Here is a 144,179-nt window from a genome sequence, read left to right as displayed (position 1 = left end):
GCAAGCTTTAGAGTGAGCTTTTCTTAGATATTGCTCAAGTGGAGAAATCTTTAAAAAACGCTTGCTCGGAGCAAGCTTCTAAAGTGATCTTTTTTTGTCTCTCTCTCTCTCTCTCCCCCCCCCCCCTTTTTTGTTTCTCGCTACCTCTTCTTATCTCTATTTCTCTCTATCTCCCACTCCTTCAATCTCTCTCTCTCTCTCTCTCTCTCTCTCTCTCTCTCTCTCTCTCTCTCTTCCTCTACCTCCCTCTCTATCTTTATCTCTTCCTTCCTCCTCTATCTCCCTCTCTCCCTCTCTCTCTCTATACACACACACACACAGATATATATATATATGTGTGTGTGTGTGTGTGTGTGTGTGTACACACACACACACACACACACACACACACACACACACATATATATAGGAAAAATTACCAAAATACCCCTGTAATTTGTAGAAATTCTAGAAATACCCCTCAAATTTCAAAAATTCTCCATGTGCCTTGCATCATTTTGAGATGGATTTGCCCCAATTTTTGCATAACTTAATGTTTATGACAATTGAGATCTATCTGTTAGCATCTTACAAAAAATTATTCACCAATAATAAGCTCACAAATAGAGGCATTTGTGTTCAAAAATTGTGAATAATTTCATATGAAGAGCCCTCAATATGATCTAAAAGTATACTTCTATTATCTTCTATTGAGGAGAACCAATCTTCCAACAAAAAATTGGAAAAGGAATGTTTTTTAGAGATGTTTGTGAGGTTAATTAGGGGTATTTGGGAATTTTGGCAAAATTGAAGGGCATTTTTGGAATTTTTGGCCAAATATGATTCCTCTCTCTCTCTCTCTCTCTCTCTCTCTCTCACACACACACACACACACACACACACACACACACACACACACACACACACACACACACACACACACACACACACACACACACACACACACACACACACACACACACACACACACACAAACACCAAAGTGACATTAAAATTCATCTGTCAGTAAGAAAAAGCTCCATCTTTTTATGGTTGATTCTTTTGGTAATGTTCCTTATACTTACCATTGACAATGACTGCCTAATCACAATTCAGGATTGTCAATATGTACATGCTTCTCTAATTTTAAAAGCATAGGGAGCTGTTCTAAAAAGATCTTCAGGATAAAACCTAAAACCAGCATAAATAAAAAGCAAAGAAAAACTTTGACAAACGTGAACTTTGCATTGTGTCCTCCAGGTAGCTTTCCATCAGGATAGAAGAGACCAGGATGGCGAGTTTTGCATTAGGACAGAACTCCACACGTTCCTCATCAGAGCATGTGGCCTCTAAAAAGAGCACTTAGTAGAAATGTTGTAGCAGAGCTTTGGAATAGGCCAGGAATTTTTGGTAAAATCCTTTAGCAAAGAATTCAATGCATATTTTAGGGGAAGAAGCCCATGACCTATCCTTACATTTAAACCAAAAATATGTGGGTCCTTCTTTTGACCAAATTCAGCAGTAGTGAGAACTTTTCTATCACAGAATCTCACCAATCATGTGTGATACTCCTCATTGTGTGTGTGTGTGTGTGTGTATGAGAGAGAGAGAGAGAGAGAGAGAGAGAGAGAGAGAGAGAGAGAGAGAGAGAGAGAGAGAGAGAGAGCTAGCTATGGCTCTTCATCTTTTTTAGTAATCCTCGTAGTGGCCCTCAAAGTTCTGATAGCAATGGACCCTTTTCAAGATGAGTCCTCTTGAAGAGTTGCCAAGCTTTAAGGCCAAGACGATTACTCCACCTATCGCTTGCCCCGAAAACCTTCCTTTCCCCCAAGACCATCACAACAAGCTGCCAATAGGCCTCATACATGCGCTTCCTCTACGATGTTGTTAGGAAATAGGACGTAGCTAAGTAGCTATTAGAGTAGTTTACTTAATGGAGAGAGATTTTCACACACGAGAGATTAGAGAGAGATAGAGAGAGAGAGAGAGAGAGAGAGAGAGAGAGAGAGAGAGAGAGAGAGAGAGAGAGAGAGAGAGAGAGAGAGCACAATATACGTGGTTCACCCAATGTGGGCTACGTCCACGGGAAAGCAGCCACTCAATGGCTTTAGTACTTCAAACTAGAAGTAGGTTACAAAGGGAATATGCACTTGGCTGTAAGCATGCAATGGTGGTACAAAAAGGACTGTCCTTGACACAACATGGGCTTGGTGGTTCATTTGTGTATAAATTGGACCTTTTAATTGGAAATGGAGAGGGGCCATAAATTTCTTTGTTTCTAGACGTTTCACTATTTGGAGGGGCCACTCCAAGAGAGGAGGTGGGGGAGAGGGCTGGACCCACAATATGATTATTGACTTTCACGACACCACCTCTCTCTCTCTCTCTCTCTCTCTCTCTCTCTCTCTCTCCACACGGTTGTGTTGCTCCTTTGCACCTTCCGTGCTCCATAGCCAGCGAACTTGGGCTGCTCTCTCGTTATCTCTCTTTCTCTCTCTCTCTCTCTCTCTCTCTCTCTCTCTCTCTCTCTCTCTCTCTCTCTCTGTCTCTCTCTCTCTCTCCACCACCAAGCTGAGCTCTGGTTGACCAGCCGCTGCATCTCTTTCTCTCTCTCTCTCACTCTCTGCACCAGAAAGATGCACATGAACCCTGGTTTTAATTGATGTTTATTGACCACTGCTGCATCTCTGTGTGTGTGCGCGCGCGTGTGTCTCTCTTGCTCCTTGCCAATGGATAATACTACAAGAGTTTACCGCTCGGGTGCCTCACATCTACTCTATTTCGATGAGCTGGATGAGGAGGAATCAAAACCATCCCATTGTCAGTTCCATTGAGACATCTGTCACTAATAAGCTTTTCTTCATGATTATTGGGTTGCAAAGAAACACGAACAGAGAAGGAAAGAACGACATCCTTCTTTTGCACTTGGATTACCGAAAGCCAGGTCAAGGAAGAACATTTGTGCAGCAGTGGCACGATGTTGGCGCAAGCAAACACTCGGGCTGTCAAGGAATGAGAAAAAGGAAATATTTCAGCAACTATTGGACTACCAGACATTTTCCAAGCTGCAAAAATCAAATTTCAACAATGTCGAAGACACAGTTCTATCTGGTGTGCGCAACACTTTGGCTCAAATTAAGGTCCCGCACTCAACAAGTTAGCTTTTTGTTAAGAGAACCTCTCTGACTATGATCTTGAACAATAGTACAAGTGTAGCCTCAGTAAACCAATCCAAAATTGCTAGTGTCTTGGGTGTCCATCGAAGGAATATAGCTGTTGCAACTTCAGACTGGAGAATAAAGATGAGGATGAAGTGTTGCCATTGAGTGCTTGTGAGAGACAATTGCCACAAGGAACCATTATCACTAATGAAACAAGAGATTTGGTGTATGCCTTTTGGACATCAGAAACCAGAGTTTCACGGAACAAGAAGGACATATGTAAGAAGAGAATTGGAAGGAAAAGTGTTGTTAAACATCCTGTGCATCTACTCGATGACTCTCAGGTACCAACAAATCTTAGCAATTGTAATTTATTTGGTGATTCTTAAGGCTGATTTGGTCAAGACAGTACCAAATTTGGTGGTCTGCTATATGGCAGTGGTGGTATACAGTACCTTACAAAGGTTGTATACAGAACCGGTGCATTCCTGGGTGGTTTCAGAGCTATCCTTTATAGAACCAAAGCCCTTGTGCAGTACCAAATTTGGTAGTCTGCTATATGGTAGTGGTGGTATACAATACCTTACAAAGGTTATATACAGTACCAATGCACTCCTATGTAGTTCCAAAGCTATCCTGTAAAGAACCAAAGCCCTTGTGCAATACCAAATTTGGTAGTCTGCTGCATACTAGTGATTCCAAAGCCTCTGTATAGTACATTTTCTGTCCCTACATGCACCAAAGCCTCACTCTATTTTACCAAAGCCTACTTGTGTAGTACCAAAGTCTTTGTGCAGTACCAAAACTATTCCCTGTATAGTACCAAAACATTCTTGTTTATCACCAAAGCATTTGCAAAGTTTCCATATGGGTACTTTTTTGCAAACAATTCTAATATGAGTCAAAAGCAAACAGATAGGGCAATTTTTGGTATTGCTTACAACCAATTTGGGTTCTACAATACTATCTTTGGTACTGTTTACAACCAATTTTGGTTCTACAGTACAATATTTGGTACTGTTTACATTCAATTTTGGTTCTACAATACTATCTTTGGTATTGTTTACATTCAATTTTGGTTGTACAGTACAATCTTTGGTACTTTTTACATCCAATTTTGGTTCTACAGTACAATCTTTTGTAGTATGTACATCCAATTTTGGTACATTACTATCTTTGGTACTGTTTACAACCAATTTTGGTTCTACAATACAATCTTTGGTAGTGTGTAAATTGGATGTACACACTACCAAAGCTTGTATTGTAGTTCTAACTCTTATTGTATTGGTTCCACAAGTAGAGCTATATCAAAGATTCAAGAGGACTCACCCTACAGTGGTTGTGTCTCTTAGATGCTTTGAGGCATTAAAGCCGTCCTTTGTTCAGAAGTTGAAAGAGCAGTATACCTGTTGCTGTGTATCCCATGTGCAGATACTCTATTTTAAAGAGGCTTTTAATCAGATGCGGCAAAACAAGTTTGGGCATCATGGGAAAGGTCACCTTTGCACTTGCTCTGTGTGCTGTAGAAGTGATGATATAGGAGAGTGTTTTGCAAACCAGTAGTATGTCAGCACATCACTAGTATGTGAGAATCCATCATGTGCCCAAAGCCAAGAGATAGTGAATACCATGCCAAGAAATGCTTGATGGGGGACTGCTCCCAATGTGGAGTATGGAAGTTGACATTTTGTCCAGATGAGATAGCAGAGGATAGTAGGGAGGTGTCTATGAAGGTCTTCATGGATATTGGAAGAGGACAACTTGATGCAGGTGGGAGTGAGAAGAAGAGAAAGGACTTGATTGTGCGACGGATAAAAATTGCTGCTTTTCTTAGCCTGTTTTCAACCCACCTCACAGGCTTCATCAAGCACAACTTTGTCTTTCATTGGCAAGCCCAACCATTCAAGGATTCTTTGCTCAAGTTTCCTAGAAATTTTGTTGTATTAGTTATTGACTTTGCAGAGAATTATTCTTCTAAAATTCAGAATGAGATTCGGTCAATGCATTGGTGGTCTACCCAAGTCACAATACTTGTGCACATCACTTATGTAAGAAATGCAGTAGGTGGTGTTCAAAAGACGCTGCACTTTTACATATCCGATGACAAGCATCATGATATATTGTTTGTACAACATTGTCTCTTGCTTCATGACAGGTGGCTAAAACAGCAAGGACATTGTTTGCATCACTATAGGGTGTGGTCAGATGGTGTGGCTTCACAATTCAAAGCACGTAGACCTTACTATTTTGTGGCCAGGTATTATCAGAAGACAGGCTTTCACATGATGCATAAATTCTTAGCATCCGGGCATGCAAAAGGAGAGCATGATGGGGCAGGGGCAGTCATCAAGAGAACCTTGACACATGAGGAATTGAAACCAGATGGCTGGCCTATGAAGTGTGCGGCTGATGTGGTGAACTTTTTGAACGCAAAATTTCAGCCAAGAGATCAGTCTCATAGGTGTACTACACAAAGATTCTTCTGGCTTATTGGCGTGGATGATGTGCAATGCGATCTCCAATGGGACTGTGAGCGCATTGTGGGCTCCTGATCATTTCATTGTGCTGATGAGTATTCAAAGGACAACCCGTGTGCTGTGCCCTTTCGAATCCTTTCATGCTTCTGTGATCCATGTATGAGTGGGCGATGGAGAAGATGCAAAAATAGACTACACATAGAAGAATGGAAATATGTTTCCATCAAACCACTGCCGGAGTCTGTAAATACAGGAAGGTACGATGAAGAGGATGATGAGAGATTTTGTGCCGATGAGCCAAGTTTCTAACCTGCCATTGTACGAAGGAAGCCCTGAAATGTTATGTGAAATGCTGTCCATTGGGGATAAATTTGCAGTCAAAGCAGCCGAGACTAAAGAGGAATTCTACATTATCAAATGCACGAAGGAGTTGTACCAGACGGTGAGATCACAAAAGGATATGTGGTATAACAAGATTGTTAGAGGCGGGAAGGTTGTTGAAGGTTTCTACTATGGCCAAGTCGAAGGAAAAGTTGATACATATAGCTTATTGGATCAGACACCTGTAGTCATGATCTACTCACATCTTGTAAGGGCCATACGTTTCCCGATGGAGCCTATTGTTGGAGTCCCTAATCAGTTCAAGTTATCTGCTGAAGTATATGAGAATATATACCATAGGATGCCATATGATGATGATGATAGTGATGATGGTGCATCCATGATACTTGAAGTTACACAATGCCAAAACCCCTAAGTGGGCAAGTCCATGCTTTTCCTCTTGGTCAGAATATATCTTTTTGTCCTCATGGTTTATTGTTGTTCTTTCTATCCTTCACTTCCAAAATACAAGTATGCACAACAGGGTCTCCAATTATTGATTGTCTCTTAAGACTTGCCCCTAACCAGAACTAAAAAATAATACTAACCAGTACCAAAATAAAGACAAGTACCAAAATTTGGTACTTAAGCCAGCTTTGCATAATCACAAGACCATGGATCCAAGCTGCAACCCTAGGCTACCAAACACAAGTATGCACAACAGGGTCTCCAATTACTCACTGCCTCTAAAAACTTTCCCTTCACTCTGATACCATGTGAAAAATAGGGGAGTGAAGGGATCTTTGTGCCATTGTGAGAATGACAAGTATGTAACTGAAATTTATGAGAGAGAGAAAATGATATACTGAAAGGAATATCTTTATTAATGATGAAGAAACCTTGGCATACAATGTTGGTACTACAGACTACCAAGCTAGGTACTGTAGACTACCAAGCTGGGTACTGTAACACAATCTTAGCGTTACCAATAACAGAGAGCAAATAGTTGGTACTGTGAGTACTGGTACCAAAGCAGGTACTTTGTAACACCCAGATACACAGTACTAGTACCTACTGATACCATTGTATTAACACCAATGTCAGGGATCTTAAATGCTTTTAGACTAGAAACTACTAGACAACACAAAAAAAAAGACAGTACAGTTCAAGTACCAAACAAACAATTTGATACTTTGGAAGTACCAAAAGTTGGTAATATGAGTACCAAATCGAGTACTATGTAACACCCAGATACACACAGTACTGGTACTTACTGATACCATTGTATTAACACCAATGTCAGGGATCTTTAAGAAGATGCTTTTAGACTAGAAACTACTAGACAACACCAAAAAAAAGACAGTACAGTTCAAGCTCCAAGACAGTGTACAAAAAAAGTGGGTTTCCATTATATATGTGCACGACACGATACAAATTTGGTTCAAGTACCGAAGTTCAAGAATCTCCATTACATTTTATGTGACATGATATACAAGTTCACCAAGTACAACACTTTAGGAATCTCCTAGGTCAGGGGGATCTAATTTGTAAGAGGACCCCTCCATCTGTATGAAGTAATCAGCAACGTATGGAGAGACATCATCTTGTGTGTCAAAAATTGGGTTTTTGCGAGTGTATGCTGTTGGGTACCGATCGTGTATCCATCCTTGCAACCAGGGAAAAATACGGTCCATCAAGTAATAAGGGTAATATTTTTCAACCACCAGAGGTTCATATGATCTAATGGCAGGACAATTCTCATAGTCGTTTTTTAGCGACTTGTATCTGCAGTCGTCCACTAGTATTGTGTTTCTAGCATCAAAATGGGGGTGCCTTGCCCACACTGTCCATAGGTTCTTTAGAAAAACAGGCTTGTTGACCACAATGTCGGGCACGTGTGGCACCTCCGCCATACTCTGCCGCAGGTCTCACAATCTTCTTGTGATAGTATACCTGCCATGCCATAAAGGCGGTTAGAAGTCTGAGTAGATTAACATCTAAAGCACTCAAGGCATTGTTACCTGCAAAATATTTATGCCTCACATGCTGGGGGAAGCAAGCGTTCAACATATCTGTCAATTTTTGCCTTCTACAGCAGGACCACACAATTATCTTGGCTTTCTTCTAAGAGTTCGTATGAACTCGTCAGCATCTGGCCTTACACAACAAACCAACGAGCTATTGACATGGACGATCCGTGGTTGGAGCTCATCCGCCAAAACCCAAAGGCCTTCTGGTAGCTCTGTGTAGCTTGTCAATAAGACCCCATTAAGGTCAACCACAATCAGTCGGCCAGGTTTAGCAGTCAGATCAGCCGCAAGTGTTGTGTTTGGTTGTGTCTCATCTTGCCACCAAGATCTTACTACAATACCAACAATCCAAATGAGTGTGGCAAATATACAATGCAAACATTATATAAAAAACAGAGCACCACTATGACACAAGAAGTACAAAATTTGATAATGTACTATAAAAAATTTGATACTATTTGTACCAAAGTTGATACTATACAGTACCAAAGTACCAAATTGGGTACTATACAGTATCATATTGTGGTACAATATTGCACAGTAGAAGTGTAACATTGGAAAACTACTTTGTACTATACAATATCATATTGTGGTACAATATTGCACAATAGAAGTGTAACATTGGAAAACTGCTTTGTAATATACAGTATCATATTGTGGTACAATATTGCACAATACAAGTGTAACATTGGAAAACTGCATTGTACCAAACTGCAGTGTAACATTGGAAAACTGCATTGTACTATATAGTACCAAATCTGGTACTACACAATACCAAATTTGGTACTGTATTGCACTGTAGAAGTGTAACATTGTAAAAGTGCATTATACCATATTGAGCAGTAACATTGGAAAACTGTATTGTACCAGAGTGAACATTTACATTGGAACACAACTGATGAAAGAAAAAGGCCAGAAGTTGATTGTATTGGTAGAATGAGAAGCACATTGTGCAAAATACATAAGCATATGAGAAGGGCTACATCTTGCATGCACGAGAAAATTGGTCACGGGCGTGGTTACACTTCTTTCTTTCCAGACTAAAAAGCTCCGACAGGGTCACCGAATCAGTGGAATCACCTGACATCTTTTGCACAGCATCTTCAGCTTCAGGATCTGCACTCCCGTCCAGTACTGTCCACTTTTGCATCCTCCATTGCCACTTCCTTCTTGGCATCCTCGGGCCCGTCCCCCTTCATCGCATTGCCTGCCTTTTCCTTTTCTTCATCTTTCCCCTTCCTGACCTCCCCATCATCCCCTTTCTTGGCATCCTTTGCACATTTGTCATCCCTGGCTTCCACCTCCCTCTTGGCCTCCCTCTCAACCCCCTCCTCCCCCATAGTGGCCTCTTCCTCTGTACCTTCCCTTTGCCTGTTCTCGTCCTTGCTAGTGACTCGATCCTCAAGCCCCTTGGAAGCAACATCTGATCCATCCAGTTCCACTATGTGAGGCACTTTACCTCCAGCATTGTCTTTATTCCTTTTAGCATCTTTGTCCTCACAGTCACTGTTTTCTTCGCTGTCCCGCATGGTATCACAATGCTGTCCCTTCTCAGCCCTTTCCCTTCCACACCACCATGCTTTAAATCCCGGAGAACATCCTTCATCTGTGCAGTATCCTCCTCCTCCTCCCATGCATGACTTGCAACAGATTTTGTGGCTTCTGGTCCATCCTTGACTGCTTGTCCATTTTTCCCACCGGGCCCAGCCGCTGCACCATCCTCTTCCTCTGCAAAAACAGAGAAAGACAACACATACTTACAAACAACCTCATATTCAGTGCAGGTAAGCATATGATTTGCAGAACACACACATACTTACTCTTCACACCACGATGCCCACTGACCCAAGACTTTGCCACCTCAGGATCGCCATGTTACAACCATGTTTGGCACAATGATCCGTGCTTAGTAGCAAAGCACTAAAGCAAAGGGGGTGATACTGATGTCGGCACTCAAGCATAAAGGTTCCTACAACTACTACAGACTCCAAGAGCTCACCACATGCAACTCACATTCCAAACACATGGATCATCTCCCCTGAATCAACAACCTGGGGCCTAGGATAAATCCTAATATGGACAAAAAGTACCAAAATAACATAGAGAAAATTCAAAAAATCCACCTGGACCTAGCAATCTACCTAGAATATGCAAGTGCCATACAGAAGCAAAACCACCAAACTCTGTCAAACTAGCAAAGTAGCATTTATAGATACTAAAAAGCTGCATGCACTACCAAAACCACTTTCTTAAACATGATAGCAATTACTTGCTGTAGATGAACCTCCTTCTCTAGCTTCAGCATGTCCTCATGTTTCCAAGTCGACGAAGCATGCGTCGATTGGCTCCCAGATCAGCCTCAACCTCTTTGATGTCCTCATCATTGAAAGGGTTTTCCTGCTTTAGTTTTGCAAGCTGCACTTCATAGTGCTCTATGTAATCCTTTATCCGCTTCACAACAACATTGGAACCCTCGGCTCTCAACAATGTTTCCTTGTTCTGCTGCAGAGATGCTTTCAGCTCTTTCAGCCTGTCCGATGCAGCTATAGTTTTCTGAGGCACTCTCTCAACAATACTTTCCACATCTGTAACATAATCAAGCTACTCTCCGTGAAGCTGTGGGGGATCTAACTCTGTACAGAGGTTACTACCACTTTGCGTAAGGCGAGGCTTCTTAATAGATGACCCTAAACCGCCGTGGGAGGTACCGTTTGCTCTTCGCCAAGTTTCGACCTTCCGCTCCAACCCTCCCGGGCGGCTGGTGCACATGTTTAGTACTACCTCTCCAAACCTCGCCCATGTGACTTTATGGCGCGCATGGTCCTTTGCCGCATGGCATCTCTGAAAATCCTAGCAGCGTGCAAAATTTGCAGTGATTTCCCCACAAGATGGAGGGTCTTGATATACCTTGTGGAAGAGGAACCTGCAATCTTCAAGGAGTCTTGGGTGCACGTGATTCAAGTAGATCTTTGCATTCTTTTGGTAGCTTTGCTTGAACACCGTCATCCACTCATCGTGAGGGAGGTCTTCATCCCTAAGATCCTTTGCAAGCACCCCCTCCATGCTGAGACCATACTCTTCGTGAAGCTCCTTGGCTGTATAATAGAACTTGGTCAAAATAGGGCATTCTTCCATTTTGTTTTTGCATGCAATGTGGAAATACAAAGCTCAAATGTTAGACATGCCCTCTGTCTACCAATCCAAAATACCTAAGCATGCTTCCTAAATGACCTTCTATTGGAAACATTTCAACAATGTCAAACTAAACCCTACACCCTAAACAGCCCTTTGGTCACACAGATGATCTTGCCAATGCACAATTTGGTACTGACCAAATTTGAGGCTATACAAAGTTATCATTATACAATACCAAATTTGGTACTGCAAAGTACCAAATTTGGTAGTGTACAGTACCATATTTTGAACTCTAAACTTCCTCATTTTCTTAGTAAACCCTCTTGTCCTACAGGGTATGATAATAGGGATACAAGAAGACCCTTCTACATAGATGCATAGATGAAACAATACATTCACAATTGTTGAAAAATCTCCTGAGATTGTGTTCGGCTGAAGGCACATATGCTTGAATCATGAATGCATGCAATGCATTCATGATTCTGACTTACATGCAATGCATAGATGAAACAATACACTCGTGCAATTGTTGAAATTTCTCCTGAAATTGTGTTCGGTTCAAGGCACATACGCTTTCATGAATGCATAATACAAGGCTCTTGAGCAAGAAACAGTACTTAAACTTGCATGCAATGACCTTACAACCTATGACATAGCTACCTCTCATGAAACAAAATCAAATCCTGTAAAACAGGACATGACAGTGTAGAAACACCAACCTCTTGATTTAGTTGAAGACCGATTCTCGTCCTCGGCAAAAGGAACTGCAGACTTTCTTGATTTCTCCACAGAAATGCTCCCCTTGCTAGCCCTTGTGTTTGGTGTGTTGATGCTTTGGGGAGACTTTGTGCCTTTGAGGGGGGAGGTTGCATCCAGTGTCTTGGGCTTCTTGCCTTTGTCGGGTGAACCCTTGGCAACAACAGATTTCCTTGCAGGTGTCCTCATTGTGGCACGGGAGCTGCACAGGGGAATCCTGAAGGTGATGCATGAGACCTTTGTGATAGTGTTGCACAGTCGAGAACCACTACGAAAAGCCACTGGTACTACGCAAGACACACATGCTATGTCACACGAGTTCAAACGTGCTGTAACTCCAATCCATCATTGGTCCCACCCACGATGTCTCTTCAACGGAGTGGTCACTGGATTTTTTGATTTTTACTAGCTTTCCTCCTACATCATTTAATTTTAGTGGCAAAAAACGGTTCCCTCCAAAACAACCTCTTGCTTTTGTAGAAGTACCAACAAGGTAGGTCCTTTTTTTGTACCACCATTGCATGCTTTCAGCCACTTAATGGAGCTCATGCCTTGATTCACTCTCACCACCTCACAGACACCTTGTTTCATCAACTTCACAATGCATTTTGTGTGTAGAAGAGGCTTCCTTTATAGGCCAAAAGGGTTTCCCTCTCTCATTCGAGGCAGCCATGTGTAGGCGTCCTTGTCTAGACAACTCCGAGTTGAATTCTCCCATGCGCCTATGTGTGGCCGCCCTTGAGAAGACAAGTTCGCCTAGAAATCGGCCATCGGCCATTGACAACCGATCAACCGATCAACCGAACGGCCATTTTTCGATCACTTTTTGGCAACCGTCCGACCATAGTATTCCGACGAAAAAGGAATATTTCATTGTGATTTTTTTTGTTTTCCAACAAGTGATTTTTCTTATGCACGATGGCTTCTCCACATAATGGGGGCCTTACAAATGTGCCTTTTTAAGACTAAAAGTTGCAAGAGGTGAATCAAGCTCCATACTTCACAATCTCCCACTTGGAGACCGTTCTCCACACCAAATTGTGACTGCTTTCCATCCTGACTTGATATCCTTCAATACCGATTGAAGATGAGCAAAAGCTTCTCCTTGTTGACTACCTTTGTAAACATGTCTACAAGATTTTCACTTGTGTGTACCTTTCCTAGCTTTAGTTGCCCCTCTTCCAAAAGAGTACATATGAAGTGATATCTCACCTCGATGTGCTTTGTCCTTGAGTAAAAGGTTGAATTCTTTGTAAGATGAATGACGATTTGATTGTCACTGTACAAGACACAATTGTCTTGCTTGTATCCAAGCTCCTCCAAGAATCTATGAAGCCATATAATTTCTTTTCTTGCCTTTGTCATTGCTACATATTCTACTTCTGTGGTAGAAAGTGAGACCACTTTCTGCAGCTTTGAAGCCCAGCATACTGATGTACCTCTGAATTGTGAAGACATAACCAATAGTGCTCTTTTGAGTATCTTTGTCACTTGCCATATGTGCATCAACATATCCTTGCAAGAAAATATAAGTGCATGCAAAATACAAAACAGTTGTTGTTGTCTCTTTTAGATACCTACGTATCCACTTCATAGCTTGCTTATGCTCTTTACCTGATTATCTATATGAACCTACTCACAACTTACATTGCATATGCAATATTTGGCCTTGTCCAGACCATAGCATACATTAGAGAACCTATCGCTGCAACATATGGAACTTTTAAAGATATATCCTATCTCCTCTTGTGTCTTTGGACACATATCTTTGGTTAGTTTAAAGTGACTAGCCAAAGGTGTAGAAACCGATTTTGCATCTTGCATTGCAAACCTTTCTAGTACCTTCTTGATGTAATGCTCTTGAGATGGCTTTACAATATTCTTTGTCCTATCCCTTGATATCTTCATACCAAGTATCCGCTTTGCAACACCTAAACCTTTCATTGAAAAAGATTTAGAGAGCTCCTCTTTTAGGTCTTTGATATCTTGAATTTTAGCACTTGCAATCAAAATTTCATCAACATACAACAGTAGGATGATAAAATTCCCATCTCCCAAATTCTTCATGTAGACGTAGTGATTTGAGTTGCATCTTTTGAATCTGTGATCCAGCATCCATCGATCAAACTTCAAGTACCACTGTCTTCATGGTTGCTTTAGACCATACAAGCTCTTCTCTAATCTGCAAACCATTTTCTCCTTACCCTTTACTTCATATCCCTTTGATTGAAGCATGTAAATTTCCTCCTCCAAGTCACCATGAGGGAAAGCCGTATTTACATCCATTTGCTCAAGATTTAAGTCATGAGTAGCCACAAGGCTTAAACAAGCCTAATTGAGTTCATTTTTACAACATGAGAAAATATCATTGAAACGAATACCTTTCTTTTAAGAAAACCCCTTTACGACAAGCCTAGACTTGTACCTTTTCTTCCCACCTTCTTCTTCCTTCGACTTGTACACCCATTTGTTCTGCAGTGCGTCCTTACATTTAGGCAACCAAACCAACTACGATGTTCGGTTGCAATGTAATGAGTCCATCTCCACTTGCATGCTCTTCATCCATTCTTCTTTGAATTTGTGTTACATAGCTTCTTTGTATGATTCTGGCTCTCCAAAATGTTGTTGGAATTAGGGTTGCAGAGAAACACACACAGCTTGGAGAAGACAAAGGAAGCTCAAGGCACACAATAGAGAGTGTGTTACTTAGTGTGCAATGGAAAGATGGATAGCCCTAGAGTGATGGGCGTATATACAATGCACGGGAGAAAAAACCTCCTAAAGAGGGAAAAAATGCCCCGGTGGTCCTAGTGTGTTCACACACATCACTACCACATGTATATGGTAACAAATCCCCCTTGGAGTGATGCGGTGAATGAGAGCTGGCACATGAGTAAAGGGAAGTGCCATGCCCTGAGGACAGGATCAGTCCACAAAGGGACAATGCCTTTGTGAAAAGATCTGCAAGGTTGTCCTGTGTTGGCACATAAGCCAAGCTGATCTCTCCTGCTGAGAGCCTCTCCCTGACATAGTGGTAATGCACCTCAATGTGCTTTGTGCGAGCATGAAAAACTGGGTTCCTCGCAACTGCCAATGCGCTCTGACTGTCAGTGTAGATAGTGTTGGCAGTGTCCTGTCCAACACCCAAATCAGCCATAAGGCGTCTGAGCCATACACACTCAACCGTAGCTGTGAAGATTGCCCTGTACTCAGCCTCACAACTCGAAGTGGCCACAGTAGGTTGCTTCTTGCTCAACCATGATATACATGAACTGCCAAGCATGAAACAAAAACCACTTGTGGACACTCGCGTGTCAAAACAACCAGCCCAATCTGAGTCCGAAAAAGCATGTAAGTCTGGCGGCAATGATCCCCCCTTGGGATAAAACAAGCCAAGATGTAAAGTGCCACTAAGGTAGCGGAAAATTCTCTTGACAGCCTGCCAATGCTTTGACCCTGGGATATGCATAAATCTGCTGACCTATGAGACCGCAAACTGAATATCTGGCCTCGTGCTGCATACATAAATGAGGCAGCCAACAAAAATTTAGTAAAGAGTGACATCAGCAGGATCACCAGCATCATGTAGACTCAACTTCAAACCTGTTTCCATGGGAGTGGCAATAGGTTTGCAATCCTCAAGTCCAAACTTACATAGCAATGTCTCTATGTAACTTTTCTGACACAAGGAAATACCACCATCACACTGCTTAAACTGTATACCCAAATAATGATGCAACAGCCCCAAATCTTTCATCTTGAAAGTAGCATTCAAATCAGCCTTAAATTCAGCAATATGTCTCTCATTTGGTCCAGTGATCAGCAAATCATCAACATAAAGAACCACAATGAGAAGTACATCACCCTCACGCTTTACATACAATGTGCTTTCTATTGGAATGTTACGAAAGCCTGGTTTGACCAAATGAGTGTCAGCTTTCTCATACCAAGCACGAGGAGATTGCTTCAACCCATACAAAGCATTGTGACATTTGCACACTTTGTCCTCTTGCTTTTATGACAAAACCGCGAGGCTGCGTTACATAAACTTCCTCAAATATGTCACCATTCAAGAAAGCAGTAACAATGTCTGATTGATGTACATCCCAACCAAAATGAGCTGCCAATGCACATAGAAAACGCACAGTAGTCATACGGCAAGTGGGAGCAAAAGTCTCTTCATAATCTATGCCTTTTTGCTGTGCATAACCCTTTGCAACAAGTCGAGCCTTATGGCGATCGATCTCAACATCCGGCTTGCGTTTCAACTTGTAAACCCACTTCGTACCAATGGCCTTTTTGCCAGGAGGCAAATCACATAAAGTCCATGTGTCATTTTCTATAAGTGCATCATATTCTGATTGTATGGCAGCCATCCAATTTTATGAATTCTGTGCTTCATCAAAAGACAGACGCTCCTCAACATCAGGTAAACTAGACACAACCAAAGCATAAAAATCTGATGCATAAGATGCATAGCGAGAGCCTGAACGAGTACGACTAGACAAAGGTGCATCCAATTTACTGTCACGCAAAGTGTGCACCAGCCATTTTGGCATACCTCTAGCCTGCTCATTTTCAGCCCTTTCCTCATCAAGTACATCATGTACATCTGCATTAGTAATAGGTTGATCTAAAACATTTTCAGAAACCCCCATAGGTTGTACATTTGCCTCATTGGAACTTACATTCGTATTTCCACCACTGAAAAGAGGCAACAAAGTGTCATAAATGCCCTGTGAGCTTACATTATTGTCTCTAGTACATGATAGCAAGGGCTGAACAGAATCTTCCACAAACACTACATCCCGAGAAACCAGAATACGTTTTGTTTGCGGATGATACAACCTGTAACCTTTTCTTTCAACACTATAACCAACAAAAATACATTTGACAGCCTTATCATCCAATTTTTTGCGCTGCACTTGTGGCACCAAAGCATATGCCAAACAGCCAAAAACACGCATGTGCTCAATAGAAGGTTTTCTATCATGCCATGCTTCATATGGAGTAATAGACTGCAAAGCTTTCGTAGGACACCTGTTAAGTATGTAAGTGGCACACATAATGGCCTCAAGCCAAAAAGAATGCGGAAAAGCTTAACTTTTGACCATACATCGTGCCATTTTCGTTAGTGACCTGTTTTTCCTCTCAGCAAGACCATTTTGCTGAGGTGTATAAGGCACTGTATGTTGGTGTTTTATCCCACGACTAGCCAGAAATGCATTAAATTCATGAGACATATACTCCCCCCCTCGATTAAAACGGAGGGTGCCCATAGTACATTTCGAGACATTTTCAGCCATAGCCAGAAATTGTTTGAAGCACATAAAAACTTCAGAATTCGCTTTAAGCGTAAATACCCATGCATGCATGCCTGGAGTAATCATCAATGAAAGTCACGAAGTACAGGTAATTTCCCAAGGACGGAGTTTGGATGGGCCCACAAACATCACTATGCACAAGCTGCAACCTGCATGTGGCCCGAACTGAACCATCCTTTGGAAAGTTAGAACGCTGCATCTTATCCAAAATACAGCCTTCACAAACATGTTTGACAGGTGCTTCAAGAGGTGGCAAAGAAGCAACCATGTCAGATTTCTGCAAACGCAGCAAACTGGCAAAATTCAGATGACCAAAACGTGCATGCCAAAGTTTTGCATCTGAAATAGCCCTTGAATCTGCAACAACATTTGCAAAATTTTGTCCACACTTGTTATACAAAGTGAGCTTATACAGCCCACGACACAAAAGCCCAAATGCAACAATTTCATCACCAAAATTGAGATCATGAACTGTACATCGGTCATCCACAAATTTGACTACAAGTCCAAGTCTAGCGAGTGCGGATACAGACAAGAGATTCTTCTTGATCCCAGGTACATAAAGTGCATCAACAAGTGTGAAGGAACTGCCGTTAGCAGCAGTGAGCACAATCTTTCCAACTCCCTGAACTCGATAAGAGGCGTTGTTGGCACAAGTGACTGAATTCCCATGAGGGACAGACTCAAGAGAGGTAAACAATCCACGATGTGAGGTAATGTGCTTTGTAGCACCACTGTCGAAATACCACACATGTGAATCTACAGCAACTGACAAGCATGCATCATGGACAACAGGATTGTAAGTGCACTCTACGCTAAAAGCCCATTATGCATCAACATCAGCAACACAGTCTCCATTCACAGAAGACTCAACAATGGCTGCATTTGTAGTGGAACCAGCATTTGCAGTGGAACCACCCTCTTTCTTCTTAGCCTCTTTGGCCTTCAACTTAGGACACGACTTGATCAAGTGATCATTGGCTTTACAATAATGGCAACGCATCTTCTTTTTATCCTTATCACCAAAATTTCCAGACGAATTGCTGCCAACAGAAGCATTAGGAACAGAATTTTTGCCACTCGCAGGAGAACCATAAGAAGTGGCAGCATTGCTGTTACCACCCTTTCTTTGAGAAGCAATAAAAGCCTGCTCAACTGCACGCTGCCTAGTCCTGTTTTTTCTGGAAAGTGACTCTTGCAACAGCAATGTGCATAATGCATCAAACTTAACAACTTCTGGATTTCCTTGGGTCATAAGTCTCCAAGATCTAGCAAAAGTCTGGTAAGAATCTGGTAAGGCATCAAGAAAAGTCTGCACAAGGAAACTGCCTGAAATAACTTCACCTGCAGAAATAAGTTGCTCATTGATATCCTTGACACTAGCAAGGAAAGTGTCAATATCATCTTCCTCATGCATAATCTTCGACTCCAGCTCTTTACGCAGCAAAGCAATTTCAGCCTCATTGCGGCTTGCATAAAGACCTGCTAAAATATCCCAAGCCTGTTTTGCAGATTTTGCTGAGCGGATGTGAGGAACAATATTGCGCTTCACAGACAACGCAATCAATGCATGAGCCTGCGCATCCTTAACATCCCAACGAGCTTGTTCTGCAGTAGGCAAAACAACTCTAACAGCTGCAATCCTTGCAGCAAGACCTGCAACATCCTCAACATCGCCTACATCCTCAGAACTAGGATGTACATCAATGCCCTGCACAATGTTCTAGACACCCTTTGACACAAGAACATGTTGCATCATATAATCCCACATAGGGTAGTTGTCCCCATCCAACCTGTCCTCAGCAGCAAACATCTTGAACACCTGATGTGAAAACTACCCGAAAATAGGAGAAACGGAGAGGGAACAACCTGTGCTATATAGAAAAAACCGTAGAAGACTATAAGGCACCTGTTATGCAGAAAACGACACTGAAAGAAATTCTACACAAAATGACGAAATAGCCTGTGTAGTACTGCCTGTAGTGGAAACGGAGGCCGAAATGAGCCCAAATCAAAATTTTGAGCAGACCAAGCTCTTCGAGTACTCCCAAAATTTTTGTCGACCTACGAACGCTCGCCAAAGCTCACTGAAATGTGAGAAGGTGAGCAGGCATATGCTGGAGCAGCTGGTGACTAAGCCCAGGAGGATGTGACCTGCTCTGATACCAATTGTTGGAATTAGGGTTGCAGAGAAACACACACAGCTTGGAGAAGACGAAGGAAGCTCAAGGCACACAATAGAGAGTGTGTTACTTAGTGTGCAATGGAAAGATGGATAGCCCTAGAGTGATGGGCGTATATACAATGCACGGGGGAAAAAACCTCCTAAAGAGGGAAAAAATGCCCCGGTGGTCCTAGTGTGTTCACACACATCACTACCACATGTATATGGTAACAAAAGTGAGGCCAAGAGATGGTTGAAGAAAGGAACGAACCTTTCTGGAGGTCTACTTGCTCTTGTAGATCTTTGGGGTATAGGTTGAGCCTCCTCCTTTGGTTGAAGTTGTTGCATGCTGTCACTGCTTGCACTCCTTGAGTTTTCATTGTCCTCAAACTCCATGTACTCATCACCTGTATCTTTTGTTTGTTTTCTTTCCAAGTAATTTTTGTACATATTTAGTTGGTTGAAAATTACATCCCTACTTCTAAAGATTTTAACATCTTTAGGATTCCATAGGCAATACCCAAAGTCATCTTGTGCATTGCCAATCTTTGCATTGATAGCCGTTTTTCGGCTTTCCATAATTGCCATAGTAAGCTACCTCACCCTACCAAATTCACCCAAACACTATGGCTATCCCTACCATTTCACTGTATATAGGCGTGCGTGAGTTAGGGGGCTTTTCCCATATTTTCTTAAAAAAACCCTCAATTAGCTAGTCATTGGGCTAGTTGAGTCAAAAAAACAAAAAAAATATAAAAATATAAAAAATATTATGTCCCATTTGTGTGTAAATATTGCATTATATATATGGCCTAAATATAGGGATTTTTATAATTATTCTGGTATTTTATTTAAATATTTATACTTAGGTGTGTGTTTTATTAAACCTGTGTATGCCTTCTTTCATCCTCTTACACTATAAGTATATTTTTTTCCAATATGTACATACTCTAACCTTATATTTTTCCTTTATACAAATCACTCCCACATTTTCACCCTCACCCTCGTGAAAACAAAAAATTGATTTCTACTCATTGGTCACGTTTATTATATTATTTACTTGCATACCTTTTCCTCTTTCACCCAAAATAATTCAAAGAGGGACCATATCATATGATTCCAATATCTTTCCATATCCATAACTCCTCCATATTTTTATTATTATTTTTACTCATTATTCTAACACCATGTGCTCATTGAGCTAAAGTCCATGAATAGTCCATACACTAGTCCCACCATGTATATATTTCTTTATTCACCAATAATCCTCCTCCATGCATGTGTCAAGGGCAACTTGGATGCTTTGTATTATGATATGACAAAGGAGGGGCTCACTCTTGGATGCATTGTACAAATTCAACAAAGGAGGGGTCCACTAAAAGACTTTTGCAGGCATAAAAACAGGCTTTTTGGTGAGAATTTTGGCACCTATCTCCACTCCGAATTTGGAGCAGTGGTCAAAAGAGAAAATGTAGCCCACGCTCTGAATAATCACCTCAAATTTTTTCATGATTTTTGGAGCTACCAGCGGTGAGCTATGAGTTTTTGAGTGGATCCCAGTCTGCCCACTTTTTTCACAAGTAGCCCATAGTCTTCTCTCACCTCTTTCCACACTTCTACACACACACACACACACACACACACACACACACATTTCTCTCAATCCCTCACTCAAACCTGCACCTTCAATGGTTTCTCTCACCTTCTTCACCATTAACCTCCCCACTTACTCCCATAGCTCTCATATGAGCTCTCCATGTACATACACCATCTCTATGCCTCTCTCTATTATCTCCAAAGTACAATTCCATCTTACTCCTTATATATACACATAAATTCAGCATGTGTACCATGCTTAACCTCTGCAAATCAAAAGATCTCATCAGCGGAATTACCATTTTCATCACGATGATCAACCTTGGCGGCGGTGGCGTAAAGAAGAGAAGACGAAGAAGAAGATCGATGGTCATTTTGAGAACCTACACAAGTAAGTCCAAAACTTCTTCAAGCTTCACCATCACAAGGATTTGCTCACTTCATTCAACCATCTTACTCCAACCATCCACCCCATTCTACCCATTGTAAATATATCATTAACTTTCTAGTGATTACTAACACTAACCACTAACATACTAACACAAAATAGCCATTGACCTAACCATAAAAGACACCTCACCTCAAGACATGTGTATAGTAACTCTCTCTCTCTCTCTCTCTCTCTCTCTCTCTCTCTCTCTCTCTCTCTCCTTACTTACTTTCACCTTATCTACCATCAATAATGCTCTCTTTTGAGCCCACACCCATGACTCAAGCAGACAAAGAAGGCCCGCAATGTTTTGATATTCAAAAAAATCATAATCCTGATTTGTTAGCTTGTAAATTAGGATTTCCAATAATCTTAATGAGGGGTCTCCAACCTATAAATAGGCCCCTCTCCTTCTTGTAAAACAACCTCCAACATCTCACATAGCACCCCAACACTCTATGCGTGAGGAGAGACTTAGGTGTAGCAACCACTTGTGAGCTTCACTCTTGGTGTGAGAGAAGCCTTCAAGCTACACATTGCAAGTGAGAGAGCGTGAGTTCCACAAACCTCAAAACCACTATTGTATATGCTCCTTCATCATCAATAAATTGAGGTTTGGTGCATCAAAGGCGTGATTCGACGTTCAAATCTTCGTCCTTCCATTTGTGCAATACGGTTCGGTGAATTCAAGGTGACTTGTGTATTTGATTTTTTATCGGTTGATCTTGATTTTAGAAAGTGTTTTAGTGTATTTTTCATTGCCAGTTTTGTGTCCATTGTAAGAGGGTATTGTGGTGAGAGGTCTCCCACACCCTAAGACAGTGTGTGTGTGTGTGTGTTTTGGCAATGTTTTAGCAATCACTAAGCATTGAGTGAGTTTATACAAGTTCTACGATAGCATCATAACGAACCATCTCCATTTGCAAGTCACAAATAAGGTATTACGCACGATCCTTTTCTCTCTCTCTTCCCTTTTCTCTAGCTCTCTCTAGTCCAGTTGTGTGTGTCTTGGTGTGAGGTTGCTTGTGTGTGTTGTGTGGTGCATCTTCTTGGTTGTGCCAAAATCTCTCTTGCGTCCTAGTTCGCATACCATAACTAGGTGGTGCCCCTATCTTGTTTGGGTTTGGCTGTGGGTTTGTTGTTTTGTTGTGCTTGTGGTTGTCCCAGCCCCAATTGAGCAGCAAGGGAGCCTTGAGGGGTGTTTAGAGGTCGCCTCTCTTGTTGCCCGCCCCGGACCGCCTCAGCATCTAGCTTTGACCTTAGGTTTCTATCTATGTGCATAAAAGCCTCGCACCCAAACACTTCGAGAAATGCATAATTAACTAGTTTACCTATCCATGCCTCTTTTAAACCTCTCCCATCCAATGCACTTGAGGGTGACCGGTTGATTAAGTACACAAACGTACTTACTGCTTCTGCCCAAAGCTCAAGCGGTAGGCCTACATGTAGCCACATGCTTCATGTTCGCTCCATGATTGTTATGTTCATCCTTTCAGAAATGGCACCTTTGTTGAGGTGTCCTTGGGGTTGTTCTTTGCCTCCGAATGCCATTGCTAGCACAAAATTTTTCAAAAGCTTGGCTGTAATATTCGCCTCCATTGTCAGATATGAGATATTTAAGCTTGGTACCTGCTTCATTCTAATATGGAAAACACATCGGATTTATTCTTTATTACATAAACCCATGTTTTCCTAGTTGCATCGTCTATGAATGTTACATAGTACAATGAGCCACCAAGGGATGGTGTACTTGCAAAACCTCAAATATCAGAATGAACCTTTCAAGTTTTTTATTTTTTCTTTTATTTCCTGATTTTTGAAAATTTTCCCTCTTTTGTTTACCATAAACACAATCTTCATAAAACTCTAAGTCCACTTCTTTCAAACCTGGTAAAAGCTTCCTTGATTGAAGGATTTGCATTCCTTTGGCACTCATATGCCCAAGCCGGTAGTGCCACACCGCATTGTCGAGTTTTGTAGCTATTGCACAAGTTGAAGATTGCGTACTGACAGTACACAAGTAAAGTGCACCAACCTTTTCTCCTTTGGAAACATCCAAAGATCCCTTTGAGATCTTCCACCATTTGTTTCCAAATGTAATGTTGTGACCTTCATCGTCCAATTGTTTTGTAGAGATCAAATTTTTGTAAAGAGAAGGAACATGCCTCACATCTTTAAGTTTCCATTCATATCTATTAACATGTTTGACATAAACTGTACCTTTGTCAACAATTTCACAAGCTTCATCATCTCCCAAGTATACATACCCAAAATTACATTTGGTGTAATCTTGGAAATGTTGCTTGTGTGGTGTCACATGAAATGAAGCTCGGGACTCTAGTATCTAGGAATTAGACACATTGTCTAATGAGATAATTAAAGCATCTTGCTCTACTTTACCTGCCACATCGGCCTCCAATGTTGGCTTATTGTCTTGAGACTCTGACTCCTTCTTCTTCTTGGACCAACAACCCTTCTTGATGTGGCCCTCCTTGCCGTAGTTACAACATTCAAGAAGTGACTTTGTGCATGATTTGCTCCGCCTTGAGCGATCACGACCCTTTTGGTTTTTGAACCTCTCCTTCGATCTTCCCCTAGGTTTTTCTGACATTGCAACACTTGATTATTCACCTATACTTCTCCTTTGCATTTACTCGCTTAGGAGAACACCCACGATATCATCAAACTTAAGAGTCTTTGTGTCAGAGACAAAGTTACTTACAACCATCACAAGGTTGTTCCAACTTTCCCGTAGAGACGATAGTATAAGGAGGGCTCACACTTCGTCGTCAAAATTGACCTTCATCGATCGAAGTTGACTTATGTTGGTGTTAAATTACTTTAGGTGTGGCTAAGTATGGGCGTCCAAGTGTGAATGGGGCGAGCTCATATAAAAGTCACCTAAACCTAAAATTCATGCAGTCTTTCATTTGTGCAATTGAAGAGTGCTCTTGCTCCATCTCCATCTTCTTCTTCTTCATCTCCTTGTGTGTGTGTGTGTGTGTGTGTGTGTGTGTGTGTGTGTGTGTGTGTGTGTGTGTGTGTGTGTATACGTGAGAGAGAGAGCATTGTGATGACGGCACGGCAACGATGAAGCAATTGAGCGCGGCGCAGCGGTGACTCCTTCTTCTTCACGACGAGGAATCCTCCACGACAGCCAGCATAGAGCGGTGAGTGACACACCATCACCATATTTGAACTTACTAGTTTAGGCTAGTTGCATGCTTGAAGCCATATGTGGCTCGCACACAGTGTATCGGCAATTCCCTTGCATTGACACTTGCGACAGATGTGCACATTTTTTGCACCGTTGCTGGGAAATGCCATACACTAAGCTTGAATGTCACTATGTGCTTCTTTGTGGTGCAATTTCAATTGTAGGAAAGGTAGAGAAGGAAGGTGTGTGTTTTGAGAAGGATTTTGTTCTGCTACTGTGTATTGTTTTGTTAATAAGGTATTGAAAGGTACTGTGTTTTTTCTGTTCATAAAGTGTTTTTTTGTGATAGGTGTTAGGATTAAGGTAGTAGATCCATAATTCTAGTTCTGTGTAAAGTACCGTAAGTAGTAAGTAGATCTGTTAGAGCTTATGAGTTACTGTAGTAGTGTGTTAGTGTGTAACAGTAGTTGTATTAGTTGTAAGTAGGTAGGTTAGGTGTGTGTGTGCTCGCGCGCACAACGCGGTCGCGGCAACTTTATCCCAAAAAAAATAAAAAAATAAAAAAATGAAGGTAGGAGCGGGATCAGGAATATCCCCGAGACCCAAACCCAAGCTCACACTCAGGCTCATGCCTCAGTCGCACTTTAAAATTACGTATTTTAGCCTCACACGTAGCTAAAAATCGACCTTTTTGAGGACCAACGAATCTTTAGGTGACCGAACGTTGTGCTGTAAAGCACACCGTGACCCTCTGAGTGATACACTTGTTTTGAACTATCACACACTTTAATAAAAAAACCAATCATTAAAAAACATCAAAAAACGAGTGAAAACGGACGCCTAAAAAAGTAAGCGATTAACCTTCGAGGTTATTCGCGGATGCTTGTAGGATGCCAAAAGCACATGCATTTGCGCTCTGGTCGTGTGCTAGAGGCCGAGCAACTAGAGAGCATTTCGACTTACGCAAATTCTCAATATCCACCTACCTTAGGTTCCGGGCCCTCGGTGGGGACCCAAGGTAGTACAAACCAAGACCCAAACATAGCGGCTAGTGACTCTTCCTCTGACTACGACGTCATGGAGGGTTTCCCAATGCCTAATCCTCATAGCTCAAGCCAAGATATCCATGCCATGGGCCCACGGTCCGGGCCGAGCATGCTTAGCCACTTGAAGGATACCTTTAGTAGAGCCACTCGCTCCGAACATGGAGCTAATGATGTAAATGAGGGGGGTGGGGAAGTAAATTCTCCATTCATGACCAACCTAGACCCTATGCCCTTAGAGAATGTGCACGTAAATACTCCATTCATTGCACCCCTTGACTCTTCAGAACTATTCCCCTCTGAGGTTATATTACCTGATGGTAGAAGCCTTGCCGAAGTGCAAGAGGTTGAGCGATATATCATTGCGACTAGGGAAAAGGAAATCGAGAGCTTACGCAAGGCGGAGCAATGAAGAGAGCTAAAAGCGAAATCTCCTATGCCAATATCTTTGCTAGGAGAGCAATCGAGTGCTCCGAAATTAGCGACCACTAAGGGTCAACCCATAGAGAGCCACATTGCATCTAGTTCAAAGGACACCCCTAGCAGCTCAAGCTTAGATGGAGCGTTCTAAATGAGAACTGGGAGTACGAACTACAAACAAAAACTCTAACTAGCCTATACACAGGTCACACCTATCACGTGGGTTGGTTAGATGTCCTACAATCCACAACAGGTGCTACTAGTGTGGAGGATCAACAACAAAGAGTTTGTGAGGTCATCCATAGAGTCATTGAGCTAGAGAGACAGAACAAGGGGATCCACATGCCTTCAGCGGGTCTCATGAGATTCTTGGATACAAGGAAGGCTAAACAACCAACCTTATCGCAAATGGAGACTCCCTCAGTAAGTCCAATGGATCCCCCATATGTTGTTTCACCAGGGGTCTCAGTGCAATCTGAGCCCACCAATGATAGCTTTACTTTTCCAAGTCTAGCTCATCTTTCCCTTGATGATGCCACGGCTACCATGCCTACCCCAATGATGGGTATGCCAAGAAACACGCCATGGACCTCATTTGTTAGTAAAGCACCGCTACATGGTAGCTCAATGCCTGCAACAATACCCACAAGTGTGTACCAATCGTATACACCCATGGGTCCTTGTACGCATGTAGCCCTACCCCTCCCATTGTTTCAACAACCTATACTCCACAACCACAACACCCAAGCTCTTATTTCCATGGGACCATATCGGCTAGCATTAGCATGTCACATCCGACATCTGCTATGCCTAAGGCCACACATATGAACTTTGGGCCACCACATGGCACAACACCGTACCAAAGGTGGAACCCAAGGACTTCCTATGCGCCAAGCCCAATGCCAATACCTACTCCACATGTAGTCTCTAGAGCGTCTTCACCCACGGTGCCTGCTCACTTAGGTGACTTGGCAACATTTTCTCAAGCTATCGATCGATTTATTGCTGTGAATATGCGTAAACGCCTGATAGAGAACCTAGAAGTAAGGCAGTACAAATAGCCAAGCTCACACAAAAATTTAGTGGAGACGGGGATGTGAGAAAGCATATTGAAGTGTTTGAACAAATATGTGATTCTCTAGGAGAACACGATGACCTGCATAAGAGTAATTCTTTAAGCCTAACCTTAAGTGGGAAGGCTGGGGATTGGTATAGAACCCTAAGGGTGGAAGAAAACACGATTTACCCTACTCTTAGGAGACTGTCCTTGAAAGAATACATACGAGAGGGAGTGCTTTGGGGTGTAGCCTCTTAACTCCAGAAAGCCCAACGAGAGTAAGGAGAGTCGGCGAAAGACTTTATTAGTTGCTTGAAGCATTTGAATTCTCGTTGTAATCGAAATGAGAGCTTCAATAATAATCAATTGCTTGATAGATTCATTAGGGGATTACGACATGTGGATATCTACAATGGCCTAGTCATAGAGGTATCACCACTTGGGAAGCAGTCACCACCAATGCGATCCAATTGGAGGATAATTTAATGATTCAAGGAGAAAGAGTCTCTATTGAGCCTAAATCTATTAGCTCGCAAGCATTAGGGAATCAACCAATGACCCTAAAGCCTATTTCTAAGGAGCCAAAGATATCTTAGATGACTTTAGCAGATCTCACCAAGGCCATTCAAGAGAGTCTTAGAGACAATCGTGCTCCGCAAAACAATCGTATGTATCCAAGAAGGGAGCAACAATGGTGCTTAGTATGCTATGGACCACATAGTACCAGTGAATGCCCTACTTTTAGAGTAAAATTCAATGGGAACTGCAATGCTTGTGGGAGGTATGGTCATCAAGCTAAGGATTGCATAGTATTTAAACGCGCGATGGCCAATAGACCAAACTTAGCATGGGCAGACACACCTCGAGTGCCTGCATTGATGTCGGCCCCATCTCTTGAACAAATGTCACAATACATGGTCCCTAGGACCCAAAATGTTGTTCAAACAACACCCTTACCACCTCCAGTGCTAGGACCGCAACCACCACATCCAAGAATCACTTCTGTGAATCAAGTGGGATGTGAGTCATCTATTGCTTGTTTGGAAGGCTGTGAGGAAGATATAGATCCTAATATTGCCTATGGGATGGATGCGCTTGAAGAAAATCCACAATACTACATGGAGGACTATTGGAGACAAGTCAAACCCGTCTATCAAGTAGCTGCTCTTGCTGCAAGAGGCCAAAATATCAATTACACTACCAAGAGACCACCTCTTCAATGCTATGAGTGTGGAGGTCCACATCGTGTGGCTGAGTGTCGTATTAGGCTACAAAACAAAGACACACTAATGCAAATCAATCAAGCGAGCACGTCTACAATGTCGATACTCATGTGTAATCGATGTGGCATAGATCATTTGATTGCCCAATGTCCAAATAATCCAAATGCACTGAAGATCATGCCATAAAACGTGATTGAGGTTACCGAGGAGCCATCACAAGGTACACATGTGGTACCAATAAACGTACTCACAACACGATCGATGCTCCAAAAAAAAAATTATATTCTTGAGGAAAGAGACACGCAATCAATTGCCCAACCTGAAAAAAAGAAGAAAACACGAAGGAAGAGATCGCAGAAAGCAACGAAGTCAGACCCCAGTTCAAAGACCAACATAGGGACTGGTGACGACCCCGTATATATGAACGACACTGAAGAGGATTCTGATTCAGGTGAAACCATGGAGACCAAAACAACCACTAAGATAGAAACCAACAAGGAAGATCTTCATGAGCCACAATGGCCAGGATCCAAGATAAAGATAGGAACTTATCCAAACCCTACAGAGGAGATCACACAAGTCAAGCAATTAAGGAGTTTGGTAGAAGATACCCAAAGGGATCTAGAACCAGCACCTAGGCAGATCCAAATTACAGACACGGTGTTTCCTACGCAACAACAAGCTCACCAAGTCCATAGACCCTTAGCCATACCTAGTGTCATCCAAGAAGAAAGTGACTTAAAGTCATGGGAAAGTCGGCGTACTCACTTCTTGATGGAAAGAATGTTTACAGAGAGACTACCTGATCCTATCGAAGAAATGGAGATCCCATCTTCCCCACATCAAGGGACTGAAGCCCAAAAGGTGCCGTTAAACATTGCCAAATTGATGGATTTCATGTCTTCAGAAGTTAGAACCACCATCATGTCCAAACTATATAAAGACCCTGAGCTAGTCTCAGCTCTTCAAGCCTTCCTCAATGGAGAACTGAAGTTTGGGCCACCACAATTTGCACAGATGGATGGAGCTGGGGAGATGCCAATAGAGGAGGAACACTAAGATCCACAACCCAACCTAGATGAGAACCTTGTTATAGAAATACCTGTTAACAAGTTGGGATAATACTTTGAGGGTGACGAGGGCCAATGCGACCATACCAATCACTACCAAGGGATTAACTAGGAAGGGAATTCTTGATGGTGGCGTTGGGTTAGCATTGTGACTAAAAATTGATGGTAAACTATGGGAAGACCTCACCTTGCGACCACAACCATAGTAGTGAAGATGGCCAATGGGTCTATTGTTAAACCTATTAGGATGCTAGAAGATCTCAAGATTAAGGTCTTTAGACATAAAATAAGAGTTACCTTCATTGTTATGGATTTCTCCAAGCACACTATGACATCTGAGATGATCTTAGGACGTCCTTTTATGAGGGAATCAAGAATGGTACATGACTGGTCTAAAAACCATGTCTACTTGCAGTTCCAAGATTCTGTCATTCGAGTGGATCTTGTAACTGGTCGAGCACATCATCTAGGAAACAGGTTTATAATTGATCATAGATATGACACCACAGTTCACTCGACCCCATTGCAGTATTGTTACACGTGTAAAGCGGGCACTGATGTTAGGGAAGATTCTCCTTATATGGATGTACTACCTGGGATGACTGAGTCGGACAATGTCGATTGGGTCCCCAGGTCGTTCCCTTGGGGAAACAAGGGGACGACCTGGGTAACACCTGAGGGGGATGAAATGCCACCATTCGTACCCTTAAATATGCTAGAAGCAATGCATATAGCTTCTAACAAGACTCATCCTAATATACCAAAGAAAACATACAAGTGGGTCCCTAAATCTTCTTTAGCGACCATGGCTGATGCTAAAAAAAAGAAGCCTTGTAAGAAACGTCCGACTCTTTCCAAGAAACGTGGCGTTGGATTCCTAAATGACTATTGGAAGCCCGAGGCTACATCAAGGAAATGATCAAATCTGGGTGCCAAAACGTAGATTGTGTTCTTACCTGTCACCTGACCCATGTGAGCCCAATCCCATAGCTCCAAAAAGAACCGACAATCGCGAAAAGAAAAAAAATCACAGAATGCTACACACCCGCTCCAGAGCTAGTTTGTATATCGAAGAAAGAATGATTTGTTCCACCTAGCTCAAGAACAGGGGAGTCCCATGAAGCTTCTAGCTCCTCGTGTAATGCATCCATAGAGGCAAAAGCTTCTCCACAGCCTCCACCTACAATAGTGGACCTCCATGAAGCTACAAAGGAATCCACACCTTCCAGTGTTCAAGAATCACCTGATGAACCACTTCAAGTTCGATCCTGGGAGATTACCTTACCACCCTTGCAACTCGACGAGGCACCTAAGGTAATAGAAAACTACTGACAAAAATCCTCACCTATACCAACTCGAACAATTAGTTTCAAAGGGTGACGAGCACATTTCAAATGGTATGATCTACCCAAGGAAAGAGGGAGTGTTTGCTGACAATCATCATTCACTCACTCCCCTCTCAACCTTCCTCCCTGACCTCTCAATCTCCCAATCTTCCAATCTTAGGGAATGAAAATATAAAGCCTTATACTCACAAAGAACAAAAATAATAAAGAGCAAGAGTAATTAGCAAACAAGTATGCACAATAAAAGTCAAAACATTGACCCAGACCTACACATTCACATCCGGTACACTGAAACAGAAACCTATGTCATAAAACACCTTTGATCTCATCACTCAAGTGATGAGGGTAGGTAGGATTAGTACGAGAAGACTGTTTCTGTTTTAGAGTTTAGTGATCAGCAAAGTTCTTTCTTCCCAATAATGTGCCTACTAGAGGTATTCTTTGTGTTTCTTCCCAATAATGTGCCTACTAGAGGTATTCTTTGTGTTTCCTCGTGTGTACAGGAACGTGTTGTTGTGGTTAGTATTTGGACCTTCATGGAATCTTTCTCTCGTTCACTCTTCAAACCAAGCGCGATCATCAACACAAACAGGTATATTTTGTCCATTAGCATTGTCCCTTATCTTTTCTGCATCTATGTTTGTCTGCTTTAATTGTGATTGGTAGCATAATGTTCAGCGCATTTGCTTAGTACCAAACATTAAATTCAATGTAATTTTTTGTCATAATCACTTGTCTAGGTTTAAAAATCAAGCAGTCCGACTAAGCTAGTTTGACCAAGCTAGGCGTTAGAGATCTTCTCTTAATACCATGGGGAATGCCTTTCTAATAATCAATGGTTACTTACGTTCTTAATCCGATTTAGGCAGCATTGTGTGCGATGTACTAGGTCTTTCTAGTGGGCTTAGTCCCTATTGACCTTTAGCTCAAGTATTATAAAGGGAGTTTACGAATGTGATGAGCCTCGGGGAGGGTAATAGTGTTATATGACCACCTGAAGTTACAAAATTAAAATGCTGAAAACGAACAAACAATAAAAAATCAAAGTGCCACAATGTAAAATCTAAAGCGGAAAGAGAAATCTCAGCTTGATTTGATACTTCACTCACATGTATCGCCTATGGTACTAGAGCCCTAAAGGTTCCCAGTGTGGGTGCTTTTCCTTGAAAAGCAAAAAACCCAAGGCATACAAAATAAGCACACATATCAAAATTGAATCACTGTGAAAAGACTTTGGGGGTCAAAGAAAAGGAAATAAGTCAGGTGATGATTTCATGAGCAATTCTTTTTATCGTAGCTTCACTACAAGGTCTTATAGGTATAGCCACTAGTCAGCCTTCGGACATGAAATACTTGGCTATCGCGATTAAACAACTTAATTGACCAGAGAAAATTTAGAAGCTTGCCCATGGTATTAGTAGTCGACCTTTAGTGCCTTTCGATCGTTAAATTAGCGACCCCATACTTGTTTAATTTTTTACCTTTACAACTATTTATGTGTTTGATTATATTACAATTTAATATTTATTGTTGACAAATGGTTTAAATTTTTGTTACCAATCAATTCGTCTGTCTACAACTGCATATGCTTTTTTATTGTATATGAGAATGCAATTACTATGCCAATCTTGTTTGATTTTGCAGTGACTGAAGAAGGCTAAGGACATTCATCTCAAATGCTCTTCCACCTCGACAAACGAGCTTCAACTCAATAGCTTCCGAGGACAGAATCTACATCAGGAAGGGGGCATGTTAACCCTCACGCACATTCCTATCACCTACGACAGATGCCATATTATTTATTTAGTAGAGTCAGGTACCGGGCTAGTCGGTCCAATAGAAAAAGGGTAAGAGTGATCGCCAATGAGAGGCGCACTCTAACTGGAACATTCAAGGGTTAGTTGGCTAAGTATGGGCGCCCAAGTGTGAATAGGGCGAGCTCATATAAAAGTCACCTAAACCTAAAATTCATGCATTCTTTCATTTGTGCAATTGAAGAGTGCTCTTGCTCCATCTCCATCTTCTTCTTCTTCATCTCCTTGTGTGTGTGTATGCGTGAGAGAGAGAGAGAGAGAGAGAGAGAGAGAGAGAGAGAGAGAGAGAGAGAGAGAGAGAGAGAGAGAGAGAGAGAGATCGAGCATTGCGACGATGGCACAGTGGTGGTGAAGCGGTTGAGCGCGGCGCAGCGGCGGCTCCTTCTTCTTCGCGACAAGGAATCCTCCACGACAGAAAGTGTAGAGCGATGAGTGACACGCCATCGCCATCTTTGAGCTTACTAGTTTAAGCTAGTTGCATGCTAAGATCCATCTGTGGCTTGTACACAGTGTATCGGCAAGTCCCTTGCATTGACACGTGCGACAGACGCGCACACCATTGTTGCAGGCTTCTTTGCAAGAATGCCTAGTGGCAAATAAAGGTCCTTCTGGCAGAGACAATCTTCAATTTGCATCTTCTAGTGCTGATAGTTTTTGCCATTGAACTTCTTGATCTTGAGCTTACCTTCTCCACCATTACTCCCACTCAATTCAAGGAATCATTTCCTTAAGATACTTTAGCTATGAGCAAACCTTGCTATGCTACCGGTTGTTAGGAAATAGGAGTAGCTATTAGAGTAGTTTACTTAATGGAGAGAGATAATTTTCACACACGAGAAGAGAGAGAGAGAGAGAGAGAGAGAGAGAGAGAGAGAGAGAGAGAGAGTACATGATATACGTAGTTCACCCAATGTGGGCTACATCCACGGGAAAGCAGCCACTCAATGGCTTTAGTACTTCAAACTAGAAGTAGGTTACAAAGGGATTATACCTTTAATGGAGCTCCCGCCTTGCTTCACTCTCACCGCCTCACATAAACCTTGTTTCATCAACTTCACAATGCGTTTTGTTTGTAGAAGTGGCCTCCTTTTATAGGCCAAAAGGGCTGCCCTTTCTGGCATGAGAGGCAGTTGGGTGTAGCCGGCCTTGTGTAGACAAGTCTGAGTTGAATTCTCCCATGCACCCATGTGTGGCCGTCCTTGAAAACACAAGTCCGCTTAGAAATCGGCCACCGGCCATTGAATTAGGCAACCGACCAAAGACTTCCGACCATCGGCCACGAGCCATTGACTATCGACCAATTGAACGGCCATTTTTCAACCACTTTTTGGCCACCATCCGGCCATAATATTCTGATAAAAAGGAAATATTTTGGCGTGATTTTGATTTTTATTTTTTAATGGGTAATTTTTCTTATGCACGATGGCTTCTCCTCATAATGGGGGCCTTACAAACACATGTGCGCATGCACACACATTTTCTCTTTTTCTCTCACATTCTTGATCTTCTTGCTGGGGCATGTACATAATTGTACATTTGTGCATGTGTGTGTATGTGTGTAGGTACCATTGGGCACATATGAATCAAACGCTTAAATAAAAACATGAAGAACTAAACAATGTAAGGTTTCCACCTTTACAAAATAAGAAAACTATGTTCCTAATATTTAAAAATACTAGGTTTTAAAATTGGTAAATCCTTATCATAAAAGTAACCGTTCTTGATATTTTTTGAATTGAAATTGGACGTAACCTCAACCCTAAATCACCCTAAAAAAATTTAGGTGGTTATTTAAAATAAACAAATAAATGGAGACCCTAATAGATATTATAACACATCGCATGGACAAAGTGTCACATGGCCCTGACCACATCAGCAGACCTTCCTAGTTAAAGGAGAGAATGCAACCAAAATAGTATAAATTCATTTTCAAACTAGGCAAGTACTAGGAAATGATAGTAGGCCATGTGCAGGACAAACTTAGTAACAGGTGGCACAAGTGAAGTATGGGGGACACCAACACCACCTTGTCGGCATAAAGCTGTAAAAGGCAACTTGCCGCTCACAAACTCAGCTAGACTTAGAGACTCTGTCAAAATCCTCTTTAGCTTTCAAGAGTCTACTCAAACTCACTATGAGAGCAAAAGGTTTAACGACCTAACCAAGCTGATTAACTCCAACCAACTTAAATTAGTAAAAGATAATTAATTTAAGACTATTCTATGCTTATATACTTTTTTAATTAAGAAGGATTAGGCCATTCTATATCAAAGATTGAATCCATTATTTATATTCAAAATTTTAACATGTGAATGCTCTGACTAGGAATGCTAATTTCATGATTACTAGATTATGTTAGAGTTGAAATTGTAAGATTTTAGTGTAAAACTAAAGAGAAAATGTACTAGATTAACTTAAAAACTTATGAGATAATTTTTTAGAGTTTCCCCACACTATTAGATAACCTTGGTAATTATATCAAACTTATATGTTTAATTTTAATAATTTTAGTTTTAAATCATAGACAAAATATACTACATTAATTCAAAGAAATATGTGATAATTTTCAAAGTTTCCATACATAGTTAGTAAATTTTAGTAACTATATCAAGATTATATTTATAATTTTGAGAATAATTAGAGCTTAAATTGTCTAATTCTAGCCTCATGTTAAAGCAAAAATATACAAATTCACTTCAAAAATTATGAGATGATGTTTCAAGTCCAAACACATTGTTAAGGAGCTGAGATAGAAAGATCAAAATCATGTTTTTAGTTTAAATATTTATTAAGGCCAAAATCTTTTTTATTTTGTCGTAAAAGAGAAAATACCAAAATAACTTAAAAAATATGAGGTAATTTTTAGAGCTCAAACACAATGTTAGGAAGTCGACATAAACTATATAATCACATTTTTAGTTTAAATATCTATTAAGGCCAAAATCTCTTTAAAAGTTTAGAGTAATTTTTAGAGTTTAAACAATCGTTAGTAGAGATAAAAGTAGCATATTTTATAGTTTTAGTTTAGATATTTATCAAGGCCAAAATCCTTTGATTTTGACAGTAAGTTAAAAGGTTAAATGCCAAAATAATTTACAAGACACGATTTTTTAAAAGAGTTTTAACACATTGTTAGGAAGCTGACATTTAAATATTGTGGTGTGTGTGGTCACTAGGGGTCCGACCACCTAGTGTGAGAGGACACCCTAGGTTCTTGGCAAGTAGGGATTTCCTCTAATATAAGGAGGTGCACTCTCATAGAAGGGGCACGCTCAGTTTGGTTCATTCTCTCTCCTGTAACAGTACGTTACATTGGTGGAGGAGACGGGCAAGTAAAGGGTTTCTTGGCTCGTTTCACTTTGGTTTTTCTTGGCTGCAGCACTTAGGTAGCTATGGCGAACATAATCTATGAGCCCGGGTAGGCCTTTGTTGCATTGCTCTCGAGTTGTATGTCACTTGCATGACTGGGGACGAAGCACAAGATCCAACCTCTGTTCTCCCCTTTGACCACACACATGCTAGGAATGGTGCTGATCTTCAGAAGTATTCATGGATGCAGACACTTTCGAAAGTCCTACACGACATACGAGTCAATCAAAACAAAGCAGTTTGGCGAGTTTTTTAATGCATCTTGATTTTTGCGAGTGTCTTTTTCAACAAGTCAAAAGCCCAACAGAGGTTTTCAAAGCCACATCTAAATGGGTTGTTTCAGTTTCCGCATATAGGTCGACAAGGCCACTTCACATTTCTATTAGCTGTTCTGCATTTTAGTCTGGCATGTAGTTCTTTTTCAATAAGCCATCGCATCCACACCAAACTCTGATAGGGAATGAAGTTGTGAATCGAGTCGCGTCTTGGTCGTTATGACGCAGTTGAGCCGTTCCTCATGTAGCCATTTGCATTGGGATAGCAACCTAGTGCATTGCCTATGTCAAGATGTTTTCTTATCAAGTCCAATCGAGTCGAGTCGAGTCCTCTCAGAACCTAACCCTAACAAGTTGTAAGCTCACTCCCCCCGGATGAGGCGTTGGAGTTGATGCAGTCCCTTCAGTCATGTCGAGTCCCTTCTCAGTTCAATCTTGTAAAAAGATGTCCATCTTTTTCTCCCTAAGGGGGGAGGTGTGGTGTGTGTGGTCACTAGGGGTCCGACCACCTAGTGTGAGAGGACACCCTAGGTTCTTGGCAAGTAGGGATTTCCTCTAATATAAGGAGGTGCACTGGAACAAATCCCGTTTAGTGTCGCTCTTCCTCAACCGTTGTGTCGTGAGCTACGAGCTTCTCTCTCTCTCTCTCTCTCTCTCTCTCTCTCTCTCTCTCTCCACGCGCTATTTGGTGCCACTCGCCATCGTTGGGAGTAAGTGTTCATAAGAAACCGCCTTAGGGGAGACCATTGAACACCCAAGGCAAGATTTTTTTTAAACCCTCCTCAAGGGAGTGTCCTCCCTTCCCTCATCTTCTCTCCTTTCTCAAGGGAGGTACAAGCCCATCCAGTGAAGGCGATAAGAGGAGCCCAGAGATTCAATATTGCAATTTTGCAAATTGCAAAAAAAAAACTACTCCTAGTCTTTGACCTAGGATAACAAAATGGTATCCTAACATATGTATATGTAGAAACATATACATGAATTGAGCAAGGTTGGACGTCCATGGGGCTGTCCGACTCAGTTGTGGCCTCTAAATAATTTTCACTCTTCACCCAAAGAAAAAAATGTAACAAGGAATCACAGGCAGACTTGTCGTGATGATCAAACAATTCCTTCATAGCTCATTCAAAATGTCCAAAGAATTTCTTTTAGTTTATCAACCAAGTGCATGGTGTTTCTTAAAAATTAACCTTCCTTTTTCATTCCCTTTTATCATTTCTGAAGTATTTGTTGATTATATGGCGGATGCAATGTTACAACTTTAAAGAGCTTATATAATGGAGGTATTTCTAAAGACTAATAACCACATGGGACTCATCTAGAGCAAGAATTTGCTACGCCATTGGTGCAAGAATGCTCTCATCAGTGGGAATACTACTCGGATGGACCTCATGATCATGAGTGACCGAGGCCCTCTTTGGCTCGACCTCTTCCTCCAAATGGAAGTTCAAAAAACTAAAAATATAATTATGATATTGTAACGTACTGTTACAGGAGAGAGAATGAACCAAACTGAGCGTGCCCCTTCTATGAGTGAAGACGCTATTTTAGCTGAGGAACTAAAGCGAACTAAAGATAGATTAGAAAAACTTGAGAGTCAAAACGGGAAACGAGAGATGAGCTCGGAAAGAACGAAACAAAAGAGTATCAAAGAAACAACGAGCTTAAGCTCAGGGGGATCAGTGTTAGTCGACAAAGTACACGAACCATTGGACGCACTGATGAGAGCTTACGAAGCTAAGTTAAAGAACAACCAAACACAAGAACAGAGGTGGATGACATACCCAAACGCAGAATTGGAAAAGCAGAGACTTGAAACGTGCCAGAGAATGATCGAGACTGCACAAGCCTTATCAGAACCACCAAGAGAAACAATGAATTGTGGAACGGAAAACCCAATTCAGCAAGAGACTATCATTTCACGGGTAGCTGAAAAGACTCACAGTGCACAAAAGTCTGAAAATACACACAAGGATGACCGCATAGTATTGAACACAACCGATCATTATCGTCCTCGGAGCTCAAATATGCATAACCTATGGGACCAAAGTTACATGTGATGTAGTATGTGTATGGTTGATGAGTGACTCTCGATGCTCCAAAATTGTGGTGATGAGAGTCGCAATGGAGAGCCCACACTTTGGCTCGGAGAGGAAAGTGTGCAGGTCTAAGTTATGGCTGAAAATGTGAAAGAAGCAAGTTCGGATGTGCAAAAGTTGAGCACTCTAGTAGTGTGTGGTACTCAGACTCTCAAACTTGCAATGAGCATAATGTGCACAGTTGATTTGACTCTTCTCCATTGCCCCAACGACTTATCTCTCATCGAAGGAAATGGGAGGTAAGCCGAATGTCGGCGATAGTGTGTATCGTCGACAAGGGGATAGGCTCAAGCATGTAATTGTGAGTACGGTTTCCTCTTTTAGCGAAGAACATGGTTTTGTAGTTGGGGGCAATATCGGTGGTGTAATGTTGAAGCATGACCCACCGAATTTCTCCCAAGCTGTAATACATTGGCGTTGTAGAAAAGCTGCATTCACTTGGGAGTCAATTGAAGCATCATGTACCAAGTGTAATGCATCCCATCTCCCAAACCACTTCTTTATGTCTTGCATCCATCCCGTGCTCAAGATCTTGCTTTTATACGTCTTTTGAACTTTTTTGCTTGCTTCCCATGCAATTGTAGGAAGTCGATGTGAGGGGTTTTGACGCATCTTTATCATGTACTCCACAACCCTTTCCATGTCCATAACCTCAATTGGAAGACATCCCAACTCAAGAAGTAGGAGCATATACGGTGTTTGTGTCTTCACTTGGAGAAAGTTTGTGAGAAAACGCTTTTGGACATTCTCAAATTCTTTCCAAGTAAACTTTGAGATGCTCCTGCCCCACACTTCAACTCCATAAAGAAGAACCGGTGTCACCAATGCATCAAAAAGATACTTCTTGAGAACCCAACACTTGATGTTTCCCGCATTACACATGTTCTCAAATGTATAATATGCTCTCTTTCCCGCTTCCAAACGACGCATAGCACATTCATGCCACTTGTGATTGGACGGAACCTCAAGGCCAAGGTACTTAAAGCTCTCAACAACTCTAAGTGTCTCATTGTTGTACACAATGCATGGCTTCTCCTTATGGTTGGTTTTCACAAGAATAACCTTTGTCTTGGATTGGTTCACAATCAGCCCACTATGCAAACAAAAGTTCTCAAGGACAACCATAAGCTTTTGTGCATCTTCTAAAGTGCGTGCTAGAAGCACTACATCATCCGCATACAACAAAAGCATGATTACCACATTGCAAATAGTGACCTATTCAATGCCTTCTTCTTGCATAAAGTCAAGTACCATTTGTTCCAATTGATCGATGCATAGACCAAAGAGAGTTGGTGACAACGGACATCCTTGTTTAACCCCAATAGTGCTTACAAAAATTTCTGAAATTTCTCTTTCCATCCGCAATTGACCAATCACCTTCTCATAGATTCGAGAAACCGCAAGCATAAACTCACTTGGCACTTGGAGTTCTTCCATCCTTCTCCACAAATTGTTACGTGGAATCATATCAAAGGCTTTCTTAAAGTCCACAAAACAACAATACAATCGCTTGCCTTTCAACCGACTTTTCTCCATGAGAACACGAAGAGTGACAAGATGATCAATGGTGCTATGGCATCGACAAAAACTCGCTTGTCCCTTTGCACGCTTGTCTTTATCTTTAGCCTAATCACTCAATTTCATCTCCATTATGCACCCAAACAACTTTCCCATAAGAGACCCAATCATTAGTTGTTTACATTCTTTACATCCCCTCCTTTATGCAAAGGATTAACCGAATTAGTACTCCAATCATAAGGCATACCATGTTGAAGTGCAAGGTTGAACATATCACACATCCACTCATGGGTAAAATCTCCCATCCATTTGATCATCTCCGGCTTGATACCTTGAAGATCTCCTGCTTTGCGAGTGGCCAACGTTTCAAGCTGACCGCATACATCCTCAATAGTGAAAAAGAAGGCATACATAGGAGTGAACCATAAAATAACATTTTTTTCAGCATTTGATTGCTCATATAATTGCCTACAATGTGTGTACATATCCACAAGACTCAAGTTACCAAAATTCTCAACCCGCTTGTCCCTTAAGTTTCTCCAGAATCTTCCACATGCATGTGCCTTTTCTTGGACTTGAAAAAGTTGTTGCTTTACTTCCCATCTTCTTCTCTTCTTCTGAATCAATTCCTTGTATGTATGCAAATGAATTTGATAGTTATCGTTGCATCAAGCTTTATCAAGGACTTTCGAGCATCTTGACATTCTTTATCAAATCACCTTTTGCGTGATCTATCTTTGTTGATACCATGGAGATGCTTTATAGCAAAGCATTCTTCGACACAAGAACAAATAAATTTCTTGAAAGCTTCCCATTTAGTTTCCAATGGTGCATCATATTGAAGCTTCTTCGTCCATAAATTTTGCTCAACCATTTCAATGTACATTGGTGCCCGTTTGAAATCCATACATAGTGATAATTTCTCTTGCTTTGGCTAAGATTATCATGCTTAGTTGCTTCTCCACATGAAAGGTCAATACATAAGGTAATGGTCGGATTCTGGAGAACATAAAACTCTTTATGCAATACTGATGGCTTCGGAGAGTAACATATAGTCAATCACATTATTCCCATTATCTCTCCTACATGTAAATCCATTGGTTCCACTTCACAAAGATACACCATTGGCAATGAGCATGCCTATGCTATTATTCATGTGTAAAAGTAACTTTCCATAGTGATCCGGCTCTTTCTCATCCATTGAAGAACGATCATACAAGTGAACTTCCTCCAACTCCCTTGAAATGTATGACATATCAAATTGTTGAGTATCATGTTGCAATGTTTTTGTGCGAGCATTTATATCCCCAAATACAATAACATCACCTTCACCTTTAAAATAAGCAATGTCCTTTTCTAAATCAAAAAATGGATGATCTCTATCCATGCAAGCATAAAAGGGAGAATCATGATGAGGAATGTAGCAACCGGCTCAGAAATGGGTGCTCTTTTTGGTGTCATAATTTTCAGCCATACATAATGTTTGTACTTGTTATCTTTCACAACTGATACAAAATCTTCCAATCCTTTCTTAACCATACATGCTACCCCATCAATGAATGTACATTGTAATTTTCCAAGCCATTAATCGTTTGTCATGCATTCTTTGACCACATCAATGATTGTACATTGTAATTCTCCAAGCCATTAATCCTTTGAGTGTCATGCTCCCAAGTTTCAGTAAGAAGTACACCATCGGCTTTGCTTGTTAGTCCATCAATGCCAACCCCCGCATTCCATGGGTATCCATTACAATTCAAAAATCATATTTTCAATTGTAACTCACGCATCCCTATTTGCTCGAGGGACTTGCCTCCTCCTTGGGCACATTTTCTTCATGAGAGATCTCCTTGTTTTTCTTATTCTTTTCCTCATATGCCTCGCGACGCATATTTTGTTGCTTACTAGTGCGATCTTCACATATAAAACATTTTGTATCCCTCATATAGATCCAACTGTTATCAAGGATAATCTTTCGCTTGGTCTCATCCGACATGCTGCATACAATTGGCCGTTCTCCCGAGCTATGCGCTCCACTCTATGCGCTCCATAGACCATAACTCTGGACATGCCAGAGTGGGTTTTGAAGAAATCTTCAATAACAATGGCAAGAGAAGGAGGCGTCTCTAGCTTCTCTTCGGAAATTCCACGAATAACAATGTTCTTGGAACGTCGCTCCCGTTCCTTCAACTCCTCCACATTCACATTCTCAACATTCTTTCTTTGAGCCATATCTTGCATGAGTGAGGAATGAGCAACCACATTGCTACCACATACATCAGCCCAAGACTTGTTTGTGCATACATTTTTCATGTCGCATACATCCCGGCTCATGGTGTCAAATTTCTCTTCTTTGAATGCATGGTCCTGCTCTACTTTGCTCATCCGCTCCTTCAAAGCATTCAAGTCCACAAGAGAGCGTTTATATTCCTTGATTTCTTCTTCAAGTTGCATCAAACATGTTGTTTGCATCTCAAGTGTCCTCTTGAGATTCTCATTCTCAACCACAAGTACCCTTAATGTGCCATTCTCCATTGCAAGTGCTCGTAAGTCTTCGCCTTGTTTGTTTACGGTCTCTTGCAATGATACCAAGTATGCCATGATCATGGTTCTGATGTCGTTGTTTGGGTGGTTGTGTTGCTATCTCCACACTTAGGAGATCTTGGATCATGTTCCACAATGGTTGTGGACCTTGTTGAAGAAGAAGAACCCTTGTGAGTGCCGAAAGACATTGTATGTAAAATAAGAGATGAGAGTCAATTTTCTTGAACTTATTCACTTCGGAAATGCTGTCAGAATCGCTTTCCATAACTCTGAAAATTTCTATCTTTACATCAATGCGTAGAGAGAGAGAGAGAGAGAGAGTTCATGTAGATTTTTTCTCCAAAATAAGCTCCATTTCATGGCTTGCCAAATATAGCTCTGATACCAATATAAGACTAGGGGGAGTCTGAACCTACACTCTTCGCCCATTCGCTACCTTTTATATAGGCACCCTTGAGCCATTCAAATCGGTCCTCCTCGCCTCTAACCCAAGCTTGGTTTGACACTAGGGATGTTGTCTCGTTGTATGTGCAACTAATTAGGGTCTATGAGCGCACCAAACTTTTTGGGTAATATCTATTCTACACCCCGATTTTTGAATGAAGGAATGGGTGTCATTTTACACCTATGTATATGTGATTTTGAGACAGGGTAAGTGCTAGTCACGTTTACTTTTATTAATATCACCATCCCTTAAGTCTAAAGATGTTTGTCTAAGAAAGAATGATTACAATGTTGTTTTCAGAGGCGGCTTTGAAGAACCACTTTTATGGAAATAAGAAACAAATTATTATTTTTTGTGTCAAAAGAGTGTGGTAGTAATTAGCAAATTAAAGATAATATATAAGTGGGGGGTGGAAGTGGAGATCTCAAGTTGTTGATCATGGATGGGTGGACTCCATCAATCACGTAACTATCCATTCTCATCACATAACCATCTATTAGGCTTCCCCATTGAAAGGGGAGTCTGACAACGACTCTACTCTCACATACTTAGAGAGAAACAAGCATTGGAAGAAGATTCATTAGCCCTTGTGTGGAACTCATAGGGTCGAACAAGTTTTAGATCTTTTAGGTTTTTGTCCCATTTCCACTAGCGAGATAGGATTATGTCTTTTTTCCTAGGGTTTTAGAATCAAGCTATCGTTAATAGCAAGACCCTATTCCTTGGATTTCCTTTCAATAACTCTTATTTTTTATTAAGTCTAGATACTTTTCAAGGATCCCATCACAACTTTTGAGTTTGTGGATTGGGGACCCACAAATAGCTTGTTAAAAACCACTAATATTAATTCAAACTCAAGTGTTGGGGTAAAGACGCTACGCCTTTGCCCGGGTTGGATGTTCGGTGTCCGATCGCTTGCACACCATGTGTACATGCCCTTATTCATTATACTTATATGAATAAGGAGCATCTCACTTACTAGTTCGGGAGGTTGCTCCATCCACACCATCTTGTGCTTTTTCCCTTCCTCGTACGCACTGCACTGTGAAAGCACGCACGCACGCATTGGTGCACTCACAAATTGTAACAAAGCTACGGCAACAATCGACGCGCGCACAATCGTTTCCTAGCAACAGACTGGAAAGCAACAGAGCTCGTCAGCTATGGTGGAGCTTGAAGCTTGTACTTGAGCTTGGCAATGGTAGATCTAGCGAGGCGGAGCCACATCAAAGGAGATCTCGCATCTCCGCGGTTCTCGGCTACCTGACGCACGTAGCACCTCTGATGGTGGAAATTTTGAGAAGCTTGGAAGAGCATCGTGGCAGAAAAGAGGAAGCTCTGCAGGCAAGACATTCGAAGCGTGTGCAAAGCTTGGCTTGGAAGAGAGCCTTGAAGGCTTGAGCATCGAGCGCTTCAAGGAATTGAGAGCAATCAAGGGCAGTAGTCGAAATGAGTCGAGCAAAGGGTAAGCTTTGGGAAGCTCACCAAGGCAAGCAAGGAACTGTGTGTGTGTTGTAGTACACACGCGCGCGCGCACACACACACACATAGAGGTCTCGGCAACTGAGAATTGCAGGCAAGCTTGTGAACAGGAAGTCGAGCAAGCTTGTGGTCTCTTGAGCTTGGAAAGCTTGGATCTACGGAAACAGAAGCAGATCATGAGAAGGTTTGTGAGCAAGGCAGGTCGACACCAACCAGTAGAAGCATTGCAAGCCTGGATGTGTGGTGGTGTATGCCACACACACACTCGGACAGCCACATCAGCCAAATTCAAGCCAAGGGGTGTGCTAGAGAATCTGCAGTGAATTCGAAAGCAAGGAATGGGGGGCAAGCATAGACAGTGCATTCCACAAAGGCTTGAAGGCATACGCAGCAGCCATTAGTCAAAGGATGAACCGAATCAAGCCTGCAGTGAATTGGGGGAGAATGTGCAGACTCGAGTGGCAGCACTCGGAGAAGGGCAGTCAAATTCGGCCTTTCGGAAAGGCAATTTTTTGGGGCTCTACAACGCTGTAAGCAAGCGTGGTGGTGTGTCCACACACACACACACACACACACACGGTAGCAGGTCGAGCACGGCCTCACAATGCTAGGAAACAGAGCAGGCCTCACTTATCTCCACTCGACCAAGCAAAAAAATTGACTTTTTAAATTAAAAAAATGACCTTACACAACTTGATTGCGTGCAAGGGGCCGTTCTCGCCAAAGGCCCCAGAAACCCCCCCCCCCCGGTCGACTCCTTGACCTCGCTTGAGAGGTAGTTTGTTGGGGTATAGGTGTCTGTGCTTTGCCCGACCGTTTAGAGTCTGAGCGCCCACTGAATTGTATACCTTATACATAGCATAAGTGTATAGGGGGCTGCTCACTCTTTTTGAGTCTCCCCACCCACATCGTGTGTGTGTCTCCTTCTCTCTCTCTCACTCTCCGTCTGTGGTGCTCCTCGATTCCCTTCAATTGGTATCAGAGCTATGGTGACAGCGGAGAGCACGACGGCTTTGAGAACTTCGAGGTGATAGCTCGCTCGCTCTCGACGGTAGAGAGATTAAGAAAGCAGAAGACTTGCTGTGAGAATGCAATGGGAGCTTGTGAGCTCAGTTGAGAGTGATGTATGCTCTTGTGGAAGCTCAGAAAGGAGTGTGGAAGATTGTGTGTAAGGTGCTGCCCTAAAACTGTGTGCGCAGCAGCACAGTTTTCAGATTCGTTTTTCTCCTTGTAGAATGCAGATTTGAGAATTCTGTCCGTGTAGCCCATCCGTTTCGACGTGGTCTACAACTTTGCAGAAGAAACTTTTTGCAAATTCCTCACCGTTTTGCTGATATTCAGCTCAGACTGACTATATACAGAAATTTCAGATTTTCTGTTGTCGCATTGTGTGCGAGTTTGATGCACTTTTGGAAGCACGGGAGATGCTTGAAGTTGAGTGCATAAATTCTGAGCTGAAGATGCAATTGCAGCTTGTGTTAAGCTTGTGGTTTGAGGGTTTTTTGGTAGACTTAGGCAACGAAGTACGGAGGCGTTTACACACCATCGAGGCGGTCTCTTGAGAGACGCAGTTTTTTGGAGCACACAGGTGGAGCTTCTTTCACTGGTTTTCACAGGATACTTTGGCAATGATTTTGTGCTTGGATTCATGGTCTTTGCGGATGGTTTGCATATGGTTATGGCGCATGGTTGATGCCCATTATACATGCATTTTGACGAGCACTTTCAAGTGCCGGTGAGCTCTCTTGAGAGCATTGTTTTCGCATTGAATAAGTTTCCGGATTGCAAATCTTTTGGCGCTTGCTTATGCGCGGCCACTCCATTGGTGTACGTTGAGTGCGGATTGCCATTGTATGTGAAAATGTGGAGCCATTTTGGCATTTCTACTCATTGGCATTGAGTAGTGTTATGGTTTATGGTAGAGATTGTACTTGAGTTTTTTGCTCAGTTTTCAGGGGAAATTCTGTCGGATTTTTCCCAGATTCTCGCCATAGTTTGTGATCGAGTGTTTACTCTCACTTTGACAGGTTTTGTCAGTTTGGACACAGTTTTGTGTTTTTTGTATCCACTCTCGCAAGAGTGAGGAGTTGTGTATCTTTCTTTGCTTGAGACAGTGGTTTGCTCTCGGGTGGGAGAGTCTTGTGATCTCGAGCATTGTTTGCCATAGTTTTGCAGAGCTTATGCATGTATGTTGAGTGTAGTTTGATGCGCATTGATTGCTCATTGTATTGAGCTTGCAGGACAATGGTTATTTTGTGTTGATAGCCATTGTGCGTCGAAACTCTGGCGAAATTTTCCCAAGAGTTTTATGCGTATCATTTATGCGATCTAGGTAGAGATTGCAGGTTGCACTCAGCATTTGCGTGCGGTGTTCTCTGCAGGTGGGAGATTTGTGCGTGTGTATGCATCGATACCGCACAGTGTGGGCTTGGTGATTAGCTCATAGATTGCAGTGTGATACTAGAGCATGCGAGGCTTGTATTGACATTGCGGGAGCTCTATTTTGGAGTGTGTCTCACAGGTTTTACATTGTGTTTCTGGCCATATTTGTAGACAATTTCCAGGTGTTGTTGGTGAGGTGGTTTTGCTTTCTAGTTTGCTACATTGTGCTCATGGCAGAGACAGGTGATCGATCAGATTGTGACCTCTCACAGATGCGCGTGTTTGATGGGTCAGACTTTGCGGCATGGAGAGAGTGTATGCTTGATGCATTGACACAGCGAGGGTTGCATCGACCATTGAGTGGTGATGCAGGTAGACCTTCAAACATGTCTGACGATCAGTGGCAGGAGCTAAAGGAGATGGCACTATCTACGCTCTCTTTGCACCTTGCGGAATCTGTATATGCTCTTGTTATGTATGAGACTACTTCGAGAGCACTTTGGCGCAGATTACATGATATGTATGATAGATCTGAGTCACCACGGACTCGTGTGAGACATGTATATTCACGAGCACGCCGACAGGTGACATGTTGGTATTGTGGTCATTCTGGACACGTTAGACGACGCTGTTTTCGTCGTATGCGACATCGTAGGAGACATGGCAGTCTCAGAGATGTATGTAGTGATGCCATGGACTCAGTTGCTTTGACAGTTGAGGCACATGTAGTGTCGGAGTATACTAGTGACGGGGATGTCACTTTTACCTCGAGCTATGCACGAGATGCTATACATGTGGATAGTTCACTCCCTTTGCAGTGGTTGCTAGACGCAGATGCTATGTTTCATGTCACGCCGCACCGTGCATGGTTTTGTAGCTATTCTAGCGGGATGCTTGGCAGTGTATGTTTGACCGATGGATCGGTGCATGCGATAGCAGGTGCAGGAGATGTGAGACTGTCATTACCGAGTGGTGCATCTTACTTGTTACGACATGTGCGCTATGTACCAGATTTGACAGTGAGTTTGATCTCGATTGGTCAGCTTAGAGATTGTGGATGTCAGATTTCGCTACGAGAGCGAGATTTTGTGATGCATTTGGGTTCGCTAGTGATTGCGAGAGGTGCCAGGAGTGGTACAGGTTACCCATTGCATGTGGATCACGCGAGAGACGGTGATGTCTCTGTGATCACGCAGCCAGGTAGAGAGCGAGAGAGCAGGAGAGTCTCTTTTGCTTGTGGGTTGCAGGATGCTTTGCATGGAGTGCAAGGTAGTGATCTCGTTGTGTACACAGTTGGGGCACGACTTGAGCAGGCACACAGAGAGGTGACAGAGTCAGACATGCATGCTTTGCTAGTGACTGAGCAAAGCAGAGAGTCAGTTGTGCGAGATACTTCTATGCAAGATAGACAGGTAGAGCGGTCTTGCTCTAGTGAGTCACGCCAGGAGGAGGTTGTGCAAGAGTCTATGCATACGGAGTTAGAGCATGAGAGCTCTAGTGAGTCACAGCAGATTGAGTGGTCATGTTTGCAGTGGATGATTGCAGAGGAGACTGAGATGTCAGCGATTATGCAATCATTTCTTTCTATGCTCGACAGTGAGCATGGGGATATAGTTGTGCAGGATATGTCTTCCAGCAGACACCTAGAGCAACTGGTTTGCTCTGAGGTTGCACGACAGGTTGATGCATCTTTTGCGGACAGTCAGGAGATGCATGTGGCTGACACGCCTCGTCAGTCAGAGATGCCTATTGCCAGGGATATATATGTTGATGCATGCTCCGTAGAGCTAGCAGGGCCCGCTAGCATTGCATCGGCATTCGGTGGTCTCATGTATGAGATGCTGATCTTGAGACCGGATATCGCAGCTGCAGTGGGAGCATTTGTAGTTGGGGTTGTCAGTCGTTTGTTGACTGATGATGGCATAGTGCACGAGGGAGATATGCAGGTATTGCGTACATACTTGCAGTACGTGTTCGGTACATCTGGTGGTGTATGGACTTACACAGGAGTAGGACAGCCGGATGCACACGATCACAGCCAGCCAGTGGGCATCGGTTAAGAGCCGTTTTCTCTCACCTTTTGTAGTCTTTAGACTAGGTTCCCTTGCTTAAAGGCACAATCGCCTTTAAGTGGGAGGTTGTTGGGGTATATGCGTCTGTGCCTTGCCCGGCTGCCCAGAGTCTGGGCGCCCACTGACTTGTATACCTTATACATAGCATAAGTGTATAGGGGGCTGCTCACTCTTTTTGAGTCTCCCCACCCACATCGTGTGTGTGTCTCCTTCTCTCTCTCTCACTCTCCGTCTGTGGTGCTCCCCGATCCCCTTCATAGCTGAGAGAGAGTGTGAGAGCGAGTTAGAGTGAGAGGTAGAGAGAGAGCGCCTTTGGCATGCACTCGTGGACACTAGCACAGGTAGTGCAGGTATGGGCAAGTAAGCCCGGACCTCACCCGAAATCGGTCTGATTTTGTCGATCTTTTCGGTGATTTTCTTCTACTCCTCGACATAGTTTTGACATCGATTTTCACGATTTTCTTGACATTTTGGCGTTCTCCTCAGCATTGATGACTCACGACTGCTCGGCCTCGGCCCTTGACATTAGCTCGACGCATCACTTTTGGCACAGATCACGAAGCTATTTGGCTAGCGTGCTTTCGCTCGACGGTGGAAGCCGACATCGAGCGTTTTCTCGGGACAAGATCAGTCCTTTCGCCCGGCGGTGGAAGACGGCATCAACGACTTTTCGGCCTCGACACACCAAGAGATCATAGAGTGAGAGCGGCATCGGTTGTCCTCTAGCGCCCATTTTGGAGCGGCCCCCTGCTCCGACGTAGTCTCCACGGTGTTTCGGCTGCAACACTTTTCCAGTTTTTGACTTCAACGGCACACACCGACAGATACGGCTTTGGCAGACCATTCCAGAGCAGTTTCTTCCGAGCGGACTTGGCTCTTGGCAGGTGTTTTTGATCGACGTGTTTACCGACCGATGAGGTAGTGTGTGCCAGTTTTCTGGCGGTTTTGCTCACAGGTTGCACAGTCTTTGCAGTACAGCTGATGTAGCACATGTAGTGCTCATATACGTTTTCAGAAAGCAGTTTTTCCACGGTTTTGTGCAGTTTCATGCTATGTATGCATTTATGGATACAACTTGAGCTAGGTATAGCTCGCAGGTAGCAAGTTTGCAGGTTTACATGTGTTTTTGGACAGGTATACGTCCATAGAGCCACTCGGTCATGAGTGAGCTGTTTTGCTAGGGTTTTGGCAGTGCTATGTATGCCATTTGTGGATTTTTGGACAGGTATACGTCCATAGAGCCACTCGGTCATGAGTGAGCTGTTTTGCTAGGGTTTTGGCAGTGCTATGTATGCCATTTGTGGATTTTGCTGTTGAGACACTCAGTGGCTATTTTCATGCGTATTTGGTGATTTTTTTGAGTTTTTGCTCAATTTACAAGGGAAACTCTACCGGATATTTCCTAGATTCTCGCCATGGTTTATGCATCTTCGTAGTTTACTCTCTGATGCTTTAGTGGTCGAGTTGACTCCCACTCTGGCAGTTATCTGCAGTATTTTGGCTTGCGGTTCACGTTGAGTTTTGCGTCATGTGAGCATCGGCTTTGATGCGATTGGTCATGGTTTTCATGATTGTGTAGTAGTCGACTAATCTCCCACTTTGTTGCCATTTTGGCATTCACTTATGGCAGCAGACATGTGTGACAGTGAGAGACGACGGTCTTGTTCTTACCGATACGTACGATGTTGGAATTGTGGTCATACAGGGCACATTAGAAACAGTTGTTTCAGGCATATGAGACATCAACAAAGATCTATGCATGGTGCACATGAGGTTTGGACACATGTTAGAGAGGCAGTTCCAGTGTCAGTATATGCTAGTGATGGTGATGTCACATTTGACTTTAGCATTCCTCATGATTACATGTCTTTGAGTAGTGACACTTCTCCACGTTGGTTTCTAGATGAGATACAGTTTTCCATGTCACACCGCATCGTGACTGGTTTAGCACCTTCTCTAGTGGGAGTTTTGGTTGTCTACACTTGGCTCATGGCTCGGCGTTTGACATAGATGGTGCAGGAGATGTTTGTTTGTCTTTTCCGAGTGGTGCGTCATACACTCTACGGCAGGTACGCTATGTTCCTCAGTTGAGACAGAGCTTGATCTTAGTGATTCAATTAGCAGATTGTTTGTTGTTAGATACTGCTTAGAGAGCAGTTTTTCCACATGCATTGCGATTCATTATTGATTGCCAGAGGAGCCCGCAGCAGCCTGGTATATCCTATGCATGTGTCTGAGGTTCGAGATGGCATAGTCTTGGTTTTCTTACTGGCATGCTTTGAACGAGAGACGAAACGTGTCTCTTTCCAGGTGAGCTCCACCATGCTCACGAGAGAGAGCATTTAGTTGTGCAGGTCGTGCCAGTAGACTTTGTAGAGACAGAGATAGAGCGGCAATGCTCTAGTGAGACACAACAGGTGTTGTCAGACTTTATGCAGGCAAAGGTATAGCAAGTCTGCTCCCTAGAGACACAGATAGAGCTGATAGATATAAAGTTCCTTGATACGCTTATGTTAGAGGCTGATGAGTTGGTGTAAGGACGCACAATGTTACCTATGGGTGAAAGGGACGTAGATTTCCTACTACCTAGTGTCGGTGTTGACACATCCATGCGCGGTTAGTAGTCCTGATGATGCAGTGATTGTAGCATTAGGCAAAATTTGAACTCACAAAGGAGCCGTTTAAGGAGTTTGACTTTACCTCTCTCTACCAAAACGGACGCATGGATAAATTTTTGCAAATAAATTCCAAAGTTGGCGGAGGTTTGACAGTTAGAATGTCCTCTTCAAGCTCTTTCTCTATTGATATATAGCACGCCATGAGATTCCTCATATTTTAGAATATTCTTTTTTTGATTCCGACAGAATTGTCACATCATAGGTGAATCAAAAAAAGAATCTTCTAAAATATGAGGAATCTCATGGCGTGCTATATATTAGGAGATAGAGCTTGAAGAGGACATTCTAACTATCAAACCTCCGCCAACTTTGGAGTTTATTTGCAAAAATTTAGCCATGCGCCCGTTTTGGTAGAGAGAGATAAAGTCAAACTCCTTAAAGGGCCCCTTTGTGAGTCCAAATTTGGCCTAATGATAGCATAGGGGAGGCGAGTATAGCCAGGTTTACACATATTTTGTCAGCATTCAGGTGTCTCATGTTCGGCTCACTACTGTCGAGGCCCTATCTAGTAGTTGCAGTGGGAGCATTTGCAGTAGGGGTTGTCAGTCGTGCGATGACTGACACTAGCATGATGCATAGTGAAGTTTTGTAGACCATACAGAGTAGTCTGTCGGATTTACATGCATGTTCTAGCGTGGGTATGCACACTTGCCTACCACCAAAGCCGATACGACTGCGTGTAGATCGACAGAGTGAGCCAGTGGGCATAGGTTGAGAGAGTCTCTCACCTAATTCCTTGTACATATTAGTAGTTTAGCTAGTAGCTCTCACTTATGGACGCATCGTCTTTAAGTGGGAGACTGTTGGGATAAAGGCGCTACACCTTTACCCAGGCCGGACGTTTGGTGTCCGGCAGCCCGTCCACCATGTGTACCTGTCCTTATTCATTATACATATATAAATAAGGAGCACCTCACTCACTAGTTCAAGAGGTTTCTCCACCCACACTGTCTCGTGCACACCCTTCCCCGCACGCACCCATCCGTGCACACGCGCACTCACAAAAAGAGAAATAACTTGGAAGGTATATGAAATTGAGGGAAGAAAAGGTAATAAATGTTGCAAGTTCCATAGATGTTACCTGCAGTCATCATGCAAACAAAGAAAAAGTAGTTTTTTTTTTGTTAAACATGGAATACAAGTGTCACGCCCATGAAGCCTCTATTATTGGGGTCAACAACATTATTTGCCTAGTGCATTGCTCATGCAAGATACTTGAAGTTTCATAGTGATGGCGGGTTGTTCAGAGAAGTAAGGTCCAAGGAGATAGTCTTCTAGCTGCCAAGAATCAATGTCTGGAGCAACAGCCCTAAAAATAGAATTGGATGGGAGGTTCTGTGGTTTCAAAAATTTGTGCAACTTAGGTGAGAAATTGAGGCCCACAATGTGAAACAATGGAGGGTTAAAGGCCCTTCCATTACATGGTATAATCGTGCAGAGCTAGGCCAAAGTAGTGCATGTGAGGAGAGAGTGGGGACCAGGTAAATGTATATTTTGTATGGGTGCGATGCCACTGTGTAAGAGAGGTCTCCTCAATGTATTTTTCAACTTAAGTATATGTTTGAAGAGTCCCAAAATAAAAGTCAATTAGAAGTGATCCAATGAAAGAAGTGGCGACCCAACATCCTTCCTGCACTAGGCCATGTATAAGGAGTACTTGATGAGGGCACTAGGCTTCCATCAAGGATGACCTAATGCCCACCATTAAGAAGTACTAAAATCTCAAATGGATGACAAGTGTATTTGGTGTTAGTTCGCTCGGCTAAGTAAGCTTTAATCATTCTCCAAAGCTTGTGTCTTTTGAAGCCACTATTGTAAAATGCATGTACCAGTAGTTTGATATCCTAAGCTACTTTTTCGTAGGAAGATTTGGCATAGATGATGGGTTTTGACTATGATAGAATGACTTTTTGACTCCATTCAGTAGGCATGTTACTTCCTTAAAACTTATTAAGATAACATTGGCCTTTGTCAATCCTAGACCTTAAGAGTCAATTGGTAGACACTTGTAATTTCATGCTGAGGAAGCCTGCTTGGACACCTTTGTTGCCAGAGGACATGGTTGCTTTCATGTACAAAAAATCTACTTTGTTGATTATTGATCGAGAGAATGTCATTAAATATCTCAAGGGATATTGAAAATTGGAGAGGAGTCCTCATAGCTTATCATCTTTGAGGATAAAGTTGAGGAATCTATATTCCAATGCATGTAAGTACAAATTACTCCAAATGGAGGAACAAGCTAGACCCATTAGGATGTCATTGAGTTGTCTATATAATTAGTTTGACCATTGCATTGTACAAACGAATGTTTGATTAGCAAAGAATTGAAAGGTATCATATTCTAAAAAGGATAACGAGTTCTTGTATACCTTGTCAAACCATATGCTAAGTTGACATGATACAAGGAAATTTCAAAATGAGATGTACTTGCTTTAGATTTCTTATAGATAAGTTGGGTAGTGAGAATGATGAGTCCATCATCCCCTTCCTATAGTAAGAATTATCCATTTCACTTGTAGTAAGCTAATAAAGCTACATATAGCTAGAGCTAAACATGTGCTAGGTGCATTTCACTTGTAGTATCTTAAAAATGTGTGCTTATTGTAGGTGTCAGCCACATGCTAAGAATGATATCAGTGGGTGGTTGTTGGCTACAACTCCACTAACCCTGCAAAACCGTTGATTTATATAACATCACCTTGTAGGTGTCATGCACATGCTAAAAATGATATCAATGGGTGGTTGTTGGCTACAGCTCCACTAACCCTGCAAAGCCTTTTATTTGTATAACATCTCCTTGTGGTTTGGTAAACCTCAAACCCAAAAACCAATTTGGTGTGGATAAGTTAAGAAATTCAACGATTTCCAAGAATGGCACTTTGGATCTTGCACACTTATGTGATTCTTCGAAAAATGATAATGGCCTCAACAACTTTGGCCAAGACATGTGGAAGAATGGCTCTCATGCAAATAACCATCCGCATAGATTTCATGACAAAAGATGAATAATGGACAAGCGTGATTTGCCAATTTGAGAGCGTCAAAGCCCTTGATTGAGAATTAGAGAGAATTTTTATGCATGAGGCTGAGAAAACCAAGCCTTGCTTGAAGAAAGTCTCTTATAAAGTCTTGAGAAAAGCTAGGCCTTTATATGGAAACTTTGCTTTTCTAGTGGAATTTTTGGAAGGCCATAGTTTTCGTAAGAAAAATAACTCAAAAAATAGTAAAAGCCAAAAAAAAAAATTGTAAGAAAAATAACTCAAAGAATACATGAAAAAAATTTGTAAAAGCCAATACAGTTTGTCTTTAGTGCACCAAATCGCTTCCTTTGCTAATTTTTGAGAATCTTTGCAAAGCCTTGCTTGCCTTTCTTCACCTTGCTCGCCGCACCTTGATATGGCTTCGCACGGCCATAGCTCCTAAATTCCAAGCTTCTCCTAGGACAAGGGGAACTCTGCATGCTCTTCCCCACCCAACCACCTCCTCTTATAGTCCTCTTGACCTATCTTTAGGAGATCCCTTAACTTAGCATGCGTAACTAGTTGTGCTAAGGACCCGTGTCCTACCCTTGTCTTGACATCCATGTTTACACAAAGCACATCGACATGCATCATCGATACGTCAGGGAGAGACTCCCTATAGGAGAGTTCACCTATGTAGGACAACCTTGATGATGTTTTCACAAATGTTATGCCGCGTGAGAAGTTTGAAGATTTTTGCACCGCTTTGGCCTTACTCCAGTTTGTGGATTGCTCACTTAGGGCCTAGTTCCCTACACATGAGTGCAAGATCCCACATCACTCTTGAGGGGAATCTGTTACCATATTATGGTAGTGATGTGTGTGATTACACTTCGGACTACCATGGCACTTTTCGCTCGCTAGGAGGGTTTTTTCCTCCCACTTGTATATACACCCATTATTCTAGGGCAAGCATTATCTTTGTAGTGGCAAGCTCAGTAATACTACATGTGTTGTGTTCTCTTGAGCTTCTCCTTCATATTCTTCATCTCTTCTTACATTCCTACATCTGTATTTCCAACAAGAGAGCTAGCTCAAAGTCTACAAACAATAGTTGTATTAAGTTCCAAGCGTTATGGTCCACTTGTCCAAATATCTAGAAACGCGTAAAGGAAGTTTTCCAAAAGTGTCAAGACATTATGCCCTTTGAATCCTCATAGTCTATTGATGTAGGCTAATCTTGTAGTCTATTGATGTAGGCGACTCAAGATTAGCATTGGGTAGTTTTGCTACATCATGGTGGTGGTGGTGGTTGGTTAGGCTATGGACACATTGTCATGCCTCAAATAGAGTTAACCATAATCCCAATCTGGCACAACCATGAGTTGATCCTAATATGACAATAGTTTGGATCGTGTTCAAAATCTGCTACTACATAATCAAGTGTGAACTCAATTCCAGATGTGATTCATGTGATGGGCATGGAGTTTTTCATAATGCATTTTTACCCCATGCATTCCACATGACTTTTGTAGAGATGCTTATTGTACCATTGCATGCAAATCAGGTGATTTACAATGGTGTAGAGGAAAAGGTTGCATCTAATGATATCATATTGTCTAATGTTCTATCAAAATGAGTGCAATTGAATCCAATGAGGAGTTAGCAAATCTTGTCACTAAGCACGTTATACAAATTTCCTCAAAACTACATCAAGTGCATTTGCAACCAAATATAAAGACAAGGGTAAAGGCCCTCTACCCCTACAAGTTTCCAAGTTACATCCTCTACGAAAAATCTTGGCAAAAACATCAGTGGTAGCATAGATGGCTCATCACAGATCAACAGTAGCTTATAGAGCTCCAAAGCATCAACAACTCAAACCACCACAACACCAAGCCCAAAGACAATGTGCCACTTTCACATGCCAGCCGTTTCCATGGACACCACAATGTGTCTAGGGAGACATAATAGACATGTGGGAGTTGTGTGGTAATATTCATGCCAAGGCCACTTATGAAAACACCATAAGTGATTGCCACCACATGCCATCGAAGTTGTGTGAAGACCTAAATCAAGCAGATGTGGAATGCCGGTGGAGACTACCAAGTCACATAATGTGCAGACAATGTACTTCATTGCGAAGGCCGCAAGTGACAATAAAGATGAGCTTGTATTATCCTATGTTAACCTAGGCTCCACCAAGTGCCATCCTGTACTTTCATATCTACTGGACTCTCTCTACCTAAGTTGGTTTAGTGAGTTCATCCGAACAATGCACAAGCAAGCCCTAGTTATATATGCTACTTTGCAGAATGTGAAAGGGAATTTGTCGTATCTTCAAGAAGAGCTCTCTTCTTCTCCAAGATCTCAAGCTCAAGCTTTCTATAGCTTGTGCTTGATGTGTTCTTGTGTAATGGAGTGTTGGTGATGGGATTTCTCATTAGACTCTCTCTTTTCTCTCCATTGAGTCTCTCTACTCTCTATCCCTTTGCTTTCAATTGTATGTGCATATGTGTGTGAGCATGTGGTATGTATTGAGAGAGGTCCTCTCTCCAATGTGTGTGTAAGCACTTTGATATGTGCTTGCATATTTTGGTGATGAAATTATGTTGAAGATGGGTAGGTGAAAATTTAGCCTTCAAAATTAGCTTGATATCATGGCAAGGTTGGGTGCATATCTTCTTACACCAGAAGGGGATAGAGAATCATCACCTGTGTACCCTACTTCCTTGGGTTTATGGATAGTTTGCACGCTATCTAGCCTCTCTACGCTTCTGCAATCACTGCCAATACAACTCTCTGCCAGGTACTTTACGTTGGCCTTTCAAGATCCAAAGCAGCCCTTATCATGATGACACTATCACGTAGTACCTATCTTTTCCAGGGAACTTGTATTTGAATTATTTGGGTGCCCATCTTCAGAGGGCATAAGTGTCGACCTCTGTCACTTGCCACTCCGAAGCAACCTCCATGCATGAGCAGGTGAAGACAGCATTTATAGCATTAGGAGTCAATTCCGGCAACCCCCAACCGAAAGTCGTCCTTTGATATAAACACAAACTGAGAGTCCCCACCAAGATACAGAGTATTGATGCCTTGAGTATAAGCATGTTGTTTATCCATTCCTCCCTAAGCTTTGAAATATACATAGGCATCTGCTAGGGCTACACAAACGACATAGAAGCTCTTCATTCACAGCTTTCAGAATGTCAATGCTTTCACTTATCTGCAGAAGGGTGCAAGTTGCTCTCAACAGCTCAGCACCAGCTCCACTAAAGCTGGAGAAAGTTTCATTGCCCTTTCTTTGTGATGATCTTCCATGTGAAAACAAGCACTATATTTCTCTTGACTCAGGCTTTCAAACAGAAATAGCAGATATATCAATGTGTTTTATTTGTTTTAGATGCAGGCGAGGCGCATCGTGACATCCCTATTTGTGAACCGCTATGTCAGGTCCTTAAACGCGTCTTTTTAAAGCATTGCCATCAACGACTGGTGTGAATGGAGACATGCATGTCCTTATGTAACAAATTTCATTGTCTCATCTTCTTAGATTGCAAGGGATATTTTCAGCACCAACAGCAGCTCACATAAAGATAGACTAGCATTGAGTTTCCTATAAAGCTTCAACTCACCCATCTCCTGTCCAATTGGCACACACATGCTGGTTAGTTCCACCTACACCGATTCTACCGTCAACTTCTCAGAAACTTGATTTGCTTAAGGATTCCCAGGACCACGTTACAATTTTAAGACCAAATGCACACATGCATGATCACCAAGGGACACTAAGAGACATCATTCCTATATATATATATAACTAAATTAAGAAATGGCCATGTTAACACTTGAGCGGGCATGGACATAAGGGGACGTAAAGAAGGGACACTAATAGGGACATAATGCTCTGCAAACCTTGTCCAAGTCTCAAATCTGACCCACTTTATTGATTAGAGTACAATATACCAAACTAAAAACAATCAAAGCTCCCGCAACTAATGACGGATGTGGAGACCAAGTGAAACATGGTCTTGTGGAAATAGCTAGTGGACAAACAATTGACTAAGTAGTGTACAAGACCTAAAAGATGTACAAAGTGTTGCCAATGAGTGTTGAAAACAGCAACTATACAGAATTTACTTGCAGATCAACAAGCTGAGTGTTTTCGGTTAAACTCATCGTCAGCTTCAAGAGATTTTCGACAGCATTTCTTGTAGCCTCCAGTGCAGATTCTCTCTCAATTAACCTTGCTCTGAAAGCTTCACTAGAAAGTTGCTCACATGTAGATGCTTCCTCTGCTGCAATCTCCTGAAAAATTGGCGATGCCGCCTTCTGCTTGTCTCCAAGAACAAGCTCCTCTCCTAACTCTGCAAGGCTTTGAAGAGCACAAAGAGCAGCCTCTTCATTGAGTTTCGCAGCCTCTACTTGTAAGTTTTCCATTGCTGCATCAGCCAGGGATACATCTCCTGCTGTGCTCCGTGTTTGTGCTAGAGTATGTAGCGTGATAAGACCATTGGCTTCTTCCATTACTTCCTGCCTTAATGTTTTGAGCTCTTCTTCCCGAACCTCCCAATTCTTCATTAGCTTGTGGAGCTCCTCATCCTTGTTACTGAGGTCTCTTCGGGCCCCCAAAAGCTCCACATCTTTGAGCCTTAAACGGTCCTTCAAAGCCTCCAACTCTGCCTCTTCTGCTTTAAGTTCTTTCATGGCTAACTCGAGTTTCTTCTTCAGATGAATTATCTGAAGATCCTTTTCAAGGTTCTCTCTTTGGGAAGCAAACAGCTGGTAATTGACTTGCATTAGCAGCGTCTCTTCTTTCTGCGCTGCAGCAATGCCTGGGCTGGCAGCGTTTGCTAAAGTATGAGATAATGAAGCTATTTGTTCAATTGCAGATGTAACCTCCGATAACCTGACAGTTCTATGGTCAAGAGTTACCATCATACTGTTGAGCTGGCCTTCTTTCTCATTGAGCTGAGATAAAACCTTTGCTAGCTGGGACTCTTTAGCTTGCAAACTGGTCGAAAGCTGAAAGACTTCATTTTCCAGCGACCGCAACTTCGTTTGTGCATCCTCTAGTTCAAGGCCCTTATCTTTGAGAAGAAGCTGGTTAAGAGAGTATTCTGAGCTCAATTGTCGCAACTCCATCCTTGCCGAAACAAGCTCTGCACCCCTCAACTGCAAAAGAAGTTGAGTATCTGACAATCCAGAGTCTTTCTGTTGCAAATCTACTCTCAATTTATGTACTTCGTCTAGAGAGAGATGTAATTCCCTTTTTTGCTCCTCAAGCCTCTCCTGCATAGTCAAAGCTTGCTGCTGTCCTTCATCCCACTCCTCCTTCAGCTTTTTGTAAGATAATTGTACTAAATTGTGTTGTCCTTTCTCCGCATTGAGTTTTTGCTGTGTTTCGGACAACTCCTTTTCCAAACTGCTCAATAACACTTTATAATGGGAGATCTCATCCTTCTGCCTCCTGTTTTCCATCTCCTGCACTTTCACCTGGCTGCGGAAATTTTGAATTTCCTTCTGCGAGGAATCAAGCTCTGCCCGTACCTGACTTAGCAAAGCTTCACATTTCCTTAACTCCCTTTCTGTCGATTCCTTACTGGATTGGTTGTATGTCAAATCTTGCTTCAAAGCTTTCAGTTGATCTTGAGCTTTCAACCAAGTTAAAGCTCGCTGCTCTAACTCTGCCTCGGCTTTAGAAAGCCTTTGCTGCTGCAATCGTTTCTCTTTCTCAGCCAAAGCCAGACTTTTCTCTTGCTCTTCCAGGGCATTTCGCAACTCACCTAGCTGACTAGCTTGCTTTGAGATAAAATCCCTTGATTGACTCAGCCTTGAAGCCCTTGCCTCCAGCTCTCTATGAGCCTCAGCCAAACTTGCTTCTTTCTGTAGCATCTCTCGCTTAAGTACTCCAAGCTCATCTACTTTGTGGTTAAGGCTTTCTTGCTGCATCATAACTTCTCTCTCTCTTTGGCTCAGCACCTGCTTGATCTTCTCCAGTTCTTTAGCTTGCTCGGCACTTCTCTGCTTGGCAAAGATGAGCTCCTCCTTGATTCTGTTATGGGTATGAGAAGCTGCCTCCAACTGCTTCTCGCGCTGTAAAAGGGCAGATCTGGCACGCTTGAGTTTCTCTTCATCCACCTTGACAGAATTCTCTGCAGCCCTAAGCTCCTCCTCCTTCATATGCAAAGCCTCGACTGCTTCATCAACAAACGTCTTCACACAAGCAATGTCCAAATCATAGCCTTTATTCTTTCCAGAGCCTAAATCAGACTCCTGCTCAAACCTCTGGCTTTGTGCAAAAAGCCTCTCAAGGGCAGCACGAGTGCGCTCTGAAGTTGATCTCTCATTGCTGTTATCATTAGGAGCCTTCTGATTACTGATGACTGCCTTAATTTGTTGACATCGAGGTGACTTGTCAGTCCACAGAGAGCCTCGTTTCGGGCAGAAAACTTCCTGAATGGTTTACATCAGGTCAAGCCTCTCTCTCTCTCTCTCTCTCTCTCTCTCTCTCTCTCTCTCTCTCTCTCTCTCTCTCTCTCCACCCATCCACACCACTCTCAGTTCTCACATCACATATCTCTTCCGTTCTCCACACTTCAGCTATTAGCTCCTTTCCACACACCACTCACACAGGACGCACTCCCCCCCCCCGGGACTATGCCTCAGAACCGCTGGTATGATGATGAGTGCAGAGAGCTATACCGACGCCTCTGCGCACAGCGAGCCTTAGGAGAGATCACAGAGAGAGAGGCCAGACGGCATATGAAGACGCTGACACGCCAAAAGCGGCGAGCATTCGAAGAGGCACAGGAGCTTGAGCTATACCGCCTATTCATGAGCATGGATAGCGCGACAGCATGGCGCACTCTGCGCGAGCCACGTCCGACTACAGCTATTGAGGATCCACAGATATGGCATGATTATGCAGAGCGACTTTACGAGGTGCCAGGACAGCCTCCTATCCCAAAGCCACACGAGCCACGCCCCACGTGCTCCTCCTTCTTTACAGCACAGATGGTAGAGAGGGCCATACGCCGCATGCAGCACAGACGATCAGCTGACCATACTGGATTACAGAGTGAGCACATCATTTATGCGGCCTCCACTATAGCCCCGTTGATTGCACATGTCTTCAACCGGGCTATAGGGGAGGGCTTCCCAGAGGAGTGGACACAGCACACCATAGTGCCTATCCACAAATCTGGCGACACCCTGGATCCAGGGAACTACAGGACTATCATGATTGGCCACACGATGGCCAAGCTATATGGAGCAGTACTTGAGGCACAGCTCAGCTGCTACGCAGAGATCGAGGGTTTACGAGCTCCAGGCCAGGCAGGTTTTAGACGAGCTTTCTCCACCACTGATCACATCTTCGTTCTGCGCTGCCTCATTGATGGGGCAAAGGCGCGGAAGAAGAGGCTTTACTGCTGCTTTGTGGATTTCCGCAAGGCCTTTGACACAGTCCCACGCGAGAGACTCTTCCAGCGCCTTCACAGCATTGGGGTACCAACAGAGATGATTTGGGCCATATATGCTCTCTACGAGAAGGTGACGGGTCGAGTTCGTTGCCCAGGCGGTTTTTCAGAGACCATTGCTAGCACCATTGGTGTTAAGCAAGGATGCCCACTCTCCCCGACACTCTTTGGGCTCTACATCGACGAGATCTCCGACTACATACTGCGAGCAGGGGGAGAGGGGAGCGACTTGGCAGGTACTCCGGTCCACATCATGTTATATGCTGATGATATTGTGTTGATTTCAGAGTCACCCGAGGGCTTGCAACGCCATCTTGAGGCCTTGGACGAATTCAACACACACAGGGGGTTGACTGTGAACCTTGGCAAAACCAAGGTTATGATCTTTCACACATCCAGTGCAGTGAGGAGCGCTGCCACCTTCACAGCAGCAGGAGGAAAGGTTGATGTAGTCACCTCCTATGTCTACCTTGGCATCACATTCACCAGCTTACCAGGACCCTTCACTATGAGGCAGGCTGCTGCTGACAGGCTCACCCGAGGATATGCAGCTCTGGCCATGCTAGAGCGGAGATGCCACCAGGCACACTTTCAGGAACCCCGCACGAAGGGGTGGCTTTTCGACACCTTAGTCACCCCGGCCTTGATGTACTCGGCGGCAGTATGGACACCAGGATTGACAGCTGACCAGTGGACACAGCTTGAGAGGCCACAGGTATGTATGATCTCACGCTTGCTCCGCAGCAAGAAGACAGTGCCACATGACATTATTAGAGCCGAGCTCGCCACACCACCCATGGTGGTAGAGGCACTATTCCAGACAGTCTGCTTCATCCAGAGGATGAGAGAGCTACCTCCTGACAGACTTACTCGTAGAGCATTTGAGGCAGCTATACAGCTATCAGAGAGTGGGCATGAGAGAGCATGGTACTCACAGGTCAGAGCATGGTTTGAGGGACACGGTCTTGACATGGAGAGCCTACCACCATTCCAGTACGACCCCCACTCACCATATGTTCACCTCTCTCGCAGTGAGAGGAACTTGGTACTGAGACAGGATCTGTGGCAGCTATACACTAGGAGAGTCTGGGAGTCACCTGGCTTGGGGACGAGGATGTCAGATTACAGAGACCAGTTTCTCACCATATTGTCCGGGGGGTTCATACAGAGACCACGCTACATGGACACATATATGCCACATAGCTCACGGGTGGCGATTGGTCAGCTGAGAGTGGCTTCACACAAGTTAGAGATTGAGATCGGGAGACATACTGGTGTTCCCAGGGAGGAGCGCGTCTGCAGAGCCTGCACAGAGGAGGTGGAGAGTGAGGAGCACTTTGTATGTAGATGCAGAGCATACACTGAGATCAGAGGCAGGTATGAGGCCCTATTCAGAGGACAGCCCACTCTCCGAGAGATCATGGACTCTCGAGATCAGAGACAGCTCGGACGGTTCTTACTAGAGATACAGAGCCATCGGGACACACTACTACAGCCACACACAGCTACACAGACAGAGGGGAGACAGTCGCAGCTCACAGACTTCTTTCAGAGGATTACCGCCCCTCCCCCACCAGACACTCAGAGGGGAGTGACACTCCCACAGGCGGAAGTGAGCCGAGCTAGACGACGACCACGAGTCACAGGCTACAGGGGCGCCAGCTCCCACCACCGACAGATCGAGGAGATCCGAGCCCGGGAGCGCCGTGCCACTGAGGAGCGAGTGGCCCGGATGAGGGCCGACCCGACAGCTTTCATCCGGGCAGCCTTGGCACCAGACCCGCCTATGTACCACATCTTACATCCCCCCATTAGTACAGGATGGAGCTAGATAGCTTGATGCATTCTCATGATTGTACTACCTTGAGCATATAGACATGCATATACCCCTAGAGATAGAGCTCCATCCCTCCTCAGATACCCCACTACCTACACTCAGTTCAGTTTTGTATCAGTTTTTGTTTCATTTGTCTTTCCGATAGACGGATGACATACACACCATGTACATTTGATTTGTCTCATAGGCCGATTTCGGCCTGACATAGACGTTAAAAATCTTTCTTTTCTTTCTTTCTTTCTCTCTCCTCCTACGTTATCTTTGGAACATGCATCTCTCTACCTCCTTCGTTATTGTCTCATACATCTCCATACCAAAAGGGAGCATCAACCACATCCTTCCTTGCGCCATGAGATAGAGGAGCTCCAATGGACGTTTTTTATCACTTGCCTTGACAAGGCACCCAACAATGTGGTGCTTGTATATAAGAAGTTCATCCCCTTGGAAGCACACAAACGGCTCAATGGGACGGACTTCACAATCATGGATAACACTATTGAGGAAATTCTCAAATCAATACTCCACTTCCTCACCAATCTCATCACACCTCTTTATCCATCACTCCCATACATGACAGCCATCTACAAAATACACAAAGCTTCCTTTAAATAAATAACTTGCGGCTCTTCATGCTGTTATTCGGAAGTTTCCCTCTTTATGGCTTGTATCCTTAAACTTGTATTCCAATTCTCAAAGGACGGGCAAGGAAACTCAACCAAAAGGCATTACTTTGTGATAATGTCCGCCTACAATCTTGGTGGATTGTAGAATCGCTATATGAATGTGTTCTAAATCTACCCCCACACACAAACACTCTATGCTCAGGTGACATTAGAAGGTGCTACGAGAATATACCACATCAAGGTTCCGTTGGTTTAATGCGCATGGGAAATTTCTCTTTCCCTCTCATTGTTTGGAAGGAACATGGGCAAGTCAAAGTTGTCCTTTGATCTTAAAACCACACTTGCACTCAACACATGGTTGATTAACAATATGTTTATTCAATGCAAGGGTAAGGTATACCAACAAGTGAATGGTATACCAATGGGACTGTCATGCTCACCACTATGGTGCATCTTCATGGAAAAACACAGAATCTATCCGGAGTGCCTCACAAAGGAAGTGGGCAGCGGTGAGCATACCGAATTTCTTAACCCACATTTGTAGGTTAGAAATGGGCAACTTTACAAAACCCTTGCCCAAAAGGAGGCCAACCTCCCTTGCGTACCTATCAAATGTTTGAAGAGAGCAAGCAATAGATCTTTTGACCGGGCACAGGTCATCCTTTCCCAGCTCAAACCCATCTTCTTTTGCAACTCGGATCCTATAGAAGTAGCAAATGACATCAGAAAACTGGTCAAGGCTTTTTGCTATAATGGATTTGACAGAGCAAAACTTTGGAGACTGGTTAGAGGGTACATCCAAGCATGTGTAGCTTCTCCCCATACATGCAACCCTAGTGATGTTTTAGAGCATCTAAAAAATGGAGGGCACTAGGACCCCCTTTGGGGGACTAGTGCCCCCAAAAAGGGATCACCATCCTGGTGTGGGTGGTGGAGGGTCTCTCTCTCCCTCTCTCTCACGCGCTAGACCCTCCTATGCCAAATGCTACATAGAAACCCCCCTTAGTCTCATTTGTTGACTACTCATGCCCCATGGAGTGAAGGCGTTCAAAACAAAGGGCCTAATAAGTCACGAGGAGGGTTACACTAACTCCCTCCCCCCCCCCCCCCCCCCCCCCCCCCCCCCACACACACACACTCAACCCACTCCCCCCTTCTCACTTGTCACGTGACACATCCCAACCCTATGTGTCCGTGGACAAGCTACAGCATGATCAGGGTTCAATCAGTCTAGTCAGTCTAGATTAGAAGTGATCTGGCACTTTTGTGAGTCTACTCGTAGACCGTGCATGCCCAGTCACTGAGTGTAGATGCATATCCTCTGGTTGCACACAGCATGATCATCAGTATTCCCTTCAGAATCCATCAGATTCAGTCAGGATAATTTTCCAGTGCATTTAGCCTATTTTCCCTATTTTGATCTTAAAACCACACTTGCACTCAACACATGGTTGATTAACAATATGTTTATTCAATGCAAGGGTAAGGTATACCAACAAGTGAATGGTATACCAATGGGACTGTCATGCTCACCACTATGGTGCATCTTCATGGAAAAACACAGAATCTATCCGGAGTGCCTCACAAAGGAAGTGGGCAGCGGTGAGCATACCGAATTTCTTAACCCACATTTGTAGGTTAGAAATGGGCAACTTTACAAAACCCTTGCCCAAAAGGAGGCCAACCTCCCTTGCGTACCTATCAAATGTTTGAAGAGAGCAAGCAATAGATCTTTTGACCGGGCACAGGTCATCCTTTCCCAGCTCAAACCCATCTTCTTTTGCAACTCGGATCCTATAGAAGTAGCAAATGACATCAGAAAACTGGTCAAGGCTTTTTGCTATAATGGATTTGACAGAGCAAAACTTTGGAGACTGGTTAGAGGGTACATCCAAGCATGTGTAGCTTCTCCCCATACATGCAACCCTAGTGATGTTTTAGAGCATCTAAAAAATGGAGGGCACTAGGACCCCCTTTGGGGGACTAGTGCCCCCAAAAAGGGATCACCATCCTGGTGTGGGTGGTGGAGGGTCTCTCTCTCCCTCTCTCTCACGCGCTAGACCCTCCTATGCCAAATGCTACATAGAAACCCCCCTTAGTCTCATTTGTTGACTACTCATGCCCCATGGAGTGAAGGCGTTCAAAACACCCCTCCCCCCCCCCCCCCCCCCCCCCCCCCCCCCCACACACACACACTCAACCCACTCCCCCCTTCTCACTTGTCACGTGACACATCCCAACCCTATGTGTCCGTGGACAAGCTACAGCATGATCAGGGTTCAATCAGTCTAGTCAGTCTAGATTAGAAGTGATCTGGCACTTTTGTGAGTCTACTCGTAGACCGTGCATGCCCAGTCACTGAGTGTAGATGCATATCCTCTGGTTGCACACAGCATGATCATCAGTATTCCCTTCAGAATCCATCAGATTCAGTCAGGATAATTTTCCAGTGCATTTAGCCTATTTTCCCTATTTTTGGTATTTTTCACTTATTACTTTTAAGTGACTTTCCAACAACAGTAGTCAGGGCAATTTTGCTAAGTTAATATATAAGCAAACCCAAGTTAGCACTTTCTGGCAAAAGAGGCAGCAAGAGCTCCAAGCTCAACAGGTAACTTCTCAGCAGAACCCGCAGAACCTTGGCGCTACCTCCCCCTGTGGCTAGCGTTTTTGGTTTCCCAACAGTACTTCCCCAAGATCCGACGTCTCAGCATTGCATGTGTCGCCATCAACACAGAGCCCTAGCGTTTTCATCTGTGCATCATCGCCAGCACTCCAGAACCATCAAAAATTCACTAACGCCAACAAGGGCAGTAGCGTTTTTGGTTTTCAGCCAATCCGCAGCAGAGGCAGCCCAACGTTATGTATTTTCAGCCAATAAGCATCAGAACAGCAGCGTTTTTCCGCAGTCTCCACAATAGCAGATTCAGCCCTAGAAGCATTGCAGAAGACCCCCAATTTCAGCCCATAACAACGCAGCCAAAACAGTCATTTTCAGCCACCGAAACAGTCCCGAAATTCAGCAGATAGAAAAACACAGATTTCAGCCCTAAAGTAGTCGTCGTCATCGGCATAGTTCCAGGTTGCATCAGTCCATTGCATCGTCATTGTACCACTTTGTGCAATCATAAGTAGACCACTCTCGCCGACGAGAGTGGGGCCTTCGGAGGAGGGTTTTACAACGTCTCTGGTGTCGTATCTCTCTTCTCTCTCTATCTCTCAGTCTCATACACTTGCACGCACAGTGTCCACTCACTTTGTTCGTGATCATAGCACTTTCCATTAAGAACGGAAGGCTCTTCCTTCCATAAGGACTAAAAGGAACCTTGAGCACAGTTCGGAGCACTCATCCTGAGCAAAGCGCAAACAATCATTCCGCTGCACCTAACATCACTCTCTCAACCGTTCAAACTTCTTGGGATTTTCTTGGGGGCTTGTAGCAAAAGGTATATAAAGGGTAGGGTAGGGTAGGGTACAACATACAAAGGGGAACTTTACCTAGAGGCATTGTGCTTTTTCACACTCAACCACCTTACTTATGGAGCCCTCTACTCATGTCACATATTATTTGTGTTTTTATTAAAATGACAACAATAACAAGTAGCCTTCTTTGTTGATACCTATCTTCCACCTGTAAATACTAACATTTTTATGTTTTTGTTTCTGGTGATGCTGATAGGTAATAGAAGGTATATTTACAACAAAGATATCCGAGCCTCCAATTCTTGCTCTCCTTCGAAATTCCCCTCTTGTACTTATCTCAATAATACAAGTGGCCAAATGCAGCTTCTTGGGTTACTTTTGGTGTCATTCTCTCTAAATATCTTTCAAAAAAATTAAAAAAGATTTAGGGATTCCTATGTGGTATTTTGAAGTGATAGGCCTAGTCGCCTACTCTCTCTCTCTCTCTCTCTCTCTCTCTCTCTCTCTCTCTCTCTGCCCTAGCCCTAGCCTTCGTCTTCGTCTTCGTTTTCTCTGTTTCCTTGATCTCGCCCAAGGCCAGGGGCGGCTCTGAGGGGAGGCATTACAGCCCAGCCCAGTCCACGCCATGCTTTAGCGGCCTACGCCTGCCCACAGAACCGGTTCCATTCGCTGCTCAGCCCTCGCCACGCCATGCCTTAGCGGCATACGCCTGCCCACAAAACAGGCTTTTGTCGCTGCTCATTTCGGCCTACTGCAGCCCGCTTAGTGTTTGCTGGCCGGGCTTTAGCTCTTGGCCGTCCCCAAGCGGCCAGTCCCTCATTACAAGTGGCTCTCAAAGGCGGCTCTGATCAAAGGCTTTCCTCCACAAGAATGAACACCCCGAAGTACCCTGCAAGGACTCGGCCAATGAGCTTTGCCAATCGTAGCAGCACCAAGCAAGCTAATCGGATCAAAGAACTCCAAGCAGCCCTGGATCAGGTTATGGAGAAAACCGTGAGCTTAAAGCTCGCCTTAGCGCGCTCAAGCACGTTTTGACTCCATGACCGATCTAGCCACCAATAAGGTAAAGGAAGTCGAAGCTAAAGTTACCCAAGTTCACTCAGCAACATCACTAGGGTGCGTGACAACGGAGTTCCGCAAGCAACGATCCCAAGAAGAGAACGCACTCAAGGTCCACCTCAACATGGTGCACCACAGAGGACACTCGAAGAAGAAGCACTTACCAAGCTCAACAACATCATTCAACCAGTCAACATCAAGACGTACGTTATCTCCTTGATCAACGACACACATAGATGCGTGCCATCCGAGCACTGCGTACTTACTTTCAAGGACAAGGAAGAATGTATCAGATTGCTACACCAATCACATCTCATCAAGGGAACAAAGATCTGGATTACTGAGGAGCTTACTCCAAATCAACTCAAGCTTTAAAAAACTCAAGAAGATGCACTAAGCCCGCAAGCAAGGTAAATAGGCAATCTACCATGGAGGCAAAGCCACTATTCAAGAGTTGCAAACTCCTACAGTGGCTCCAACTCCCACTTTATTCCCATTAGGTTTTATCTTCTTTTCTTTACCCTGTCTATGGATCCTCAGTCCTTAACTGATATGTATCTCATTGCCTCCACTTTGAAAAAAGCGTTGTATTGCTTTTGTATCCTTTCCCATGGGTCATATTTGACCTCCGTGAACGATAATCCTCTCTCTCTCTCTCTCTCTCTCTCTCTCTCTTCACAAACACTTAGGCTTCACAGCGCTGCACCTCTCTCCCTAGCCCCCTGTTGCGTACCCTTCCCAACCCCCCCCCCCCCCCGTCCCCCCCCCGGGCTCTGTTCCGAGCCCTCTGTCACGTACCCTCTCCAACCCCCTCCCCACCTCTCTCTCTTACTATCATGCTTCCCTGTCGCGCTTTCCCCTAAACCCCACCCTTGCCTCATACAGCCGACCTCAGCTCCCAGAACCTCATGCTAATAGATTACACATTTGGGGGAAATTTAGAATTACAGGAGGGATTGTAGTGAGTTTTTTGAGATTTTTTGAGGGAATTAAAAAATAAAGGAGTCACTATAGCTGAAACTTTATAAGAAATCAAAAATTGCAAGAACTTTTCAAAGTGCAAGAATTGCAGGAAGCATTTTAGAAACACTCAGAATTGCAAAGACTGTCTAGGTGTGGAATAGGCATGTATGCTTGACGTAGGAACACCAATGCGCAAGAAACATGTATGCATAATGTGGAAACACCCATATCCATAGTGTTCTCTCTCTCTCGAACTTTTTCCCTCTCCCTCTCCTTTTGCGGTTCTCCAAAATGATGGCAAGGACGATCCTTTGGAAGAAGCCATTCAAAAATGCAAAGAAATGAGCGAGACCATGAACAAGATCACCCGCAACCTCTTGGGCACAATAAAGATACTTGAAGGACGCATGTCGGCCCAAGAAAGCAAGATAAACACAGTTGAGGATCATGTGAAGATCCAAGATGAGATCATATTACTTCAACCCTCTGTAGTTGAAGAACTCAACACGTTTAAAAAACAAGTGCGGGCCATCAAAGAAGGGGAGGAGCAGCACAAAGAAATGACAACTTTGTGGGTGGATGTTATTATCAAAGACCAAACAAAAAGCGGATGAGACCGAGAAATGGAACGAGACTGCAAGAAACGAAAAGGCAAGGGAAAAACCCCCACACACACCATCGTTAACCTGACACTAGAAGAGGAGCAGCAAAGGCGTGTGCGTGCCTTACACGTGAGGATTTGTGGCCCAAAGACCGAGATAATGTTGATGAAGAGATAAAAGAACTCATGACTATGATGAGGGTAAATGAGCCGATGCATAGGAGGGCCTAGAGAGTGGGAAATAAGAAAAGTGGAAGCAAGGGGGAAACCTCAAAGGAAAGGGCACTTATCCTTCTTTTCCCCTCCATGGAAGAGAAGAAAGACTTTTATAACATAGTCACAGGGGACACCCATTTTTGGGCTTCTCGTCCCCATTTGCCGTCCTGCCCTCTTTGTTACACTAAAAATCCATTTGAGCCCCGTCCCCCATCGTGTACCTTGTGACTAATGCTTTTTGAAGAAGAGACCAACTCTTAAGAAGACATGCGTCTTTCTTAGAGATGACCTCATGCTCTCGTTGATTGCTCATATGCAGGGACATTTGAGGACAACTTTATGGGGCAGAGGGTGGGCAAGAGGAGTAGAAATCTTATCAAGAGAGGAGCTGCAGCCACTTGCGCACATTGGTCAGAGAGATGATCAGGCCAAACACATGTGGGTGAGACTCAGGGCTGAGACAGGAAGATTCTTGTACGTTCCTATATGTTCCTTTGCCCCTAGCACATTAGTGTATGCCGCACCTAGAGGACCGTCCCCTTTCTCGGTACTCGACAAGGAAATATGGGAGTTCTCTAGGGATGGTGAGACCTCATTCTCTTGGGGGACTTTAATGCCCACATGAGAAATCATCATACTACTTTTTATGATACCTCGGATGAGATACTGAGAGAGCTAGATACCAACGATATGGGGCTTAACAAACGCTCACAAGATGAGGAGCACACCGAGTACGGGAGATATCTGATGGAAATGGGGACCTCACATGGTCTTGCCATACTTAATGGCCTACAACAATTTCCCATTGCAGCTGGGTTTACTTGTCTCCCACACAGACATGGGACCGGCAGAGTGGACTACGTCATGGCACAACCGAGCTTTATTCCCTGCATTCAGGATTTTACATTAGGACCAAGACCAGTGGGTGTAGCAGTAGATCATGCTCTTTTGACATTTTCAGTCTCCTTCCAATATAGTACAGCTCAGGTGTCAGGAGGGAGGACACATACCCGCTATACATTTACACCAGAGACTAATTGTTTATACAAAGGAGATCTATGGTAGCCTATGTGCAGTAGCCTAACCATGACTCTCAGTAGAGGAGACCACCATTCTATTGATTGAGACGTTGCATGATGCAGCAACAGAGGCATACCCACACACTCAGCCTGATCAGAGACGGCGTTCTAGAAGCATGCCTCTATACAGTTGGTATGACGAGGAATGCAGAGAGACGAGCACACAGCTTCTGAGGGATCTTCTAGGGTCATCAATCGCAGACAGTCTCGGATGGCCTTCTGTGCCTGGTGCAACGAAAGAAGCGAGCGTTCCTAGCTCAAATGAAGCCAGACTATACCAACTATTCTTGAGTAGAGACTCAAGAGAGGCATGGTGTCTCTTTCATGAGCACTCTCCTTCCCCAATCATTACTTCCCCTGATGGTGGGGTTAGTATGCAACTTCCTTCCCTGGACAGACACCCCTTCCAGATGCTCCTGAGCCATGCCCATCTATGAGTACCTACAAGTCTAGGGTAAAGACGGCTATTTACAGGATGAGGATCAGGATGGCATATGATCATGATGGACTTGTAGCACAGCACTTTATACATGCTAGAGATGTGTTGGCAGAGGTTCTTGTGTGTCATATGTGAGGGTCTACCTATATGTGAGGGTCTACCTGAGACTCGGAGACTGTCTACTATTGTGCCTATCTTCAAGGCAGGCGATCCTACGGAGCCTGGAAACTACCGTACTATTATGATTGGACACACGCTAGCACAATTGTATGCATCTATCCTTGAGTAGTAGTTGAGCGGATGGGCAGAGAATGAGGGTGTCACGTGACACATCCCAACCCTATGTGTCCGTGGACAAGCTACACCACAACAGGGTTCAGTCAGTTCAATCGAGTCTAGAATAGCAGTGATCTGGCACTTTTGTGAGTCTATTCGTAGACCATGCATGCCCAGTCACTTAGCATAGATGCATATCCTCCGGTTGCACACAGCATGATCATCGGAATTCCCATCAGAATCCATTAGCATCAGTTAGGGGAATTTTCCAATGCATTTAGCCTATTTTCCTATTTATTGGAATTTTCACTTATTATTTTTAAGTGACTTTCCTACAAAAGTAGGTAGGGCAATTTTGCTAAGTTTCTATATAAGCAAACCCAAGTTAGCACTAAATGGTAGAAGAGGCAGCAGGAGCTTCCCGCTCAACAGGCAACTTCTCAGCAGAACCTCCCTCGCGCAGTACATCCTCGCCATCTCCATCCATTGCCTTGGCGACTCCTACCACAGAAATCCCCCCACGTCCCTTCCCTCGCATGGTCGCCCAAGCAGCCCATAAGTCCAGCGTTTTCAACCATGAAAACGCCAGCCTTCATCCAGCGTTTTTTTAATCCAAAAACGCCAGCAACCTGCAACAGATCCCAGCGTTTTCAGTCCCAGCAATCAGCGTTTTGATCATCAGTTTTCAGCAGTGATAAAAGCACAGGTTTTCAGCAGCAGAACGTTAGCAGATTCCCCCATTCGGTTGCAGATGATCCCCCAAGATTAGCCTCGAAAAACGCAGCCAAAACAGTCCATTTTCAGCCTTGAAACAGTCCCAGAAATTCAGCATCGAGAAGATCTCAGATTTCAGCCCGAGTCGCCGTCGTCATCACCGTCGTCGTCATCGGCATAGTCCAACTTGCATCTGTCCATTGCATTTGCATTGTACACCTTTGTGCAATCAAAGAATAGACCACTCTCGCCGACGAGAGTGGGGCCTTCGGAGGAGGGTTTTACAAACCTCTCCGTGTCGTATCTCTTCTCTCTCCTTCTCTCAGTCTCATTCATTTGCACGCACAATATCCACTCACTTTGTTCGTGACCACAGCACTCTACAAGACGGAAAGCTCTCTTTTTCCCCAAAGAACTAAAAGGAACCTTGAGCAATAAAGATCACTAATCTTGAGAAAATACAACATTCATTCCGTTGCACCTAACATTGGTATCAGAGCTTTGGAAGTGTTCTGCATTACTCAAGGAAAGAACCACAAGAATTTTTTTTTGCTTGTTGCGGTCGCACGAACCCAAGTTTACTTGGGCGTGGCGATTCCTAATCGCGTTTTGTTGAAGAGTGACAGGAATCCCAAGAAAGAAGGGCTTGTCCACCCTCCCCTTGTGTCTCTTTTCACTCATTGAGAGCGGACCGTGCACTTAGCGGCTGACCAATCGACGTGAGGTGGGAAAAAGCAACCTTGGTGTGAGAGCAAGGCCGCCAAGGGGTATGCCCGCAGAAAAGGGTAGAACTCGAGTGAAGAGAAGATCCTTCTCCAACGCGATTTGCAAGCAAAAGAACACCTCAAGATCCTCAAGAACCCAAGATTCTCACGAATCAAGAACCTCAAGAACCCCAAGAACCAAGACCCCAAGAACCCAAGAACCAAGACCCGCAAGAACCCAAGTTCCTCGTGAACTTAAGAACCCAAGACCCGCAAGAACCCAAGTTCCTCGTGGACTTAAGAACCCAAGACCCCCAAGAACCCACAAGACCCCACGACTTCAGAATGATCATCACTCGAAGCGGAATGGATACTTCGCTTGGAAGTGATGAGCATGAGAGAGGCGACGAAGAATTTTCCCCACCGGGAGGTTTTTTTGACCCTTCCCCATCTACGACACCGATTGCACTAACTCCTATGGAGGCTTTCGACAAGAGCATGATTGACAAGAAGTTAGCAGACAAAGCAAGAGATGCCGAACGAAAAGCAAAAATAGAGCGTGACTACGAGGAAAAGATGGCAACCATAGAGCGTCAGTCCCAAGAAAGAATGGCAGCCATAGCGCGTAAGAGCGAGCAAGCACGCTTGGAAGCCAAAGCAAGAGAAGCAGAAATGAATCGCCGACACGCAAAAGACAAAGCAGAAAGAAAAGCAATACAAGAACAGAGCGACCGACAAAACACAGAGTTTTGGCGACTCTATTCTCAAGTTCAGGCACAGATGCAAGACATTTGGGGAAAGGAGACTGTCTCAGTCTCTTCTTCTCCCAAGCATGACACACAGGATTTGCATGATTGTGTGAAGCATGATGATGATTTGATTGACAATGACTTGCATCATGATTTGAAGCACAATGATAAGCATGATGATTTGGATGCCAATGATTTGCATAATGATTTGGATGACAATGACAAGCATGATGATTTTCATGATCAAGATGTGATTTCTCACAAGCATGATGAGTTGCATGAAGAAGATGTGATTGTTCACAAGGATGATGCGTTAGTTGATGCTTTTTCTAGTGAAGCTAACCTCGTTGTAGATTCGATCAATCACGAAGACTCGATCTTGTCGAGCTCCAAAGAACCCCCACAGGACGATTCGATCATTCAGGACGAACCGATCTTGGCTCTCGAGGCTTGGTCCAAAGAACCATCACAAGAAGTATTATGTGTTCGCACGATTGGTACGCACGCATTGTTCGAGTGTTTCATTCGTGAAGGTTTCCTGTATTTTAGTCAGCATCGTTATGTGATCCCTTTTCCTAGGCATGACATATTGTATGTTGAGCACATTTCTCTCATGGATGAGCACGAATGTATGCGGATTGTTCATGAAAAGTTGAAAAGTTTGTATGTCAGTAAATCACATTCCATGTCTCTTCCTTGGCATGACACAGTTTCCGAAAGAGCACATGATAGTGTGAGCACCAAGCATGGGCATTTCCATTGTGAATTGCCACAGTTGATTGATTTCGATCAAACAGAAAAGATTCGACCTCACTATTTGCATGTGTTTGATGAATGGTTTGTCACTCCGTCTCTATGTTCATCTACATTGCATACAGAGTCTTTAGAGAAGACAAGATTTTTTTCCTTCACTTTACATGGAATGGGTATGTTCATGGTTTTGTGTTGGAGATTGTTTCAGGAATTTTCAGCCATGGAGATTCTTGAAGACGAAAGAAGCAGGACTCTAGACGAAGTTGAAGCAAGAAAGGAGATTCATAAGACTTTGAGTCGCTTTGGCACGGCCCAAAGAAGCAAGCGTTACAGACCTTTATGAAGTTCAAGTACCGCACGACCCACACATCAGAGTGGGCCGACAAAGAGTCCCTTCCAGGATTCCGCATGCTGTTGGCGATCTCCCTCGACGCCATACAGTTCGGTACCAGTACCTCACTTTGAAAAGGAGGGGATGTCACGTGACACATCCCAACCCTATGTGTCCGTGGACAAGCTACACCACAGCAAGGTTCAGTCAATTCAGTCAAGTCTAGATTAGCAGTGATCTGGCACTTTTGTGAGTCTATTCGTAGACCGTGCATGCCCAGTCACTTAGCATAGATGCATATCCTCCGGTTGCACATAGCATGATCATCGGAATTCCCATCAGAATCCATTAGCATCAGTTAGGGGAATTTTCCAATGCATTTAGCCTATTTTCCTATTTATTGGTATTTTCACTTATTATTTTTAAGTGACTTTCCAACAAAAGTAGGTAGGGCAATTTTGCTAAGTTAATATATAAGCAAACCCAAGTTAGCACTTTCTGGCGGAAGAGGCAGCAGGAGCTTCCCGCTCAACAGGCAACTTCTCAGCAGTACCCCCCTCAGCATCAAGATCCATCGCCATCCAAGGCCATCCTTGGCGTTTTTCCCGCGACCAACCACCTTCAGGCCTTAGCGTTTTCAGCATTCCCTAGTGCTATGCACATCAGCAGTTCCAACGTTTTCATACCTCAGCAGATCAGCGTTTTTGACATCAGCCATTAGCGTTTTTATTCCCAGCAGGCTAGCGTTTTTATTCCCAGCAGGCCAGCGTTTTTGCAAGGACTAGATCCAGCTAGCGTTTTTAACTTTCAGCCCTTATCGCATCAGATCCACAGCATTTCTAGCCCTACGACACAGTAGTAGATCAGCCCAAGAAGGTTGCAGATGCTCCCCCATTTTCAGCCATCAAAACGCAGCCAAAACGGTCATTTTCAGCCACCAAGAAGACCATGAAAATCAGCAGATAAAAGATCCCAGATTTCAGCCATCAAGTCGTCGTCGTCATCACCGTCGTCGTCATCGGCATAGTCCCATTGCATCAGTCCATTGCATTCGCATTGTACACCTTTGTGCAATCAAAGTAGACCACTCTCGCCGACGAGAGTGGGGCCTTCGGAGGAGGGTTTTGCAAACCTCTCAGTGTCGTATCTCTTCTCTCTCCTTCTCTCAGTCTCATTCATTTGCACGCACAACATCCACTCACTTTGTTCGTGACCACAGCACGCTACAAGACGGAAAGCTCTCTCTTTCCCTAAAGAACTAAAAGGAACCTTGAGCAATAAAGATCACTAATCTTGAGAAAATACAACATTCATTTCCGTTGCACCTAGCATTGGTATCAGAGCTTTGGAAGTGTTTTGCATTACTCAAGGAAAGAACCACAAGAATTTTTTTGCTTGTTGTGGTCGCACGAACCCAAGTTTACTTGGGCATGGCGATTCCTAATCATGTTTTGTTGAAGAGTGGCAGGAATCCCAAGAAAGAAGGGCTTGTCCAGCCTCCCCTTGTGTCTCTTTTCACTCATTGAGAGCGGACCGTGCACTTAGCGGCCGGCCAATCGATGTGAGGTGGGAAAAAGCAACCTTGGTGTGAGCGCAAGGCCGCCAAGGGGTGTGCCCGCGGAAAAGGGTAGAACTCGGGTGAAGAGAAGATCCTTCTTCAACACGGTTTGCAAGCAAAAGAAACCCTCAAGAACCTCGAGAATCCAAGATTCTCACGAATCAAGGACCTCAAGAACCTCAAGAACCCAAGATTCTCACGAATCAAGGACCTCAAGAACCTCAAGACCCTCAAGAACCAAGTTCCTCGCGAGCTTAAGACCCCAAGATCATAGTGCATGGTCGTCACCCGAAGCGGCATGGATACTTTGCCTTCAGGTGATGAGCATGAGAGAGGCGACGAAGGATTCTCCCCACCAGGAGGTTTTTCCAACCCTCCCCCTTCGCCATCTACGCCAGACCTTATGGAGGCAATGATGAAGCAAATGATGGCCATGATGGATCGACAGGACGATAAGCGCCTTGCTCAGGAGCGTGAGCGCATTGCTCTTGCCGCAAAACAAGAAGAAAATCGACTTGCTTTCGAACGCGAGCGCGATGAACACGAGGCTCAAAGGGAGATTCGTCATCAAGAGTTTATTTCCCATATCCTAGCCTCGAAGACCGAGCCACCCAAAGATTGTGGAAGTTCGTCAAGTGGCGCAAGCCACGACGCGGATTCCAACCATCCAGTTACAGAAAAGTTGACTTTCAGTAAGTATGACGGTAAGATGGATGCTACAGTGATTCATTATTGGTTGCATCAATTTAATGCTTATTTTGCGACAACTAAGAAGAGAGGGAATAGCAAAGTATTGACGGCAGCTATGTACCTTGCCGATGATGCCATCAATTGGTACCACGCATGGCAAGAGGCACAGCTAGCCGCGCACCTCGAGGCAGCCGACGATTTCACGCCCCTCTCTTTTAGTTGGGCTAATTTCCAAGACAAGCTCAAGGTGCGGTTTATGCCACCTCAGTACCTCGCACGGTTGAAAGACGATTGGCACGCTCTCAAGCAAAATGGTATGCCGGTTATGTCTTTTTCTAATCGTGTTTTGCAGCTAGGTACCCAATTACGCATGTCGGATGATGAGCGCAAAGAGGCTTTTCTCTTTGGATTGGACGAGTATATTAAGTACGATGTCGAGGTATTCGATCCAATAGATCTCAACAAGGCGGTAGCGATTGCTCTCGCACAGGAGATGAAGCACAACAAGGGAAAGCCTAAGGAGAACAAGACTTCCACAAGTACCTCGCAGACTCCTCAGAACGGTAAGAATGGTAAGAATGATAACTCTTCTAACCAATCTACCAACAGTCTCTCATCAAAAAAATTCTTCCAATGAATCTAAGGGTAAGGCTAACACAATTGCTAAACCTAAGCTTACTCCAGACGAAAAGGTAGCACAAGGAATTGTAGGAGGTTACATCACTTCGGAAGAACAAAGAACTTATTCTAAAGAAGGTCGTTGTTTTCATTGTCACATTAAGGGTCACATAAAAGAACATGTCCTAAGCTTGAATCGAATGAATCTAAAGAACCCACAGCACCCACTATATCTGTCAATGCAATGTATGATAACACGATTGTGCCCACAGTTTCTCAGGACCCTCCTATTGATGATTCTCTCATCAAATGTTATGGTCGTACATCAGGGCACCGTTTTGTCATATTGTTTGACTCAGGTAGTATGCATGATGTGATCAGCCCCTCTCTTGTTGAGAGAGCCCGCCTTGAAGTTAGTCCGAGGTCTCCTATCGAGGTCTCTGGCTTTCGTCCTGGTATGGACGCTCTCATCACGAAGGAGCGCCTTGATGTGCTGTTTGCAATTCAGCAGAACCTCTCAGGTGTCGTATCTCTTCTCTCTCCTTCTCTCAGTCTCATTCACTTGCACGCACAATATCCACTCACTTTGTTCGTGATCACGGCACTCTACAAGACGGAAAGCTCTCTCTTTCCCTAAAGAACTAAAAGAAACCTTGAGCAATAAGGATCACTAATCCTGAGAAAAAACAACATTCATTCCACTGCACCTAACATTGGTATCAGAGCTTTGGAAGTGTTCTGCATTACTCAAGGAAAGAACCACAAGAATTTTTTTGCTTGTTGTGATGGCACGAACCCAAGTTTACTTGGGCGTGGCGATTCCTAATCGCGTTTTGTTGAAGAGTGACAAGAATCCCAAGAAAGAAGGGCTTGTCCAGCCTCTCCTTGTGTCTCTTTTCACTCATTGAGAGCGGACCGTGCACTTAGCGGCCGGCCAATCGACGTGAGGTGGGAAAAAGCAACCTTGGTGTGAGCGCAAGGCCGTCAAGGGGTGCGCCCGCAGAAAAGGGTAGAACTCGGGTGAAGAGAACCCTAGATTCTCACGAATCAGAAACCTCAAGAACCTCAAGAACCCAAGTTCCTCGTGAACTTAAGAACCCAAGACCCCCAAGAACCCATGTTCCTCGTGAACTTAAGAACCCAAGACCCTAGATTCTTACGAATCAGGAACCTCAAGAACCTCAAGAACCCAAGTTCCTCGTGAACTTAAAAACCCAAAACCCCCAAGAACCCATGTTCCTCGTGAACGTAAGAACCCAAGACCCACAAGAACCCAAGACTTCAGAATGGTCATCACTCAAAGCAGAATGGATACTTCGCTTGGAGGTGATGAGCATGAGAGAGGCGAAGAAGAATTTTCCACACCAGGAGGTTTTTCCGACCCTCCCCCTTCACCATCTACGACAAAGATTGCACTAACTCCTATGGAGGAGTTGGAACAAGAAAGAGAAGCAGACAGAAAAGCCTACGAAGAAGACATGGCAGCCATCGAGCGTAAGTACCAAGAAAGAATGGCAGCCATAGCGCGCGAGAGCAAAGCAAGACAAACAGATTTTGATCGCGAGATCAAAGCACAAAAAGAAAAGAGCGACCAACACATGAAAGAGTTCTTGCGACTCTTTTCTATTGTGTAGGCGCAGTTCGCACAAGATCAGGAAAAGGAGACTCCCTCGGTCTCTACTTCTCCAAAGCATGAAACACAGGATTTGCATGATTGTGTGAAGCATGATGATGATTTGATTGACAATGACTTCCATGATGTTTTGATTGACAATGATAAGCACAATGATTTGCATGATGAGAAGCATGATGAATTGGATGCCAATGATAAGCATAATGATTTGGATGCCAATGATAAGCATGATGATTTGAATGATAAAGACAAGCATGATGATCAAGATATATACCTTCATAAGTTCAGAATCGTCTGAACTCACGAATTATAAGAGGGAATAAAGCACTTATAAAACTATAAAAGCAAGAGACACACGAAAAGAAAAGAAAAACAAAAACAAACAAACAAACAAACTAAATCACTTTGTTTGCTTCGAAACAAAACTAGATAAAACAAAACATTATTAACTTAAAAATGTTTTTAGAAAAGGCATGTGTAAAATAAGTTGACACAACTTACTTGGCTTAAAACAAGTACTCAACTTTAAGCAAAAAAAGGATAAGACATCTTAAAAACTTAATCCTAGAAATCAAACTTCACACAACAACTTATAACGGAACACATTCTTAAGTCCTCAGGTAAGCTAAATATGAAATCGAAAAATGAATACTATTACAAACCTCCAAAGAGCAAAGAACCAAACTTGACAATATGTGATCTCAACTTCACGGCTTGTCCAAACAGGAAGAATAAGATTATCACCTTTATCATGCATAGCTTGGACAACAGCTATGACATCCCTACTCACGTCGTCAGTGCCCAAGAGTAGGTGCAGGTTTATATAGAGGTCATTCATGCTTTGAACGTACTCTACAAAACCAACGAGCTGAGTTTCTATCACCCTCCGGAGGTGATGGGCATACTCAGCCATGATAAAGGCTAGCAATTGTCAAGCTATAGTGAAAATACTAGAAGTGCTAAAGATCAAAACAACAACATAAGGTGTTATTAAGTCAAACAATAAGTGGGCTTTTTAGCTCCCCACTTCTATTGAATTTACTACTAATTATCTTGAACATTCCAAAGGAAGAAACACTAAAAATAAACTTACTACGATGCAAAAATAAACGAACTTTTTTCATGATTCTTTTGAATGAGTATCCTTTTTCAACTAGTAAAGAAATAAGATGGCAAGATTGAACAACAAAAGTAGATTTACTAGAACAAAGACGAGAAAATCTAAATAGTTGAGAGCAAATGACACCGTACTTAGCTAAAAGAGAAATGTTCGAAGAAATGTGAGGCATGCGGATGATTTTTAGATTGGCATATTCTGGTTCAAGGCGCTTATCATAGATATCTACCTCTAATCATAGTTACCCGGAACGCGGAACGGGAACGGCGACGCGATCCCCGCGGAACGGGGGAACGGCTAGGGGTCCGGAACGGGAACAGCGCGGAACGGGAGGTATAAGAAACACCCAAATAGTGCATTTTTTAGCTCCTCGTGTTTAAATACAAGGAGTATTAGAGTGCTTTGACTCTAATACTCACAAACAACTCGTTTTGAAGACCATTCAACCTTGCTATGACTAGAGAGAGAGAGAGAGAGGGAGAGATTTGAGAGAGTGAGAGGGAGAGGGAGAGATTTGAGAGAGTGGGAGGGAGAGGAAGAGAGCTTGAAGGCTTGAAGCCTTGAGCCTTGAGAGAGTGAGTCTTGAGAGGGAGAGATCTTGAGAGTGTGAGAGGGAGAGAGCTTGAGCCTTGAGGATTAGCTTGTGGAGAGAAAGGGGGAGGGGGGTGGATTTTATGAGTCCTTGAGGCCTTGCACACTTCAAAAAGAAGCCCAAACATTTACTTCAACTTTTTCAATTTTTGCCAAATTTGTTTGTAGCCGTTGGCCTTTCCAGGGGCATTCTGGAATGTTCCGGGGCGTTCTGGAACGTTCCGGAACGGCCGTTCCGGTTTGCACTGGCCACCCGGAACATCAGACGTTCCGGGACGTTTCGGAACGTTCGGGAAGGGAACTGCCCCCCGGAACGTCGGAACGGGGGCTAGGGGGCGTTCCCCGGTAACTCTACTTCTAATCCCAAGGGAATCTGAAAAATCTTAAGGTCTAAAAAGGCACAACAATTACTATTTGTGGTACAGTTAAGTTCACAAAACTCCTTGGGATAAATTCCTCCACCTACAGAACTCGAATTCAAGTACATAAAATCTTGAAAAGAAGGAACGTCACGGACAAAAAGATCATCTACAAAGCGTCTTACATTGCATAACTTGTGCAAAAAGATTGGGCAAGTGTTAGCAAGGACAAGACGCTCCATAAAATCAAACTCATAAGTAAAAAGATAGAAATTAGCAAGAAAAACAGCACAATTGGTGCCCATAGGGATACCAATTGTTTGCTTGAAAAGAGAGTCGCCGATGGTTATATATAAATTGTCCAAAAGAAAATCTAACCAAGATATGATGTCAATGTCATCTACAATCTTGGTGAATCTCTTTCTTCCTTTGTCTACATCTACATTCTTATTTTTCAGCCATAAAAAGTCAAAGTTGGCTGACTTTTCTACTAGCAATGCCTTGTACCTATCCTTCTCAAGCTTGTACGCAAAAACTTTTGAAATAAGAGACTTGACTCTAAATTTAAGGTCCTCCAAATTTAGCTTCATGTATAGCGTTGTAAAGTCAAAAGTTTGGAGACTTCTCGAAGAGTTCAAAAACTTTAAAACAGGAATCACACCTACTGAATCATTTAAAATCCAACTTGAATCGGTAGGTACGTCTGCTTCCTTTAGCATATTATTCCACAATTCATTTACGCTAGGTAAAATGGCTTTGAAACAATAACTAAGCCATTTGGAAACCTCGGTCAAGGAGGTGTTACAAGAAGCAGCTATAAATCTAGGCTTTATAGGTTCTTGTGGAACTTCCAAACGGTATATAAAAAAGGTAATTTAAGCTGGCACTTGAAACCAAAAGACTTACAAAAGTCTTGATGTTTCAAGATAACCTCTTGCATTGAAAGATCACAATCACTGTAAGTCTGAGAGTTTACTTCACCTAACAAGCATTCTAAATAGAACTTTTTGCACGTAACAACAAAGTTATTAGAGCACTTATCTACATAAGAGATTACAAAATCACGATGAAATTTCCTAAGAGCATCACGATCAGAAGAAGATAAGTTGTTCCTTCCTGAAGAAAGGTTCTGAGAGCAAGATGCTAATTTCAAAGAAGCTTTCTTGAGGATTACAGACTTCCAATGGGTAAAAATACCTTGAACTCCTAAAGACTCCTCAAACTTTACTACGAAACTAGAAATTCCTTTTTCTATGGCTTTGAGAAGGCAAGAGTCGTTTGAGGAAGGGAGCCTATATTTAGTACCTCTTGAGAAAAGGTCTTTCAAGGAATCCGAAGGAAGGATAGAACAATCGGCAGTAACTACACGACCCAAAGCTCCATTTACGTAAGAAGAAAAGGCACTTTTACTACAAGGGCAATCAATACTTGAGATTGCAAGCCTCTCTTGCTTTTTAAGATTACGTCCTATGTCACTATAGTTGGAAGCTTTTTGTCCTAAAGTTTTCACATATTTGAAAGCTACGACAGGATGGTTCCATACCTTTCTCACACAAGGAGGGAGAGCATCCAAAGCTTCTTGAGATCTCAAAATAGAGCTTAATCCAATCTTGTCTAAGTCAGGGGAGGTAAAGATAGTTATCAACAAATCTTTCTTTCCAACCAAGGGATTTTTCAGACTAGGACATTTGGACTTCAGAAATTTGCCTAACAGTACTCGAAGTTGAGTACTATGAGACTCTCTTAGCTCCAAATCTTCATAAGAGTAGTTCTCAAGGGTATACAAGAGCTTAAATAGGATCCTTATATTATACCTTTCAAATATTTTATAAGAAAAAGAACCCAATTCCATGGCTCTAGATAGGTAAATCAATCTCCGTTTGAAATCTCTATAAGCAAAAATTCTATGGTTAAAAGGGTCATCACTCTCAATTCTAGAGATTGAAGCCCTAGGGAGACCTTGTACTCTGCTAGAAATAGTGTTGTGCAAAACAACTGGATTGATTTCAGGGATAGAAGGCGGATCTGAACGAGAACCTTTAGGAATCCAAGTTCTTTTAAATTGACTTGAACGGAGAACTAACTTAGGTTTGGGATGTGATTTCTCACAAGCATGATGAGTTGCATGAAGATGATGTGATTGTTCACAAGGATGATGTGTTAGTTGATGCTTTTTCTAGCGAAGCTAACCTCGTTGTAGATTCGATCAATCATGAAAAAGCGATCTTGGCTTTCGAGTCGAGGTCCAAAGAACCCCCACTGGACGATTCGCTCATTCAGGACGAACCAATCTTGGCTCTCGACTTGGTCCAAAGAACCATCACAGGAAGTATTATGTGTTCGCATGATTGGTACGCACGCATTGTTCGAGTGTTTCATTCGTGAAGGTTTCCGGTATTTTAGTCAACATCGTTATGTGATCCCTTTTCCTAGGCATGACATATTGTATGTTCAGCACGTTTCTCTCATGGATGAGCACGAATGTATGCGGATTGTTCATGAAAAGTTGAAAAGGTGGTATGTCAAGAAGTCACATTCCATGTCTCTTCCTTGGCATGACACAGTTTCCGAAAGAGCACATGATAGTATGAGCACCAAGCATGGGCGTTTCCATTGTGATTTGCCACAGTTGATTGATTTCGATCAAACAGAAAAGATTCGATCGCATTGTTTGCATGTGTTTGATGAACGGGTTGTAACTCCGTCTCTATGTTAATCTACATTGCATACACAGTCCTTAGAGAAGACAAGATTTTTTTCCTTCACTATACGTGACACATCCCAACCCTATGTGTCCGTCGACAAGCTACACCACAGCAGGGTTCAGTCAGTTCAGTCAAGTCTAGATTAGCAGTGATCTGGCACTTTTGTGAGTCTATTCGTAAACCGTGCATGCCCAGTCACTTAGCATAGATGCATATCCTCCGATTGCACACAGCATGATCATCGGAATTCCCATCAAAATCCATTAGCATCAGTTAGGGGAATTTTCCAATGCATTTAGCCTATTTTCCTATTTATTGGAATTTTCACTTATTATTTTTAAGTGACTTTCCTACAAAAGTAGGTAGGGCAATTTTGCTAAGTTTCTATATAAGCAAACCCAAGTTAGCACTAAATGGCAAAAGAGGCAACAGGAGCTTCCCGCTCAACAGGCAACTTCTCAGCAGAACCTCCCTCGCGCAGTACATCCTCGCCATCTCCATCCATTGCCTTGGCAATTCCTACCACAGAAATCCCCCCGCGTCCCTTCCCTTGCATGGTCACCCAAGCAGCCCATAAGTCCAGCGTTTTCAGCCATAAAAATGCCAGCCTTCATCCAGCGTTTTTTTAATCCAAAAACGCCAGCAACCTGCAGCAGATCCCAGCGTTTTCAGTCCCAGCAATCAGCGTTTTGATCATCAGTTTTCAGCAGCAGAACGTTAGCAGATTCCCCCATTCGGTTGCAGATGATCCCCCAAGATTAACCTCGAAAAACGCAGCCAAAACAGTCCATGTTCAGCCTTGAAACAGTCCCAGAAATTCAGCATCGAGAAGATCTCAGATTTCAGCCCAAGTCGCCGTCGTCATCACCGTCGTCGTCATCAGCATAGTCCAACTTGCATCTGCATTGTACGCATTTGTGCAATCAAGTAGACCACTCTCGCCGACGAGAGTGAGGCCTTCGGAGGAGGGTTTTACAACCTCTCGGGTGTCGTATCTCTTCTCTCTCCTTCTCTCAATCTCATTCACTTGCACGCACAATATCCACTCACTTTGTTCGTGACCACAGCACTCTACAAGACAGAAAGCTCTCTCTTTCCCTAAGAACTAAAAGGAACCTTGAGCAATAAAGATCACTAATCTTGAGAAAATACAACATTCATTCCGCTGCACCTAACAGAGGGCATACGGGCAGCGCGGCAGGCTGGTTTTAGGAGAGGCTTCTCACTCTTGACCATATTTTGACACTCAGAGCCATCATTGAGGAGGGTAGAGCACATGGGAGACGGATTTACTATAGCTTTGTGGATTCTCGCAAAGCATTTGACATGGTGCCAAAAGCCAGATTGATGCGCAGACTACAGGAGATGGGAGTGCCCAATGAGTTGATTTGTGGGATCATGGCTCTCTACAGATTGGTGATGGGACATGTATGCACTCCAGAGCAGATTTCTGATTTAGTTCAATCCACTATTGGAGTGAAACAAGGTTGTCCATTGTCCCCTGCTCTATTTGGTATGTATATAGATGAGGTTTCTGATTACATTGACAGAGACGTTGACAGAGGTACCCAGCTAGCAGGGACATGGATTCCATTGTTGTTATATGTTGATCATATTGTGTTGATCTCCGAGTCGCCGGAGGGTATGCAACGACATTTAGATGCATTACATAGCTGTGCGAAGGATAGTGGATTGTTTGTAAACCTTGGTAAAAGTAAGGTTATGGTGTTTAACACCACACCGCAGTGGTTCAGGAGATCAACACTTACATTCACTTATGGTCAGGAGATTATAGAGTACACAGATGCATACACTTATTTTGGGGTAGTCTTCATTGGGCCAAGATTTTCTTTGACGAGAGCGGTAGAGACTAGACTGACCAAAGCCTATGTGGCCTTGGGAGGATTGGAGAGGGTGTGTTTGCACGTTCAGTTCCAAGAACCCCGAACAAAGCTCTGGCTCTTTCATACATTGGTAGCTTCAACTATGATCTATGGGGTTCAGGCTTGGGGACCCTCTGTAGATCAGGATGGGTGGAGAGGGATGGAGAGGCCCTTGGTATCTATGATCTCTTGATTAAATCCAAGGCCTCCGTGTCATACGTGTCACGTGACAAATCCAACCCTATGTGTCCGTGGAGAAGCTACAGTATGACCAGGGTTCAATCAGTCAAGTCAATCTAGAATAGAAAGTGAACTGGCACTTTTGTGAGTCTGTTCGCAGACCGTGCATGACCAAACACTTAGATTAGATGCATATCCTTCGGTTGCACATAGCATGATCATCAGCATTACCATCAGAATCCATCAAGGGAATTTCCCAGTGCATTAAACCTATCTTCCCTAGTTTTGACAATTTTCACTTATTTATTAAGAGACTTTTGTTCGGAACCACGTTGGGCAATTTTGCTAAGATAATATATAAGCAAACCAGAGCTAGCACTTTCTGGCAGAAGAAGAAGGAGAGCAACAGGCACTCAATGCAGCAGGGCTCTGGAAAACATTCTCAAGCAAGACTTCCCCCCTTTAGGCTGGCGTTTTTTCCACCAAGTAACTTCAGCGATTTCAGCCTGATCCTTGGCGTTTTCAGCAGTGGTTGCTGCAGCACAATTCAGCAGGGAAAAACCAGCAAACTCAGCATTTTCAAACAGTATCAGCAGCGTTTTTAACACCAGCAACTTAGCAATTTTAGCAGCCTCAGACCAGCGTTTTTGTAGCAGCAATACAGCCAGCCACATAGCGCTTTTCAGCAACAATTCCACCTCAGCATGCCAGCGTTTTGCATCAGCAAATTCAGCAGATAGAAGAGCAGCAGATCCAACGATTGCAAGCAAGAAAGGACAGCCCGACAAGAACCAGTTCAAGCATCCAGTTTTCAGCCATAGTCTCGTCATGATCGGCACCACCGTCAGCTTCGATGTAGCCCCATTAGACTTGCATCAATTAGCTTCCACATACACTTGTACCAGATTGTGCAATCAACAGGAGACCACTCTCGCCATCGAGAGCGGGGCCCTTGGAGGAGGGTTTACAACGTCTCTGGTGTCGTATTCTCTTCTCTCTCTATCTCTCAATCTCATGCACCTTCACGCACAGTGTCCATTCACTTTGTTTGTGTCCATTGCACTCTCTCATTAAGGAACGGAAGGCTCTCCCTTCCGTAAAGTAAAAGGAACCCTTGAGCACAGTTCAGAGCACTCATCTTGAGCAAAGTTCAACATTCATTCCACTGCACCTAACAATACGAGATCATTAGAGCGGAGTTAGCAGCCCCTCTCCTATGGAGATAAAGGCGCTTACCACATCAATCTCCTTTATGCACAGCTTATGGGATACTACCAGAGACAAATATGCCAGTTTGGCCCTTGAGTCCTCCAGCAGTTAGCTATGCAAGGGGCACATCATGCTAGTATGCACAGATATCATCATGGTTCCAGATACGTGGCTTCAACATGGACAAACTATCTCCCTTCCAGTACTCCCTTGATGCACCATCGATGTCTCTAACACGGGCATTCGCCAGAACCTGACCCAACTAGACACCAAGAGGACATGAATAGATCCGATGCAGGAGTTGGACACGAAGATGGCTTTCTATAGAGAGCATCTTCTCCAACTCACACAAGATGGGTTTGTGATTCGACCTAGCTATATGGATCCACATCTCTCTCATGGTTTACGGTGTGCCATTGGTCAGATACGGGCATCCTCACACAGCTTGAGATTGAGACTAGTAGGTTTAGACGCATACCAACAGCCAACAGGATATGCCGCATATGCCGCACAGAGCCAGAAACGGAGATGCATTATATATGTTAGTGCACAATGTATTACGAGATACGGGATCGCTTCCAATGTATATTCAAAGAAGGCTTCTCCAAAGTCATGAGCTATCAGGACCAAAGATATCCTGGACTATATCTACTTGAGTGACAAAGACACAAAGACAGTTTACTGAAGGGATCCGGAGAGAGACAATCCCAAAGACAAATTACTAACTTCTTCACACCAGACACCGGCCAAATAGAGGAGCAGCCACGACTGCAATGCTCAACTCATACTCACACCCGCGGTACTCTCATTCACCGAGCATTGGAGCTATGGAGATCAAGACGCCCACGATTGAGGAGAGGGATGTTACGTCCCCAGACATCAAGATGGGCACCAGCAGTTATGTCCGGCCAATGTAAACATGGCCCTTTGGTTATGAAGTCCTATAAATAGGACTTGTCTCATTTGAGAGACATCTTGTGTGATCACCACACTTGGACTCTTGGTCCTTGGCCCTTGGCACCTCTGCCCGCACACCCACACTGGTGTGGGTTCACTGGTATGGGACACCGGCCCTTGTGGCAGAGGCTAGCCCACTTGGCTGCAAGCTCCCAGGTTTGGGGGTGAGCCCGTATTGGCTCTATGAATGGAAGGTGAGCCTGATGTCCGCTCACTACGCCTGTCTTGGTGTGAGTTTGGCTTCATGTCATGTGTGTAGGATTGGATCCAGCAAGGGACTAACAAGGGAGCTTCACATCATCGAAGGAGACTACAACAGAGGCTTCGAGCCATACTAGCTCGACATCCAGAGTGCAGATAAGGATAGATTTACCACCCATTATATCAACCTCTTATTTTGGCACCCACATATGCCCCACACAGCTCCAACTAGCACATTGAGATTCATCTTAGTATCTCTTTTTTGTACCCAGACATGGTATCATATTCACCAGTTTGTAAGGAATTGGTCTCCTAGGTTATTTTGGCCATTTGTAGATAATATATCATTTTATTTCATCATCATCATCATCTCTCTCTCTCTCTCTCTCTCTCTCTCTCTCTCTCTCTCTCTCTCTCTCTCTCTCTCTCTCTCTCTCTCTCTCTCTCTCTCTCTCTCTCTCTCTCTCTCTCTCTCTCTCTCTCTCTCTCTCTCTCTCTATGTGCGCGCGCACCCCCTAGCCTTCGTCTTCTGTGCGACGAGGGGTGGTTGTGAGGGGAGGCGTTACAACCCAGCCAAACCCTTGCCATGCCTTAGCCTACACCTACCCAGGCCCAACTCTACCACTGCCCTATGATCGTGTCACAGACTTGGGCACCCCAAGTATAGAATCTGTCGCGACACGAGAGAAAATCACTTTAAACATACTTCACAACTTATCGGGAACCTCCGCTCTCAAACTCTGCGTCCAGATGCTCTAAGAAGTGAGGCCCTTAGGGCTCTTTTATTCTTACAAGGGATTCCAAAAGCAGAGCCCCAAAAGAAGTAAACTCAAAAGCAATAAGTCCCAAAAACAACTTGTTCCAAACATTTGCTAGCAAAAAGCACCATCACAAATTGCGAAAATCCATACAGCTGCCACGTCAGCATGTCAACGCAAAAAGCGAGCATTCGTACAACTGCAACGTCACATGTCCGTACAATGGCCACGTCAACAGTCTGCCACATCACATGTCCGTACTGTCCCGTGGACAGTCATGCCACGTCATCATTTTGTGACATACCCCCCTCTTGAAAGAATTGTAATCGCCCTCGATTACACCTGCAAACAAAGGCCATAAACCAATTCAGTAGATACTGACTCTAAGTACCAACGCACTAGACGACACAAATCCAGCACTTGTACAAAGAAGACAATCACATCACATCACATCACATAGATTTATTCCAAATCTCAAACCATGACTGTCAGCAACGTATTTAGTAATCGCATCTAGATCCATCCCGGACCTCACTGATATAGGATTAACTAATCCCATATTGCGATCATATCTATAAAGATTTTCGACTCAAGCGTTGTCGTGTGCGAGTACTCATTCACCTCAAGCACTGTTATGTGCGAGAATCATTCGCCTCTAGCACTATCGTGTGCGATAATCATTCGCCTCAAGCATTGTCGTGTGCGAGAATCATTTCCGGGGATCCCAATCCATGACTAGGTTCATATTGAACAGAGTGATCCAATCATTTAGTTCCAGCTGCGTGGCCATCTCATCCCATAGGAATTCTTGATGCGCGCACGATAGCTCCATTGAATCGGTCGTGATTCAATTATCAAGTTCGTTGAGCTATCACTGCTCCACAATCATTGTCTCATTCTTAATCCTGTTATTTGAATAGCAGGTTCTTTCATTAGTTTCATTCAAAATTCATAATACTTATAGGGTTCATCCTGGAGCGGTCACTGCTCCCAATTCGTCATCCATTATCATCGATCTCACCTGTTATCTGCACTTAACTAGCAAGTTCTTCCAGAGAACCTTAATCTCATACATAAAATCAAAATCATCTTCGGAAATTCCTATTTCAAAGTTCTACGCTTAGTTCTTACTAAACACAGTGTTTCAATGATCTAGTCATCTCATCCATCCAGAAGTCTTGATGCACCTAGATCCCTGTGTAGCCCTCTCATCCTGCAAGAACTCTTGATGCGCTCACCATAGTATCTAGTCATCTCGTTCATATGGGAATCTTGATACAATAGAATCATTCAACATACATCATCATCCATTCATTCATCATTCTTATCTTGAATCGACGGATCCATTCTTGAGCTTCCGTCGCTTCCGATCTCACCATCTCATCCTCGATTTCACCTGCAGAAAAGGCAAGGAGATGGCTCACCTCGTTGCAAAAGAGTGGATGTCCAGCTCCATGCTTCCGAATCCATACAGATGCGAGTTCCTCACTCCTATTGCCGGTTATCTGTCACAAACAACCATATTGTCAGTACATCAGTATACTTTCCAGTGTCTAGTTCATCTTCTGGTCAACAGTTCTGTTCTAGCTCTTCCTACGAGTAAAGCTTTTGCTTTTCTATACTTGTCTGTCCTTTCAGCTTTCCATCCCATCCTGAGAGGAGACTCAATGGCCTCACGCCATCTCGAGTGAATCTCATCAATCAGGTAATTCTTCAGATGTTTCGCAAATCTCGGGTCTCTAGAGTACTTCATCAATCTTTTCACACCCATGTCAACCTACAGTGGACGCTTGTATTCTGTTCAGGCAAACTTCTCCACCAAAAAAAAATTTGCCCAAATCTTCCTTCTTTTCTTAAGTTCCCGTGCCAAATTTCAACTTTTCTTTGCCTTCCCGTTGAGAGGTGTTATCTCCATCAGATTCTTCATAAGAACCCATGTGTAATCTGAAATTCTTTATGGCTTTATGCCCTGTAAGACAGAGCGATGAAGACGGGAGTGCGCACAATGCGCCATGAAGTAAGGGTGGGAGTGGTTGATAAGTCCGCATTCGGATGACGAAGATTCTTCAATAACAATTGCCTAAGTGCCCTGTTTGCTCTTTGATAGGACCGGTATGCTTTGAGAAAAGCACACGCCTGATGCTATGATACCACTGTCGCAGACTTGCGCACCCCAAGTCCAAAATCTGTCGCGACACGAAAGAGAATCACTTTAAAAATACTTCACAACTTAAGTCAAAGTTCAATTCGAGACAACACGACCCGGCGTAGTTCCATGCCTAAAGGAATTGGCCCCAAAACTTGGCGTCCCTTTCGGTAATTCTTTTTATATTAAATTTTGAGCAAAGTTACAACTCCCATTGGGAACCTCCGCTCTCAGACTCTCTGTCCAAATGCTCTCAGAAGTGAGGCCCTTAGGGTTCTTTTATTCTTACAAGGGATGCCAAAAGCAGAGCCCCAAAAGCAATAAACTCAAAAGCAATAAGTCCCAAAAACAACTTGTTCCAAAAATCTGCAAGCAAAAAGCACCAGCACAAATGCATACAGCTGTCACGTCAGCATATCAGCGCAAAAAGCGGACGTTCGTACAACAGCCACGTCACATGTCTGTACAGCAACCACGTTAGATGTCCGTACAGTGCCACGTCAGCAGTCCGCCACATCACATGTCCTGTCACGTGACACATTCAATCCTATGTGTCCGTGAACAAGCTACTTCATGACCAAGGTTAAGTTTAGTCAAGTCAGCCTAGATTAGGAAGTGATCTAGTCAGCCTAGATTAGGAAGTGATCTGGCACTTTTGTGAGTCTATTCGCAGACCGTGCATGTCCAGACACAGAGAGTAGATGCATATCCTCTGGTTGCACACAGCATGATCATTGGCATTACCATTAAAATCCATCAGAATCCATCAGGGAGCATTTTCCAGTGCACAGAACCTATTTTTCCTATTTTTGACATTTTTCACTTATTTATTAAGTGACTTTTGTTGGAAACTGGGTAGGGCAATTTTGCTAAGTTTGTGTATAAGAAACCTAGTGCTAGCACTTTCTGGAGAAGAGGCAGCAGGAACTCAGTTCAACAGGCACCTTCTCAGCAGGACCCCAGCAGGCCTAGCGTTTTTGCATCAGCAGCAAGACCTACCATTTTGCACCAAGAACAGCCAACGTTTCCTTCAATTTCAGATCAGCCCAATGTTTTGCAATTGCAGGAACATGGCGACAGCAGGATACAGTAGATCAGCCCTAGCGTTAGCAGATTCTTCCCGCATGACACCAAATCAGCCTAGCGTTTTCTAAGCAACATAACAGCCAGCGTTTTTACAAGTTCCGTCACGACAAGACAACAAGAAGACCAGCGTTTTCAGTTTCAGCAGTCAAACTCTGCAGCAGAACCCCCGAACCTCGCAGATCTCACCTTCCCGCAGCAGATCCTCGCCGCACAGTCAGATCCAGCGTAGTTTGCTGATTTCAGCATCTGCGTTTTCAGCGCGTCGTCGTCGCATCATCGCCATCGATGTCGTCACCAACACTGAGTCAGAATTCAACAGATAAAGATTTGCAGATTTCAGCCCTTAGCATTTTCAGATTTCAGCCCGTCTCGTCGTCTCCTCATCGACGTTGACATTGTCGGCAAGTCCAAGCATTGTAGAGATTTGTGCAATCAATAGTAGACCGCTCTCGCCATAGAGAGTGGGGCCTTCGGAGGAGGGTTTGACAACATTCTGGTGTCGTATTCTCTTCTCTCTCAATCTCTTAGTCTCAGCACCTTCATTCACAGTGTCCATTCACTTTGTTTGTGTCCATTGCACTCTCTCACTAAAGGAACGGAAGCCTCTCCCTTCCGTAACTAAAAGGAACCCTTGAGCACAGTTCGGAGCACTCATCTTGAGCAAAGTTCAACATTCACTTCCGCTGCACCTTGATTCCTTGTGTACGGCGGCACTTCTTTCCAATCTTTTCCTCTTGCGAGTTATTACTACCAACAGTGTTTTCCCGACCTGCATTACCGTCTCCCCCTTGCAGAATCATGAAAAATGATTTACCTTGCAAGCAAGTTGAAGCATCAACGACGACTTGCAAAATCTTAGACAGATAAAATTCTAGCCATACCATTCTATGAACATAAAATTCAAACTCGGCCCACGAACCCGCTTTAGATCTCAATGATGTTCTCCCATATGTGGTTAAGGTAATTCTTACCATTTTGAAACGGTTGGCGAATTATACTCTTACAAACATATAGCTCGAATTTATTCCAGCAGCGTGTAAATGCTACTTGACCTACTCGTGGAGAAACATATACCGCAACCAAAAGTTGCTACTGAAATGGTAGAAGCACATAGCGTACTCAATGATCAACGACCATCAGAAAACCTCTTCTCCGTAGAGAAACTCAAATTTCTTCTACAGAACACATCTCAAATAGAGATTCTTGTGTCGGAATATCCTTGCACGCAAAAAAGCGCTCAAGAGGGTATAACAAACTCCCGTCCAGTTCCTAAAAAGGAAGTTGGTTTATCTCATTCTGTTCATCAGAAAAAAAATTCGATTGGTAGATGATCCACCTTGGCATAGGTCTGCATCTTCGTATGTTATCCATGTACTCAAAGGTGTACATAATTCTTAAGATGTGTTTTGGTGAACCTAGGAAATTACCTTATCCAGAACAGATACTGGCTCACAAGGAAAGGAAACTAAAAGATAAAGTGATGCGGCGGTTCTTAGTGAAATTCAAGAACTATCCGGCATTGGGTGCAGGGTGCGAAGTGGAAGGCGGAGCAGATACTCCTCACATATTGGAACTTTACCTTGAGGCTTTCGTTCTGGCTCCGACTATTCCGAGAGATCCCTCAGATCAGTAGGGTTACATCTGGTGCAGATGGGACTGCACAAGAAGGGAGTTACTCCGCTCCTTTGTCACAGGTTACCCAGATGGAATAAAGTCACTGATTTCCCTTTGGATTTCAGGGATACTGATGTGCTGACAATATTCTGCTATATGGACTTTATGAATGAAATACTTTAAAATGGGAATTCCCGAAAATGAATCTGATTGTGTGTGCTCTCTCATGTGACTGTCTTCGAGTGCACGTTTGATAGACGAAATGACTGCAGCATTTCGCTCTTGAGATTCTATGAACATGATAGCAATAAGAATTCGTCAATCTGACATCAGCAAGATCTAGGACACGACCTTGCACTCGTAGCTACACTTCAAGCATAGCTTCTGCAAGAGATGTAAAAGTAGCAAATGTTTCCATGATTCAACGTAGGGCAGCCGTGTGTGTGTGTGTGTGTGTGTGTGTGTGTTTTTTTTTTTTTTTGGGGGGGGGGCAGCACATATTTCCATGATTTCACAAATTTCCTACTTTTCACTTGCTCGGGCTAGAGCTAGCCACCGGCTTTAGGGAAGCGGGCAGGGGCAAGAAGCAAGTTTCCCCCTCCGAAAAAAAAAACCGATTTCACAATTCACTCACTCATTGTGTTAAGGTAGGCCCTTCATTCTGGTTCTGGCATGCAGAGTGCTGTCGTACAAATGGTTGAAATGTAAATCCTGGTCACGAGCATGAGCATGGGCATTACCCCATAAACGCAGCATACATAACTGAATCCATTTATATCAATGAAGATCAACTAACTGTAAACTGGCAGTTGATCTGTGTGAACGCAAGGGTGCCTGCATACTGTGAGTGCAAGGCTATTCAAGACAGGTCGGGCAGCCTTGCAACGGCACGCAGAATGCTCTATTTTGTTTTTGGAGTAAAAATTCGACGATGCACACATATTAAGAACAGAAGAGTTGAAAATTACCTGGACGAGGCCAGAGCAAGTGAGGAAGTTGGAGTGGAGATCGTTGGTGGAGGTCATTTGGGCTGCAGCAACGTTGAAGAGGCGTGAGGCCGCCATTGCCCTTCCTGCACAAAAACGCAGCTCGCCGTCCTACGTGTGTGGCAAACGAACACACCGCCACACATGCCCCAGTGATCTTCTTCAAAATCTTTTCCTACCACGTTAAAATGTTCTTCTAAATTCTTCTCTCTTGTGGTGCCACATGCACGGACACGGTGGGGTCCTGTTTTGGCCAAATCATTCGACTAAAGCTGCGTTCATACGAACCCTGCAGCAGCTACAAGAGACAAAAAAGCTCTATATATGAAACTGAACAAAACTTTCTTACCCAAGGAGTGGTAGCCTAGTGGTGATTGAGCTCCTTCTTGGACCAGTCAACCATGTTCGAACTAAGTTATGCACGTTTTTGTTGTAAAGTGAGCTCTAGTGCTATTTTTTGCGAGGGGGGGGGGGGGGGGGGGGGGGGGGGTCTTGCTTAAGTTTTGGCGAGTCCAAAAATTTGGCTCCCAATTTTGGCCCAATGGGACATAATGGTGTAGGAAAACTCAATCAATCACTACTCCTCGTCTTTCAACTCTTCAAGATTCAACATGTGTGCAAAGTCCATTTACTTGGTTTGACTTCTTGCTTCTATTGATTCTCAGGTTGTGCATAGCTAAGATTGGCAAGAGCCTCATTACAAAGATCGTTGAGTTAAGATTCAAGGATAAATAATCTAAGGACCTAGACTGATGCCAAGCTAAACCTCTCAATCGTAGAGGGCTAAAGTGTGTGTACACACACACATATAACACACATACATATGAGAGCTTTGGGAGGCTTGTATCATGTATGCGCACTACATTTTGAAGTTCTAGCCCTAAGAATGAACCCCAAGAAAATCACAAGTTTGAGCACTTTCTTGTCAAACAAGGTGACTAGACACAAAGGCTTGTTAAGTTAAGGAAAGAATAAGAATTATGGAGAGTAAATCTAATTGAATGTTTATAATCACATGGCATTTTTTAAAATTTTAATATAAAGTTGTATATTATCCAATATACATATATAATCATCCAATAATAATCTTTGTGTGTTTTAATATAATATAAATACATAATCACAAATGGATTATATATTATGAAGGGTCCCACTTAAACAATAAGGTGAAAGGTGCATGTTGCACATTAGCATATTAAAACAAAATAAAAAGGGGCACATTAACAAATCAAAACAAGAAAATATTTTTATGCTTTTATAAAAAAATAGATTTAATAAGTATAAAAAATAATAAAATAATTTAATAAATTAAATCTTTTTGAAATCCTTAAATGAAAAGACTCTTTACATATTACAATATTAGATTTTCTTCACTGAATCAATACTTCACATCATGGGATCAAACTCTTTTAAATGCATCTTTTGTCCTTTAAAGCTTTTCTCGTTGTACCAAAAGAGTGAATGCCTCTTGATGTGAGAAATAGCATTTAAAAACAAGGTGAAAGTTCACTATGGCCTACATAAGGCTACAAGAAGAATTTAATAATAAATGGTTTCTTTGTGAGAGAAAACAAAAAAGTCTTGATTTGAGAAATAGCATTTAAAAACAAGGTGAAAGTTCACTATGGCCTACATAAGGCTACAAGAAGAATTTAATAATAAATGGTTTCTTTCAGAGAGAAAACAAAAAAGCGACAAATTTTTAAAAATATTTGTTATCACAATAAAAAATTATGTTTTTTGAAAAAGTGTAACAACAAACTATTTAGATTACATTATATTCCAAAAACATAAAAGATAATGTTTGAAACGTCACTCACCGGCAAGCATAATTGAGAATTTTTTTTTTTAAGAAAACTAAAAAGATTGTGTGTGACTCAATATTCAATGGCCCTCTTTAAGGAGAAAGGTACACAAATGTCAACACCTCTGACAAAGACCTAGAAGAAATATTAAAAAGAAAAGCTTTTAACTATGTGTCACTAATCTGCAAGCTTTATCCAATGGTCCCACAATTGCACCAAAAATCCAACGTTTTATTAAGGACTCCTTATGTAGTCCAATGAATGCAACTTTGAGAAATAGCTTTTGAAAAGGGACAACTTTCTTTTTCTTCAAGATTATTAAGCTCTCTTCAAGGACACATGTCTCACAATCTATACTAATAGATAATGGAGGAGGGGATTCCAGACTCCCCCTGACACGTGTTGGAAGCAGAGAGAACCGGACAGTGTGCCCTGTGTCTCTCGGCTACACAGTGAGAGAGAGAGAGAGAGAGAGAGAGAGAGAGAGAGAGACTTGAGTTTTTAGATTTGGGCCATGGACCTCAACTCGAGGGGAGAGAGAGCGTACTTGCCCCTAGGTCTACAAAGCGTAGAGAGAGAAAGAGAGAGCTCAGTTGCCCACAGACTAGAGGTCTGCGGAGGAGGGTGGGAGAGAGATAGAGCACCCGTTTACAGAAGTACTTGGAGAGTTAATGATGTGCGTGTGTGTGTGTGTGTGTGTGTGAGAGAGAGAGAGAGAGGGTAGAGAATTTGCATCGATTTTAGGTGCCGTTGCAGGGGCCGATTGTGTGTCCTCTGAGTGAGAGAGAGAGAGAGAGAGAGAGAGTGTGTGTGTGTGTGTGTGTGAGAGAGAGAGAGAGAGAGAGAGAGAGAGAAATAAATTTGGGAGTTTGAGGTGTCTACATCACGGAGGGGTGTAAATGGAGGCGCCACAGACAATGAATGTACAAGTCTGTGTTTGTGTGAATGTACACGACTGATGCTAGCGCTATAGAGAGAGTGAGAGAGAATGGGAATGAGAGAGGAAGAGCTCCACTGTGTGTGTGTGTGTGTGTGTGTTTGGGGGGGTGGGGGGGAGAGAGAGAGAGAGAGAGAGAGAGAGAGAGAGAGAGAGAGAGAGAGAGAGAGAAAATCATCTCTATTGGGCAGCCAGTGCCCTACCCCGCGGCCTCACCCACCTCCATCTCAGGCTCATCAGCGTGAAAGATATTCTGCTCCTTCAAATTGCGGACAACCACCTTGCCACACTTTGTCACTATTGCCCGCTACAGAGAGAGCAAGAGAGAATGGGAAAGAGGGCGGAAGAGCTCCACTGTGTGTGGATGTGTGTTTGAGAGAGAGAGAGAGAGAGAGAGAGAGAGAGAGAAAATCATCTCTGGGCAGCCAGTGCCCTACCCCGCGGCCTCACCCACCTCCATCTCAGGCTCATCAACGTGAAAGATATTTTGCTCCTTCAAATCGCGAACAACCACCTTGCCACACTTTGTCACTATTGCCCCCATCAGTGTTCTCTTACTCTCCGTGCGTCTCCAGCCGCCCTCACAGAGGCCTTCTCAGCACCGCAATACCCGCTTTGGCCCAACTCACTCTGTGTTGATTAGGGATGTGGACTTCTGGGCGGCACTTCTGTCCTCACGACTTTCGCCCTCAAATGGTGGAGTGATTGCAGTCGACTGATCCTAAAGAAGGTAAATTTTTGAGACCAAGCCTTGCTTTGGCCACCCTCCGCAATCTCACACTCCAGTACTACACACACCCTATATTGGCATCATCGCAGGGTGTGTGTGTGTGTGTGTGTGTGTGTGTGTGTGTGTGTGTGTGTGTGTGTGTGTGTGTGTGTGCGAGAGAGAGAGAGAGAGAGAGAGAGAGAGAGAGACGAGAAGCTTCTCGAACGTCTCAGGCTATGAAGGCAGCAAAAGGACGGGAGGAGCTTGGTGGGAGAAACAACAAAAGCAGCAATGGTTGACGGCAGGAGGAGTTTGGCAGGAGACAACATTCAATGGGAGGATCTTGGCCAGCTATGGCGCCACGTCGGAGAGAGAGAGAGAGAGAGAGAGAGAGAGAGAGAGAGAGAGAGAGAGAGAGAGAGAGAGAGAGAGAGAGAGAGAGAGAGAGAGGGGCAGGTGAGCACTTGCAGGTGAAGGAGGTGCATAGCTCGGCTTCGATGGCGTGCTGTTTCGAACTCCGTCCACCCTTAATTATCTCCGCCTGTGTATAATGCTTGAGAGTGCGAGTGGCCTATATTTCAGAAATCAACCAGCCCCTTTCAATTGCAATTCTAGCAAAAGTAGTGCCATCTGAAAATCCAAACTTCAAAGTCGGAGATGAATTGGTAGGATTTTTAGATATTGTCAAGTTTGTGGTAGCTCATGTACCCAGGGTCCCAAAATCCTACCATCTTGGCGTTTTGGGCAGTGTTTTGTTGAAAGCTTCTTTTGGTGTTCTAAGTTTATTGCATGTATCGAACAATTATTTGAAAGGATTGAATGCCAAGGAGTTGTATAACAACCTAGAGAAATGATTCTGTCTTTGCATTTCAAGGAAACTATTTGATTAATATTTATACTATTTATAATGGGGGAGGGATTCCAGTCCCCTCCCTACCACATGGAGACTCCCGGAGTTGCGGGAGAGTTTGTGAGTGTACTGTGTGTGCAAGATGAGAGGCGAAAGAGGGTCTAGGGGTTCCACCTTGATCAAATCATTGCATTGGGAATTGAAGGGGGATCCTTCGAGTGTAGACAATAACAATAGAGGATTCTTCCTCTCGCACACCGAATGTCAATGCAGTGCATGCAATTTATTTCATGCACGAGAGGGAGAGAGACCTGCGTTGCCATTCGTTTGTTGGTGGCTCACAGTCTGCCCCATGTGAGGCTCATGAAGGCAAGAGACCCAGTAGCTCGAGAGTCGAGGCAGTTTGAGAGAGAGAGAGAGAGAGAGAGACGCACAAAAAATTCTTCTGTAGAGAGAGGAAGAGTCGTGACCATGGAAAAAATGTGTCTCGGCTTAATATCCCGGCCTTATTTGAGGGTGTGTTGCATCACATTACTTCCTGCCTCTACTTCGCATGTTTACCCTCCCCCAATGCCTCTGCAAATTCTCCATACATATCCCCCTAATCTCTTGCAACTGTCGATCTCCTGCACTAGCTTCTCGCCATCAACCCTATGAGAGTCATTCTCAGTGCCTTCACCTTTCACCCCTAAGCTCCATAGTTTGGTGGGCCACTGCAGCTCCTCAAGATCCTCCATTGTCAGCTTCATCATGTTGTTCCATTTATTCAGTATTCTTCTTCTTTATGGATGGGGTTGAGGAGCAATTGTACCTACGGTTAAATTATAGAGAGTGAAGCCGGTGCTCTGCATTGCATACATTCCTGTCTCTATTCCGCATGCTCACCCTCCCCCAATGTCCCTGCAACTTCTTGATATACTCCCCTTCAACCTCTTGCAGTTGTCGATCTCCTGCACCAGCTTTTGGCCATCAACCATATAAGCTTCATTCTCAGTATTTGTAGTTTTGGCTCCTTCCCCTTTCACTCCTCCGCTCCATAGTTTGGGATGTTGTAGCTCCTTAAGCTCCTCCATTGTCGGCTTCATCATGTTGTCCCATGCATTCTCTATTATTCTTCGGCACAAATGGGGTTGAAGAGCAATTTAATAGCCCCTTTTCATTGTAAAGAGTGAATCGGTTTTTTGAAGATGGTTGGCAATGGTGGTGGTAGTGCTACTTTGCATGACAGGCTACATATCCTTCCATCTCATAGACCTCATGCCCCCAACTAGCTGAAGATGTTGCTAGACGTTGCAATGCAGCCATGCTTCGACTCGCCAATGCCGATGCGCCCAACTCAACATCACCTTCTCCATCTAGCCTAGGTTTTCCTTGCTCTTCACTTGGTTGTGTAAGAGTGCCATATTCAACATGCAAACCCTGTCGTGTTTAAATTGGGACACTTCCTGGAAGGTTCTCACAAGTTAATTTTTGTAACTTTAAGTGACAAATATTTGGTGTATTATATAAGATGTAGTGGCCTTAAGGAACAATATTTGATTCGTACTTCATACGCTTCCTTTTTGCTTATTGTGTCATCTAATTTGTAGTATCTTAATGTATTCTCCTTCCAAAGACAAATACACTATTATATCCCATCTATGGCGAGAGCTCCTTCCTTCGGTGAGAGAGAGAGAGAGAGAGAGAGAGAGAGAGAGAGACATTGTAGCATACGAGGTATGTATGGGGTGCTGGCATGCTATAATTGAACCCTTATTTGAAGATAAAGTGGTAACAGTTAAATGGGTGATGCATGATATTTCTCCAAATTCTAGCTATCGTGCAATCAGTTCCATGATCTGGAGATCTCGGGCTACAACTTGCGAGCTTCGTATCTACGAGCTATTGTTGAGCAATGCAAACTAGCTACCCTTTCCTCCTCTTCTCTAGCGCTCCTTGAGTGGCTCATTGCTGCCCATGAGCAAAGCTTCATAGCTGCAAGATATTATTGAGCAACGTAGTGTAGCTGATCTTTCAACCTCTTCTTTAGCACTCCTTAAGCGGCTTCATTGCCACCCACGAGCTCTCCTATTCATGAGCTCCCCTTACAATGACTCTCAATGTGTTGTGAATAGAGCTATTGCCATCCCTCCTCACGAGGACCCCTTAAAAGATCCTTACAAGGACCCCTTCTCGCCTTTGAAGCAACATGCCCTCTTGTAACGTTGTGAGCTCATCCTCCTCCTTCATTTGGGTTAAAAGTGACTATGATCAATGCAGAGCTATATGGCGTGTCAGCATCACTACCAAGTATGTTTTGTTGTGTTGATTTGACAAGTGCTAGAGCATCTAGCTCATCCGCATGTCGATGCTATCATGGAGTTGTTTGGCCTGCCATGAAGTAGTTCTACCTTCCTTATTAGTGCCATCTCTTACAATTGCAGTTCATTATATCACTTTTGGCATTTGTATGTCATACTTTGAAATTTGAAGGGTCGGTGAATAGGAGAAAAGAAAGTCTTAAGATGCCAAAATGAAGTAGCTGTATTCACAAAAAGTGTGTCTCAATCAGCTTACAATCATGTTGCTCTGAAACTCAAAAATGCCTCTTGAGAGCAAGAAGAAAACGAAAAAATGCCACCTAGGTTCTAATAGAAGTGTAAAAAACTGTCCTATTTTTATTTGAAAGGTGTGTTAAATTTGAAAGATATGTTCTCGCTCTCAGCCTCCTCCTCCTCCTCCTCTTCACTCTATTAGTTTCTACCACCACAAACAAAAGACGAGACGAGAGAGAGAGAGAGAGAGAGAGAGAGAGAGAGGGAGGGGGGAACTTTTCTTGATCTTCTTTTATGAAATTTGTGAAGAGTGAGGAGTTTGAGGGGAAGAGGGCCATGCCGTCGCCGAAGGCGACGCCGTTTTACTAGTCTATACTATATATGAAGCAGCTTAAATTTTTCAAGGAAGGAGAGACCTTCCATGTGTCATTCACTGCTTCATTTCAAGGAAACCTTAAAGAACACTTCATTCCATCTATACTATATATGAAGTATATATGAAGGAAGCAGCTGGAGAGATCTTCCATGTGTCATTCACTCTTCATTTCAAAGGAAACCTTAAAGAACACTTCATTCCAAAAGTAAACTGTTAAGTACTGACATTGTAGAAAATAAAAACACAAAGACTTTTGATTTTGGCAATGTGCATTGTAAAGTCAAAAAGTACTCTATCTATATTAAAACTCCAGCTTTGAAATGAAGGGTGACCACTCACTACTTTTGTTTTTTAAAACCATTTGAGAAATGATTTTACTTTGCATTTTGAAGGTCATAGAGAACTTTCCTCCATGTGTCGCCCAACGAGTCTGCCTTTATAAGCCTCGTGATTATTTGACACCCCCTCTGTCGCATGGGATCAATTGTCCCTATAAATTGGGGTGCACGGATTGGTTTTGTGTCGTCCGATGACCGATTAATCCCCAAGTGATCACCATGTGATCACATTTAAACTGAACCCCAAGTATATTTGATGTGAACGTTAAGTGACCGCCAAGTGATCCCCGTACGAATCCCAATTGGATATGATCACCTTGTGAAACCACCTATTTCAAAGTGATCACTGTGTGACTCCAACCGTCTCAAAGCAATCTCTAAGTGAACACCATGTGATCCTCACTCCTCAATTTTGCTATATCATTTTACGTTCTCACCTCTATTTCAAGTGACGCACGATAGCTTAGTGGGAGAGTCATACACTCCGATGTGGTAGGTGGTGGTTCAAGTCATAGAGGCTCAACCCGATCGAAATCTTTTGATTCTTGAAAATAAACGGACAATCCACATCTTCCCAAGATCATGGATCCTCGATCCCACTGACAAGGGGGTGTCAAATAGTCCTGAGGCTTTGCAAGCTTGCACAGACCTTCCATGTCGTGAGAATGATCTTTGATCTTGGTGCTCAAAGCTTAGCAGTTGTACACACATGCTCGTGTTTTGTTTGTTTGTATGTGTGTGTGTATGAGAGAGAGAGAGAGAGAGAGGGGGGGGGCGGGGGGGGGGGGGGGGAGGGACCCGTTGTTGTGTGTGTGTGTGTGTGTATCAAAGACAGAATCAACCACCATCATTCGCTCAGGTGCTGGAGTGTTGCCCGAAGGCCTTCCACATTTACATTACATTAATGAAGTGCAGTGAGCTCAATGATTTAGTGATGGGATTCTAGCAATTTATTGTGGATGTCATGCACGTATTGTGTGTGTGTGTGTGTGTGTGTGTGTGTGTGTGTGTGAGAGAGAGAGAGAGAGAGAGAGAGAGAGAGAGAGAGATGTTGTTGCTTGTATTGTGTATTGTGTGTGTGTGTGTGTGTGTGTGTGTGTGTGTGTGTGTGAGAGAGAGAGAGAGAGAGAGAGAGAGAGAGAGAGAGAGAGATGTTGTTCCTTGCAAGCTTCTGTGTGTGAGTGAAAGTGTTGAGAAATAGAAAATGATTCAGGCGATTCATGCTCTGTGTGTGTGTGTGTATGAGAGAGAGAGAGAGAGATGTTGTTCCTTGCAAGCTTCTGTGTGTGAGTGAAAGTGTTGAGAAATAGAAAATGATTCAGGCGATTCATGCTGTGTGTGTGTGTGTGTGTGTGTGTGTGTGTGTGTGTGTGTGAGAGAGAGAGAGAGAGAGAGAGAGAGAGAGAGAGAGAGAGAGAGAGAAGTGAGCTCTCCTTGGTTAGAGAGAGAGAGAGAGGGTGAGAGGGCTTGGAGAATAAGCATTGATATTACAATAAAAAATCGACAAAGTGACAATCAACGAAAGCCTCAATCGACAATCAAGAATTTACAATTGACATCGACATCTACAGAATTGAGAATTGATGGAATCAAGAATCCATGGAATTGGAAAAGTTCGATCCAATGAATCCAAGGGAGAAGTTATGCAAGCCCAAGGCAGGAGCGGACCTCAATAGACGGCAAAGGCAGACAATGGGAGGTAATTCCCGACAACTCTCGGGTGTTTTTGAAGGTGTAGAAACTAGCTTTCTTTAAGCTTTGCGGGTGCTCTTGCCTTCGGATTGTTTTGGAATTTAAAATTGAATCTCAAAATTCATAGTGGTATTGCAATAAACTTAGGTTTTTTCGAGCGCTTAAAGTAAAATTAGAATTTTTGAAACAAATCAAAAATTTTGTAAGGGGAGTTATACTTAATTGAATTGAGGCAGAGTGCTTTCTCCCAAAAACTTAGAAAACTTACGTAAGAGAAATTTTAGGGTCAACTTTATTATATTTGAGGGCGTTTACACTCAATTTTCCTATACTTTGTAGGTTTCCTCACCTTCAAATTTAGAATTTAGACATAAATTTCAAAACCTGGAGGAGGGATTAGACTAAACCTAGCATTTTTTGGGCATTCGACTATACTACGATTTTTCACAAAAAATTTAGAGGCAAATTCACTATATTTGAAGGTTTTCGCACTAAACTTCTCTGCACTCTGTAGATTCTCTGAATTTTAATTTAGGTTTTGGAACTTTGTAGTTTCTTTGAATTTTGGAGGTATTCTCACCTTTAATTTAAAATTTAAGGTTGAGTGCTCGACCTCTTTGGCTTGGGTCATGGGTTTGAGTATAGCCAGGAGCCTCTATGCACTCATAAGGACGTTTGCTTTGACTTGCATGGGATTTGTGGGATTGGAATAAAAAGTTGTTATTCTTTTTGCATTCATGTCTCTTTTGGAGCATGGGGATGTTCACTTTGTGAAGTGGGTGCTGCTAAAAACAAAAAAATATTAAAAATAGGGATAAATCTCAAAATTTATGGGTGGGATTATACTAAACCTAGGTTTTTTCCTCCAATTGTTATGGGTGTCCCTAACCTTCAAATTAAATCTTATGAGTATCATATGGCGGGGAGAGAGAGAAAGAGAGAGAGAGAGAGAGAGAGAGAGAGAGAGAGGATCCTTTTCTTGGCACCCAATCCACTTTCTTTCTTTCTTTGCCTAGCCCTCCCCCCCACCTCCCCCTCCCCCCCCCCCATCCAAGCGCTTTCCTTATGTCACGTGGCAGGGTTGTCTAAGGTGCATTAGATATAGTCGAGAAAATTTGTAGGTGGGATTACACTAAATCTAGGTTTTTCTCAAGCACTCTGATACACAATATTTTTTCTCTATTATTCAATAGTTCATAATAATGGAGCTTGAAAAATTAGACGAAGGAGAGGGCCTCCAAGCATTGCCTTCTGGTTGAATTGCATGGCTGGTTGTATCAATGTCAAAATTGTGTTGTTGAGTCCCTACTGGGTCATCCTCCTTTCCGTAGACACAATAAAGAAACTTCAATGAAGTGGTTCAAATTCTGCGCAATTCCATTCTTTACCAATGACCTACAATAGTCATGATCGTGCATTTGACAACATGTGTGTGTGTGTGTGTGTGTGAGAGAGAGAGAGAGAGAGAGTACACAAGTCCAACCTTTTCCACAGATTGTATATCCAAAATTGTGTGCCTGACAACTTGCGTGCGTGCGTGCGTATCACCGTCACTGTATGTGTCACACACACACACACACACACACACACACACACACAGATAGACAGGTAGAGAGAGAGAGAGAGAGAGAGAGAGAGAGAGAGAGAGAGAGAGAGAGAGAGAGAGCTCCCACTAGCAAATAGACAGAGAAAGAGAAAGAGTGAGGTGGTCACTATGGCCAAGATCAAGACCTAGACCAGGGTAGTTGGTGGTGATCATACATAGGTATGATACGCCAAGTGGTGGTGCCGTGACATTCAATAGTAGTAACTGGGTTGTGAAGTGGTGGCGAACAAGGGACAAGCACCGCGTGCGCCATGGGAGCACTTGATGGTAGCATCAAGGTAACGAGTGTACATGGGTTTTCTTCTTAGAGTGATTCCAAAGGCTACAATTCCATTATCCTCACACATGTGAGTGAGAGAGAGAGAGAGATCCAATTGCCATGCTTTTCTTCACCGCAGCAGCGCGCGGGTGACATACTAGTTAGAACTAAACGACCTTCACCCATATGATACTAAGGCCTTTAGTAGGCCAATATGTGTAAACTATAGAATATTAAAATAGTAATTCATCACTCAATAATTACAATCTAACAATATTTACCAAAATAAAATAAAAGAAGTTCTAGAGTGACACCTCTAGGATAACAAATACTTACCTTAAGACATTGCAAACAATGTACAAGATAAAGGACCCAAAAGTAATGACGAAAATGCAGGTTTCATTCATGCGTGACAAGTTCTCGTCCATGTTTGCAACTTTTCCTCACAGTGATTAGGAATGGACTTTGAGGGCCCTTTTTGGACTACATAAGTAAAACCTTAGTAAAGGGCTGGATTTCGGGTGCAACTCTATACCATTGGATAAAGCTTGTGGATTAGTGCCACGTGACAAGCTAATGATAATAAACTTTTTTAAATTATTTTTTTAAAGACCTTGGTGAGAGAGTATAACATTTGTGTACCTCTCTTTTTAAAGAGAAACATTGAGTATTGTGTAAAACATTATTTTTATGCTTTTGAAATATATTATAATATAAATAGCTCATTGTTACACTGTTTTTCAAAAAACATAATAGTTTATTGTGATACCACATGCTTTGAAATACTAGTGTCACTTTCTATTTACAAAAAAGTCTCTTATTATGAAATTCTTCTCAATAGCCTTATGTAGGCCATAAAGAATTTTCACCTTGTTAGCTTTCTAAAAGTAGCCTTAAAGGAGAGTTTTGCTAGGCATACTTTACATGTTTTTGGTGAACCTTAAATGTACTTTTAAATTTAATATATTAAATGGGTCCTTTTTGCTCTCAAAAAGTCCTTAAAGAACAAGAAATTAAGGAGTGCATTCATTGGAGTTTGATCTTCTGAATCCTGAATCTTGATGTGAAGTATTGACTCAATGAAATTTTATTTGAGATAGAGTGTTTTCATTTAAGGGCTTCATACATATTCATTAAATTATTTTATTATGTTCTATTTGTTTTAGTTTATCAACGAGTCTTTTTATTTTGTTGTTTTTTTTTATTTTCTTTTCATTCTATTTTGTTTAACAATGCCAATGTGCACATTTCTTGATGTTTAAGTGGGACCTCTTGTAATATATAAGTAATTTGTGATTTATCTATATAATGGACAATATGATTTTTATATTAAAACACAACAAAAATGACATGTGTTGTAGGCGTTGATTTTAGCATTCTCCCCATAGATATCTTCCTCTCTTAACTTCAACATCCTTAGTGACTCTAGTCACCTTGTATTTCACAACTTGATATAGCTTGATCTTTCTTGCATTCTATGATTTTAGAATGCCAAAGTGAAGCTTCACCTTGTTCTTTTAGAAGGGAAAAGAGGGGGGCGGGGCGGTGTGGTGGGTTTCATTTGTTAAGAAAGTTGGGTAATTTCCAAAAAGTTTCCTTATCCAACTTCTAAACGAGATATAAGAAAACCTTACATCATAGTGTGGACCATTTTTGATGAGGGCCTTTCCAGAGGAAAGATAAGATTAGCATTCGAAACCAAATTAAAATAAGGAGCGAGAGAGAGAAGGTTTGGGAGCTCCCTTGCTAGGGTTGAGCAGGCTCCACACCTCACAGGAGATGGAAGGCTCCAGGTGAGCTCTGTGGGCACTCAGCCCAAAGGAGGGTGTGCTACGAACGATGATTAGTGATGGCTGAGCCATGGGGGTTGTCACGAGGGGGGTACCTTGCTTTCTCTCCTCCTCTCCTTGAAGCAACGCATAGGCTCCACACCTCGCAGGAGCTGGGAGGCTCCATGTGAGCTCTCTGGGCACTCAGCCCAGAGGAGGGTGTGCTACGAACGATGATTGGTGATGGCTGAGCCATGGGGGGTTGTCATGAGGAGGGGTACCTTGCTTTCTCCCCTCCTCTCCTTGAAGCAACACATCTGGACCTCCTATTTCTGCATAAGGGAAGAGATCACCCCTCCCTCCTCTTTGTGTAGAGGCAATCAATAATCTGTGTCCTGCTAGTTTTCAAAGTGTGCATGCTATCATGTGGTTTGCTGGCCATGGCCCTTGCTATTTCCACTTGGTAGAAGCATGTGGTGGATGGTGGTTCAAGTGTGGATGGACATGCAAGGGGCAAGTGTGAGATGCTCTCCTGTGTGGTGGCAATCATCAACCCATGGTCAGCTGGGTTTCAAGTGAGCTTTGTGGGGATGGCTTTTGGTATGCAATTTGTTTTGGTGAATGGCTCCTTCGCAACCGATGATGGAGCAATCAGGGTCTCCCTCTTTTTGTGACAAGCTTGTTAGGTATTATGGTTTTTCTTTCATGCATTGTTCGGTCCTCTTTGGGAGGTGACAATTCTAGTGGCAAGGGAGCTCGCAACCTATGGCTGCTAAGCCGTTAATATATTTTTGTATTTACGAGGGTGGCTCCTTGTAAAGCGGGTCTATCTTGGGAAGTTTATGGAGACAATTGTATCGCTTATGTGTCCTCCATGGCTCTGCCAGAGCCTAGAGTTATTGTAATTCTATTTGGATAGTTTAATATAATTCCACCCACCCTATTGGGGTGAGAGTTATTGTAATTCTTTTTGGATGTTTTAATATAATTCCACTCACCCTATTGGGCTGAGTACTACTTAAAAAAAAGGATTAGCATTCAAATTTCTTCAAGTTAATGGTTATAATGGAATGTACTCTCTCTTTTTCTGGAAAATAAATGGAAGATATGAGAGGAGTAGAACAAGCGACAAAAGGATTAGGCTTGCCTACTGGATAAAAGATGAGCAATTGAAAGAAAAATTTGTTATGATCTTCGTTCCTTAAAATCTTATGCAACAAACAAAAGGCAATACTATATGGTCGATCGGGCCATGGGAACAGAGGAATCTCGATTCTAGGGAGAAAATAGAGAGAGTATATTGTGCTACATAATTGAAGAAATTGGCCTAAAAGAGTGAAAGCAAAACCTTGCTTTAGATAGGTCCCTTCTAGTCATACACATTTAGCATTTACGACGACTCACTTTTAGTAAGACAAAAGGAAAGCATTTGTTGGTACTGCCTGCAGTGATATAGCCGTGGTGCCTATGAAATGTTGTACACAACTTTTAGGCTTTTTGAAGCTATTTTAAGATGCTATTCTTTGGAGCCATGCTTGTTGCAGTAAAAATAGCACGCACTTTAAAAAGCCGGCAGCAGCAAACTCTCCCTGGTCGCTCTTGTCTCAGGGAATTCTCTCTCCTCTCTCTCTCTCTCTCTCTCTCTCTCTCTCTCTCTCTCTCTCTCTCTCTCTCTCTGTGATCAGGCAGTGCCGCCGTCGTCAAGTTAGTGACAGCCTTGTTTTGGCATGCCACTGATCTATAGGAAAAGCATCTATATCTATACTATATATTATGCAGCTTAAAAATTTTGAAGAAGGAGAGGGTCTCCACGTTTCGTCTCCTCCAAGCTTTGGATTGACTATAACATTTCAACCCTACTTCAAATTTTTGCAGGTTGCACGTCTCTTTGCTTGCCGCACGTTTGTGTGTGTGTGTGTGTGTGTGTGTGTGTGTGTGAGAGAGAGAGAGAGAGAGAGAGAGACTGATTGCAACCTTTTTGCCGCACGTCAACTCTTTGTAGCGTTTAATTATTAATAGTGTCTGTGAGAGAGATCTAACGAGGGAGGGAGAGAGACGTACACTCGGGACTCATCAAATCAACTCTCCTTGATCCTGAAAAACTGGAAGCCAAACTTCGCTCAGAGCGCTGGGAAACTGACAACTTAAAAGCGAGAAAAGATTGCTTGAAACATGCCGCGGCCCTAGCTACTAGCTTGTGTGACTCGTGTGTGTGTGTGTGTGTGTGTGTGTGTGTGTGTGTGTGTGTGTGTGAGAGAGAGAGAGAGAGAGAGAGAGAGAGAGAGAGAGAGAGAGGAACGATTGGCAGTAGGCACCACCTATGCACTCCCTATGTGTGTTGACTCTGGAGAGCTTGCACAGCTCTGGAGACCCTTTCTTTGTGTCGTTGTTGTTGCAGGCTGGCAAAAGGCTGATCAATGTAGGGTACGAATCATGTACAATGTCTGCCTCCCACCCCCAGGCCCCTACGCCATGCATGATGCACAACATGAGCCGATTGGGGGGGGGGGGGGGAGAGAGAGAGAGAGAGAGAGGAGAGAGAGAGAGAGAGAGAGAGAGAGAGAGAGAGAGAGAGAGAGAGAGAGAGAGAGAGAGAGAGAGAGAGAGCTCTATTGAGAAGAATCTCTCGACTGTTTTCAACACATGCAAAGAGATGGCCTTTATTCAAATTTTCTCGTTGGGCTGCGCCAGCATTGTGTGTGTATGTGTGTGTGTGTGTGTGTGTGTGTGTGAGAGAGAGAGAGAGAGAGAGAGAGAGAGAGAGAGAGAGAGAGAGAGAGAGAGAGAGAGAGAGAGAGAGAGAGAGAGAGAGAGAGAGAGGGAGCGCTGTGGCAGCAAGGAAGCTCTTGGGTGCTTTCAACAGATGTAAAAAGATGGTCTTTCTTCAAATTATGCGCTCTCCGACTTGAGTTACAGGAGCATGAGCCATAAAGAGTGGAGACTATCCAAAACTCTCAGAACCGCCGAATGTGTATGGTTTGGAGTGCAAGAGAGGGTTGCAGTTGCGGAAGGAATTAGCTCTTGGGTGCTTTCAACAGATGCAAAGGTATGGCCTTTCTTCAAATGCGCTCTCCGACTTGAGTTACAAAAGTATGAGCCATGAAGATCCAAATCTCTCAGAACCGCCAAATGTGTACGGTTTGGAGTGCAAGAGAGAATTGCAGTTGCGGAAGGAAGCTCTTGGGTGCTTTCAACAGATGCGAAGGGATGGCCTTTCTTCAAATGCACTCTCCGACTTGAGTTACAAGAGCATGAGCCATGAAGAGTGGAGATTATCCAAATCTCTCAGAAACCGCCGAATGTGTACGGTTTGGAGTGCAAGAGAGGGTTGCAGTTGCGGAGCATGGAGCGACAATGCCTAAGTGACTATGGTTGCCACTCGTGAAGGCTACATAGCCATGCTCTATTAATGCTCGTGGTTTGACTTTTGCGTTGCTTCTTGCTTTTGGCTATGTATGTAAGGGTCGAAAGACATGGAAGGTAGATCACCTGATGAGAAGGTTGTGCATCATTTTTCTTCGTTGGCTTGCTGCAACTAGCTGCACGTGCATGAGCTCAACATGAAGAGCCCCAATGTAAGTTCCTCATAATTAAGCTTTGGGGGTGGCAAACAAAAAAGGGCATTTCAACACCTCATGTCACATGTGTATGACGATATTTCTTTAAAATATGAGAGGTTCTTTGAAGTTTGCACATGAGAGAGACTTTTACCTTTAAACTCCAAAGTGGGGAGTCAAGACTCCCATGTGATCCTAATTTTTTGGTGTCGGTTTTTTGAGGGAGGAGGAGAAAGAGCATTGTAATGTTGCATCTATTGGTGGGTTGCAGCGATGGTGTCATAGTAGAACAATCAGAGCCCGTCGTCTTGCAATTAAAAGCCATTGTGAAGTAATAGGCAAAGATATATGTGCACATGCCTTAACAAATGGCGGCAAACAGGTTGGTGGATGTATAAACAACAAAAGATGGGGTGAGGCTTTGAACCTAGAGAGAGAGAGAGAGAGAGAGAGAGAGAGAGAGAGAGAGAGAGAGATAGATAGATAGATAGATAGTTCTATTATCGTCCTGGGAGGTCAAACATGACCTATGGGACCAAATGAACATGTCACGTGGTGTGAGTGGAGTTCATAAGTGACTCTCGATGCTCAAAAATGGCTGAAATGAGCGTCGCAATAGAGAGTCCACATCGTGGTTGGGAGAGGAAGGTATGTAGGGAGAGCTCATGGCTGAATATATGGGGAAAAGAGGACCTAATGTGGTCAAAAGCTGAGCACTCAAGTAGTGTGTGGTACTCACTCTCTCGCACTTGACGAGGGCATAAGGTGCAAAGTCGATGACACTCCTCGCCAGTGCCCCAACGTCCTGTCTCGCAGCGTAGAGAATGGGAGCTAAGACGAATGGAGGCAATGGTGCGGATCGCACTCAACGGGATGGGCTCAAGGATATAGGAATGGGTTCGGTTACCTCGTTCCGAGAAGAAGAGAGATTTGTAGTTTGGGGCAACGTGTGTGGTGTAATGGCTGAAGCGAGAACCTCCGGATTTCTCCCAAGCCATGATACATTGGCGTTGTAAGAAGGCCTCATTAACTTGGGAGTCGATCGACGCATCCTTGACCAAGTGACATGCATCCCATCTTCCAAACCATTTCTTGATATCAAGCATCCACCCCGAACTTAGTATTTTGCTCTTGCATGTCTTTTGAACCTTTTGACTTGCTTCATATGCGATTCTAGGAAGTTGATGCAAAGGGCTACGTTGTGTCTTACGCATGTACTCCACAACCCTTTCCATGCCCAAGACCTCAATGGGAAGCGATCCGGACTCAAGAAGTAAGAGCATGTAGGGTGTTTGTGTCTTGACTTGGAGAAAGTTGGTGAGAAAACGCTTTTGGACATTCTCAAACTCTTTCCAAGTAGACTTCCCGATGCTTCCACCCCACACCTCCACTCCATAAAGAAGCACCGGTGTCAGCAATGTGTCAAAGAGGTACTTTTTGAGAGCCCAACACTTGATCTCTCCTGCATTGCACATGTTCTCAAATGCATAATAAGCCCTCTTTCCGGCTTCCAAGCGACGCATTGCACAATCCTTCCATTTATGATTGGATGGAACCTCAAGGCCAAGGTACTTGAAGTGATCTACCACTTCAAGTTTCTCATTGTTGTATACAATGCATGGATTTTCATCATTGAGGGTCTTTACAAGCATAACCTTGGTTTTGGATCCATTCACGATCAGCCCGCTATGTAGGCAAAAGCGTTCCAAGACACTCATAAGCTTTTGTGCATCTTCTAAGGTATGTGCCAAGAGCACTACATCATCGGCATAAAGCAAAAGCATGATCACCGCATTTCCAATCTTAACCTCTTCTATGCCTTCTTGCTCCATAAAATCAAGTACCATGTATTCCAATTCATCAATGAGTAGCCCAAAGAGGGTTGGGGAAAGTGGGCATCATTGTTTGACACCAATAGTGCTTGCAAAAAATTCTGAAATTCCATCTCCCATACGTAATCGACAGATCACTTTTTGGTAGATGCGAAAGACTGCATGCATAAATTCTCTCGGCACTTGAAGGCTTTGCATACGTCTCCAAAGATTTCCTCGCGGTACCATGTCAAAAGCTTTCTTGAAATCCACAAAGCAACAATACAACTTTTTTCCTTTCAATCGAGACGCTTCCATAAGAACTCGAAGAGTGACAAGGTGATCAATAGTGCTATGATGCTTTCGGAAACCTACTTGGCCAAGCGCACGTTTGCCATTCTTTTCAGCCCATTCACTTATCTTCATCTCCATGATACATCCAAATAACTTTGCCATCAAAGAACCAACCATTATAGTGCGATAGTTGTTCACATTGTTTACATCTCCTCCTTTGTGCAAAGGTTTGATCCAATTTGCACTCCAATCATGAGGCATGCCATACTGAAGTGCAAGGTTAAACATATCGCATATCCAATATCGTGTTTTCTTGCTTGTCCATTTAATCATTTCAGCCTTGACACCTTGAAGGTCACCTGCCTTGCGAGTAGCAAGTTTCTCAAGCGCGCGGCATACATCTTCAATGGTAAAGAAGGGAGACATAAATGGAAGGGAGCTACAACCCTCCATCTTATCAACATTGGGTTGCTCATAGAGGTTCTTACAATGCATATACATATCCTCAAGAGTCAAGTCACCAAAGCTCTCAACGCGCTTGCCTTTTAGATTTTGCCAAAACTTGCCACATGCATGTGCTTTCTCTTGTGCTAAAAGAAGTTGTTTTTCGATTTCCCACCTTCTCCTCTTCTTTTGAACAAGTGCTTTGTATGTGTGTGAACATTCCAAGTAAACTTCCTTGTCTTTGATTGCATCCAATCTTAGCAAGTGTTTTCGGGCTTGACTACATTCCATGTCAAACCATTTCTTCTTGGTGCTACCCTTCTTAGACCTTTTGCAAGACATGTGTTTCGCCGAAAAGCATTCCTTTGCACAAGAGAAAATTACTTCTTTGAAAACTTTCCACTTGCATTCTAATGTTGGGCTCCCTTGATGCTCTATCATGCTTAACATTTGGTCCACCATATCAGCATATATAAGTGCTCGTTTGAAGTCTAGAAGTAGGTACAAATGATTCACATCATGATTGGAGGCTACATGCTCGGGCCGTTTACCACACTTGAGGTCAATACATAACATCCTATGATCCGATTCCGGATTCCATTCACCAAGTGTAAAGCTTTGTATGCATTCTAGAGTGGCTTCTGAGAACAACATATAGTCAATCACGCTAGCACCATTGTGCTTTCTACATGTAAAGTCATTGGTGCCTTGCCATAGAGATACACCATTTGCAATGAGCATTCCGGTACTATTGCACATATGTAGAAGTGACTTTCCATAGTGATCCACTTCTTTTGCATCATTAGAACTTCGATTATACATGTATGAGTCATCCACTCTTCTTGATACATACGGCGAGGAAGCTCTCGGCTATTTTCAATAGATGTGAAGGGATGGCCTTTCTTCAAATGTGCTCATTTATGCTTAGATGTATGGAAGACATTCACACATGTGGGAGAATTCATGACTTTTTGAGGGGTTGTTGGAGAAACATAATGTGCTTGGCAAGGCTTTGGTCAATCTGGATGCCAAATCTATTTACCCTATTACACAACCATATTCAAAGATGTTGACGGTGAGGCAAAAGGCAAGGACATCTCGATAGAGAGAGAGAGAGAGAGAGAGAGAGAGAGAGAGAGAGAGAGAGAGAGAGAGAGAGAGAGAGAGAGAGAGAGAGAGAGAGACGTAATTGAACATTGTGGCTTATGCTACATTGTGGACATTGTCAAGCAACTTCATGATGAGACAATTTTGTATGATTCCCAACATCATGCTTGGAATTGCTTTGCTCAACGTGTATATCAAATGTGGTGTACTTTTGAATGCACAAAACGTTCTTAGAATGCAGCAATTGTGGACAGGGGCAACCTAGGGAGGTCTAGGAAGCACCATGGACATAAGCAAACGGCTTCATGATGGGATTTTTCGTCGAAGGCTCTTGGAAATGTTTTCTCAAAGTGTAGGTCAATTTTCGTATGATTTTGAGTGCACCAAAATTATCTTGGAATGCATTGACTGCTAAATATGCCCACATAGGTAGGATTAGGAAGTGATAGGCTGCTTACAACAAATGGAGAGTGAAGGTTTCTTTTCCATACGCAATCACCTATTATTGCATCTTAAAGGCATGGTGCATTATGCAAGAAAATGAATATGGCAATCTTTTTTACCAGATGCAATTCTCTATGCTTGCATCTGAAGTCATGGGGCAATGAATGTGTGCATTGTTTCCAAAATTTCATGATTAAGATGTTTAGATGGTAGCACTTGCAATGTTATGGTTGTCAAGTATGTCAAATATGGTATACTATTGAAAGAACAAAGAGTTCTTCGTTACCTTCCTATCCAAGATGTTGTCTCTTAGAATACAATGGTTATTGGATATACCCAAAAGCCAATACATAGTGAACGCTTCTCTTAAGATGCTCTCACTATAATTGCATCTTGAAGGCATAAGACATTATGAAAGAATTTGGCATTGTAAAAAAATTCATGATGAGATTGTTCGTCGCAAGTCTTAAAAAGAAAAATTCTTGCTTGGAAATTTTTTGCTCGACATGCATGTCAATTGTGGTGTACTTTTGAACACATTTTTTTTGTTTGGAATGTAGTGATTGTCAGACAAGTAAGGATGCCGTGTCTTGGAGTACATTATTATAAGGTATGCCCAAGAAGCTCTGGGTTGTCAATCTTCAAATCTCTCGACTATTTTGCATCTTGAAGTCATGGGTCAATGACAATGTACTTATAGAAATTTATCATGAGATCTTTAGCCAGCGGGTTTTGTCTCACAATGTTGTGGTTTCCATACTTGTCAAATATGGTATAATGTTGACCACAAAAATATCTTTTTGAGCTTCTTGCCCTAGATGTGGTATGTTAGAATGCAATGGTTACAAGATCTGGTAAAAAGGGAAAGAACTAGCAAGCAAGCAGTGGGTTGTTTAAGCTGGTATGGAGTGAATGTTACTCTATAGACGCAATCACCTATGCTTGCATCTTGAAGGCATAGGACATTATGCAAGTAGTTGATACTGGCAAAATGATTCATGAGGAGAAGGTTTGTTGCATGTGCTTGGGAATAAAAAATATTGCTTGGAATTGTTGTGCTCAACATGTATATCAAATGTGTGTCGTAGGGCCAGGAAGCTCTGGGATGTCTTCAACAAATAGAGAGTTGGGGCTTTTCTCCCAATGCAATCACCAAAATCTGTCGATTGTTTTCAATGAATGCAAACCATAAGTTTTCTCCAAATGTGATGATTGTGAGTGTTTTCTGAAGGCAAGTGGATAAAGCAAGATATTGACATGGGAAAACAAATTTATGATGAGATTTATAGTCAAGGGCTATTGGAAAATAACGTCATACTTGCTTAGTCTACATGTGTGTCAAGTGGGGGATACTCTCTAAGTGTAAATGCCACTTATTACATCTTGAAGATGTGGTAATATGTCTCTTCTTGCATCTTGAAGACATGCTATTATGAAAAATGCTAACGTGAGCAACAAATACATGTGACGTTGTTAGTCATGGATTAGCAAGTACATTATCATGCTCGCCAATGCTGACATGCATGCCAAGCACGTTGTACTTCCAAAAGGATAGCAGGTTTTTAACAAGCTTCTTGCATGGAAATCATGATGTCCAATTACTTCTATGCTTGTGTCCAAGAAGGAGTGATACCTCTATCTGTGCTATCTATAATATTGTCAATAGTCAATTTGCATAAAAACAATGTACTTGCTCTTGCCCAGCCTCCATCATACCCACTACCAGAGATGTAGCACATGCACAACATTTTAGCCATTACCCACGTGTCTCTAAGATCCCCAAGCCTATTGTTACTATCATACATGTGTGGCCACCGATTGCAGCCTCTTGCTCCTGCCCACCGTGTTCCTCCTACACTCTTCCATTCCTCTCCCTCTAATTTGTCACTTGCCTAAGAATCTGGGATAATGTAGCATCAATACCAACTATAAGCTTTGCTTCTGCTCTTTATTGCATCTATGTCTGTGCCCTATGTTTTTATTTTCTCCTATGATGAAGTTCGTACTCCAGAATTTTGTTGGTGGAGGCTCGTCAAAGGGCCTTATGGGAAGTTTAACAAGGCAAGAGAAAGATGTGGAACGATGACTCATGGTACTACCTACTATCCACGATGGACCCATATTCAGGCAAGTGGATGTAGGAGCAAATAAAGTAAAGTGAGGAAAGAGGGGCGGGGGAGGGGTAGTAGCATCAACCATCATCATGTCCCAAGGGGATTTCGACATGCCGAGTTGCTCGCTCACCTTACTATGTTGCCACCTCTACCCCCATCATGCCTTTCAACTCTGCCAATTTGGGCAAAGTTAGAAAAGAAAGCCCTCTACCCCACCTTCAGGGTGAGAGAACGTGACTCTGTGCATGTTCTAAATCACTCGACTGGATCTACATATAGACAAAGGCTAAAGGACAATGAGGCATGATTTTCAACTTGGCCCAAACTTTTTTTTTGTTTTTTTTTTGTGTGTGTAACATCGTTGCTCCCGAGACTCCCATTCATGTGGTACAAAAAGCACATCAAGTTCTTGATGAGTTTTTTGCTCAAAATAGCAGCTCTTGATATGCATTGATTGTAGGATGTGCCTAAAATGGTTGTGGCACAAAGGTCTAGGCTTTTTTTTACCAAATGCAATGGGAAGTCCTTTTACCAAATGCAATTGCCTATGCTTGCACCTTAAAGACGTGAGAGCCAGGTCACGCATGATTTGCAATGGTGGGTAGAAGCGATGGGGAAATTTGGATAATTGGAAACCATTGCAACGTGCACATGCACCTTGGTTACCTATCCATCGACCAACTGGTTGTGCACGTGTTTGACTTATGCATTTGATCAGTGAAAGAGGAATATTTCAGTATTCTACATTGCAATACCTGCCTACAATAAAATTCATGCAAACCATACCATTTCCTGTTGAATGCCATATAGTTCTATATATAGCACACTCACACACACACATACACACATTCTCTCTCTATGTTATGTGTGTGTGTATATATATATATATATATATCACAGAGATCTAGAGATCTAGAGAGAGAGAGAGAGAGAGAAAGAGAGAATGTTCCCACTGGTAGCTATCACTCACCTGAACACAAGACAACTTACAAGGCCTATACATGAAGGAAAGTAAGGACCATCTCAAGCACAATGAGGGACCTTGGGTGATTGATGGGTATTTACCATTTACCGTTCTCCCTCCTCTCCACCCCCACCCCCACCCCCCCCCCCCCCCCCCCCCCCCCCCCCCCCCCCCCCCCCCCCCCCCCCCACACACACACACACACATGAAGCCTGAAGGGATTGTGTGACATAGAGGAGTATGCCAAGACACCTCAAAGATCTATTTGATGTGTCATGAACTCAGGAGGAGGACACTAAGAATGCTTCAACAAGACCTCACATTCTTAATGCAATAGGACCAATCCCAAGAGATGTCAACGAGTCTTGAAATGAAGACTAAAACATTAAGAACATTCCACTAAGTCCTCACATTTCTAATGCAATAGGAACAATCCCAAGAGACATCAAAGATTTGCTGAACAAGTTTTGAAATGAACACTAGGACATTAGAAACACTCTAGCAAGATCTCAAAGTGTTAATGGAATACGAGTGGAATACCTAAAGATCTTTTCCATGAGTGTTGAACTGCAGACTAAGATAATAGGAACACTCCAACAAGATCTCAAAGTCTAGATACTCAAGTATGAAATGGATTAACCAATCTATCACACTAGAGAGAGAGAGAGAGAGAGAGAGAGAGAGAGAGAGAGAATGCAAGTGGGTGTTGCATTGGCAAACGAGAGAAGAAGAAGAAAAGGGAGAATTTATAACAGTGTATGAGAAATCCTAGGAGACCTCCAAAATCAAAATTCTTGGAAGAAGGGCGGAGGGGGGGTCAAATAGACATGCCCTTTCCTGAAAAAGAAGGTACCTAGCATAGAAATCACAAAGGATTATTGTTGGTCCATCAAGAAGCATGTGGAGGGTAGGTGGAGAGTAGTTACTTTTTATTAGTTGTTAGATCTTTCCCAAGAAAAAATATATAGACTTAAATCACAAAGGATTATTGTAGCTTGGTCCATCAAGAAGCATGTGGAGGGTAGATGGAGAGTAGTTACTTTTTATTAGTTGTTAGATCTTTCCCAAGAAATATTATATAGACTACTAATCCAAAAGACAAATTTACACTTGGTTTGATTAGAATGTGAAGAATAGTTACAATGTATGAGTTGAAAGCCCTTGCCATAGAGTAAGTAGCTGGAGCAATAATTGATGCATGCATGATGCATGTATCAAAGAGCTCACAAATCCCAAAGGAGAATTACATGCATTTACATTTCATTGTGGAATCAAGGAGAGCAAGGTCACCATGATCGAGGTGTACCTTCTTCTTAGCCGCAGCAACGCGCGGGTCACATACTAGTATTCTATAAAAGAAAATTGAAGTTTCATAAGAGCATCCATCCATTGTAAATTACAGCAGTCCAAAAATGCATTACTCTTTCAAAAGAAGTGTGAGCCTCTTGGCACAAATGCTATTCTAGAGTCATGCAAGTTGAATATCCTTTGTAGAAGGAATAAAAATTGCAAGCTTAACAAGTAAGAGAAGTTGTGAAGGTGCATCCTTTGCGGTATATTTTTTTTATGGAGCTCCTTGTGCAAAGGATATGCCATTTTTATGGAGCTCCTTGTGCAAAGGATATGCCAGTGTTGATTGTAACTTTTTGTGATTAATGCAATTCAAGCTCAACCGAGCACTTTATATATAATTTAAAAAAAACTTAAAATCTTCTACGGATAGAGTAGAGTTGATAAAAAGATAGGAGGTGAGAGAAAAGACGTTACAAGGACAGAAAGAGAATGGCATAAACATTTTAGAAAATAATAGGAGGGTCACTCAAACAAAGAATATATCCCATAACTTGGGGGAGAGATAGAAAGAAAATGGCATAAACATTTTAGAAAATAATCTGAATGTTTTTTTCAAAGTGACAAGTTTTAAATAAAGTTGAAGAGACACAAAGGCATACTGAAGTTCATGGGGGATAGAGTCATGGGGAGTACGTATTCATTTTTGTTGTGTTTTTAATATAAAAATTTGTAGGAACCTTGTACATCAAAGAAATTTGGTGTAGAGGTAGAAGAGCCTAAAGAATTAAGATTGTAGAATTGAGCAGGATGCACTACAGTGCTAGGTTTGGTAATGCTTTGCATGCAAGCCACCCAAAGCAAGAAGGCTTAGAGGGGTCCGTTGCGGTAGGAAGTCATGTTGGTCTCATAGGTTTCAAGGATTGCGTGGGAGGCTACTACCCCAGAGGTAGGGGATCTTCTATGGAGGGGAGCACTCGAGCCGCTCCACACTCGTTTTTGGCATTGGGAGCAGTTTCCGTCCCACCTCCCCCATGGGAGGCTTGGATCTGTCCTACGTGCGATTGACAAGGGCTTGTGGTGTGGCAGGTTGCACCTCTTGGTGGCTGCAATCTCAGCAGGAAGGGGCTTGGCTCCCTTTTTTGTCAAGGAACTGTAGATTGATCTCATTTTGCTCGTTCCCAACATTTGCTCCGACGGGTGGTAGACGCCTTGAACTTGATGGCTTTGATCGACGCCAACTCTCGATGATGAAAGCCTAAGGACTATTCTTTACAGGTCTCCTTGTGGCCGCTCGGATCTGACGCCATCCGGGTGGTCTTTGGTCGACGGAGTCTCTTTGGTTGGTGATGGAGGCCGTGACTCCCTCATATGTGGTGCTATATTCTTTGTTTGAGTGACCCTGATGTTGTGGGATATATGCATTCTAGTTATGTTTACCTTGGTCTGACAGTATGTACCAACGATTTTGGAAAAAATCGTTCAAAGTTAGAATCTCGAGAGGATGCCCGGCTTTCAAAAAAGTGAAATGATACAATTTCTCCCTCTCCTTGACATGTGGGCTCCATGCCACCTCTCTCTCTCTCTCTCTCTCTCTCTCTCTCTCTCTCACACTCACACCACACACACACACACACACACACACACACACACAGCCCCCTCTACAATGTTTCCAGACAACTTCGAGTCTTTCTCTCTCGGCGCCTCTCACGACCACTACAAAAGGGCAGCTTGCAAGCTCGCTCTCTCGCTCGCTTGCACAACTCTCTCTCTCAACTTGCGTTGAAAGGTGGGGTGATCCAAGTGAGGTGGGTTGTTGCTTGTGGCAGGAGCAACAACAACCTCCTCGTGAAGGGCATCGACGAGGTGCAGAGGAAGGCAACGGGGAATCGCAAGGGGTTGCAGAAGATTCTTTCGAATCTTCCAAGCTAATGGATTTATTTCATTAGTTACCCGTATGCACCTAGCATTACATGTTAGGACATTTGTAAATTTTTTTGGATTTGGTATCCATGGGCGTGGAATTTTTGTTGTGTGCGCTGAAAATTCATTTTAACTCTCTCTAGCTAGAGAGAATGACAATGGGAGAAACTAGGAGCTTTTCTCACAGCCACATCCCACTAGAGCCCACATCGTGTAGCAATAAAAAACAATCAAAGAAAAGGTAAAGGAACTTTGGAGGTAGCTCTTAATGAAATTGAACACCCCATAGCCTATTTTTGAAAAGTTTTGAGGGACACAAGTCCAACAGTAGGAGATGCGAGATGCAAGACCTTTGAGGGCTGTCAATCCCAAATAAAATTTCAATCTATACTAGGCATTAAAACAACTAGTCCGTCGGCTACCTTCGGCGGCCTCTCTCTCTCTCTTTATCCCATGTTTTCTCTCTCTTTCTCTCTCCCTCTTTTGAAACGTAACTTTCATCTCGTAGCTTGCATCACGTGTAAAGGCGATTCCCCTCCGTGATATTATGTTAAGTAGATAAAACTTCAATCAATACTACCAAACCCTCTTCTCTTTCAAAGCTTCTTTTAGAAAGCTGCAAAGCACATGGACTCTCGTGAGTAGCCCTGTATCACTTCCAAAAGTAAAATCATTGCCTTTAGTAATCCATATCTTGAAACCCACTTGAGTGACACGTGTCCAAAACTAGGAGATGCATGCGTCACGGTCTTCAAGGCTTCATCACAAAGATATATTCAAGCAAACCAAAAGCACAAAAGAGAAAGGCTAACGGAAGAATTATCACTTATTATTCAGTCAAAACCTAATGTGGACCTATCAACTTTATGCGAAGGATAGTGAGGAATTTAATAGGACAAAACAAATTGTGTTTAGAATCGGCTACTCATGGCATTTACCAAGCGTTAATTCATGAGGATGATTCGTTCGTCCCCTTTAACAAGCAGTGGAAGAAGCAATGGTCCGAGGTTCGATGGGTAAAGGTCACGGAGAACATTTGGAATCCACAATGGCCTCAATTTACAAAGATATTTTTGTGGAAGGTGCTTTGGGGGGCTTGCCGACATATGTCAAGATTCGAGTGCGAGGTAATAGATCCGATAGATGTTCAGGGTGCAAATTGGCCAGCGAAGACCTCGACCACCTTTTCATGGAATGCCCGTCTATTAGAGGCCTCACAGGAAAGATGTGCAAATGGGTACAAAGGACATGGAAGATAGGGTTTTTCAAGAGGGATTTGTGCCTGGGTGGTAAACAATTTCAAAGTTCTGCACTTCTAATCTGTACTCAAATTGTTAGGTATTGTTTCTTTAGTCATATTTGGAAGGCCACGAACTATTATGTCTTGGATAGTGACCTCTCTGTGGCTAGCTTCTTAGAGATTGTACAAGAAACCAAGGAGTTAATTTAAGTGGTAAGTAAAAGGCATAGCTCAGATGAGTGGCTTAGGGAAACCATCACCATCCGCTTGAGCTCTGCTTTGTAAAGGATTTAGTTGTTCACAATAGTAAGCTACTAGGTACTTGTAACTAAGCTCGGTTGTAGCCCTTTGTCCCTCAAGGCTTGACCTGAGCTTGAGGCTAATTTGTATATCTATTGGTGACTCTATCATACAATCACTCACAATTGTGAGCTTTGAAAAAAAAAAAAAAAAAGGGGACAAAACAAATTGTAAAGCAATCAAAGTGATAAAAGGTCTTACTACTACTCAGCCACTCTACACTATCAGGATTTGAAGGGTACTCTATTCTTTCGCAATACCCTTCCCTACGAAAGGGCATATTTTCATCTTATCGATGTTTGTAACTTATCTTTGGTGAGCAATATAAGTAGAATTTTTTTTCCTAAACTCACAATTGTGAGTATATGTAAATATTACGAAACAAAAAAGTTACATTGATACAACCGAGCCATGACCTCTACCAACAAACGTCCCACCAAATCATCCAAAGCAAGCGACTATACATCAGCTGATAGAGGAAGCCACCCTGAGACCATAAAGGTTGTCATAGGGTTGCCACCAAGGAGAAAGCCCTGCCACAACCATCCCCTTCACCACCAAGCTAAGGCATCAAGGACTAATCGCTGATAAAAGAAACTAGGGGAGTCATCTTTTCTTCTTCCTCTGCTTTAGCAAGCTAACATTGCTAGTACTAATCTTATTACTTCTAACCTTAACAATATGGTTGACGAGGTCTATTTTTTCATCCTGAGTGACACCTGAATTCAAGTTGTGCTGACTAGCATCATCTAGTCTTTCTATAGAGGGACTAGTTCTTATAAGTAGAATTCTTATGTACAAACCTTAATTTAGGTCAAAACATTCTCTTCTAAATTTTTACAAATAGAGAAGACAATAAGAGATTTCTATTTTACACACTTCTTTCCCGTTTTTGATGCTATAGCATGGCATTGTTGTGATGAACACCTTCTTATAGCAATTCCCACATTATGTGGGATGCTTTATGCGTGCCTTAATGTACTCAGTATCCCATATTATTACCCTTGCTTATAGAAGGGCCATGTTCAAATAAGACCTTCGAACAAGAGGGTATATGGGTGGCGATTTTTTTATTTTTGTGGGCAAAACCCACAATATGTGGGTGAATATATTAGAAGAAACAAAAAATTTACAAGAAGTTTCATGCTTGACTCGAGCCACATAAGCATAAACAACTCAATTGATCATACAATGACCATGTTGTCACCACCCTTGCGCGAACTACCACCCCATACAAAGGACACCCTCATGATACATCCACTCAAACCAAAACAATAGCAATAGGCCATACATCGAATGATTAGGGAGCCACCTTTGACAGGGAAAATACCAAATAGCTGTAAAGGAAAGGGGCGGGGTCCATAGTCCCCATCACCCATGGGGTCCTCCAAGGTGCCACCATAGCGGATCTCATGTCACCAAATACAACCATGCCTCAAATGAAGAAAATGACAGACAAGCTCCACCCGATCACCACGGAGCCAATGACCCATGAACCTCAGACTATTGTAGAGGGCTCTGCCCACGGGGCGTACTCCTATTGTAAGGGCCCTTTAGTAGGTAGAAAAAAATAGTTTAGTCTCATTTGGACCTTTCCTAAAGCGACTTCTTTTCTTGTCTCTCATAGAAGAAGGTGACCTATGCAAGATCATCTAGGCATGCTAAAACTTACAAGCCCTAGGCTAAACTAAAGGAAAATGATGAAAACCCCTTGGAGAATATCCACAATGCCCAAAGAAATAAGTGATGAATCACAAGGCCTACCTATAAATGGCTAGGTACACTCTATTAATTATATATATGGTATAAACGATTGTGTAACCCATCCCGAGAGAGAGAGAGAGAGAGAGAGAGAGAGAGAGAGAGAGAGAGAGAGAGAGAGAGAGAGAGAGAGAAGGGAGGAGGGGGGGGGGGATGAAGCTACCAACCATTTGTAGTGGATTCTCGGCATTGCCCGATAAAAGCTCTCTCTCTTAGTACAACAAAGGGTGAACCATGGTACAAAGACACAATATCATAAAGTAAAAGTAATCCAACCATTCTAGTTGGGACACACTAAACCTAAGTGGCAACATTTATTGCGCACTATTCAACTGTAGTGAATTCCAGGCATTGCTCCATAAAAGCTCTCTCTCTCTCTCTCTCTCTCTCTCTCTCTCTCTCTCTCTCTCTCTCTCTCTCTCTCTCTCTCTCTCTCTCTGCAAAAAAGGGTGAACCATGGTAGAAAACACAATATCATAAAGTAAAAGTCGTCCAACCATTCTAGTTGGGACACACTAAACCTAAGTGGCAACATTTCCTACCCACTATTCAACTCACCACTCTGTGTAAATCTTTATTTTATTTTAGAGAGTACAAGAACTTTGAAACAGACGCACACACCCTATGTACAATGGCCTCATAGGTAGGGAGAGAAGCATCCCATCACACACACACACCCAACCCCCAGTGGAGGCATATGGGAATAGTCCCTAAGGACTTAGAACATGTCTTCAGGTAGCCAAGGGGGGATTGAACCCAAGACCTTAGGCACATAGGCTATGACTCTACCAACTGAGCTAGCACCCGTTGACACTTTCTCTAAATATTGGGATGTCTACCTTCAACCAAAAGGAGCGATACATAAAAGTTTGAGGCCGACGCGGGTGTTTGCAGAGGGGCTCTGAGCAGGCAGGAGAAGGACGGATTGTTGTTTTTGTTTACAGTGCGATCTTGGCATTTCTGGAGCACTGGGAACATAGGCAGTGTTGTTAGCGAGCATGAGTTTTGGGCGGCAGAGCTGGGAGAGGAGCTGAGTGTGGTGATTAGGGGGCATGTGTTTTGTGGTGTTCTATAGCTTAGTAGCACTTATGTGCTTGCATCTTGACGTGAACAGTGGAGGCCATGCTCTTTAGCATGCTTATTGTCATACAAGTAAAGGGCAGTCCGTCGTTTCACTATCTTTGGCACGCTTTTAGTTTTTATCTTTAGCGTTTAAAAAAAATTCTTAAATGCCCACTTAACCTCTATCTTAAGCGCCTTTTACATACCAGCCTTATCTTCAACACCGTCTTTAGCTTTATCTTAAGCTCCTCTTAGCCTCCTTGAGGGTGCGTTCCCTCGGGGCCTCTAGCTTTTTCCTTCCCTGTTGCCTTTGATCTCGTGCTTTGCAAGGCTGTTGCTTGAACCTTTGTCACCTCCTTGTGGTGCTAGCAATGGAAGTGGACAAGCTTCCCATGGAGGAGGACATTGTCAAATTCTTGCACTTTCTCACGGATAGGATACTCTTGCCGGATTAAGAAATCATCACGATGGATGAAGCCGTCGGGCCATCATCACGACCATCGAACGGAGATTTAATGCGGGGTAGTGTTTCGTCATGGGGCACGGCCCCGTTGGCCAATAAAGAGGGGTTGACTGATAAGGCCCGCTTGGTTGAAGAAAAAGGAAGCATGGCTGACAAAAAATCTAAAGGTTTTAACTTTGAGGTGAAAACCCTCAAGGCATGGGAGACTCAGGTCACGATCTGTGCAGATAAAAGCAAGTTAGCAACGGAGCTTGCAACTCTCACACCAGGAATATCTTTTGCAAGCATCCCGAAGGGTCCTGACTCTAAGGTTTGCGCTAAAGTCACAACTGCAGAGATATAGGTGGTACAAGACATGAAAATTTGAAGAATGTCAAGAGTCAGCTTGAACAAGAGCTCAAGGAAGTCAACAAGCAACTAGATACCGGCCCGAATGGTAATAAAAGAACTTGTGGATAGGCAGAAAGCAGTGAGGCAAACGAAGATGGGATGGCGGATCAAGCCTTTAGTGCGCTAAAGAAGTCGCTGCCATAGAAGGTGGAGGTCGTGGAGGCTATCATTGTCGCGATTCCACTAGCTTTGATTTAAAAACAACTAGCAATGCAAGCCCAATTGACGCTTGTGTTTGGTTTCAGTGGGAGAATCCCAAATAGATATGAGCTAATGCAATGGATTTAGGGGCCACAAATTCTTGGGCATGGAGGAGCAATAGAAAATACTACTGACCTAGACAAGGGATTTTGCTCAGTTAGAGTCTAGGAGGTCTCCGACGTGTCAAAGATCCTTGGTAAGGGTCCCGTACATTTAACATGACAAGAGTCTATGTTCTACCATGGGAGCTAATGCTCGACTCGATCGAGTCCCTTGAGGGGGTTCATCCCATGTGGGTTGAGTTTGTGGGCCTGCCTAGCTGGCTTTGGGATGTTGGCTAGCCAACTGGGCACCCCCGTTTGTTCCTAACATGAGGGGGCTAGGAAGGTCATCTAATCGGGTTTGTATAAAATGGAATGTGGCTAAGACACCATCGAAAATCATGGTGATCAACGTTGGAGCTGGACTTGTTACTATTCCGCTCAACTTCGGGACTTACTTTGGGGATGCTTTGAGTGCAACAAATTTGGGCACTTTGCCAAGGATTGCCCCTCGTGGACTATAGAGAACTCCAAGCCTACAGCCAAGACCCCTAATTCAGGGAATGTTAATCATGTCCCTGTCAAGGAAATAGCAGTGGAAGAGGGTGAGAAACAAGTAAAGAGCTTTGAAGGGATAAGAATAGGGGAGGAAAAAAAGGATATGATTTGTGACAATGAAGTCACCAAAGTGCCAGAGAAGGCTGTAGCTATGCAGAGCTTCATAGTGAAAAGCCATGAACGCCCCCGCAAAGATAATCCAATCGTATTTTTATAACTACACTTAAGCTTCTGACAGTAACAATTACGTCGGTTGTGAAGATCTCAGGATTGAAGAGGGCCGAAAGCGTAAAGGCAGTGGCAAGAGAAACCATAGCACCGGAGGCCAGTGGAGCTTTGAGAGGGATAGTCTTCTTCGCACCCCTCGTACAACCAAAAGGGGTGACTCGTGCCATCCCACTTCACAACCCCTTCGAAGTGCTTCAAGAAAAGAAATCCCCTGACCCTAAGGAACCTCCAAATTCTCCTAGGGCCACAATTGCGAAGACCGGGCAGGGGTCAGATGTTGAAGAGTTTGTTTCCCTCTCTGAATGATGGAACTCCTGGCTATTCAGTCATGGAAAGTGAAAGGACTGAAGACCCAAAAGAAACCTGCCCTCTTCTGGGAGGAAGTTAGAAAGGAGAAGGAAGTTAATTGTTGGGCCATCCAAGAACATCATCAAAATGCTCGCAACAAAAGAAAATAGGCATTGGGAAAGAAGTTGGTGTTCTATGGAGAGGGAGTGGACGGGTTCAATGGAGTCCTCTCTATTGTGGACAAGGACCCGGAGCCCAAAGTGGTCCTTAATCACCCTTCAAGGAGAGCCCTATGAGTGAGAATCATGTGGGCGGATCAGACTATCACTATAGTCAACATATCTGGCCCTTGCCATGCAAAGGATAGAGCCAAATTGTGGATGCACCTTAGGGATTCCCCTATTGAAGGAGAGTGGCTATTGATTGGTGACTTTAATATGTGGACAAGAGTAAGGATAGAACAGGCTCAGCCAGTCTGTTGTTGGCAGGTCCTGAAAAAACTAAACAGATGGGTCTCTGTGAGAAATGGGCTATGATGGACCTATGGGAGGTGAGTCCCTGGAACATCATGTCGGGATTTATGTACACAAGCCTACAATATGCCTGCACGGCCTCCTGACTTGATAGGTGTTACTACTCTCACCAGCCAAATTTAATCCCGTCGCTACTTGAGATGAAGGTGCTACCGACAAAGAGCATGTCAGACCATATACTGTTACACCTGAATTCAAGAAAGGCAAGGGGGAGGGACTGACCCCAAGGGAAGTAAGAAGCTTCTTATTATTGGGGCTCACCTATTCAAGGACCCGCTATTTAAAAGTCTAACCAAGAAATCTTTGACCAAACTCAATAAAGATATTAATCTTGAAAACCCCAAATCTTGGGACCTCTTTGCTCACAATATTCAAAGAGCGATCAAAAGCTCAGGATCTCGGATGAAAAAGGCTCGGGAAGAGAACTAGAAGAAGCTTGAAGAGGAGGCTGCTAGTCTAACCTCCAAAAAAGCCTCTAGGTTGGCCTCCAAAGAAGAACACAAAAGGTGGTTGGATGCAAAAGGTGCTGCTCAGCCATCCTGGTTGAGCAGCAGTTCGAGGAGGTCAAGAGGACAAGAATGATATCCAGAGAGACCTTCCTCCAGCCAGAGACTGCTAATGAAGCGAATTTTTTAGGGCCCTAAAAATCAAGAAGATGTTATGGTATGGATTATGCTTGATCACCTTAGCCAGATCATTGGTCCACCAGAGACCCGCTCTCAAGAAGTGGATGAAGCTAGAACGACCTTGCTCGAGAGTGTCAGCAGGAAAGTTTCCCAACACGAAGCCAATCGTCTTGAGATGGCCTTCTCTGAAGATGAATGCTTGCTTGCTTTGCAAGCTCTTGTCACGTTGATGGCTAACCAGGATTTGGTCAAAGGGTCTTTGAAGCCCAATGTGAAAAGAGGGATTTTCAAGCCTATCCCAAAATAGGTTTGTTGCTCGCAACTTAAGCATTGGTGTCCCATTACTATGATGTCTGTGGAATACAAAGTCATTGTCAAGGCATCGCTCTTAGAATGGACCCCCTCCTTGATAGAGTCATCTCCCCTCATTAGCGCCGATTTATCAAAGGAAGGTCTATATATGACAACATCTTGACAGCAATGGTTGGCATTGAAACACAACCTTCATGAAGCAAGAGTGCATTCTGATTCAGCTAGATCTGGACAAGGCTTATGATAGAATTGTGTGGTCCTTCATTGAAGATGTTATGAAACTATTGGGCTTTGGGTCGCGCCTCTGTCAGCTTATACACACTCTGGGTGTGGGTAGCCAATCAGAGCTCTTATTCAATAATAGAATTGTGGACTCCTTTGAAGCCAAAAGATCGATCAAGCAAGGATGCCCCCTGGCCCCTCTTCTCTTTGCTATAGGGTCGCATCCTCTAATAACGATGCTCAAAGCTACTACTGAGCGGGGGGAAATTCAAGGGTTAACTTTGTCCACCGGTAACGACCAGCTCCTTGCCAAAATGTTTGCGAACGACTCCCTCCTCTTCTTGAAAGCATGCCCTCACATGCTCAAGAAGGCCCTTGAGATTGTGGAAACATTTGCTGTGGCTTCTGGGTCGAAGTGCAGTATTGAGAAGTCTAGACTGATCTTCCTGACAGAAAATGACTCATTTGACTTATTGGGTTGGTCTTGGGAGATTGTGTCTAAGGGTAGAATGTTTAGGCATCTGGGCCCCCCCTTAGGGATGGACATTACTCACAAGAAAAGGTTCCAGTGGGTCCTTGAGAAGATTCAAAGGAAAATAGGTGGGAGTATGTGTTGCTTCCCTTCTAGAGTCGGGTCAGAGAGTTAATTTATTTATGCTTCCTTATATTGCATTCACCAGCTCGCTCCTCAAAATAGCCAAATGTAACTAGAAGGAGTTCTTGAAACTGGCTAAAAGATTCTTATGGAGGAACAATACTAAAGCCTCTTCGTTCTGGACATGGGCAAAGTGGTAAGGTATCGCTCAACCATTGGCCTTGGAATTCTCAACCATGTGGTTCATGTTGAGGCCTTGTGTGCCAAGTTTGTGGTCTTAATCGCAAATCTAGACTAGTCTTGGGCTATCATGAACAAGGATATGATTGAAAAGGCAGAACTTTGCTTTGAAGGTGGTCAGTGGAAAGGGATTGAGGTGCACGACAGACTAGTCTTGGGCTATCATGACCAGGGATATGATCGACAAGGAAAAACTCTGCTCTGAAGGTGGTCATTGGAAAGGGATTGAGGTGCACGACAAACTTTTAGCCCCGGGGTGGGCTAGTCTTAGACTAAGTGGCATCACAAGAGAGCTGGTGAGAAAGTGCAATAGAGCAAGAGGGGCACTCGAATAGGGTGAATTAACTAGATACTTCTAGAACTCCATATCGCAATGGTCTCCCAGGCTATCTAAAGCTATCGGGGTTATCATGGACCCTTATCGAATAGAAATTGCTAAAATGATGAACAATAAAGGACTTCAATGGCTGGGCCACTTCTGGGATAGAAATAGCAAGTGTTGGAAATCCTTTGACCGGGTGGTTACCCAAATTCAACTCAATGCCACTGAGAAGATATTTATCAATAGGGTTGTAGAAGGCCTGGACATTGTTCTGATGCCAATTTGCAAATCTACTTTTCAGTGGAAAGCCTGGAAATGGCCCATAAGTAGCCGTTTCTCCAAACCCCACACCAAGGGCATGTACCAAGTGTTAATTCATGTGACTGATTGGTGTGCCCCTTTGAAAAAGCAGTGGAAGAAGCAATGGTTGGAGGCTCAATGAGTAGAGGTCACGGAGAACATTTGGAATCCACAGTGGCCTTAGTATATGAAGATGTTCCTATGGAAGGTACTTTGGGGGGCGTTGCCGACCGGCGTCAAGGTTCAAGTGCGTGGTATCGGGCTCGATAGGTATTGAGGGTGCATATTAGCTAGCGAAGATCTTGGCCTCCTTTTCATGGAATGCCCGGCTATTAGACGCCTTGTAGAAAATATGTGCAAATGGATACAAAGGACGTGGAAGATAGGGTTTTTCAAGGGAGATTTGTGCTTTGGTGGCAAACAATTTCATGGTTCTGATCTCCTTATTTGTACTCAAATTGTTAGATATTGTTTCTTCATTAATATTTGAAAGGCCAAGAATGGTCGTGTCTTTGATTGCAACCTCTCTGTGGCTAGCTTCTCGGAGATTGTTCAAGAAAGCAAGGAGTTAATATATGTGGTAAGTAAAATGCATAACTCGGATGATTGGCTTAGGGCAACCCTCACCATCCGATCGAGCCATGCTGTGTAAAGGATTGGGCTGTGCGCAATAGTGCACTGCTAGGTACTTGTAACCGAGCTCGGATGTATCACTCTATCCCTCATGGCTCGGCCTGAGCTTGAGGCTGATTTGTATACTTTTTGGTGACTTTTATAATACAATCACTCACATTTGTGAGTTTTGAAAAAAAAAAAGTTTATGAGTTTTTATGAGCTGATTGAAAAGCTTCAATTCGGCCATCGTTTATAAAAGAGAAGTTTTAATGGGAAGAAAAAGGTTTAAAATGACCAGTATCTACAAACCCCCTCCCCCCCCCCCCCCGCCCCCCTTTCACACTATGTGTGTGTGCGTGCGCGCGCGCCAGCTCTGTCTAGCTTGTCATCAGCACAGATCAAGACTGGAAGGATCTTGAAGAGCTATGCACATTGATTTTCAATTTGCAAGAAAGGGGAAGCAACATTTATTGCCAGATTACCAAGCAAAGCAAGATAGAGGGTAGGTGCGCAAGGAGAGATTGTATAATGGGCTCAATGTTAAGTGCACAAGAGCCAGAGTAGAAGAAGGTTGCATTTGGAGCAAGGTGCAATTGAGAGCCAAGGCAGAAGTATGTCGAGCAGGGCTCAATATGGACTAGCCTATGCAGAGGCCATCCTCCATGAAACTTCTAAGAATCAACGGCTTGAGTGGGGGTGGGGGGGGGGGGGGGGGGGGGGGAAGGCTACGAAATTAGTTGAGGCAAGGGCCGAGTTGCTTGGACAGGGCAACGTGACGAGAGAGAGAGAGAGAGCGAGAGAGAGAGAGAGAGAGAGAGAGAGAGAGAGAGAGAGAGAGAGTGAGAGAGAGAGAGAGAGAGAGAGAGAGAGAGAGAGAGAGAGAGAGAGAGAGAGAGAGAGAGAGAGAGAGAGAGAGAGAGAGAGAGAGAGAGAGAGAGAGAGAGAGAGAATATGTTGTGTAGGACGGTAGCCCAAGCTTGTCACTCTCAATCACCATAGCCTCGGCCTCCACCAGTTGTGGGAAATGTGGTTTCACATGGCCTTTCGAGCACCATGGGCTTTTGCCACACAAATTCAACCTTCTCCTTCTTCTTCTTCTTCAACTTTCTCCTATTTGTTGAAGAAGAAAGCAAGTGCAATCTTCTTCATTGTTGATGCAACAGTAGTGTGGGAGCTTCTCTTGCACACTGCTCTCTCTCTCTCTCTCTCTCTCTCTCTCTCTCTCTCTCTCTCGTTCTACTAACTGCCAAAACAACTATGGAAAAGGTAGCATCTCTTGGTATTTAGCTTAATAGATACAAGTAGCTGCACATATGCAAGAGATCATGCAATGATGCGTGGATGATCCACTATCTTGCCTCTTGTTCAATGTGCAACATGACCCACCTTGGCTCACTTAGTCGTTAGTGCATACATTCTCATAGGGAAAACCTTTCCTCTCTCTCTCTCTCTCTCTCTCTCTCTCTCTCTCTCTCTCTCTCTCTCTCTCTCTCTCTCAATGTAGTAGTGCCACCATCACCATCTCTTTGCTTTCACTCAGTCAATGATCTAGCAGCCAAGCACTCCTGCTCCAAGCACATACTGGCGATCAGTTTAGCTTGCAAGCAAAATGGAGTACTGCCACTATTCTACGACCTATGCACTTGAGTGATTCCCTTGCAGTTCTTGAGAAGTGAAATATAGATTTAGTCTCAACAGACAACTACCAATACAAAATTGGTCTCTGCTACATGTGATTGCCTCCTCAAGGCAAAGGTCTCTTGCCTTTTAATGAATTGAGAGATCCTCTAGGATAGAGGAAGTCCTTAAGCATCTGAATGACTTTCACCTCCATAGTTTTTGTCGATGTTCAATCTCTCTCTCTCTCTCTCTCTCTCTCTTTCTCTCTCTATGTGTGCTATAGTCAAATTCCTCCACCTAACACTACTACTAGCAGTGCCAATCCCTGGCACAATATGTGGGGAAGATTTAGTGTGCACTTGTCGGAGGTCTAACACTATAATGGAGAACTAGCATCGTCTCTCTCTCTCTCTCTCTCTCTCTCTCTCTCTCTACACACTACAAAATTGAATCATTTTGCTTACTAAACATCAGAATCAGGCTACTTGTTAGGCTGTCACCAATTATGGGCATCATGAACGGGACTACAATACAATGTTTGTGTTGACCCGTGGGTCAACAACATGACATAACTCAACTAAGACTTATTTTCTAAGAGTTATGAAATGCTACCGATTATGGGTATAAACATCATTTTTAATAAGTAGCTAGTCTAGTTGCAGAAGTTGGGGTGCAATGGCACTTCCACATTGTACATACAAAGCCATATTACCCCTGAACTCTATTTTCGGTTTAACCTATGGTAGCCTTAGTATATAAGGTACCTAGGTCATTTTGTAAGAAAGATTTTTATCATAATCAATTTTTAAGCTGCCGTCAACTGTGTGTAAGAGAGAAAGAGACACACACACAGTGAGAGAGAGAGAGAGAGAGAGAGAGAGAGAGAGTGAGCTTCTTCCTGGTGCTACTCTACGCTCGCTGCATTGGAGATTCGACTGCACCATTGTGCTAAGCTCGACAAGAGCTACGCATCAACACCAAGCAATCCTCGCAAGACGGAGCACGTGCGCTAACACATCTACGAGCCATTTTGTGGTCGTAAGTGTATCAAACAATGTCCGTTTTCTGCTTGCAAGTAGTCATTAGAATTGTGGTGACATAAGCTACACATAGGTACTCATAGATTTTAGTTTCGGGCATTTCTTCATACACGTTTCTGCAAATGGGTCTAGAGTGAGGGTTTTGAGTGTAGAGGCTTTGGAACAAGTGTATCCTCGTGAGCGGATGGTGCTCCTTAAGTTCCGTACGATTCTGGTATGGTTTAATAAATTTGCTTCCGTTTGTGTGTATGTAGGTTGAGTGGTGTAGTTGAGAGCAGTGGGACTCTAGATTGTGGTTTAGTTAGCCTTCCAAAGTGTTGTATGCGTGGGATGGTCTCAGACTCTGGCAAGCTAAAGAGATTGCCTCCGTACGCCTATCGTGTCATCTGTGTCCTCGATTGACATTATGTTGATCGAGGTTGTGTTGCATGCACTTTATAGGTGTTGTGATTCGCTCCTGCAACATTGGCGCCGCTGCCGGGGACACAAGGACTTGAGTAGGTAATCCTACTAATACTTGTGTGATTGTTGCTTGCTTTAGTTTACGCTAAAGAAAGCATTTTTCTTAAGTGGATCTGGAAAAGTGGATAGCCAGGAAGCGTGTGTCTTGCCGAGGGTCTGCGACTAGATAGATTTAGTTAGGATTTGTAGTATTAGTGGTAGATTAGAGTAGTTGTTGGTGGTCGACTGATTTGTGGGGTGATAAAAGCGTTTGCTAGTCCGTGTGTGGCATTGAAGCGATTTTCTACTCATAGATGCAAAATCCCATTTGATGTGTAGGAGTAGGTTTAGGTAAGTGATCTTATTTTGATATAGAGCTATTCACATTGATTTATTTTGTGAAGTGCTTGTTTGCATTTAAAATCACAGAATAGTCTACCTATGAGAAAAAAATTGCAATAAACAGATTTTTGTTGACAATTTTGCTTGATTGATTGATGCGGAGCATATAAGAGGGCATGTGCAAGAAGCCTGTGTACAAAAACTGTAATTCCGTAAACTTGGACATCATACACATATGATGTCTCAAGGGGAATCTAGAGACCAAATTAAAAAAATAAGACTACACCAGAGTGTTCAGAAGGGGGGTTTTACCCTAAATACACCTTGAAACTAGTGTTTTGAATTGCCTATGACACCCAAAAGACAAAATACGAAGTGTCAAAAAAAAAAGAGAAACTCGATGATCCTGAGCATGTTTTTGCATTAAAATTCGTAGAGGTGCTTGAAAACCAGTGCTAGAGACTTGGGGATGCTTGTGAATGAATTTTATTCAAAAATTCATCAGCAGACATCATACGTGTATGATGTCTGAAGGGTGATTCTGACAGCAAATTTGAACTTTTGACATTACACCCATCTTTTGCGTGTTGAGTTGAGCACATACACCAAATTTCATATCATTTGGGCTTATAGATTGAAAAATGGGGGATTTTACTCTTTCAACGGATTTCCTTGTCAAAAAGTGACGATTTTGTCCAATTTGGACATCCAAAATTTGCTATGAGCACATATTCTTGTTCTATACATCACGAGGCACATGTGGTAGAAATAGAACTGAATTCTGACCACTTGGACATCATACACGTATGATGTCTTAGAGGCGAGATCTGAGGTCACAAGTTATAACTGAGTGCACCCTTGTGATCTAGAACATTTAGGAAGCATATAGGCCAAATTTCATTGAATTTGAAGTATTTTTGGGCTTGTAAAGACCAAAAGACAGATCTAGGCAAGTGAATGCTTGAAGTGGTCATATCTAGCACAAAAGTGTTCAAATTCAATTCTGATAGTTGCTGTGAGTTGCCAATGTTGCGAGGCACATGTGGAGCGAGTTTCACTTAATTCTGACCAGCTAGACATCATACACGTATGATGTTTAAAGGAAACTTTTAGGGACCAAAATTGACATTTGAGAATACCGGGGTGTTTAGCACCACAAGACAAGCATACATACCAAATTTGGGCCTATTCTGAGCACATAGACATCATACGCGTATGATATCTCAAGGCTAGATTTGACAATCCAATTGCACTTTTGACCACATAGGGGGTTTGGGAGTGATGTGGTAAGCTTGCTTGCAAAATTTCATCTCATTTGGGCACATACTTTTGCATTTAAAGAGATTCTTGCATATACAAGAAGGTAAGGTGAAAAAAGTAGTGATTTTGAGCAATTTTGATATCCAAAATTTGTTGTGATCATGTAATGGAAATGGCCTATTAACTTTGAGAGTAGTGGAAATTATTGAAAGTACTTTTGTGAAATTACTTTATGAGCATAGAGGGTGAACTTAATTGATGGTAGCGATATAAACATAGCATTTAGTTAACTTGGCATGAACAATACTTTTGCAAGAGAGAGAGTTTAGAGAACATGACAACAATTGAGGACCGGATTTATGTGGAGCCGGTCCCCCCTCCAATAGACATTTGTATTTTAGTTTCTCCCATCAAGAGAGACTTGGTACAATACAATCTTTGTGTTTCTTGTGACCTAGGTGATGCAATGAAGATGGAAAGCTTCATGCATCACGAGCATAACATAAACTTTGTAGAAAGCATTAACTATCCCAAGCCTCAGTCCCAAGGCCTCAAACACCTTCGAAGGTGGAGAGAGCTAGCAGGGAATGAGGGTGGGAAAGAGGAAGAAGAAACATTTCATATGAGAAAGAATTAGTTCCTCACTTATCATCACTCTTCTTGCTAGCATACATAATAGCATAGTAATGAAGATGGAGAAGATGGTGAGAGGCGGAAGTGAAAAATATAGACCCGGTGGCCTCTACACCAAGACTATGCACAATGGCCTCATCATGGGGAATACACAATAGGGGCACCACCTAGCAAGATGTGCGGCTAGGACGCATACATATACACAATGAAGCATGCATGGAAAACAATTTCAAGATCCACGCCCAAATGTGGAATGGGGTGGTCGGTGAATAAGGTGAGAGGAGTGGTGAGTGAGTGAGAATGGGCTCGCTACGCGTGCATGTAGTAAGGAAGATAACGAGGTCAGGGATATATGCAAGTATGCTCACTTCTCATACAAAAGGTGGCGAATCCGCACACCTTAAGATGGAAGTAGCAAGATGATAGGAATATGAGAGGGAGAGAGAGAGTGTGTGTGTGGTGGCGAATCCGCACACCTTAACATACGCAGAAAAAAAAATGGCAAGGAACAAGCATATACCATACTCACAATGAGATGTATCCAAAGCGACACAAAGTATGGCACCAAGATGGAGTGTGTTGATTGCTTGCAAAAGATGAATACAATAGGTAGCGTATGGCAGGAAAATGAGAAGGGAACAAGATCGTAGGAGGCATAATGGAGATATGGGAGTTGATGGCGAGGAATATCATGAGTGCGTCTACCCTTCTTCTTCTTGAAATTCTGCCTTCAACCCTTAATTACAAGTGGTGTGGAGGTGTGGTGCTCATCTTTTGTGCATGGTGATGGTGATGATGATGGTGTTGTGTTATGTGATTAGGGTTCATGCTACAAGCATGTAGCACAAGAGTGTGTATGGATAGGTGAGTGTGTGTGTGTGTGTTCTCTCCCCCCAAGTGAGCTCTCATGGCCTCCTTATATAGGGAAGGAGGGAAGGATTTAGCAATATTTCTATTGAGGTGAGTGTCCCACTTTGGTGACTAGGAAAATGGGGTGCATGTGACTGTGGCTCCCATCTTGTCTCCTCATTATTTAAAATACCAGAGTCAATAGAGAGAGAAAAAGAGAGAATGTGGGTAGGATGTAGAGGATAGGAAATATTTACAATAGTCTAGCTTTGGATAGACATAAGCTTATTAGGGAGAGAAGAGAGAGGTAAGAAAATTATAAGAGAGGTTGTCGAAGGTGGATATTTGTTGATGAGGATGGATCCTCCAAAAACGGTGATAGAATTACTCTAGACTAGCCAAGACCTCATTAAAAGAGCCTTGTCTCTTGTAATCATGCTTGAAGACTTGTAGAACCATAGCCATTCTAGAAGGAAGAAAAGTGGGGATGGCCTGTTTTACCATTACACAAGAAAACTGGGGTCCACTACAAAAATCATATCTCCGTGTTCATAACTCCAAAAATTCTGAAAAAAATTGAGCTAAAAGTAGAGATCACGAGCTACATCTTTCATGTTGAACGCTCCTTCAGATTTGGGGTTCTTCTTTACTTAAAAAATTCAGCCAAATAATGTATTATTTGTGGCTGCAAAAGTCTTTTGGTGGTCCCCTTTGAGTGGACTTCTCTCTTGCCTTCAAGTGTAAGCTCCTTCATGTGCATGAAAACATGACCTAGAGTGTTGAAAAGATTGGCAATCATCTAGATGGAGGTATTATTGAAATTTGAAAGTGGGGTTGAGGTTTGAAAATGAAAACTAGTGAATAAAATATTTGGTAGAGTGGAATAATATACATACATGAAAAAAATATATTAGAAAATACTAGAATATATATATTTAATATTTTTAAGGTCAAAAGAGAGATCAACAAAGAAAGCTTACTTATTATGCTACATCCTGATTGATTAGCATAAGTATTATTTATTTAATAAAGGCTAAAACGTTTGTGAAAAAGGAAGAAAAAATCAAAAGTAACTTATATAATGGGAAATATTTTGATAAAAGGGCAAAAATATATGGGGGGGTTCCCATGCATGGAAAAGCATTCCTCAATGGCAAGCTTAAGCATTAAAGCATGGCTCTTGGTTGGATTTGCATTCCCTAGCCAAGAGTGTTGGCGAAGGCTCTCAACTTCTCCACTAGCTTGGAGAAGGATATGAAGCTCTTTCACTTTGCACTTCACACAATGAGTGTGTGTGTGTGGGAGAGTATACCCCCCAAGAATGCCCCTAGCTTCCTTGGCCGACCCCCCCTTGTAGCTCATGCTTGAAGCTCATTGGACCCCTGTGAGACTGACCAATCACGTGCAGGATGCATTACAAGCAGCAAGGGTAGTCTTGGAACAAGTGTCCTCCTTTCCCCTTTGAGAGAGAGGACTTGATAAATGCAAAAACAATTAATTAAATCCACTAAATTATCATTGGACCCTCCCTTGGAAGGCCAACCAATAGGCTTTAGGCACACCATGAGGGCAACATGAGGAGGAGCTTGATAAGTGTCCCTTTTGCTTTCTTTGTACCAAGCTTGCTTTGGGTGAGGGTGTGTGTCTTCTCTCTCATCCCCCTAGCTTTAGGGCTTGCCCCCTCTCTTGTAGGGATGGGATTTGACTTTTTGGACACTTTACCCCCAAGCACTTTAGTCAGCAAGCATGACAAATCACCTGAAGCCTAGGTAGTGTTCCCACAAGCACCTCAGGCTCCCTAGTCCGCAAGCACGACAAGCACCTCAAGCATCTTAGTCATCAAGCACGACAAGCACCTCAAGCACCTTAGTCATCGAGCACAACAAGCACCTTAGCCATCAAGCACGACAAGCACCTCAAGCTTGGGCCGGGTTCCCACCTCAAGCTCAACCTAAGGTCAAAGGACTTTTTAACACTAACCTTTGGAGTTCTTTAATGAAGCGAACCCTAAGGTCTTTAAGCTCCATTAGCTAGCCTTGCTCTTTGACAAACCATCTCTCATTTGGACCCCTTTACCATTGGCCCCGTGTTGAGATAGATATGAAAGCACATGTCTATATTCTAACCCTTGTTCCCGTTTATTCTCCCACGTTAAATGATCATTTTAATATGAGAAAAATATTTGGGTTGGTTAGATATTATATTTTATGACAGATCACATATTCTTGTTGTATGCATCAAGGAGTACCTCGGGTAGAAGCATAAGTGAAATCTGAGCAAAAAGACATCATATGCGTATGATGTCTTAGGGGCCAGATTTGGGTCAAATCAGACATCTGAGTATACCCTAATGTCCTAGAGCATAAAAGAAGTCCCTAGCCAAAATTTCATTGCATTTGGAGCTCATTTGGGCTAAAAAGTGCCAAAAGATAGAAATTGGACAAGGCTCTGATTGTAGCGGCCATAACTTGCACAAAAAGTGTTGAAAGTGAAATTTGAAAGTTGCTGAGAGTTGCTTGAGTGATAAGGAGTCTCTAGGATAAAAGTCACTTCAATCTGACACAAAAGACATCATACATGTATGATGTCTCAAGCCCTAACTTTGAAGTCAAAACTTGCAACTGAGACTTGGAGTGGTTAGAGTACATCAAGGAGTGTCTACATTTGAAGTTTGGAGCAATTCTGAGCCAGTAGTCGTGTCGGTACAACTCCTTGTTCGCATCAATTTTGCATGTAGCGGTGTGTAGATTCAAATTGGGTCACCTCCAGCTTTCTCGCCAGTCATTTTTCAAGCTTCCTCTCAAGCTTTAAAGTGCCACAATTGGAGTTGTGCTCTTCAGGTTATGACTAGTTCTCTGCAGGGTTATGGCTATGTTAGTCAAGTGACAGATTACAAGCTCTTATATGTATATACATACGAAGTCAACTATCAATGGAAGGCTATAGTTGTTGACAAGTATGGACGAGAATACAGAGCTGTAGAAAGCACATATCCATGGATTGCATTAGACATAGGTGGATATTTGGTCAATGAAGGACCATAACGAGAATTCCTACGAGAATTCCAAAAGGGGAACCACTTGGACTCCCTTCTAGAGAGATAACCAGAGATGAAGTGATCACAGAGATGGCAGACATGCCTCCTCAAGGGAATCTCCCTAATGGACCAATCTCCAAGAGAACGACCAACTTCTTTGAAGAAGAACCTAGCCATAGTAGAAGGCCTAAAGCGAGAGCAGAATTGAGAGAGTCTATGGTTAGACTTATAGACAATCGACGAGTTAGACCATCCCAAGTCCAAAAATGGGTAAATAGGAAATATTATGGAGATAAAAATCCAAAAGATTACGCAATGTATTTTAGAAGAGTAATTAGAGCAGAGCACGTTTTGGATTTTGCAACACAATTTGCGAGATTTGGACTGACTCGGGAAGATGACGTGACTACATGGTTCGACTTAGTAAAAATATGTGATTTTGAGACTCTAGATGAGCTGTTTGAGGAATTCATCGGAGAATTCTAGTAGAAAGGCATAGCTCACAATATGCTCTTGCAAATTCACAACTTCAAACAAAAAGACGGTGATTTAGTACGCAAAGCGGCATTATGGCTCAAGAGATATGTGAAGTTCTGTCCACCTACGCAAGTACAACTGATGTGGATCTTTATCTAGGGAATGAGACATGAGGGTCTTCAGAATGATCCGCATATGATAAGGAGTCTAACCCTTAACGAATTGATCAAAGAAACTCTTTTATGTGGTGGATAACTGTGAGAAATATAAAGAAAACAATTGTAAGAGTCAAGAGGACGACACATCCTCTCAGCATAGTGGTTCACAGATGAGTGAGTCCATTGCAAAACCAGCGGCACCTATTGATCAAGAAAAGTTTATCAGCAAAATGGTCAAGAGGTTAACTCCTCTTGTAAATTCTGATCCGAGGGAGCTTAGATGGTGCGAAATTGAGAGAAAATGGAAAAATCGTACGAGAGAAGAGTGTTACTATAGCATGGAATATGCTAGGGAGAGGTATGTACAACCTATTCCAGTAGCACCTCCTCCGGTAGGAGTTTCAAGGCCACAGCCTGTCTTAGGACAACAACCTCCACTGCCAGTGCTAGGCATTCCCTTCAAAGCGATAGAAGATGAGAGAAACACATGGAATAGTGAGGCCGGTACAACCTCCACCTCCTGCATTTCGACCTGAAGAAAGAAGGTAGGAGACGGATGAAAGGACATTGCGGTTCATTGTGAATAGGGGCTTAGCTAGGTCAAAGCCTGTTTATAGCCAAGAGGAAATTCAAGAAGAAGCTCCTCAACCAGAGATAGATTGTCACAAAAGCTGTGATAACCACTTGATCAAACAATGTCCTCAGATGGAGATCACTTAAGTGAATACCTATTGTCTTGACTGTGGTGTCATTCACTTGATCCCCAATTTTCTAAAAAACCCATGGAGTGAGAAAGCTCACAACAAATGTCTCAAGAATCATTCAACTATCTAGTAGCTCAAAAAACAAAAACATCGTACCAGTTCAAGTAGTTAGGAGAGTGCAAGCTCAAAAGGAAGTTGATGAAAACCCAGAGATAGAGAAAGTTGAAACTAATGCGAGTCCAGAGATGGGTGAACCAAAGATTGATGCACCTTATCAAAAAACCATGACCAAAAGGAATAGCTGGAAAGATAGAAAGGCTAGGATGAAGGCACGTAGGGAACAAGAGAAAAAATCCCTAGTTGAGGAGCTTACCGAAGCTAAAGAGAAGATAAGACAACATGAGAAAATGGTTGCACCTTCTCTTATGCAGATGTCTCAACCTCCAAAATAAACATCAATGGAAAGTGAGCCAAAAAGCGTTAGCTCTGGAGGATCAGTGTTGGTCGAGAAGGTTAATGAGCCATTAGAGGCCCTCCTAAAAGCCTATGAAACACGGCTCAAAAACAACCAAACCCAAGACAGAGATGGATGACATATCCATGTGCAAATCTAGAAAAGGAGAGGC

General features: G+C 43.1%; 1 protein-coding gene and 1 pseudogene across 1 annotated transcript; one reads left to right on the top strand and one right to left on the bottom strand.

Moving 5' to 3' along the window:
- Nucleotides 1-58,256: 58,256 nt before the first annotated feature.
- LOC147437088 (uncharacterized) lies at nt 58,257-96,097 on the bottom strand. The gene is made up of 2 exons (XM_086486569.1): nt 95,855-96,097; nt 58,257-60,789 (listed from the first exon to the last, which is right to left on the bottom strand). The coding sequence occupies exons 1-2, from the start codon at nt 95,948-95,950 to the stop codon at nt 58,459-58,461; spliced, it is 2,427 nt and encodes an 808-aa protein (XP_086342695.1). The 5' UTR covers nt 95,951-96,097; the 3' UTR covers nt 58,257-58,458.
- Nucleotides 96,098-120,624: 24,527 nt separating this feature from the next.
- Nucleotides 120,625-124,405, top strand: LOC147437087 (uncharacterized; annotated as a pseudogene).
- Nucleotides 124,406-144,179: the final 19,774 nt, after the last annotated feature.

This window comes from Adiantum capillus-veneris, chromosome 17 (genome assembly GCF_014529385.1).
Source record: "Adiantum capillus-veneris isolate H3 chromosome 17, ASM1452938v2, whole genome shotgun sequence".
Lineage (NCBI taxonomy): Eukaryota > Viridiplantae > Streptophyta > Polypodiopsida > Polypodiales > Pteridaceae > Adiantum > Adiantum capillus-veneris.
This window is presented reverse-complemented; position numbering and strand designations above follow the sequence as displayed.

Bases quoted from the DNA above. Each gene is read 5' to 3' on its own strand.
- LOC147437088 (XM_086486569.1), bottom strand. From the start codon at position 95,950: ATGGCGGCCTCACGCCTCTTCAACGTTGCTGCAGCCCAAATGACCTCC. The intron at 60,790-95,854 runs GTAATTTTCAAC...TAAACCATTCAG, and splicing joins CTTGCTCTGGCCTCGTCCAG to GAAGTTTTCTGCCCGAAACG.